General features: G+C 37.1%; 9 protein-coding genes across 13 annotated transcripts; 6 read left to right on the top strand and 3 right to left on the bottom strand.

Annotated features, from left to right (window-relative positions):
• The first annotated feature begins 3,650 nt into the window (after positions 1-3,650).
• On the top strand, positions 3,651-9,209 carry LOC140879208 (homeobox-leucine zipper protein ANTHOCYANINLESS 2-like). Of its 4 annotated transcripts, none has more exons than XM_073282879.1 (9): positions 3,651-4,609; positions 4,692-4,918; positions 5,005-5,122; positions 5,237-5,929; positions 6,113-6,214; positions 6,313-6,528; positions 7,482-7,656; positions 7,769-8,136; positions 8,508-9,209. In XM_073282879.1, the coding sequence occupies exons 1-9, from the start codon at positions 4,403-4,405 to the stop codon at positions 8,868-8,870; spliced, it is 2,469 nt and encodes an 822-aa protein (XP_073138980.1). In that variant the 5' UTR covers positions 3,651-4,402; the 3' UTR covers positions 8,871-9,209. The 4 variants fall into 4 exon arrangements, with proteins under 4 accessions (XP_073138980.1, XP_073138981.1, XP_073138983.1 ...); XM_073282880.1 differs by having other exon boundaries at positions 3,654-4,609; positions 4,695-4,918; XM_073282882.1 differs by having other exon boundaries at positions 3,655-4,393; positions 4,695-4,918.
• Positions 9,210-12,071: 2,862 nt separating this feature from the next.
• LOC140880860 (E3 ubiquitin-protein ligase At1g12760-like) lies at positions 12,072-15,647 on the top strand. The gene is made up of 5 exons (XM_073285702.1): positions 12,072-12,751; positions 13,637-13,756; positions 13,862-13,994; positions 14,925-15,089; positions 15,195-15,647. The coding sequence occupies exons 1-5, from the start codon at positions 12,195-12,197 to the stop codon at positions 15,369-15,371; spliced, it is 1,152 nt and encodes a 383-aa protein (XP_073141803.1). The 5' UTR covers positions 12,072-12,194; the 3' UTR covers positions 15,372-15,647.
• A 2,453-nt stretch (positions 15,648-18,100) lies between these two features.
• LOC140884368 (BON1-associated protein 2-like) lies at positions 18,101-18,834 on the bottom strand. The gene has a single exon (XM_073291109.1). The coding sequence runs from the start codon at positions 18,762-18,764 to the stop codon at positions 18,264-18,266; it is 501 nt and encodes a 166-aa protein (XP_073147210.1). The 5' UTR covers positions 18,765-18,834; the 3' UTR covers positions 18,101-18,263.
• A 60,336-nt stretch (positions 18,835-79,170) lies between these two features.
• Positions 79,171-80,800, top strand: LOC140883079 ((+)-neomenthol dehydrogenase-like). The gene is made up of 5 exons (XM_073289384.1): positions 79,171-79,303; positions 79,383-79,632; positions 79,703-79,780; positions 79,992-80,171; positions 80,244-80,800. Exons 1-5 carry the CDS (start codon positions 79,278-79,280, stop codon positions 80,625-80,627), a joined length of 918 nt encoding a protein of 305 aa, XP_073145485.1. The 5' UTR covers positions 79,171-79,277; the 3' UTR covers positions 80,628-80,800.
• A 3,436-nt stretch (positions 80,801-84,236) lies between these two features.
• Positions 84,237-86,660, bottom strand: LOC140882612 (bifunctional protein FolD 4, chloroplastic-like). Its single transcript, XM_073288711.1, has 5 exons — positions 86,354-86,660; positions 85,626-85,951; positions 85,123-85,359; positions 84,872-85,039; positions 84,237-84,728 (listed from the first exon to the last, which is right to left on the bottom strand). Exons 1-5 carry the CDS (start codon positions 86,550-86,552, stop codon positions 84,558-84,560), a joined length of 1,101 nt encoding a protein of 366 aa, XP_073144812.1. The 5' UTR covers positions 86,553-86,660; the 3' UTR covers positions 84,237-84,557.
• A 923-nt stretch (positions 86,661-87,583) lies between these two features.
• LOC140881686 (LIM domain-containing protein PLIM2c-like) lies at positions 87,584-89,266 on the bottom strand. Of its 2 annotated transcripts, none has more exons than XM_073287185.1 (5): positions 88,879-89,266; positions 88,560-88,659; positions 88,432-88,457; positions 88,238-88,327; positions 87,584-88,123 (listed from the first exon to the last, which is right to left on the bottom strand). In XM_073287185.1, exons 1-5 carry the CDS (start codon positions 89,014-89,016, stop codon positions 87,848-87,850), a joined length of 630 nt encoding a protein of 209 aa, XP_073143286.1. In that variant the 5' UTR covers positions 89,017-89,266; the 3' UTR covers positions 87,584-87,847. The 2 variants fall into 2 exon arrangements, with proteins under 2 accessions (XP_073143286.1, XP_073143285.1); XM_073287184.1 differs by having other exon boundaries at positions 88,432-88,460; positions 88,879-89,265.
• Positions 89,267-90,127: 861 nt separating this feature from the next.
• Positions 90,128-94,247, top strand: LOC140881788 (acetyl-coenzyme A carboxylase carboxyl transferase subunit alpha, chloroplastic-like). Its single transcript, XM_073287370.1, has 11 exons — positions 90,128-90,268; positions 90,390-90,780; positions 90,928-91,002; positions 91,318-91,425; positions 91,497-91,657; positions 91,952-92,066; positions 92,222-92,376; positions 92,518-92,569; positions 92,648-92,716; positions 92,860-92,937; positions 93,045-94,247. Exons 2-11 carry the CDS (start codon positions 90,424-90,426, stop codon positions 94,065-94,067), a joined length of 2,193 nt encoding a protein of 730 aa, XP_073143471.1. The 5' UTR covers positions 90,128-90,268; positions 90,390-90,423; the 3' UTR covers positions 94,068-94,247.
• A 9,990-nt stretch (positions 94,248-104,237) lies between these two features.
• On the top strand, positions 104,238-109,797 carry LOC140880529 (DEAD-box ATP-dependent RNA helicase 6-like). The gene is made up of 10 exons (XM_073285057.1): positions 104,238-104,774; positions 105,442-105,502; positions 106,287-106,521; positions 107,020-107,258; positions 107,369-107,620; positions 108,113-108,293; positions 108,878-108,966; positions 109,048-109,121; positions 109,205-109,329; positions 109,506-109,797. Exons 1-9 carry the CDS (start codon positions 104,503-104,505, stop codon positions 109,281-109,283), a joined length of 1,482 nt encoding a protein of 493 aa, XP_073141158.1. The 5' UTR covers positions 104,238-104,502; the 3' UTR covers positions 109,284-109,329; positions 109,506-109,797.
• A 10,451-nt stretch (positions 109,798-120,248) lies between these two features.
• Positions 120,249-137,195, top strand: LOC140878400 (uncharacterized). The gene is made up of 9 exons (XM_073282003.1): positions 120,249-120,376; positions 120,479-120,743; positions 120,832-120,929; positions 121,726-121,825; positions 121,907-122,084; positions 122,188-122,190; positions 122,376-122,697; positions 136,766-137,134; positions 137,192-137,195. Exons 1-9 carry the CDS (start codon positions 120,249-120,251, stop codon positions 137,193-137,195), a joined length of 1,467 nt encoding a protein of 488 aa, XP_073138104.1.
• The last annotated feature ends 6,984 nt before the right edge of the window (positions 137,196-144,179 follow it).

Raw genomic sequence — 144,179 nt, 5'->3', positions numbered from 1 at the left:
AAAATTAAACAAGTAGTTCTGAATTGTGTATGATATTTAAGTTTTATAGGAAATTTAAAAATTAATCAAAAAATCGAATATTATCCCCTAGTCTATGCCTAACGGCTATCGCAGAGTGTTACATCAATACAGCTCTACTTTAGGTTGGGTAATTTTAGGCCCAATAAACCTATTGCCCAGCCCAATTAGTCCCTATTTATAGATACTGCTTTCTTTGGTTCCTAGTCGGGGTGGTTCATCCCTATAATGTTAATTAGGATCAGTCTCCATTTTATAAGTTTCATTACCATTCAGTTTCGGTCAGAAATTTTGTTTTTTTGCACTCTCTAATTCTGCAAAAAATTTGTCTTTACTCCCTGGGTCCACAAAGCATTTTCGAACTGAAAAATAGGTATAAAAATTTGAAAATCATGTACAAATATATAAAATTTTAGTACCAACTATTTCAAATCTGGTATAAAAACAAGTGTTATTGGTATACAGTTTTTTGTGTTATATTTCATCTATCTAAAACCGAAAATATAAATCATGATTTTGTACTCAATTTGAGACAGTTGATGCCATAAATATATAAATCAATACTCAAATTAAATATTTTTGTGCTCAAGATTTCTTAAATTAGTACACATAAAATTGTTAATTTTTGTGATTCTCGAAATACTAACGTATGTACTGGTTAATAATAAACATGTGCTTTAATATAAGTATTTTGTACATAAACATATATGTATAACATGCTTTTGATGTTAAGAAATTTGCTTCAATATTTTATTCAAAATCTTAATTTTTGTAACAGATTTAAAATTGATAGTACTCGAATATCATATATTAGTACCATATATTTAACATTTTATATCAATTTTTATACATAAAAAGAAATGTGGGACTAGGGAGTCAAAACAAAAATTTCTGACACAAGGACTGAATCTTAAGTGGATATTGAATTTAGGGACTGAATCCCAAATACCCCACTATTATTGTTATCGTTGTGGGTTATTATTATTATTATGTGATATAGAAACTCGCAGTGCACCTTTGTTCTTTGATATATATGATAAATTTTCGAACTAACACTAAACAAGATTCACATAAACACAACATTTACATAATTTATTTTATTCAATAGGACAATCCGATTGGCTTTGCACACTACATTAAGGGTGCGTTTGGTTTGAATGATGAGATTATTCAATGATTAGTTAATAAATGATAAAAATAATGATTGATGAAAAAATATAATATATAATAACGACAAAAGCACACACATATGCTATAATACACGAATATTTTACGAGTTTTTTTTATGAAATAATGTATTATTATTAGTAGTTGAAAATTAATTATTGAGAAGATAATAAAAATTTAATATGCTAATAAAATCAAATTGATATTTGAGATATATACATTTGAAATTATATAATCATGGAAGCAAAAATGATATAAATTAGTTGAAAAAAAAAAGATGAAAGATGTTAGTGGGAAAAAGAAGATGAGAAAAAAGTGGACAAAAAAGGTAGTTACTATAAGGACTCAGCCTTTATAAAATAGTATAGACGAGTAATAAAATAATATTATATTGATATAAATTTTGTGGGTGGGATAAATTAAGAATCTTTCACATTTTGACTAAATTACTCTTCTACCATATTTTAATTACAATATTAACCATATTGTTTGGGATTTTTGTTTCTAAGCTAAATGTCAATTTTGGATACAATAGAAATGTTTAAAATATGGATTGTTAATACTAGAAGGAAGGGTTTATTTTACCACACTTTATTCCACATAATCACAAAAAAGAATGATTAAGTGAGTTTACTAAAAAAATGCACCGAACAAGTGATAACTCGAAAAACAAGTCATAATCCCACATTATCATGCACACCAAACATAGTTTTAAATGTATTAGTAATAATAATAAAAAGTTACACAAATTACTAAAATCAGTTATATCAAACAACTATTTGTAGAAGTTTTAAAGTTAAATATTATGCATCATATCTAATTTGGATCTAGTGTTGTACACTTCACCATCGTTGGATCAATTGGATCCCAAATTGGAGTTCACATAAACCAATGGTTCTATTGTGCATACCACGTGTGGTCATGACAATGGATGATCTAAATCCTGTTGTTTAATTTTCTTATTGAAAGGAATGTGTTACTAATCTAGGACGAAATTCATCGACATCAGACAAGAAAACTGGTTTGTGCATCGCGGTTGCATCTGCGAACTACATTAAATGCATCAATGAAAAAAAGGAATACAAATTACACAAAATGACTAAAATAAAAAGTTACATTAAACAAATACTTATAAAAGTTTGAAATTAAAGGAATGTGTCATCTCTTCTCTCTTTATGAAAGGAATGTGTTGGTGGTCTAAGACGTAATTGATCAAGACTAAATATGAAACACACAACACACAATAGCCCATTTTTCTACTAAGAGTAGTTCTACATGCTACATCGAATGTATTGGTAACAAAACAAAAAAAAAAAATTACATCAAATGACTAAATTCAGTTACATCAGACAAATATTTATATAAGTGTTGAATTAAATCTTCATTAGATAAAATGGATCTCATGCATAGTAGAATATGAGTGTCAATTCGAGTGGGTCGGGTTGAGAAAATATTAGTTTTAAATTTCTTAATACGAACACGACTCAACCAAAAAATTGTCAACTCGAACCCAAACTCGAACCCAAACCTGACTAACTCAAACCAGCCTGATTTTATTATTTTTTATTTTTTAAAAAAATTATTTGACAAATAATTAAATAAAAATTCAAAACACACAATAATAATATATAATTTAAACACACAATAATAAAATCTGACTTTATATATAATTTAAATTTGAAATTATAGTTGTAAAGTATACGTACAATGATCTGAAATCTTTTATTATTATTGTTTTTTTATTATATAAAATCAAGGAATGTTTGCTAAAGTTTTATATGTTGTATATTTGGAAAAATATTTATTGTATATTGATATAAAAGAGTTCCACCATTTTTTATTTGTAAAATTTTGATTTTTGGAAAATGATTTTTTTATTTTTTTGCAATAAGAATGTTTTAAATTTTTTTATAACTAAACATTCAAATTTAAATAATATATAAGTTTTGATTTTGTTATTATGTGATTAAATTAAAGATTACTATTATTATTGAATTTTTTAATTTTTAATTTAATTAATTTATTAAAAAAATAAAAAATAAAATCGGATTGATCGAGCTAGCCGGGTTCAAATTAAATTTTTTTTTACATAATATTTTCGTCAACTTGACCCAAACCGACTTCCGAATTCACACACGTATATTCAATTGTATTCCTATCTGTAGGTAATAAATCCGTGGGCCAAACAAATTCACAAATTGCTTGTGTGTGGGGAACGGGGACGAAGCAAGAGAATTACTACACAATTTAAAATTTATTTGAAGCATAAAATACAAACAAACTGTAAAAAACAGAGGACGCTGTACTTTTACATCATAAACTAAAAAAAGAGGTACGCAAAAGTGGACAAAAAAAAATTTCACTGCCAGGAAAATTTCAAAGGAGAGGAATCAGAAAAGTCCATCGCCACTGTGTCCGTATTCGAGAGAGTCAACTCAACCTTTTTGGTCGCATGTATATGTGGGCTTCCAATACTCCACACACAGTGTAGCGCAATTATCTTCATTTTCTTCTCCATTGTTTTTTGCTTTTTATTTTTTTTCTTTCCCTCTCTTTCTTCTCTTGGCGAGGAAATAATGCGAAACCTTTTTAGCCATTCACGTTTATTTCTCTCTCTCTTTTTTTGTTTTTCTGCTTTTTTGGGTACATGACAACTAGCTTTTTGCAAGTCAAGCATGCAGATATATATATGAAGGAATAGAAAAGAAAGAAGGGTTCTCCAGATTAGGGTTTTCTCGAGTGTTTTTCGCTAAAAAGATTGGGTTTTTACAGAGATTTTGGTTGGAGGAGAAGGGAGAGGGGGTGGAGAAGAAAGAGCTAAGCAGCCAAACAAAAGGGTTTTTTTTTTTTTTTCTTACCGTCTATTATCTCTACCTCTCCTTTAATTTTTCATCCTCTTTCTCTGCTAGCGATTATTGTCCAAGCAAATATCTCGTGTTTTTGGTGTTTGATTTTGAAAATTAAAAAAAACGTTGTATTAATTACGTTTGGAGAAACTGATGAAGTCCTGCCGCCTGATATACTAAGTTCCTCGGTGGTTTTAATGCTGGTTCTGAAATCTTGTGGTGAGAGAAGTCGAGAGCCAGTGCTCCAGAAGGAATATAGGGAAGTGAAAAAGGCAAGAGCCGAATCTACAAACAAGGAGCTAGCGACTGAAAGGGGAATAATAAATAAATTAAAAAAAGAAAAAGAGACTTAATTATAGCAGGTAATATTCATGAATTTTGGAGATTTTCTTGATACCGATTCTTGTGGTGGCGGCGGTGCAAGAATTGTTGCGGACATACCCTATAGCGACAGCGCCAACATTAAATCCATTACTTTCAACAGCATGCCCATCGGTGCCATTGCTCAGCCCCGCCTTCTGTCGCCGTCTCTCGCCGCCAAGCCCGTGTTCAATTCTTCTGGCCTCTCTTTAGCCCTCGTACATCCCTCTTTTTTTCCCTTCATATATCATCTTATATACGAGTGGGGTATCTTTCTTAATGGTTTTGTTTACTAGGGAGCAGGACACAGGTGTCGGAGGTGGTCAAGGAGAGGTGGCGAGAATGGGGGAAACTTTTGAATTCGGTAATGTCGGCGGAAGGAAAATGAGAGATGAAGAGCACGAGAGTAGATCTGGGAGTGATAATATGGAAGGAGCCTCCGGAGATGAGCAAGATGCTGCGGACAAACCTCCGAGGAAGAAAAGATACCACCGACACACTCCTCAGCAAATCCAAGAACTTGAGGGGTGTGGATTATTATTTTATCGCTTTAATTATAATGTTGCTTTTGTTGGTATTTTTTTTGTTGATCTTTTGTTTCTTTTGTTTTCAGTCTCTTCAAGGAGTGTCCTCACCCTGATGAAAAGCAAAGAATGGAGCTTAGCAGAAGGCTTTGCTTGGATTCTAGACAAGTCAAGTTTTGGTTTCAGAATAGAAGAACTCAAATGAAGGTACGTACGTACTAGGAAAGCCTTTTCGCCTCTTTAATTTTCTTGTGTATATTTCGTGGTCTCTTTTGTTTCTAATCGGGTTGATTGAGAAATTTGAGTTCTTGATTCGATCAGACACAACTCGAACGTCATGAGAATTCGCTGCTCAGGCAAGAGAATGACAAGCTGCGTGCCGAAAACATGTCGATAAGGGACGCAATGAGAAACCCCATGTGCACCAACTGTGGCGGTCCGGCTATAATTGGTGACATATCCCTGGAGGAGCAACACCTCAGAATCGAAAATGCTAGGCTGAAGGATGAACTGGATCGGGTATGCGTGCTCGCTGGAAAGTTTTTAGGTCGCCCCATTTCGTCGATGACCGTGTCCATGGTGCCGCCAATGCCTAATTCTAGCTTGGAACTTGGAGTTGGGAACAATGGTTTTGGTGTCTTAAATGCCATACCTTCATCACTACCATTAGGTCCCCCTGATTTTTGTGTTGGGATTTCGAATCCTTTGCCTTTAGTGTCTTCGGCTAAAGCTGCTATGAATGTTGCCCCAATGGAAAGATCTTTGGAGAGAACAATGTACTTGGAGCTCGCTTTGGCTGCAATGGATGAATTGGTGAAAATGGCTCAATCCGATGAGCCCCTTTGGGTTAGAACATTGGAAGGTGGGAGGGAAGTGCTCAATCATGAGGAATATTTAAGAACTTTTAGTCCTTGCATTGGCATGAAACCGGCGGGATTTGTTTCTGAGGCCTCAAGGGACACTGGTTTGGTGATCGTAAACAGTTTGGCTCTAGTTGAGACGTTAATGGACTCGGTGAGCATTCATGGTAAAACGTTCTTAATGCATCACATAGTTTGAAAGTAACTGATGTAGTGTTTTTGCAGTTAAAAACTGTTTTTTATGATGGCTTTATGATATATGGTTAATGTGATTTTGAGTACATTCATTGCTTTAATGTTGTGAGTAATTGAGGTTGCCTTTACATGTATTTGATAGAACAAATGGGCAGGGATGTTTCCTTGTATAGTCGCCAGAACCGCGACTTTGGATGTGATATCAAACGGTATGGGTGGAACAAGGAACGGTGCTCTTCAACTGGTAACGGTCATTGCTGTTGGCGCGCCAATTTTTATGCTTTTTTTGTGCATCTGAAAGACTGATTCTTGAAATTTTGTTGTTTCATTGTTATGTATTAGATGCAAGCTGAAATCCAAGTTCTGTCACCATTAGTTCCTGTCCGAGAGGTCAACTTTCTTCGGTTCTGCAAGCAGCACGCCGACGGTGTGTGGGCGGTTGTTGACGTATCCATCGACTCCATGGGAGACAATTCCGGTGGCGTCCCCCCGATTCAGAACTGCCGGAGGCTTCCCTCTGGCTGTGTGGTGCAGGATATGCCCAATGGCTATTCTAAGGTAATTATTTAATTCTCCTAGTACATGCATGTATGCCTTTTTTTGTTGGCTTGTTACTTATTGCACACAGCTCAATACTTGTTTTCTTGACATTTATTGAGCCTCTCATAGGTTGGTGTCTCTCACCTTATTGTGTTAAATAAGTTTGTTGAAGCAACTGCACCTTTGGGACTTAGTTGACAACATTTAATTTCGAATACCTCTAATCGCATTAAAAAACCGTGAATTTCTTGATCCAAGAATCACGGCTTCGTTTGCAATGATCAAGATTCATCACGACTCTTGCTCACGAGCAGCTCGACTCATCAAATCTTACAGTCTACCTAATCTTAAAAATGGATAACAACCAATGCTTTATGGTGGCTCATATTAAAATTGACAAAAAAAAAAAAAACACACACACACACACACAGATCCATATGGGGTAATTGAGGTTAACCCCAATACTTAATATAAACAATAAAGGCTGTAATTTAAGAATTCGATGTTTCTATTCCAACCTCTGATTCTGTCTCGATCATCCCCACGCCTTTTATATAAATATTATATGTATATGTATTTATTATTCATAATATAATAATTAATTTATGGAACTGTGGATTACCTGGTTCCAGCTCCATGATGTACTTGTTTCTGTAATCAATCAACACCTTGTCCGTATCTCGCAGTCTCGTGCCTCTAAATCTTTCATAATTTTGTGTACCCTATTATATATATAGGTTTCTATTATATGTTTGGGTGGACCCAACTAGTTTACAAGGTGGGAGTGGGACAATTGCATCCATCAAAAAGAAAAAAAAAATCTAAAATTTTATTTATCATTTCTTGATTATTGTAAAATGTTGCAATTATTGGGTTTGTGTCTGTTTTGAGTGTGACAAACCCATAAGTGAGAGCAGTGCCTTTGTAACATTTAAAAAAAATTAGTAGATTAATGGCTTGTTGTTATGTAGGTTACATGGGTGGAGCATACAGAATATGATGAGAGCGTGGTTCACCAGCTCTATCGACCATTCATCAGCACCGGGATGGGCTTCGGTTCGCAACGATGGGTCGCCACCCTGCAGCGCCAATGCGAGTGCCTCGCCATCCTCATGTCTTCCGCCGCCCCCTCTAGGGATCAAGCTGGTAACAATCCTGGTCGATGACCGGCGCGATAAATCTTGCTTGTAATATATTTGATTAGATAAAAGGGAATTTTTTAAAAATAAACGATGATTTTATTAATTTCAACTTGCAGCAATAAGTAGCGGTGGCCGGAGGAGCATGCTGAAGCTGGCACAGCGCATGACCACCAACTTCTGCGCCGGTGTGTGCGCTTCCACTGTTCACAAATGGAACAAGCTTCGTACCGACAGTGTGGGCGAGGATGTCCGAGTCATGACTCGGAAAAGCATCGACGACCCTGGTGAGCCACCAGGCATCGTGCTCAGCGCCTCGACATCCGTGTGGCTGCCGGTGTCGCCCCAGAGATTGTTCGATTTTCTTCGAAATGTAGGGTTGAGGTGCGAGTGGGATATCCTCTCCAACGGCGGACCCATGCAAGAAATGGCGCACATTGCCAAAGGACAGGATCATGGCAACTGCGTTTCCCTTCTACGTGCAAGTGTAAGTCCCTCATCTTAATCTAAAAATTATTGCCAAATTTTTAAGTGGTTTATTTAAAATTTTTATTATTTTTGTCATATCTTATCATTAGCTATGTGACAAATATTTTGTAAATGCTGTAGTAGCTTAAGTTCGTATATTTTGTGTGTAAATTTAGACTTGTGAGTTGTGAAATTAGATATTTTATTAAATCCAGTTTCTTTACGATAATATAAAAGTCAAAATTTAGTCGAACACATGTCAACGTCTCCGCCGACGTCACTGGCAAAAAAAGTCAAAACAATTGAGTTGACCCTCCTATAAGACCCGTGACGACGCCAGAAAAAAAATCCTAGAAGATACTGAAGGGGTTATTTTGTAATTTAACTCAGGCCATAAACTCAGACCAAAGCAACATGCTGATACTCCAGGAGACATGCATAGACGCGTCGGGGTCGCTTGTGGTATACGCGCCAGTGGACAACCCGGCAATGCACGTTGTACTCAACGGTGGGGATCCCGCTTACGTGGCGCTGCTCCCCTCCGGGTTCGCCATCGTAGCCGACGGGCCTCGATGCAGCAGCAAGGACAGCCCGGCCCGCAGAATGAATGGGTCACTTTTGACAGTGGCATTTCAAATCTTGGTGAATAGCCTCCCCTCCTCCAAGCTCACCCTGGAGTCTGTGGAGACCGTCAATAATCTCATATCCTGCACCGTGCAGAAAATCAAGTCTTCCCTTCAATGTGACGCTTGATTCGATCCCTTGATGTGATTTTTGTATGGAGCTGCGTTTGTTCGTTTAAAATGTGTATGTATGTATTATGTCTACTCGAGATTTAGGGGGGGTGATCGAGTCAAGAACGAACCAAGTGTCGGAACACCTGCAAGCTCATACCCGGCTAGGCGGTGGTGGGTGCCGGTTTACTTCGAGGGCGGTGGTTCGGGTATTGACTCAAGACTACAACCCCTTGAGTTGGCTTTGAGTAGCATTTGCGTGTGTGGTGCTGTGTTTTTGTTGTTAACTAGTTTCTTATTCAACAGTTGATGTTGCTTTGTGGAGTTTGGTTTCAAAAATCTCTACTGTTTTTTTCAATGCGGTTACGTGATTATTATTTGTTCGTATTTTTCATCTTATGTTCAATTGTCCACATAATATGTAGTAACAATAATGTATCGATTACTCTTGGCGTAAACATGAATATATAGAGTTGTCAAAACCGGTTGAGTTGTGTAAGATCAGCTGTCTTACCACATAAAATAAGCCCGGAAGCCCGATGAAATAAGTTTATATTCTAACCCTTTTGAGAATTTTATTAAATTGGGATGATTAGTCCAATAATTAATAACTTTTGCTATATATATAGCATTAAGGATCAACCATGGCTATGTTTATTGTATACTTTTTTTGCAGCCTCATCTACCATGCAAGGAACTAGGAAGCAAATGGGGTCATTTTCAAATGATATCAAATCGTTATATTATTTAATTTCTAGTGAAGTGTAAATGGTCAAAAGGGATACGACTCCTTCAATCACTAGAAAATGTATTATTTTTTTCATGCATGAATGTTGCACGTAAATGTGAATGTGAAGACTTTTTGTGAATGAGTTGAATTCGAGTTCTTGAACAGGTGAAGTGTCGCGAGAACTGATCAATAAAGGCTTTACAGCCTCTTTAAATGTCAATTCGGTTCGCAAATTGACAGATTCAAAAAGGTGAATTTGGACTTTGAATTATTGCTTTTTTTTGTGCATCTCATCAGCCAAGAAAGACGTACGAGACCGGCGGCTGGTTTGTTGACAAATTGGGTAGTCACTTTTATATATTATATTATATTATATTAATCGCGTCGTGCATTGCGTATGTGATTAAAATATGAATGTTAAATTTTAAATAAATTTAAATTTAAAAATAAAATGAAAGCACAAAAATGAGAAAATCATAGACAAATGAAGTTTAAAATAGAGATAGAGATTTTGTATTTAGATATTTCGTTTTTTACTTCACCAAATTAATTTTAATTCGATTACTATATAGTAAGATAAGATGTATATATATATATATTTTTCGACATTCTGATATCCCAATTCTTAAATGACAGAATTTAATCTGATAAAATTTCCTTTGATGTTTTCAAGATTTCTGATAAAAATAAAGAGAAAAAGAAAAAGAAAAAGAAAAAGAAAAAGAAAAAGAAAGATGGGCATATAATGAATAAAATGAAATAATAATATTTTAAACAAGCACCGCAATCAAAGGACTGGAGGAAGGGATTTGGGCTTTCTGAATGAGTCCAATTTGAAGCCATCACATGAAAGTGGGCCAATGTAATTTTTTGGTCCAACACGTCCTTCTAGTGGGGGACCCATGCCTGCCTCCGGGGCCCTGCCACTGCCAACAAACATGTAGAAAATTGACGTGATCACAAATACATCGACTCTTGGAAGTCTAAACTCATTCTAAACTGTTACCTCAATTTCGTATTGTAACACCACACATAAATTGCTACCAATCAAAAGTTTAAATGTTCCATGTTCCAGGAATTATAAAGAGTTAAGAAAGAGTGCATATTCATTGAATCTTTTTATATTATTCAATCTTGACTTATTTATGATGATTTGATGGACATTTATATATGCTTTCGTTAATGAACTCAAAGAATTAAGTCGGCATTGGTTTCTTCCCGTTGCTCCAAATGTAATTTTTTTTTTTCCCTTTTTAAACATTTTGTACCAAATTTAGTAACAGAGTTGTACTTTTTTTGGAATATAGTAATATAAAATGTCTAATAAACTATCTTTCAAAGCAAAGCTAGTTGCATACACAATCTATATCAAAATCTGAAAATTGCTAAAAATTTACTATGAAAAAATGATTTGTTAACTCACAATATTTTCGGATCTTGAGCACGCACATGCTTTTAAATTGAACTCTTTGTCCGTATATGTTTCAAAAATATATATACTCTAAATTTAAAGAACACGAAGAGTTAGGTTCCGTTTGGATATGTACTTTAAAAAGGTTTTTAGTGTTTTATAAGTGAAAAAACTCAAAATGTGTGTTTGGATAAGATGTTTGTAAACTGTTTTGGAAAATTTTTATTTTAAATGTGTTCTCTAAGTATAGTTTAAAATAATATTTGAGATGTGTTTTTAGATATTTTTAAAATGAAACTATGGACGGTAAAGATGAACACATTACTTTTGAAATACTAAAATGTTTTTATAAAATAATTATTCAAACACATATTTATTCTTAAAATAATTTTTAAAATATTCTATAAAAAAATTTAAAAAACATTTTTATATAAATATTTTATAAATACATGTACAAACGAAACCTCAATATACGTAGATTTTAGCCAATGAGGTCTTGGCCTAGAGACAAGCACGTCTCGAGTCCATACTCAAGTCCCGTCGGTTGTATAGGCAAATGTCACTATTTAATGTTGCAATATGATATTCGATGCAATTTATACTAAAAATATATATATATATATACGTAGATTTTCAGCAATATCCATATTTGCGGTAGAATTAACCCACTAATTGTTTGTCCCATTGATTGAATCCTTCACGGGGTCTACACTCTACAGTACATCTTTTCGGGCTTCTTCAACTTGATTTGTTAGCTGTTTGGAGTTAAGTTTGTAATTAAAGCTTTTCAATCCAACTCCCAGCCCAAATAGAAGCCCATTTTCTAAATTCAGCCCAACCACTAAATGGATGCCATAATGGCATTCATGCATTCAAATAAGAGGTTCTCATTAGGCCCAAGTCTGGTATTCTAATCATTTAATTTAATTTAATTTAATTTAATTTAATTTAAGCAACTAAATGAGCAAGCATGACAAATATTATTATTATATTTATTATAATTATAAAATAATAAATATATTACATGTGTATGCAAAATAAACGTACAAAACATAGTTAAATAATATCCTTGATTTTGTGTCACACACACAAACACACAGTTGATCTTCAACTCCCACCGTCCGATCAAGCTTTTCCCCCAATAAGCGCGAAGCACGACACACATAGAAACTCACAGAAACGCAAAATCGAACCGCAGAACGATGTCGTCTGATAGCAACACTTCAACGCCTCCGGCGGCGGTGGATTCCACGCCTTTGCTCGATGACCAGACCTTCCGCCCTCGCCCGCGCTTCCTCCGCCGTCCTCCCAGCCTCCGTGGCGCGGCTCGATTCCTCCGGAGGGCCAGCAGCCGCAGCCGCGTGATGCGTGAGCCTTCCGTTCGTGTGCGTGAAGCTGCTGCCGAGCAAATCGAAGAACGGCAGAGCGATTGGGCTTACTCTAAGCCGATAGTGATATTGGACCTTGTTTGGAACCTCGCTTTCGTGATTGTCTCGATTTCGGTGCTGATTATGACACGCTATGAAATGCCGTCGATGCCACTGAGGCTATGGATTGTCGGCTACGCTCTGCAATGCATTCTGCATATGGTGTGCGTGTGGACGGAGTATAAGAAGAGGTATTCGCAGCGGAATCCGGAGGGGAGTGAGAGGGGACAATCTAGGTATGTTCGTAATTTCTCGAATTCAAGCTCCGGGAGTGATGATGTGGAGTCTGGTGATTACGATACTGACCGCCGGCAAAGTGATGATGAGACTAGGTACTTGGGGGCTTTTATGGTCTGTTTATCTGTTCATTTTTTTGGTTGAAATTTTATTAGGTCTTTCAATTCAAATCGAGAATCAAATCGATTTAGTTTATGCAGTTACTAATATTTCCCAAGTCATGTCTCTATAAACATCTAGGATTGGCTCAAAAGTGTGTTTCTAAGCTTGTGGAATTGTAGATGCCACCCATAGGAAATTCCCTATAAACTTGAGATGGTTTGGTAGGAGATAAATCGTGGGTATGCTGCAGATAATTGTAGGTGGATTTTTCGAGGATTTTTACTTGACTGAAAGTCGAATATGGAAGCTTTTTGCATAAATTACATGGAATAGGAAATTAGGTGGTTTGCAGTCCTCTCATTTGATGATGTGAATGGAGAACTTTTGTGGCAGTCTGATATGTTTTTGACCCTTTTAAGGCAGCAGTTATGATTTTTCAATGATTCGGTTTGTTCCAATAGTCTGCTGCTGTAGTGATCTAGTTCTCATTAAATTTCAAGAATACCTTTTTTATCTTCCACTCATCTAAAGCCAAATTTCCTAAAAATGTCTTCTTTGCATTGTTCTGATGGTGGGTTGCGAATGTAGAGCGACTGCTCTAGATAATGCATATTTCCTTCTCAAATGCCCTCTTCTTTCCATTCTTTTGAATTTAAGTCATTGTTTTATTTAAACAGTATCACAGTACCAGACCTCAACCGTCTTACATGTTTCAGCACATTATATTGATTTTCACTTTAAATTTGTTTGTTTTTTTCCTTTTAGTCTAACTTTCCAATTAAAAATAAAAATTAAACACCAGCAAGCATTCGAGTCATATTTAATGTCTGATCTTGAGAAATTTGGTTGATATGATCTCTTGATGTTTCTTTTGACAGTGTGGCGAAACATCTGGAGTCTGCAAATACCATGTTTTCATTCATTTGGTGGATAATTGGGTTTTATTGGGTTTCTGCCGGTGGCCAAAGCTTGACTGCTGAATCGCCTCAGCTTTACTGGTTTGTGCTAATAAGCCTATATGGATTGATACTGTTGCAACCTTCCAGTTACATTTTTATTTCTATGTAACTACATGACTACTGCTATTATTGATTCTGTTGCAGGCTTTGCATCACATTTTTGGCCTTTGATGTGTTCTTCGTTGTTATCTGTGTTGCTGTGGCATGTGTAATTGGAATTGCTGTTTGCTGTTGTCTACCCTGTATTATAGCAATCTTGTATGCAGTAGCAGATCAGGTAACTGATGTTGAACAATTTTGTGCAGCTAATATCTTGCTTCTGTTGGTACTTTGAGTTGTATCCTTCATGTTTGAACTATAAGATTGTGTTTGATTCTGGTTGGTTGCTTTAACGGATAATCAAGTGATTTATCATCACTCTTTTCGAGTAACTTGGAATGTATACTTTCTACTTATCATTTCCCAGGGCGAGCAGATAAGCATGACTTTCTTTAACAATTCTGTTATTACTGGCATATATTTTGTATGGAAAGAGTGATAGTAACTTTTTTATGATAATCTCACAGTATTTTTGCTATCCTAGTATCCTACAAGTTTCTTGTAGTTTCTAGTGGTTTTACTCCAGGTTGATCATGTATGATTCCAAATAATGATTAGAGAAATGAAAAAAGGGGTATGATGTCAAGGATCAAGAGGTTAGGCATGCCTTTGAGTTGTTAACAATTGAATTATCCTGCACACTGTGCTCAGTATATAGTTAAAACAAATGTTCAACCATCTGCCTCCCCCACATAATATAATTTTGAAATATCCCGCGCGTTGTATCTTCTTTGAGGAACTGATCTTTTATCAAATTAGACATTGCTGGATCAAACTCATCTGTACATGTTTCTTCATAGTGGATGTGAATCTCTTATTTATTTACAAAAGTAGTGAAATTCTTTTGCTGTAAATGACGTTGGAAGCATGATGAAACTTAGGTTCTAGATAAAGCACTGGTGTTGTTAGATGTATTGCACTCGATTTTCGAAGTTTCTAAGTTTGCAATTTGATATGTGTCAACTCTGATTCCATGGTTGTAATGAGATGCATACGGGTAAACCTAGGAAAACAAGAAATTTCCAAATCTTATTCTGTCGATTCTCTGCAGTAAAGTGATTTTTCTACTTCTTGTTTTTACCTTTTGTTTCTTGTTTTATGGCTACAGGAAGGAGCTACTAAAGAAGACATCGAGAGACTACCTAAATACAAATTCAGGAAAATTGGTGATTTTGAGAAGCAAAATGGAGAAATACAAGAATCATTTGGAGGGATAATGTCTGAATGTGACACTGATTCCCCCACAGAGCACGTTCTTCCCTTAGAGGATGCGGTGTGTCTAGTTATACTGTCTGTACATCTGTCTTAAAATTTTTGAATTCAATCAAAATCTTCTTCTTGTCCTTGATCCTCGAGATTTCTCTTTATTGGGTTGCAGGAATGCTGCATATGCCTGAGTTCCTATGACGATGGTACTGAATTGCGTGAACTCCCTTGTCGCCACCATTTTCACTCGGCCTGCATCGACAAGTGGTTGTATATGAATGCCACCTGTCCTCTATGCAAGTTCAATATACTGAAAAACGGTAACCAAAGCGGCAGTGAAGAAGTATGACCGATAAAAGGATTAGCCATCATCCAGGATGCTCAAGTGTTTCAGAAGTTGTTTGGTCGTGTGGGATCGAAACATATCCAGCTTCGAGGAGGCAGTGGCAGTTTGTTTGTGTATATGGTTTTCTTAAATAATATTACTGAGGAACTTCTTGTTTCCATGTCATTGTAGAAATGGAGTTGAAGCTTGAAATTACTCTCGAATTCTGAAATGTATGATTTTATGTAATATCACTCAGTATCTTGTGTTGTTAAAGGGAAATTACATGTTACTGTTGCATTTTATAAACTTTATAATGTCGACCACGATCACATTTTACGTTGGGGCACCTCTAGATTTTGTGACTTCTGATTGTTAATTGAATCCTTTAATTGCTCAAAAAAAGAAGAAAAAATATGAAGGATATATACACGGGGTAGTGACATTGTGATTCAAAGTTGAAATCTAAGTCATGATAATAATGGGCTGCTAATTCATTAGCAGCACTGGTCGATTGTGTTGCGTGGATATGTTAATTAGCAGCACTGGTGGATTGTGTTGCGTGGATATGTTATAGCCTTATAGGTATCAATAAGTATCATATCGGATACGATATGAATACGGGAATTTGACAAATTTTGAAAATACAAGATACAATATGGTTAGGATACGATAATTATTAAATTATTTATAAACATTATATACATATTTATATAAATTTAGTATTAAAAATAAAATTGTAGAGATAGAAAATCATATTTTAATATCTTGAGATAAACCGGCTGGTGGCGAGCTTCAAAAAGTGATGTTGTGATGATCAATGATGAGAGAAGCGATGCTGTGATGATCAATGATGAGAGAAGCGAGCAGGAAAGAACAAACGGACCATTAATTATTTAATTTTGGACTTTTAAGCTCAATTCATTTTAATTATTTATCAATTGGTCTCAAAAAATTTACCCCTAAAACTTTTAATTATTTTGCAATTTTGCCAAAAATGTATCCGAAAAATGTGTTCTTGTCGTGTCCATGTCGTATCCGATACTTTAGAATTTATTTATTTTTTTATTGCGGAAAGCATTGATGGTCGATATAAGAAATTTCAAGTTATTTTGTAAGGAAAAAATGGTCTCAAAAAAGTTTTTTTTTTTTTTTTTTTAAAAAAAAATTAAAAAAAAAAAGGTAAACTCAGCTGCGCACGTTTTCATCTGTAGGCAGAGATAAGCGATGGACCGTCACCCATTATTTTTCAAAATTTTAACGACACTTCCGCCGTCTAACCATATCATATTTGTCTTTGAATACGATTTCCTTAAAAAAAACAGGAATCATGTTTCGCTTTTTTAAAGCGAGCACAACTCTAAGTGGTAAAGTCGGCCACGAGAATAAGTGATGGAGGCGAGGTTGGAGTTGTGTCAACTATAGCGAGCGTAGAGGAGGTGGGAAGGTGAGGAGATGCTAAAGAGATGTAGAGCCTATCCGATGTGGACAAGTTCTTAGCCTCAGCTCGAGGTCCCTTAGTTTCAGTTTTGCTCAAGGGGCGATGTCATACATTGAACCTCCATACGAGGGCAAGCCCTTAATAGTGCACGAGTTACACGCACGTGGTTTTTCTACGGGATATGTGTGGTTTCCTGTATTCTTTTTTATAAATATTGGATTTGCTCATTTTATTTGCAACTTATCTCTTTCATTACAAGGGACACTCAAACTCTATCATATTTCTGACTTGAGCATTGGATAGACTACACCAAGACATCCTCTTGGTATCTCATAATACTTTTTGCTTGGTTTCAAATTTACCTCGAGCTTGAAACTTTGGACTTGGATTGAATTTAAACATCGGATATGATCCTCCAATTTTAGGGACTACCATGAGCATTACTTATAACTACGTTTGGAATGATGGCCTTGAAATGAAAGATTTCTCTATTTTTTTTTACTTATTTGTATAAAAAATAGAATCAAATGAATTTAAAATTTACTACATATTATGTTGGAAATATTGAATGAAAAAGGTTGAAGATGGAGTTGGAAACGTTGGAGGGAAAAAAAAAATTGTGCTCGAGGGCGCCTGACAAACGGCCAGGCAGTATCAAGAAAAACTTTGAGCGCTCGAGCGCAAGTTCCACGCTCGAGCACGCTTGGCAAGTGGCCAGGCAGTGGCCAAGCGAAAATCTACGTGCTCAAGCGCAAGATTTCAAGCTCGAGTGCGTCGTCTGACGTTTTCGAAATTGTATGACCTTTTTTGGGCCCTTTTTTGCTTTGGGATGCATCTTTCGACAAAAGAACACGTTCCTTGGACCCCAACCTGTGGTTGCATATATATAACAATCATCTGTCTAATGAATAACGCACAACATACGTATCAGAAATCATCAGAAATATTCAGCATACATTTTTCTTCTTCTTCTTCTTTTTTTTAAAAAAGAGAGTTCATAAATATTTTTGGGTAAGAAACTTGTGATTTACAATATTGTGATCATAAGTAGGAGTTGTTGTATTTTGAAAGAAGATTGCCAAACATCGTAAGCACCAAGAGCGGGACAAAATCTTCTTGAGAAAATCGTGTTCAACACGAGCCTCAACTGTTGAATTGATTTCTGTTTTCGTTTGCCACATTCAAGTTTTTAAAACCCATTATTACATATTAAACTATGCAATTTTTTTATAATAATTACACAGATTTTCAAACACACGTTTCATTTGAAATTCATCCCCAAATTTAAATAACTCGTCTCAAATCAAATTCATCATTCCAAGCCCAAATTTATTTACTATTAACAACTTGTCATACATAGCGACAATCCATCTTTATATAACCAATTAAGTATGTGCAATTGATTTTTATTTTTATTATTATTATTTTTTTTTTTCTGGTGAGAGAGCAACAAATAACAATCCACTTCTACTACTCTACCTATACAAAACCGGTATCCCCGTGACGATCCCGTTAGACACCTTGTTCTCCGCCGGGAAACCCATCCACGGCCGAGCGCAGCTGGCGGAACATTGAGCTTTCCCGCTTCCGCCTCTCACTTTCACCGACAAATTCACGATCCCATTCTTCTCCCCGCCACCGTCCCTCAACCTGTAACTCAAGAAACTCAATGAATTCTCCGGCAAAAAACCGCCGCAGAAATCCGTCACCGGGATGTTCGCCGATCCAATCGCCTTGTTGCCGGAATGCGCTTCTACGGTGATGAAACGAGCATGCACCGGCAGCTCCATCACCAGCTTCTGGTTCCAAGAGGGGCAGCTCCCTCCCTGCGGATCCATACCCGTCGAACGGGAGTTAAACGGGTCGGATCTCACCACTACGAAAGCGTTCTTCTTAACGGGTTGCCTCCGGTTCATCAGCAAACCTTCTGCAGATATCACTGTAACTTCGATCACCATTGATGGGGCCTTATCCATTATACAATTGGAAAATAAATTGGGAATGGGTTTTATTTTGTAAGTTGAAGAGATTATTATTGTTGTAGAATTGGAACACTTTGCAAGCAAAGCATAAATAGGGAGTGGTTCAAAGGAAGGGAAATGGAAAGAAGAAAGAAAGAGGAGAGGTGTTTCTGTGCTGCCGCTATTTTCCAGAGGGAAAAGGGTTGGAAATACCAATTTTATTAATATATTCTTTTTTTAGGAATAATAATAATAATAATAATAATAATAATAATAATAATAATAATAATAATAATAATTCCATGTTGGCGTGTGTTACATGAGACTTTATCCATTTTTTTGAAAAATAATTCAATGTTGGCGTGTGTTTCTCACTTTCATGACACTTTTATCCATTAACAGGTGAGACTACTGACTAGTATCGTTTTTGGTTTTGTTGGGTATAAAATTGATAAAAATTGAAACAGATAAAAACTAAAAGATGTTGTGAAAAGTAAAATTTATAAAACTCAAAAATTTAAAATATTCTCAAACTCCACACTTTAAATTTATTCTCTCAAATTGTATTTTTTTTTACACAAATGGAGAGAGCTATTTATAGATCTCAATGGGAGATTAGTCCAAAAATTAAATCATCATCATCTACATCATCACACACTAATTTTCAAAATAATACAACTCAATTTTTAATAATTCTAATATAATATAATATATTTTCAACACTCCCCCTTGTGATGATGATCGTCATATGATGATTGTCTTTATTACGTGTTTTATGCTGCCTCGTTAAAAACCTTGCTAGGAAAAACCCAGAGGGATAAAAACCATAGCAAGAAAAAAAGAGTGCAGCCACGTAAACTCCCCCTCATGTTAATATGAGTGATTCTTCACATATTCCGTAGATTGCGCATCCCAATGTTGTATATATGCTTTCTGAATATCGTCGTGGAAAGTGCCTTTGTGAAGAGATCTGATGAGTTCTCACTTGATTGAATGTAACAGATATCAATATCTTTATTCTTCTCAAGCTCTTGAGTGTAGGCAAAGAACTTTGGGGGGATATGTTTGGTTCTGTCACTTTTGATGTATCCTTCTTTCATTTGAGAAATACATGCAGCATTGTCTTCATACAACGTCACAGGCTTCTTGTCTACTGATAATCCACAAGAAGTTTGGATATGTTGTGTCATTGATTTTAACCACACACATTCACGACTTGCTTCATGTAATGCAATAATCTCGGCGTGATTTGATGAAGTTGTTACAAGTGTTTGTTTCTGTGAATGCCAATAAATTGCGGTGCCTCCACGAGTAAATACATATCCGGTTTGGGAACGTGCCTTATGTGGATCAGATAAATATCCAGCATCAGCATAACCAATGATACTTTGATTGATATCTTTTGAGTACAAAAGTCCCAAATCTGTCGTTCCTCGTAGATGACGGAATATATGTTTAATTCCGTTCCAGTGCCTCTTTGTTGGATATGAACTGAATCTTGCCAATAAATTTACAGCAAAAGATATATCAGGTCTAGTGCAATTTGCAAGATACATAAGGGCACCAATGACACTTAGATATGGTACTTCTGGACCAAGAATAACTTCATCATTCTCACATGGACGGAACAGATCATTTTCTATGTTTAATGATCTTACAACCATTGGAGTACTTAATGGATTTGATTTATCCATATTAAAACGTTTAAGGATTTTTTCTGTATAATTTGCCTGGTGGACAAAAATTCCACATTCTTTTTGTTCGATTTGCAAACCCAGACAGTACTTGGTTTTTCCAAGATCCTTCATTTCAAATTCTTCTTTCAAGTACATCATAACTTCTTGAATTTCTTTATTCGTTCCAATGATGTTTAAATCATCAACATATACAGCAATGATTACACATCCGGATGTTGTTTTCTTGATGAAAACACAAGGGCATATTGGATCATTTACATATCCCTTTTTCATCAAGTGATCACTTAGCCGATTATACCACATTCGGCCTGATTGCTTCAACCCATATAATGATCTTTGCAATTTTACAGAATAAAATTCTCTGGATTTTGAACTTTGTGCTTCAGGCATCTTAAATCCTTCAGGGATTTTCATGTATATATCACTATCAAGTGATCCGTATAAGTAAGCTGTAACAACATCCATAAGACACATTTCCAAATTTTCAGACACTGCCAAACTAATCAAATATCAAAACGTAATTGCATCCATAACAGGAGAATACGTTTCTTCATAATCAATTCCAGACCTTTGAGAAAAACCTTGTGCAACAAGTCTAGCTTTATATCTGACTATTTCATTTTTCTCATTTCGCTTTCGAATAAAAACTCATTTGTATCCAACAGGTTTTACACCTTCAGGTGTGAGGACTATAGGTCCAAAAACATTACGTTTATTCAGCGAATCCAATTCAACCTGGATGACATCTTTCCATTTGGCCCAATCATGACGAGTTTTACATTCACCAAAAGATTTTGGTTCATGATCCTCATTTCATTTATGATGTCACAAGCCACATTATAAGAAAATATCTCATCAATATCTTCTATGTCTTTTCGGTTCCATATTTTTCCAGTATTAATATAATTGATAGAGATTTCATGATTCTCGTCAGTTTGTGGTTCTGACAGAACATTTTCATCATCAGGTATTTCTTCTGGAACACCATTTTCTATTTTATGATCATCGTGCTTCTCTATGCATTTTTTTTTCCGAGGATTTTTATCCTTGGAACCGACTGGCCTTCCACGCTTCAGGCGTTTAATGACATCATGAGTGTCTTCAATCTGTTTCTTTGGAATTTTAATTCGAGTTGGGGCATTTACAACATGTATATATGATTTTGTCACCCCTTTTGTGTCTGCAAATGCATCTGGCATTTGATTTGCTATTCTTTGCAAATGTACAATTTGTTGTACATCTTTTTCACATTGTTTGGTCCTTGGATCCAAATGTAACAATGATGGTACATACCATGTGATTTCTTTTTCGATGTGTTTCTTTTCTCCCCCTAACACTGGGAAGATTTCTTCATTAAAATGACAATCAGCAAAGCGTGCTGTAAACACATCGCCTGTCTGAGGCTCAAGATATCGAATTATTGATGGACTATCATAACCGATATAAATACCGATTTTTCTTTGAGGACCCATTTTTTATCGTTGAGGTGGTGCAATAGGCACATACACCATACATCCAAAAATTCTTAGATGAGAGATATTTGGTTCTTTACCAAATGCAAGTTGCAATGGGGAGAATTTATGATATGCACTTGGTCTGATGCGAATTAATGCCGCAGCATGTAAAATTGCATGTCCCCATATAGAAATAGGGAGTTTTGTTTTCATAATCATTGGTCTAGCAATCAGTTGTAGACGTTTAATCAATGATTCAGCTAATTCATTTTGCGTATGAACATGAGCTACAAGATGTTCAACAGTGATTCCCATTGACATACAATAATCATTGAAAGTCTGGGATATATATTCTCCAGCATTATCAAGTCTTATTTTCTTGATTGTATAATCGGGAAATTGATTTCGCAATTTTATTATTTGAGCCATCAATCTTGCAAATGCCACATTCCGAGTTGACAATAAGCATACATGTGACCATCTGCTAGAGACATCGATCAATACTATAAAGTATCGAAATGGTCCACATGGTGGATGAATTGGCCCACAAATATCACCCTGAATACGTTCAAAAAATATGGGTGATTCAGTTTGGATTTTAGCTGGTGATGGTCTTATAATAAGTTTTCCAAGTGAACATGCTTTACATTGAAACTTATTATTCTGAAAGATCTTCTGGTCTTTCAGTGGATGACCATGTGTATTTTCAATAATTCTTCGCATCATTGTTGAACCTGGATGTCCCAATCGATCATGCCAATTTGTTAATATTGATGAATTATCCATCACCATATTTGATTCAATTGGACTTATATGTGTATAATGCAATCCAGTAGGGAGCATTGGTAGTTTTTCAACTACAAATTTCTTTCCTGACTTATATGCGGTAAGACACATATATTTCTGATTTCCATCAGTCATTGTCTCAGTATCATACCCATGAGAATATATGTCATTAAAACTCAACAAATTTCTTTTCGATCGTGGTGAATATAAAACATCATTTATCAAAAATTTTGTACCATTAGGTAACAAAAATTTCGCTTTACCAAAACCTTCAATCAAGTCTACAGGACCTAATATTGTATTCACCATTGTTTTTGTTGGTTTTAGTTCCAAGAAATATCTTTTATCTCGCAGAATAGTGTGCGTTGTACCACTATCCGGTATGCAAATTTCCATGATATTATTTCCATGTTTGCTCATAGCATTTTCCATATCAAACTTCACAATAATGTAATAAAGAAAAATTAAGTACAATACAAATGTAAAATATAACATGCTTTATAATACAAAAATGCATGAAAAATACAAATTTGTTACAATCTAGTCCCACCAATCTTTTAATCAATGTCTTCGAAATCATTCAAAAAATCTGCAGCACTGAAACTAGTTGAACCAATTAAATGGTCACTATTTTCAACAAAATTGGTCTCTTTTCCTTTCCCCTTTATCGATTCTTTATAGAGCTTACAGAGGTGCTCGGGGGCTCGACAAGTTCGTGACCAATGTCCCGGAGTGCCACATCTATAACAAACACTCTCGGTTCTTTTTGAGTGATTTTCATTTTCACTCATGTTTTCATGCTGCCTTTTTAGTGGGTGGTGCGTGACGCTCTTTTGAGATGAGTTACTGAAATAACTATCTCGATTATTTTCATATTCACTACCGCGTCCACGACCATGGTCATTTCTACGTCCACGTCCACGCCCACGCCCACGTCCTCGACCTCATCCACGACCAAAATCTGGTCTATTTCTTTGATTTTGGTTTTCATTTTTCATTACGACATTTGCTTCAGGAAATGCCGTTGATCCAGTGGGTCGGGATTGATGATTTCTTACTAACAATTCGTTGTTCTTTTCCGCCACAACAAGACATGCGATTAGTTCGGAATATCTAAAAAATCCACGCACTCTATACTGTTGTTGTAGAGTTATATTCGATGCGTGAAAAGTGAAAAATGTTTTCTCAAGCATTTCCATCTCTGTGACTTCAAGTCCACAGAATTTTAATTGCGAGACTATTCGATACATCACAGAATTATAATCACTGACTTTTTTAAAGTCTTGGAATCTCAACGTATTCCATTCATCACGGGCGGTCGGGAGTATCACTTCCCTTATATGCTCAAATCTTTCTTTCAGCCCTTTCCATAAAGTCATTGGGTCTTTTTCTGTGAGATACTCACATTTCAACCCTTCATCAAGATATCGGCGCAAGAAAATCATAGTTTTTGCTTTATCTTGTGAGGTTGATATATTATTTTCTTTAATGCTTTCACTTAGACCCAATGACTCAAGATGCATCTCAACATCAAGAGTCCATGGCATATAATTTTTTCCAGTGATATCGAGTGCAACGAATTCAAGCTTTGCCAAGTTTGACATGGTGGTACTAGAAAAATAACAATGCATTTTATTAGTTAATTTCCATTAATATGACAATACAAAATAATGGATAAACGATGAGTACAAGTAAGTGTACAAATAGAGAAAAAGCATGTGGTGAAAAATCGCTGGTGAGTACAAAACTCGTGAGCATGATGATCATAATCGTTATGAAAAATATCCTTAGAAAAGCCAAAAACTCCATCTTCTTCTTTTTCGAAAAAAAAAAAAACCGAGGAGAAAATTTTTTGAGATGAAGAATGAATTTTGGTGTGATTGAAAATGAGTTTGAGTGAAAATATTTATAGGCCAAAAACTAGCCGTTTGTTACCGTTGGGGGTAAAGAAAAATCGAGTATGTGTTGAATAAAAATTTGTGATAATGATACAATGCATATAATGATAATCATAATTAAATAATTATGTATATCATATCACATTATTATAAGATCGGTGTCGTAGACAGCCTTTTATATAATATTGTGAAATTATACCAATATAGTTAGTATAAAGCCAGGTATAGTATATCATATCACATTATTATAAGATCGGTGTCATAGACAACCTTTTATATAATAACATGACATTATACAAATATGATTATAATGTTTAAAAACCTTAGAGGCTTTTATACTTGTCGTATCCCTTACCGGAAGTGTGGGATGTCGTCTTAACATCCTACCAGGATTTATAACAAGTTTTTTAAAAAATTCATAACATGATATTATATATTAATATATACACAATAAAAATATATAAACAGTAAAATAAAAATTCTTACTTGTTGAATATTTTTGACTTCTTCTTGTATTTTGGAGCGTTGGAAATTATAAAGAACCTTCGAGCGATCGTGCTGATAACGTGTTGTGAAAAGTAAAATTTATAAAACTCAAAAACTCAAAATATTCTCAAACTCCACACTTTAAATTTATTCTCTCAAATTGTATTTTTCTACACAAATGGAGAGAGCTATTTATAGATCTCAATGGGAGATTAGTCCAAAAATTAAATCATCATCATCTACATCATCACACACTAATTTTTAAAATAATACAACTCAATTTTTAACAATTCTAATATAATATAATATATTTTCAACAAAAGACTCAATTTTTATAACATAAATAAATAACCAAACTGCAAAGATATTAGTATGAGTGACGAAATTGCAAATTTTTCTTATTTTTAAATTCTAAGTGTACGTATTATTTTTTATTCGATTCGATCTATAAAAAAATATTAATTATTTTAAAAAAAAGTTAACACCAAAGGGGACCCCATCCCACATGAGTCAAAGGCTCATTGGCTCATGCGAGAGTTAAATCGAGGGATGTGCACGAGCGGCAGAGACCTAAGGGAGGGAGCAACATGACCAACTCTCATACCCCCACAATATTTCAGCTAAGAATCTGCTCCACACGAGAATCGAACCCGCAACGTTGAAAAATTTCCAACTCGCCTTAGATATGAGATTATTGACATTAATTCTCGTGGTGAGACTGTGTCACATGATTGATACCTATTATCTAATTAACGGGAAGTTCTATGATGTCTTTTGGGTTGTTGCCTCAAGGGCATATCAATGGTCCATATTGATCTACAAATCAATTGATCATCTGAGAACCATTGATTTAGGCAGATGAACATATCTGCCAACATAGAACTTTCCCTAATTAACTTGGTTTTAAACTGCACGACCTGTCGTTGGTTGTTGATTTAAAAATAAAAATTAAGTAAAAAACGTGATTGTAGAAAAGATTGCCTTTTTAATAATATTTTAGCATTGATGACTTGGCTTCTCCGTGATACACGACTCGTTAGAGCATGTACAAGGATGTGAGAAAGTTGGTGTGGTCAAGTTGATAACTTGATCGCATGATGATGTCAGCGTTGATAACTTCATTGTGTGTTCCTACTTCCTACAATGGTGTGATGATGTTGTAGTGGTAATGTTGAAATAATATTTTTTTAATCAATTTAATAATTCTTTTAAAACATAATAAAAATACAAATAAATATAACAAATTAAAAATAAACATAATTAAAATTAAAAAACTACATTAAAAAAATGCACATAAATATAAAAAATAAATTTTTTTAAAACATAATTTTTTTTAAAAGCATACATAATATTCCAAAATAAAAAACAAACATGAAAAAAAGACACATAAATTAAACTTGACACAAGTAAATAAAAAAATAATTTAATTGATTTTGAAAAATATAGTCGCTGACCTTTTTAAATATTTTTATTAATTATTCTTAAATTTTTGATTTTTTTTACAAGTTATTTAATTTATTTTTAATTAAAATCATTTTTATAAATTAAAATAATATATCAACTAAGATCAACTCATGTTCATGTTTAAAAAAAATTTAAAAAAAAAACAAAAGATTGGTGGGGCCCATGCATAAAAAAAATTCAAAAAAAAAAGAAAAACAAGATTTGTGGGCTTCACCGCGCGGAGAGTCTCCGCGCGGGCCCACAATCTTGACTGCACGCGGAAACTCATTGCCCCTTGGAGGAAAAATGATTAAATGGGGCGATAAAGTTGGGCTTAATCGTCCCTTGGGCTTGCTCTTAGTCGTTAGAAGTTTCACGCAAGAAGCTGAGAAATAAGGTATTGTTCTATTATTTTGGCCCATTCGATGACATTTTATTATAATGATTTTATTATATTTTTTTATGATAAATTTTATATGAATATCATTTAAATTTTATAGGGGTAGTGATATTCATATTACATATATTTGTTCTATCGATGCTCAATCAGTGATATCGTATTTTGAATAATAATATAATATAATATAATAATACTTGAACATATGTTTAGTACAAAACATGTTTTAAATTTATTTTTGAAATAAAAATAAAGCATAATTTTTTTTTTCCTGAATTTCAAAATATTACGGAACGAAAGTTTGGAAAGAGTGACGATCTCGATATGATTGTTGGTTATGATTTCGCAGTTTTGAAATTTTATTTTCCAAAACTGTGTTTTTTTTTTTTTTAGTTGAAGCTGAGTTTTCAAAATATGGAGAGTGTTTAATTCATTTTTATTTTAAAAAATAAGATATTTTGTTTCTGTAGCTGTCAGATCTTATGAGAATTAGTATTTCATCTGTGCGATATACAAAGTGTTATTTTTATGTAATTTTTTTGCAAAATTAGTAAATATGAGTGTTTGAATAAATAATTAAAATACAAATAAATTAAGGTTGAATTTGTTAAATGATTTGAAATCTACCAATATAAATATATCTTCATTGTTTAGAGTGTTATTTTTATGTAATTTTTGGCAAAATTTGTAAATATGAGTGTTTGAATAAATAATTAAAATACAAATAAATTAAGGTTGAATTTGATTAAATGATTTGAAATTTACCAATATAAATGTATCTTCATTGTTTAGATAACTTTAAAAAATAAATAAAATAAAATTCATCTTGATATTTATTACACTACAATTGGGGTCATCACAACTGGAGTATTGAAATCAATTTAAATTCATTGTACTTGGAGGGGCGTTTGACAGAGTTTATAAATTTTGTAAATTTGTTTGGAAAACTAATATAAAACAGTTTTAAACGGTTGAAATAAGCTATTTGACATCTTTTAAGATGTTTTTTTATAAAAAAAGTTGTTACACCCCTATTTTTTTTTAAAATATTTTATTTTCATATTTTACTTCATCATGTTATCTTTGTATATTTAACATTTTATTATTTCTAAGGAATTTATTTATCCAATAATTATAAATTTGATGAATGAAATATTTGTATTCTATACAAAAACAAAATAGAAATTTTTTAAATTTTTAAAGCTGAAATAGCAAAATATAAAAAATAAATAAAATATAAAAATAAATAAAATAAAATAAAATATAGATACATAATATTTTGATAAGATAAATTACATTAAACTCCGTACAATTAGTATAAAATGTTCTTTCTATTAACCAAAATTAATATATAAAGTATATAAAGTTAAATAAACAAAAACAATTATAAGTATGATAATGAAAAACAATTTAAAAATTAAAACGTATATTTATCAATATTTTAATAATTTTTAGATCAAAAATTATATCACCAAATCATAATATTATATTTTATGAAATATCCTATATTATATTTATCTATAATTTTGAATTCAATCATATCTTATTTGAATTTTTAAATTTGATGATAACGTCTTCACTATTTTCGCAAATAATTTTTCGGTTGAAATATATATATATATATATATATATAATTTTTTAGATAAAATAATATTAACTTTTGTTGAATATTCAATATTATATCTATTTATAATTTAAATTAAATCACATATTATATTATTTTTAAATTTAATGATAATTGTTTACTATTTTTTAAAAATATTTTTGAACGAAAAAGTTTCATGTCTCTATTATTAGCACACTTTTCTGCATATATATATATATATATTTTAAAATTTTTAGATCAAATATATTATCTTTATAATATCATCTTATTTTTTTGAATATTCAATATTATCTCTATCTATAAATTTGAAATAAATAATATATTAATTGTATTTTTTTAAAATTTTATGATATATATTTACAATTTTTGGAAATGTCTTTTGGGCGGAAAAAGTTGTTTTATTTCTATTTGGGGGACTTTGTTGTTTATATATATATATATATATATATATATATATATATATATATTATCATTTATAATATCATCTTATTTTTTTGAATATTCAATATTATCTCTATCTATAAATTTGAAATAAATAATATATTAATTGTATTTTTTTAATTTTATGATATATATTTACTATTTTTGGAAATGTCTTTTGGGCGGGAAAAACTGTTTTATTTCTATTTGGGGGACTTTGTTGTTTTTATTTCGTATATAATTTTATTAAACATTAAATAATTCTATAATTTTGGCAATTCAATTAAAATGTATACACAAGCTAACTTAACAGTGACTACTACATCTGACGTGGGAAAAAAACAATTACAAATTATGAAAAACTTCTTTGAATACGACATTTGTCGTTGAATTTTTCTGGTTACCATCTGCATCACATATTAAAAGTTTGAGGCCCTTAGAACTTGTAACTCAGGATAAAGCAACGTACAGTTGGCCATGACTGAAAACGGGTTTTTTCAAAAAAAAAAAAGTCCTACATGAGATTAATGATTGTCCTTGACTTTTGTTAATTGTCATTGCATACGAAACAATCAACAAAAATTGTCTTCATTGGAACTTGAAAGGAAGTCTTAGATAAGAAGGAGTTAATGACATTCTTGGAATAAGAACTATATGACCAGTATTACTTCTAGTAAGAATCTGTCCTTCCAAAACATGGTTCCCAAGCCTCGTTAGAATCAATCTAGTTCCATTGCATAATCTAAGAGAATGGTATTTTGTAACAACATAACCGGAGTTCCAACCTTCAAGTTTAGCTCGTGATTCGGAACTCCAGAACATCTAATTCCATTTAAGAATTCGGGCATATGGACATTATGCAATAGATCAATCTAGTTCCATTGCATAATCTCTGAATTGTTTAGCGATGTCATGTATTCATTTATGGATTGAACAACATCGAGAGTCGGTGCTAATATAGCTCTTGGAAGTATGCTGTATCACTTATCGTAGTACCAAAAAACGGATATGTACTCTCCACTATTGTTGCAATAAGATCATTGCAGACTTTCAGCAACATTTCATCCGGAATATCAAAGTTCACATAACCATCATTTGGTTCTTTAATTTTTCCATCTCCTATATTTGCAATCCAATATGAAAATCTCTTAATTTCATCACCTTCATCACAATCCAAATTCAGTCGCATATTCTTAGTCAATCTCAAAACTTTGCAATGTCTCCATATATATGACGAATTAATAGTAGTATGAACAATATCCGGTCTACTTCCCTTCGGAATAACAGACAAAATCTGTCAAAAATCACCACCGAATACAATTGTCTTGCCTCCAAATGGGAGTTGAAAGCATTGTCAAAGTATTGTCGCTCATATCAAAGCATTGTTGCTCATATCATCATTTGACACGTCTTTGGTTGTTTTTTACGTTGGGACCACATCGTCATCCGAACAAATCTACATTTAATTAAATTTATTTTTTTTGTAAAAAAATCATTAATTAAATTATAAATTAATTAATATATGAAAAAAATTCTTTAAATACCACCTGGAAGTTTTCTTGTTTAGTATTCTTTGATCTGGAAATAACACTTGATTCCTATATAATAATAAAATTAAAGACGTGAGTAAGATCGTTGATGTATTGCGAATGATAATAATGTATAGAAAAATTCATCAGTTTTTAGTTTACTTGATTGTCTAGAATGCTTTCACTACATTTTTCAATAATGTTAAGGTCTGTTGTAAGCTTGATGACAGTATATGACCCTCTAAATCCATTATTTTGTCCTGTCTTAACTTGAATTTTGAACATTACTCTTCGATCTACCAAATTTTGTATCTCCTTAGGCATTTTTTCATCATTTGAATCTTGTACATTTTGTCAGTTGTCTCAATTTATATTATAAAACTATAATTAAAAAAGAGTTTAAAAAATTGCATATGGCTTTCAAACCTCATTTAGTACCGAAGATCTCATATCTATTGTTGTTTTTCCAATAAGCTCAATGCACTCTTTGTCCCATAGCAAGAATGAAGCATTGTTCGTGTGGTCCATCGCACGAAGTTGTATCTTAAACCTATGAAATAAATTCAGTTTATTATACATCATATTTATCAGTATTGAAAAATTAAACTTATGGCAATAGAGTTTTGTAACGAACCTCATTTTTCCATTTGAATCAAAACGATTACATTTTTCACAATAGAGTCTCTCACCAACAGGGGTAACTTTTTTTTTGGACAATTTGCACAAATAATACCATTTACCATGTGTTTCAACACTTGTTATTTTAACATTAACCCAAAAGCTACCGACCTCCAAATCAGAAAATGATGAAAAATAATCATAATTAAAAAATAGCATATAGAAAGATTAACATGATATTTAATCTCATAACTATACCTTATTGTTCTCATAAATTTGTTCAATAGTCTTGAAAATTCATTTCGAAATTGTAATTTCTTCTAATAAACTCAGTGCAATTGTTAGAGAGGTTGTGCTTATAGTGTTGGGTTGTTGCACTCGGTGCTCAGTCTGTACATGCAATAAATTTTATTATCAAATGGTTACAATTGCTTATCAAACAAAAAATAATTTAATGTCACTACCAATAAATCAATCAATAAAATATATAAAAAATACCTTCTTCGAAAATCTTTGATTTCATCCAAATCTTTGTTCACCAACATCTTGGTGATTTGGTAGGCAGTAGATACACTTATTTCACCTTGAAATATTTTTGTTAGGATCGGTTGAAAGTCTAAAGGGGGAGTGAATATACTTTCAAGCAGTTTAGTAGAAAAATTTGAACTCGATCGGTTTAATAAATAAGTTCAAGGTTTATCTTAGTGTCAGATGCAGTTTGACAAACAAAGTATGTGCGGAAATATGTCAAGCTGCAGATTTAAAACACTGAGTGAATATCAGTTTATGGTGTGTGGTAATGGTGAGTAAACTGAAATGACACAAGTAATTGTTTATGAATGTTCGGAGATTTCAAACACTCCTACGTCACCTCTTCTTCCACCTCGGAAGTATATCACTAGAAGACTTTGATTTATACAAGTAATTTGCACAAACCCAATCCAGTTTAGGATTTAGACACTGCCTAAACAAGAACTCCTAGTACAACACTTTCAGTTTCAGTCCTAGACTGATAAGTGAATAAAATGAATACAACTCGAAATTCTTAGCACAAAGATGATCCTACAATGATCAGAATAACACTTCAGAGTTTGTACTTCGAGTTCCTTGATCAAATATTGAACGTAAAAAGCTTTTAGTATTCTCGCAAGAATGGCAGAGTTTTCAGAACATCAATGATTTCTGAGATTGATCAAGATCTCTTTTTATACCCTTTGGATTGCCAACGGTCATAAATTCAAATTGTCCTTCAGATATGATTTAAATTATTTCCGTTGGATTTGTCACCATCATCAACGATTTTTGGAGCCGGCATTCCCTTAGTATCGCGGCACTACCTTCTGCAGAGATGTTAGAGTGCGGATGATCTTATCCAGAAATGACACGGTAGTAAACTGTTGTGGATAAACTGATGCAGTCAGTTTGGCAAGGGTAAACTGATGGATTCAGTTTAGCGAGGTAAACTGATTTGCATTCCTTTAGCCAATTGTGCGCGGTATTTGATAGTGACGTTATCAGTTTAGTGATTCTGTTTAGCGATTCAGTTTAGCAAAGTAAACTGCATCCCTTAGCCATGTGGTCGTTGATAGTGATGTCATCATTTTCGAATATCAGTTTAGCCCTTTGTGGTTGCTCAATTAGTTTGGCTTTCTTTGTAAATACCAAAACTAAATTTCCCAACAATTCTTCACTTACACATTTGAAGAATAATCACAACAGACTTTTCACCATGTTTGTCAAAGTGAACCATTAAATCATCAACCAAAATTCCCCAAGGTGTACATGTTAATCGATTATTTCTGGAGAGTAAATAAAAATGAATTAGCATGAATAACATGTAAGAAGTTGAAAATATTAATATTTACTCTTTGTCTTCAAGGATGATATTGATGAGTTTTGTAACACGTCCATCTATCTCTTTATTTCGCGGATATTTCCTCGTCGCTATCTTACCTATCACATCTCGAAAACAAAAGAAAAAAAATTGATAATATTACGTTAAAAATTAATTAAACAATAAATAAATTTGACTAACCAAAAAGTATCTTCTTATCCACCACTTTTTGATTTTTTATCTCTCCAAATGATTTGAATTCATACATGTAGGACGGAAATGTTTTTTCAAAAATCTCACAGACGCGAGAATTCTTAACAACCAAAAATTTGTATTTATTTTGTGTTGTTTTGTAAAACATGTGATTTTGAACAATTATAATATTTTTAAGAGAAAACAAATGTCCCTCTTTAACAATTTGTCTAAACTTGTACATAACCGTATTTGTGATCGTCCCATGAATGCGTGAACCATGTAAAATACGACACATATACAGTTTATATTTATATTTCTAATGTTTCAGCAAGAAAACAAACAATTATATGCTAAATTTTACCTCACGATCGTGGAAGACACATTATATATTGAAAATTTTGTTTTTTTTTTACTTGCGTTCATATAGATGAACTAAACGCAACTTCATAGCACATAAACTCATGGTTGGAGAAACCTCACTGATTGCGCTGATGATGTGTGTCATTTATCAAAATCTCGGTTGAGCTGAAATATAAAGTGAGATGAAAAAAGCAAGTCGGTTTGCTTTGATTATTTTCAAAGCAAATGTTTAACTTTATATTATTCTATATGGATTGATTAGCATATTTAAAATTTTTAAATTAAATATGATCTTGTATGGATTTTTGTTTGTTAAAAATTTAAATTTTAAATATCTTGTTAAAATGAGTTTTAAGATTTTTTTAAAAATGTATTATCTTGGAAGTATTCGAATTACAACGTGAAATGACACTGAAAATCATGTTGATTGTGTTTTTTTTTCAAACAAATATTTAGGTTTATATTAATCTATGGATTAATTACTGAATTTAAGAAATTTAAATTCAACATGATCTTGGAATGAATTTTTGTTTGTTAAAAATTTAAATTTTAAATATCACGTTAAAATGAGTTTTCAGAATTTTTTAAAATGTATTATCTTGGAAATTATTGAATTATAACGTGAAATGGATCTGAAAATCATGCTGGTTGTTTTTTTTTCAATCAAATATTTAGTTTTATATTAATCTATGGATTGATTACTAAATTTAAAAAAATTAAATACAACATGATCTTGAAATGGATTGTTGATAGAAAGAAAAATTTAATATTTTTATTATCTTGTCAACGGCTGTGAGGTGACAAAAATTTAATTTATTATTTTCTCAAAATATAATATTTAAATAAATTTAAAGTAATAGATCAAATTTATTCTTATCCAGCAACAATTTTTTTACTTCAAAAGGCAAAAATATCGGTTATTTATTATCTCATAATAATTTATGTTAATATTTTTTCAATGCAAAATTGTTGCAATATTTCTATACTTAGTAACCTGCTTTGGGCGGGAAAAATTTTGTTTTCTTATTTTAGCATATTTTCTTGTTTTATATATAGATAGATATAGAAATAGATATAGATATAGATATAGATATAGATTCAATCATATTTTTTATTTATAATATTTTTTAGATAAAATATTTTATCATTTATAATATCTCAATATTATCTCTATCTATAATTTTGAATTAAAAAATATATTATTTGTATTTTTTTAATTTTATGATATATTTACTATTTTCGGAAATGCCTTTTGGGCGGGAAAAGTTGTTTTATTTCTATTTTGGGGACTTTTTTGTTTATATATATATATATAGATATAGATTCAATCATATTTTTTATTTATAATATTTTTTAGATAAAATATTTTATCCTTTATAATATCGCAATATTATCTCTATATATAATTTTGAATTAAAAAATATATTATTTGTATTTTTTTTAATTTTATGATATATTTACTATTTTCGAAAATGTCTTTTGAGCGGGAAAAGTTGTTTTATTTCTATTAGGGGACTTTTTTGTCTATATATATATATATATAGATTTATAATATAATCTTATTTTTTTTGAATATTCAATATTATCTCTATCTATAATTTTTAATTAAATAATATTATTTATATTTTTTAATTTTATTATATCTTTAATATTTTTGGAAATATTTTTTGGGCGGAAAAAGTTTTATTTTTATTTGGGGGACTTTTTTGTTTATATATATAGATATAGATATAGATATAGATATAGATATAGATTAGTATTTCGTCCGTGCGATGCACGAGATTTAATTTTTATATAAGTAGTACTAAAAATTAGTAATATGAATATTTGAATAAATAATTAAAATTAAATTAAATCTATGAATTTAAATATATTTTCATTGCTTAAATAACTTAATTACAAAAAAAATCAAATTCATCTTTATATTTATTAACAATATAATCGAGCTCTAACCGTAATGAATTTAAAATCCTTAGAAAATTTGAATCATTTGAAAATCATTGTGGTAAGTGAAAATAAGTTGGAGATTTATCTGAGTTTTCATTGTTGAAGTTAGGCAAAATGTCAATTTTAGTCCTGTATGTATTAGTATGTGACATTTTTAGTTCGATATGTTTCAATGAATCAATTATAGTCCTGTAACTATGTAATTTTTTTATTATCAATTTTAGTTCTTTCATCAAAATCAAGTAATTAAATGGATAATGTAATTATTAAAATTTATAACTACGTTGTTAAACATGCGTTCATATCTCGAGAAATTTTTCTGACAACATGCATATTTAAAATTTTTTCATTTAACTACATGGTTTTGGTTGAAAGCACTAAAATTGATCAAAAGAACATAATTATAGGAGTATTTTTTATTCATTAAAACATACGAGACTAAGAATGTTATGCACCAATACATAAAGGACTAAAAGTGACATTTTGCCTATTTTTTGGTCCTATTGCGTAGCATTGCTTCAGAAGTTGTTGAATATATAATCTAAAAATTGATTATACTATCAAAAAATTTAAATTTAACTTTATCTCGTAAATTTTTTTTGCTGTTTTTCAAATATGTTGTCATATATTTTTTGATCTTATTATATAGATATCATAATATAATCTCGTAAAAGAGGTTATACAGTTTAAAAATTTTGAACTTAATATTATCTCGTAAAAGAATTATGCTGTTTTTTAAATATGTTATTATATATTTTTGGTCTGATTGCATAGCATTGTTTTATAAGTTTTTTAATATATAATCTAAAAATATATTATACCATTAAAAATTTTAAATTTAACATTATCTCGTAATAGGATTTTGCTGTTTTTTAAATATGTTTTTATATATTTTTTTGTCATTGCGTAACATTTTTGTTTGAATATATCATCTAAAAAGAGATTGGATTCCGTTGTTTTTTAAATATGTAGTTATACATTTTTATGTCTTATTTGCGTAACATTTTTTAAAATCTTTTGTTGAATATATCTTCTAAAAGGAAGTATAACGTTTATAAAATTTTAATTTAACATTATCTTTGCGTAATATTTTTTTAAATCTTTTGTTGAATATATCATATAAAATGAATTGTAAAATTTAAATTTAATATTATCTTGTAAAAGGGATTCCGCTATTTTGAAAATATAATGTTATATATTCTTGGCCTTTGTGCGTAACATTTTTTAAATCTGCTGTAAATATTTTTTTTGTGTCATTGCTGATTATCATAACACTTTAAATTTAATAAATTAATCTATTAGTTTTCATATTTTTAGAGCAAACATTTAAATATATTGTTATCTCGGACTGCTTTTCAACTTTTTAAAATCCAAAATTTGAATTTATTTTTATCTCGTAATATTTTTTGTATAATGACTAATTATATTTTCACACCTAAATTATTAGTTTTTTTTATATTTTTATAATTTTAATTTTCTATTTTTAGGAATGAGTTTTAGACAGAAAAAAATTGAGCTTTCTTTTTTTCCAAACTTTTCTGCTTTTATATGGATATTTTCTTTTTTTGCAAACTTTTCTGCTTTTATATGGATATATATATAGATATAGATATACATTTAAAATTTATATATTTAATATTTTACTACTCATAATATTACTTTTTTTTCCGACGCTCTGTTGATATGTGTGTTTGTGTTTGTGTCTATATATATATATATATATATATATATATATATATATATATATATATATATGTAGAGTTTTGCTATGCTACCCACCTCCCGTGCCCACCTCCATGCCCACCTATGAGGTGGCAATCATCCCATGGATGAGATGAATCATATACAAATGGTTCATCCAATGGATGAGTGTCACCTCATAGATGAGCATGAAGGTGGGCACGGGAGGTGGGCAACATAGCAAAACTCTCTCTCTCTATATATATATAAGAAAATCAATCACTTTATTAAGAGCAAAAAATAAAATTTTGTTTGATCATGAAAAATATTATTTTTAATTTTTTTTAAATTCAATTGTATTTTATAAATATTTTAAAATTTTTATATTAAATACTCTATCACTCAAAAAAATCATATTAATATTTCTTTAAAATATTTTACTACATATATCTATATATGCATATGAGAAAAATAACAGCAGTATTAAAATAAAAAAATAATTTTGTTTGATCACGAAAAATACTATTTTAAATTTTATTTTAATTCAATCGTATTTTTTATCTATATTAAAATTTTAGATTAAATAGTTTACCACTGATAATAATATTTTTTTAATCTTCAGTATTATCTTTATGTATACTTTTAAATTCAATCATATATTTATTTATATTTTTAAATTTAATGTTGATATCTCAACTATATTTAGAAATGAATTTTGAGCGAGAAAATGTTAGTTTATATTTCTAGCAGATTTTTTTTTGTTACAATCACCTTGTTAAAAGTAAAACTTAAATTTTGTTTGATCCCAATAAAATGTATTTTAAATTTAATTTAAATTAAATCGTATTTTTATTTATATTCTAAAATTTTTAGATAAAAAACTTTATCACTGATAATATCATATTATTTTTTGAATATTCAACATTATCTCTATCTATAATTTTAAATTCAATAATATCTTATTTGTTTTTTAAATTTAGTACTGATATGTTTACTATTTTTAAAAATGAATTTTGGGCGGAAAATTTTTTTATTTCTATTTTTAGGTGACTTTTCTGTTTTTATATATAGATAGATAGATATAGATATAGATTCCACATGTGCGATGCACATAGTGTTCTTTTTATGTAATTTTTGACAAAATTAGTAAATATAGTGTTTGAATAAATAATTAAAATAAAAATAAATTAAGGTTGAATTGGATTAAATGATTTGAAATCTACCAATATAAATGTATTTTCATTGTTTAGATATCTTTAAAAAATAAAATAAAATTCATCTTGATATTTATTACACTATAATTTAGCTAATCACAACGGATTTCAAATCCTTAAAGTATTTAAATCAATTTAAATTTATTATGGTTGGAGGGATATTTGAAAAAGTTTATAACGTTTGTAAATTTGTTTGGAAAACTATTAGAAAACCGTTTTAAACGCTTTAAATAAGCTATTTGATATCTTTAAGATGTTTTTATTTAAAAGAAATTGTTACACCCTATTTTTTAAAAAATATATTATTTTAATATTTTACTTCTTCATATTATCTTTGTATATTTAAAATTTTATTATTTTCTAAGGAATTTATTTATCCAATATTTATTATTTGCTCCGTTCATCACCTCTTATTCTAGTGTTATTTGTCGTTGATCATCGTTCCACATTGCCCTTTTGTGATCACGATTTTCCTAGACTCGAGTCCTTAGATTGAGTTGTTTGGGATATTTTTTCTCTGTCTCTGGTTATGCTAAAATTTGATTTATGAGGCGTTCAATTAAATTTTAATTTCATGTTAGATGTTAATTAATATTTGTTGTTAATTTCATGTAGGGATTGAAAATTCATGAATTGGAAGCACGATTTTTTAAAATTATTTTGTTTTAGTTTAATTTTGAATAAGTAAATTAACTATTTATAAATTAAATTTGCACCTAATTGTAAGTGCGAATGATTTTTTGTGATTTTTTTATGAGCTAATTCATGATTACGAAAATAAAGGATAATTTTGTATAATTCAATTATATTTGACTTTTCAAATCCCTGATTTCAAATGACTCAATCCAAATACAACCTAAAAATTTATTATAAACCATACATATAGTAAAAATACAATTATTTTTTTTAAAATTTAATATTATTTTATCTTTATTTTAAAATTTCAGATCAAATAGTTTATCACTAATAATATCATTTTTTTAAATCTCTACTATATGTGAATACTGCTTGGTAAAACAACCAGCTCTTAAAAACTAAAAATAAATTTGTTTAATTAGGAAAAAGGTTATTTTATTTTTTTTTAAAAAAAATCAATCGTATTTTTGGCTATATTTAAATTTTGTGGATAAAATAGTTTATCACTTATTAAATCATATTTATTTATTTTTAATATCTGTAGCATACATATATATGTATACAGGCAAAACAACTGCATTATTAAAAGTAAAAAAAATAATTTTTGTTTGCTCATGAAAAAAACTATTTAAAATATTTTTTTGTAAATTCAATTGTATTTTTATCTTTAATTTAAAATTTTTAGATAAAATAATCTAAAACTCTCATATCTTTTTTCTTAAATCTTCAATATTTCATTTATCTATAATTTGAAATTTAGCCATATATTTATTTGTATTTTTAAATATAATGCTAATGTCTATACAGAACCAAATTTTTAGCTGGATAATATTGGTTTATATTTTTAGCATAATTTTTTGCTCTTATGCATAGATATATAGATAGATATACAAAACAACCACATTATTAAAAAAATTAAATTTTATTTGATCAATATAAATAGTACTTTAATTTTTTAAAATTAAATCGGATTTTTATATATATTTTAAAATTTTTAGATCAAATATTTTATCACTCATAATATTATTTTTTTAATCTTCAATATTATCTCTATCTATAATTTTAAATTTAACCATATCTTATTTTTAAATTTAATGATTAATGATAATGTATTTACTATTTTTATAAATTACTTTTGGGCGAAAAACTATTTTTAACAGATTTTTCTGCTTTTATATATATATATATATATAGATATAGATTCACTTTAAAATTTAATAATATAAAGTGTTGTTTTATTATTATTATTAGTATTATTATTATTATTATTATTATTATTATTATTATTATTTTGTGCATTCAAGTGTTGTGTTATTTTTAAAACAATAAAATAAATATAAAGAATAATTATATTTATGTATAGTTTCTTTCAAGTGCCCACCTATCATGCCCACTACCATGCCCACCAATGATGTGACACTATTCTATTGGACCACATCTTTATCACATCCAATAGAATAGTGTCACATCATTGGTGGGCATGGTAGTGGGCATGATAGGTGGGCACTTGAAAGAAACTCTATATATATATATATATATATATATGATAAATATAAAAACATGGTAAACTATTTTTTTTTTTTTAAAATATGAACCAGTTTCATCAAACAACCAGCAAGTCTTCGTTTACAAATGACTCAGAAACAAAGGAATCACATTCACAAAAACTAAAGTTTCCCCGGGATTGTAAGTTAAGAAGAGATTTAATGCCTAGAGTCGGTCGTCGCTCTATATCCCAACCAATAAGATTTAGCCATTTTTTTACGTGAAGCGGTGGATAAGGTAGATCATGGTAAGTGAGACCCTATCAATACAGACACTGCCTTTACATGCATCTAACGGTTGATATTTATCAATAAATATGGGGTCCATGGTTTTTTTAGTGGACCCCGCATGTATTGATAAATTATGACCCTTAGATCTATCATGGAGTAATGCCTGTATAAATAGGTTGAAATGATCCGTAGATCACATACCCGTATATTTTTTAGCAGGAGAGAGGTCAACACATGTATAAAGGGATAACAAACAACTGGGAGTAAACTAACCCTTTTTAAAATTAGCAGTCTTTCAAGGATATAAAAGTGTTATCTCGGAGACTCAAATTTCATTTGATCAAGGTTATTTTCCTAGCTATCTGTAAACAACTCAGCCACACGAGGAGATAATCATTCTTGCAATAATTTTCCTTCAATAAACATAAGAGGTCCAATCTATTACTGTCTCGCCTCACCCCTAATGATAATTAAGTATATATTTTTATAATAATACTAAATAATAGTGACAATTAAATTAGCAACCCACATGGTTTATTAAATGCAAGAGCCATTGATAAGATATGAGATTTAATTGTAAAGATTTGGTGTATTAATCAAATGCTTAACAGAGCTCGTAATGTTAAGGATAAGATGCTATATAAAACGAGTATATAATTTATTAAAGGGTAAATGATTTAAAAATCCCTACCAACCCTTCAAACTTTATCTTTACTACCTAACCACAATTTTTTTTATTTCAACTCCCTAGTGGTCCCCATTTTTGAATTAAATATTATTTAGTAACTAATCCTTTGTACGTGGCATTGTTAACCTATCGAACCAGTCCTGACCATGCAAGACTATCAGTTACGCAAGGTTTTCAGCCGATATACTCCGAATTAGGGTCCAACATGCTTCCGTAAGATGAATTAAATTCAAATACCTCTTTGACCAAAATGTCGTCGGGTCATACCTGCCGAGTTTTACGAAGTGCTCCTCACACTCCAACCATGCAGTCGCAACAGATGGTTTATGCACAAGCTCCTTCAACAACACCCTGTACAGCCTTAATTCGTTTTCTACCTTAAGGCATATGATATATAAATTTAATTATATAATATGAGCATGAAAGAACAAGAGGCTTTAAAGAAATTATTCAGACATAATATTATTACATAAATCAACTCCTTTGAAGAGGAGAAGACAACTTGTTTAGCTACTTATAGTAGCTTTGTTCTTGAAATACATGAAAGAAAACTTAATACAATTGAAAGAGAAATATTACAACAATTTATTTGTAAGAAAACTGAAGGGAATAATCGATATCTTCAGCTTCCTTGAACGCTTGTATTTATAGCTGAGGTTCCACTCGTTTAACCGAGAAACTTCAGGGAATCTTATAGCTGTCTTGTATTTCTTTATGTCATTATTGATGACATCTTTTACTAGTGGAGGAGGCAGCTGTCTTGTATTCTTTATGCCATTATTGATGGCATCTTTTACTAGTGGAGGAATCACATGCCTGTCACTTTCTTTTGACTTTATTCTACTCACATGTTTGCTTTATTGTTGTCGGGGCATCTTTTGCTTTTGAAGTAGGCCCCTGTGAAAACGCATCTTCAGTGGTCTTTGTCCACCTTTGCTTGTCTCGGAAAAATCCTTTCGATCCGTTCGGGGTCTAAAGGTTTTTCCAAATTCTGGCTCCTTCTGATTTGGGCATTCTGAGCAGATATTCTCTAACCATCGTCCAATATGAGCCATGTTACAAAATTTTCGGCAAGTTTCTTTACTCCCCGGCAGCTTGTTGTTCCACAAAAGATTTCTCTTCTTTTCAAAGAGTTCTTTCGCAAAGGCTGTAGTTTTCCCTGTCATTGTGTTTAACAAGAACGATCCATTCACAGAATTCTGATAAAATTTAAATGAAAACTTGACTTTGTTCATCTCAGTAAGACAGACCCAAATACCCCATGCCCTTCTGGTTGAGATCTCATTTTCTCCGAAAGTGGACACTAAGGGTATTTCTTCAGTTTTAGGATCCTTGATAAATTTGTGACTATTTATATCAGGTCTCCTTAGCTTGATGAAATGAAAGGGTTCGTGTGATCCTTTCACTGTTGGTTCCGGAGCTGCACTGAAAAAGTATAACTCAAGCACATCTCCTCTGGACAAATGGTCGTTATTTGCCCATGTTTCTTGTACTGCTTTCTGAATCCATTTCGGTAACTGTGATATCTCCGGAAAGCTTGGTGACGTTGTATAAACTGAGGCCAAGGCTTCAAATTCATACCAGAGCTTTACATCCTTAGGATTGACATTGTTTTTTAGCCAAACCCTTGGATATATCCCTGCAACATCAACCCTACAAGTGTTAGGGTTAATTTCACTTTTTGTACTTAATTTCTCCCACCTTTGTTGATAAACCTGAAATGGAGAAATAATAGTTAGGTTAGTATCGATCTTAGATTTGCCCTTGTCAGTGTTGGGCCTAAGATTGATCTCTTCTTCTTTTACCCCAGAGGCGGAGGGTTGACTTGATAAGGAATCCTCATCAATTGTTGCTTCATCTAGATCATCAAAAGCTGATGATAGATTAGCACTTGTTTCTTGAGTTTTAGCTTCCTCAACATCTTGTTTCCCAACCGGTGGTTGTATTTCTTATTTTTGTAAAACCAATGGTTTTATCATATCTTGTTTATGAGAAACTAATGGTTTCTCTATAGCCTTCACAATTGACCCTTGAATAGCAGCCCATAGTTGTGTTTGAGCTTGCATACATCCTGTAATCCGATTAGATACTTTGATCCGATCAGCTTGTTGTAACCTGCCGGCCATTTTAGCATTAATGGCTAACTGGTTGAACTCGGTTTGAAGCAACCCAAGGTTTTCCCTGAGATGCCTCTGCATTTTCATGATGGAATCCACGTCACTGTCTTCCATCTCTTGTTAAGAAATCTGCAAGAATATTTTCATGAGATTTAATAATAACAATATCAAAAATATAATTTTGACATAATGCTTGTGTAGTAGCCCGTACCCTAATTGAGTAATTAAAGGATTAATGCTAATTAGATAAATTGGGTATCGGACGGATCGGAAGCTCCGAAGGCACGATCGGAAGCACCGATGAGCGATCGGAGGTACCGATGATATTACGTCATCCAAGACGTGTGGTTGGATCGGAAGCTCCGATCAGGATCGGAAGCTCCGATCACCCTTATCCGAAGTCAACAAGTGATATTTTGACACGTGGCAGATCAGGATCTTCGGAAGCTCCGATGGCAGGATCGGACGTTCTAATCGAGGTTCGGACGTTCCGATCGAGGTTCGGAGGCTCCGATCATTGTCTATAAATAGAAGGCTGAGAATTCACTTTCAATTGCCAATTCCGGATTTCCTCTCTACTCTAGTCGTATTCGAGTTGTTCTAGCCTTCCTAGGCTTGACTCGGTAGTCGTCGAGGCGTTCGATAGTCGTAGCGGAGTTGTGCCCAAGTTCTGGAGGCATCGACATCAAAGGGCTAACGACGGACGAAGGTATAGCTTTTGCTTCCTATAAATATCTAGGAGTATGCAATAGCTTAATTAAGGCTTTTAGAGCACTATAATGATAGTAGTATCATTTGGCAGTGTAGAGCAGACTATAGGCGTGGACCTAGAGTTGGTAGAGCTTGCACTGATTTGAGGTACGGAAGTACTATTCGAGATATCCTGACTGAGTATGCATATATTATGTGACTGCATGGTTTATATGTCATTGATTTATGCTGCATTCATTTGCATACTGAGCTATCTCCTTCGAGATGTCTGTTAGGGTTTTTCCCTATCCTGTTAGTAGTTGGACTTCCATCGATTTGGGTCCGGCATATCCACTGGTATTATGCTATGGGAGCCACCTCCTGAAGCGACGACACAGCGTGCTACATACCAAGGTCCGGTCTGTCTCTGTTATCTGATCCTTGACCTCGAGTTTATAGGGAGTTCAATTTGCATGCATGTATACTCATACTCACGTACTGAGCGTTTTATGCTCACGTCTCGTACTCTGTGTTTCTGGACACCCTATTCCATGGGGCAGGTTTGCGATTGGACGAGGCGGGTGGATCCAAGAGGGGCTAGTCAGTGGTTGACCAGCTGGAGCTTCGTTTAGGTTTTTATTCTGTTGTATTGGGATTATACACTGTTCGATCTGGTTGTATAAATATTTGGGTAGTTACAAATTCCTTTACTTGGGATTGTATAATGCTTTTGGTTTCCGCAGTTTTATTCTGATATCTGTTTAATTAAGTTAATTGCATGCCTAAGTTCTTTTTAGTAGGTGATCCAGGTAAGGGTCACTACATTTATGGTATCAGAGCATGCAAAGTATTCTTGGGATTTAGATTCTACATAAAGATAACCGTTAGGTTAATTTTGTAGATGGCAGATTGTGACGACCAGAGTTCTCATGGCAGTATTGGTGGGCGTTGGGGTGATGCCGACCGGGAGCCTCGTCGGGAACGCCGCCATCGTCATCGAGATGAGGACCGTTTCAATGTACGCCGATTCTTGCAGACGGGGCCTAAGCCCTTGGTTGGAGGTGAGTCTCCGGAGAATGCGGAGAACTGGTTAGACCGCATGGAGACGACTTTTCAGACTTTCCAATGCACCGAGGAGCAGAAGATGGAGACCCTGGGTTATCTTCTGGATGGACGTGCGCGCAGATGGTGGAGGTTTACTTCTGCACCTTTTGTTGCGGTGAGGGGAGTGGTCACCTGGGCCGAGTTTTGCACAGCTTTTCAGAAGCTGTATTTTCCTCCTGCACTCCGTCAGTTGAAGGCAGACGAGCTACTGAGTCTACGACAGGGAGCCATGTCTACTGATGAGTATCAGCAGAAGTTCTTTGATCTGCTATCCTATTGCCCCGAGATTGCTGACAGCTCTGGGATGAAGTATAATCTATTTCTTCAAGGCCTTAACCCTGAGATCCATGACCGTGTGGCGGTTGGCTACGACATGTCCTACGAGGGTTTGGTGAGCCGTTGTCACCAGGCGGTGGAAAGCATTTGGCGGAACAGGTCTTTCTCTCAGTCGAGACCTGCTAGTTCTTTGGGTCCCCGTGCCCAATCTTTCAAGAAGTCTGGATCTACTTCTTCTTCCTCTGGCTCTGCTGGTGTTGTTCGTTTTGGTAAGAAGGACAAGTGTGATCATTGTGGGAAGAACCATCCATCCGACAAGTGCCGTAGAGCTTCTGGAGCTTGTTTTCGTTGTGGAGAGACTGGTCATATCCGGAGGGAATGTCCACTATCTGGGGGAGGCGGTTCTGGTTCAGGATCTGGTTCTCAGGCCACCGTTCAGCAGAGGTCGCAGGGACAACCTGCTGGGAGTTCTCATTTGAGGCCATGAGCTTCTGGCCAGGTGTTTGCCCTGAGACATGATTAGGCAGTGGAGGAGAATGAGAAAGTGATCGCAGGTACATTTATGCTTTATGATATACCTGCTCTTGTACTTATTAACACTGGTGCATCTCATTCCTTCATTTTTGCACGTTGTTAAGAGGCATAAGTTACCATGCATTGCATTAGATGAAGTGATGTCTGTTTCTACTCCGACGGGCCAATCTGCTTTGGCTAAGCGTCTAGTGATGGGTTGCTCTTTAGAGTTCGAAGGGAACATTCTGTTAGCGAATCTCATGGTCCTGGCGATGGACGACTTTGATTGCATTCTGGGAATAGATATGTTGACTACCTATCGAGCTTCAGTGGACTGCTATCAGAGATTAGTGCGCTTTCATCCGGAAGGGAGTGAGAGCTGGTTTTTCTATGGTAAGGGAGCGCGACCCCCGATGCATTTGGTATCAGCTTTGAGAGCCTGTCAAGCTCTAGAGTCTGGCGGGGAAGGCTACCTTATCTATGCAGTTGATTTGTCCGCTGAGAGCATTGAGATAGAGAGTATTCCGATCGTGGATAAAATATCCAGATGTATTTCCTGATGAGATTGCGGTTTTTCCTCCTGTTAGGGAAGTCGAGTTTGGCATAGAGTTGATGCCGGGTACTTTACCTATTTCTCGAGCACCGTATCGTCTGGCTCCGTCAGAGATGCGTGAGTTGAAGAATCAACTATAGGATCTTTTGGACAAGGGGTACATTCGTCCTAGTGTATCTCCTTGGGGAGCTCCTGTTCTTTTTGTAAAAAAGAAGGATGGGTCGATGCGGCTGTGCATTGACTATCGGCAGCTGAATCGAGTCACTGTGAAGAACAAGTATCCGTTGCCTCGTATTGATGATTTGTTTGATCAGCTGCAGGGAATTTCGGTTTACTCCAAGATTGACTTGAGATCTGGGTATCATCAGTTGAGAGTCCGTGATCATGACGTAGCCAAGACTGCATTCCGTACTCGCTATGGGCATTACGAGTTTTTAGTGATGCCATTTGGTTTGACTAATGCGCCGGCTATATTCATGGACCTGATGAACCGTGTCTTCAGGGAGTATTTGGACAAGTTTGTCGTGGTCTTCATTGACGACATCTTGGTGTATTCGCGTAATACGGAAGAGCATGTTTCTCACTTGCGGTTGGTACTACAGACTCTTCAAGATGAGCAGTTGTACGCCAAGCTGAGCAAGTGTGAGTTCTGGATGGATCGAGTGGTCTTTCTTGGCCATATCATATCCAGGGAGGGGATTTCTGTTGATCCAAGTAAGATTGAGGCGGTGCTTAATTGGTCGCGTCCGACGACGGTTGCTGAGATCCGTAATTTTCTGGGTCTAGCAGGATATTATCGTCGCTTCATTCTGAACTTCTCTCAGCTAGCTCGACCTTTAACGCAGCTTACCCGCAAGGGTGTGGATTTCGAGTGGTCCTCCGAGTGTGAGGAGAATTTCTGTGAGCTTCGACGGCGGTTGACTTCTGCGCCGGTGTTGGCATTACCGTCAGGATCTGGAGGGTATGTGGTGTACACTGATGCTTCTCTTCAAGGGTTAGGTTGTGTCCTGACTCAGAATGGGCATGTGATCGCATACGCTTCTAGACAGCTGAAGCTTCACGAGGACAAATACCCAGTCCATGATTTGGAGTTAGCAGCCATTGTGTTCGCTTTGAAGATCTGGCGTCATTATCTGTATGGCGAGAAATTTGAGATCTTCACCGACCATAAGAGTCTCAAGTATTTGTTCACTCAGGAGGAGTTGAACATGAGGTAGAGACGTTGGATGGACTTGCTTAAGGACTATGATTGCGAGATTAAGTACCATCTGGGAGCTGCTAATCTCACCGCTGATGCTTTGAGTCGCAAGGTGCGACTATCCGCACTTCAGACTTGTTCGATGTCTAGTGCGATCAGTGACTGTTGTACTTCAGGATATACTTTCAAGCATAAGAAAGGTATGCAGAGTATCCAGATGTTTGCGATATTATCTGATCCAGCTTTGTATTCGCGGATTCGAGATGCTCAGATGTCTGATTCAAAGACCCAGCGCTTAGCTCGTCTAGCTAACGAGGGTAGCTCATCTGGATTTCATTATCAGTCAGATGGCTTTCTGTGTTTGTCTGGTAGGCTTGTGATTCCGCAAGATGAAGAGTTGCGAGAGGAGATTTTGTCTCAGGCGCATCGCACTAAGTTGATTATTCATCCTGGGAGCAACAAGATGTACAATGATCTACGTACTTGTTTCTGGTGGAAGGGAATGAAACGCAGTGTTTATCAGTTTGTTTCGAGATATTTGGTGTGTCAACAGGTCAAGGCAGAGCACCGACGACCTGGAGGATTGCTTCACAGTCTGCCTATTCCTGAATGGAAATGGGAGTTTATCACAATGGACTTTGTGACCCATTTGCCGGTATCCCCAAGGAACTGTGATGCTATCTGGGTTGTGGTGGACCGACTCACCAAGTCAGCGCATTTCATTGCCTATAGCCGGGAGTACAATGTGGATCGTATGGCTCAGTTGTACATTCAGGAGATCGTTCGACTTCATGGAGTGCCTGTGAGCATTGTCAGAGATCGAGACCCCAGGTTTACTTCTAGATTCTGGGGGAGTATTCAGCGTGCGATGGGTACTACTCTCAGTTTGAGTACTGCCTATCATCCGGAGACTGATGGTCAGTGATAAGTGCATTTTGTATGCATTAGTTCATGATAGATTTATGTCTATTTTGTGTGAATTCATATTATTTTTATGTGTTTTTATGTGTTTTAGTGCATGTGTGTGTATTTCACTCCTTGGGTTAATTTTGTAGGAAAATATATTTTTGAAGAGTGAATTACGGACCAGCTTTGTTCAAAAAATCAAATTTAATTTAAGAGAGATCCAAATCAAATCTTCACCGTTCAGATTAAATTTCAAGATGTTTGAAAGCTTATGTCCAAATTTCAGCTCAATCCGACGGCTAGATCTTGAGATATGAATTTTTGAAAATCGTCGCTCGGTGCAGAATTTTTGCACTGCGCGCGCGCGAGAATCAATATCGCGCGCGCGCGAGTTTCGTGTCCAGGCCTCTGTTTTTATGTGTTGCGCGCACGCGAGGCCTATGCCGCGCGCGCGCACGTGTTCGGGGGTCATATGTATTCCGAAAAATCTTTGTTTTGAGAGAAAATTAACTGGTAGGTGTTTCGGACCATATATATACAAGATATAACATATTTTTGAGGGTTTCGAAGTTCCAGAACGCGCACAACACAGAGGAGGCAGCTACAAGGCTTGGGAGAGAAGATTTCTTCTTTCTTTTCTTCTTTTTATTTTTATTTTTGAATTATTGTTTTTAATTATTGAGTAGTTTATTTTCAACCAAGACGGCGTGATTGGGCCGAACAAATTCATGTAGAAAACTTGGATGTTTGTTTGGGATTTTTCAGAGTTGATTTTATTTTATTGATTGTTAGATTTATATTTATCTTGTGAATAGTCTGATCAAATGTTTGCTTGCATGTTAATCGATTCCAAGTCGACAAAGGAGGTATTGATTTTGATCACTCTGATAATTAACATATTGTAAAATCGACTAGAAATAGAATTCGATTTCAGTGTGCGGTTTGGGTGTAAACTAAATTTTCACAAATATTTAATGCATTCAAATTTGATTAGAATTACGAAAGATTAGTTCATCAATATTTGAATAGGTTTGATTGTTCTTGAAATATTCCTTTGAACAAATTAGGAGAATTCCCGTGAATTAAGATTAAATCTGAGTCCTGAATTGACTACATGTTACAAGATTTGTTCGGTACCTACGTGTGTCTTGGTTGTCTTTATTTTAATTATTTTTATCTTTAGTTATTTTTATTCGTATTTCTTAAGCAGTTTTTATTTTATATTCTTATTTTATTTAATTCAAAATATTTTCTATTATTTTGTTTAGATTAAGTAAAATAATTAAATCTTGAGAATTGACAACAGTTCTTGTGGGATCGATACTTGGACTCTCAGTCCACTTTACTATTACTTGACCTGGTGCGCTTGCCAGTAGATTTTTATCAAACCGATTTAGCCGGTCAAGTTTTTGGCGCCGTTGCCGGGGACTGTTTAGTTAATATTAGGATAGATTATTTGTTTGAAACTAGACATTTTTTCTTGCATTATTTTTTTATTTTTATTTATTAATTATTTTTTTTTTACTTGTGAGGTACTTGGAGATGGATCATCGACAGGTGTTCACAAGGTTTGGCCAACAATACTCGAAGCCTTTCCATGCTGCTTGGGGGAGATTCAATGATTTGGCTAACAGGTTTAGATGTCATGATTTTTCGAACTACACTCTAGTTCAAATTTTTTATGGTGGTTTGGATGAGATTACAAGAAGTTGGGTAGATTCTGGAGTTTTGGCCACTGGCAGTCACTTGTTCAGCAGAGATGAAAACAGTGCGATGCACTTGTTAAATGATATGGCAGATTTCGACTACCATTGGCATTGTGATCCTTCACTGCAGGGTTGGAGTCACCAATATCCTCCAGATATCGACTCTGAAAATTTTTCGAACCAACCACCGGAGCGTCAAGAAGAGTGTGTAGGGTATTTTGAGGATCATGTGGCTCAGTTGGAGAATATTTTGCGGCAACAAGCAGAGACAAATCAATTCTTAGAAAGCCGTATCAAGTCTTGGAGTCTTTTGGATGAATAGATTGCGCTTCTTAGAGAACCAATTTTTGAGATCTACCAAGAGAGTGAACTAACTGAGCCAGCGCATGAAGAAATAATTTTTGAGGAATTTTCTTGTGAAGAAGAGCCAATAGTGGGCTTGGAGGAGGAAGAAACATACAAGGCTACAGATTTTACCTCGTCAATGGTCATTCCATGTACACCGTTAGAAGATTATTTCTTGCCATTGACGCCACCTCCAAAATTGTAGTGACCCTTACTCGGATCACCTACTAAACAGAACTTAGGCATGCAATTAACTTAATCAAAATAGATATCAGAATAAACTGCGAAAACCATAAATATTATACAATCCCAAGTAAAGAAATCTGTAAATACCCAAATATAATACAACCCAATCGAATAATTGTATCAATCCAAATAACAACAGAATAAAACCTAGGCGAAGATCCAGCTGGTCGACAACTGCCTAGCCCCTCTTGGATCCACCCGCCTCGTCCAATCGCAAACCTGCCCCATGGAATAGGGTGTCCAGAAACACAGAGTACGAGACGTGAGCATAAAACGCTCAGTACGAGAGTATGAGTATACATGCATGCAAAGTGAACTCCCTATAAACTCGAGGTCAAGGATCAGATAACAGAGACAGACCGGGCCCTGGTATGTAGCACGCTGTGCCGTCGCTTCAGGAGGTGGCTCCCATACCATAATACCAGTGGATATGCCGGACCCAAATCGATGGAAGTCCAACCACTAACAGGATAGGGAAAAACCCTACTAACAGATATCTCGAAGGAGATAGCTCAGTATGCAAATGAATGCAGCATAAATCAATGACATATAAACCATGCAGTCACATAATACATGCATACTCAGTCAGGATATCTCGAACAGTACTTTCGTACATCAAATCAGTGCAAGCTCTACCAACTCTAGGTCCATGCCTATAGTCTGCTCTACACTGCCAAATGATACTACTATCATTAGCGCTCTAAAAGCCTTAACTAAGCTAAAGCATACTCCTAAATATTTTTAGAAAGCAAAAGCTATACCTTCGTCCGTCGTTAGCCTTTTGTTGTAGATAGCCTCAAAACTTGGCCACAACTCCGCTACGACGTCTGGATTGCTATGCCACTTCCGGATTCCCCACAGAACGCATAGAATGCCCTAAATCTAAACTCGAAGGCTAAGGAATCGAGAGAGAAGAGGTGAATGGTGCACTTAAAAATGAGCTCGGAACCCCCTATTTATAGACGGCGATCGGAGCTTCCGAACTGCGATCGGAACGTTCGAACACGATCGGAACGTCCGATCCTGCCATCGGAGCTTCCGATCTTGCATTATCCGCCACATGTCAAAATATCACTGGTTGACTTCGGATAGGGCGATCGGAGCTTCCGATCCCGATCGGAGCTTCCGATCCTGCCACACGTCATGCATGATGTAATATCGATCGGAGCTTCCGATCCTGATCGGAGCTTCCGATCTCACCTTCGGAGCTTCCAATTCGTCCGATACCAAATTGGTTTAATTAACATAATTAATCTCTTAATTACCAATTTCGGGTACGGGGTACTACATTCTCCCCCACTTAAGATATTTCGTCCTCGAAAATAGATCTTAAGTACTGAATGCAATACAAGGTACATAAACATTCTTTATTCAAATTAAACGTTTACAGAGTTTGCAACTGAATACAACTTTAAGAATGAAATCAAAACAACTCAGGATGGTCTTCACGCATACTGTCCTCAAGCTCCCAAGTAGCTTCCTCAGTGCCTCGGCGCTGCCACTGAACTAAAACCAAAGGAATGACTTTGTTCCACAAAACCTTATCCTTATAATCCAGGATACGAATAGGTTTCTCAACATAGGTCAAATCCTTGCTCACCTGAACCTCAGACCGCTGCAGAATATGAGACTCATCCGCCACATACCATCGCAACAGAGATACGTGAAACACGTCGTGAATACTGGAAAGATGCGGTGGCAAAGCTAGTCGATAAGCCAAATCGCCAATGCTCTCCAAGATCTCAAACGGACCGATAAATCTGGGAGACAACTTGCCCTTAAGGCCAAATCTGAGAATCTTGCGGAAAGGACACTCTCAGAAACACTTTCTCCCCGACACCTACGCTTGGTATTAGCATAGCTGGCCTGACGATCCTGTGCAGTCTTAATCCGTTTCTTGATCTGATCAACAATGTCTATCGCCTGCTGGATAAACTCCGGTCCCTCCGCCTATCTCTCCCCCACTTCTTCCCAGAAGAGTGGAGTACGACAACGTCGCCCATACAACGCCTCAAAAGGTGTCATCCCAATACTAGTATGATAGCTGTTGTTGTACGCGAACTCGATCAATGGCAAATGATCCTGCCAGGCTGAACCAAAATCCATGACGCACGCTCTAAGCATATCCTCCAAAGTACGGATAGTGCGTTTTGACTGTCCATCGGTCTCCAGATGATAGGAGGTACTCAAACTGAGAGTGGTGCCCATCGCACGCTGAACACTCCCCCAGAACCTAGAAGTAAACCTGGGGTCTCGATCGCTGACAATGCTCACAGTCACTCCATGAAGTCGAACGATCTCATGAATGTACATCCGTGCCATGCGATCCACAGAGTACTCTCGGCTATAGGCAATGAAATGTGCTGACTTGGTGAGTCGGTCCACCACAACTCAGATAGCATCACAGTGGCTCGGGGATACCGGCAAATGGGTCATAAAGTCCATTGTGATAAACTCCCATTTCCATTCGGGAATAGGCAGACTGTGAAGCAATCCTCCAGGTCGTCGGTGCTCTGCCTTGACTTGTTGACACACCAAACATCTCGAAACAAACTGATAAACACTGCGTTTCATTCCCTTCCACCAGAAATGAGTACGTAGATCCTTGTACATCTTGTTGCTCCCAGGATGAATACTCAACTTAGTGCGATGTGCCTGAGACAAAATCTCCTCTCGCAACTCTTCATCCTGCGGAATCACAAGTCTACCAGACAAACACAGAAATCTATCTGATTGACAGTGAAATCCAGATGAGCTGCCCTCGTTAGCTAGACGAGCTAAACGCTGGGTCTTCAAATCAGACATCTGAGCATCTCGAATCTGCGAATACAAAGCTGGCTCAGATAATATCGCAAACATCTGGATACTCTGCATACCTTTCTTATGCTTGAAGGTATATCCTGAAGTACAATAGTCACTGATCGCACTAGACATTGAACAAGTCTGAAGTGCGGATAGTCGCACCTTGCGACTCAAAGCATCAGCGGTGAGATTAGTAGCTCCCGGATGGTACTTAATCTCGAAATCATAGTCCTTAAGCAAGTCCATCCAACGTCTCTGCCTCATGTTCAACTCCGTCTGAGTGAACAAATACTTGAGACTCTTATGGTCGGTGAAGATCTCAAATTTCTCGCCATACAGATAATGACGCCAGATCTTCAAAGCAAACACTATGGCTGCCAATTCCAAATCATGGACTGGGTAGTTGTCCTCGTGAAGCTTCAGCTGTCTAGAAGTGTATGCGATCACATGCTCATTCTGAGTCAGGACACAACCTAACCCCTGAAGAGAAGCATCAGTGTATACCACATACCCTCCAGATCCTGACGGTAATGCCAACACCGGCGCAGAAGTCAACCGCCGTCGAAGCTCACAGAAATTCTCCTCGCACTCGGAGGACCACTCGAAATCCACACCCTTGCGGGTAAGCTGCGTCAAAGGTCGAGCTAGTTGAGAGAAGTTCAGAATGAAGCGACGATAATACCCTGCTAGACCCAGAAAATTACGGATCTCAGCAACCGTCGTCGGACGCAACCAATTAAGTACCGCTTCAATCTTGCTTGGATCAACAGAAATCCCATCCCTGGATATGATATGGCCAAGAAAGACCACTCGATCCATCCAGAACTCACACTTGCTCAGCTTGGCGTACAACTGCTCATCTCGAAGAGTCTGCAGTACCAACCGCAAGTGAGAAACGTGCTCTTCCGTATTACGCGAATACACCAAGATGTCGTCAATGAAGACCATGACAAACTTGTCCAAATACTCCTTGAAGACACGGTTCATCAGATCCATGAACATAGCCGGCGCATTAGTCAAACCAAATGGCATCACTAGGAACTCGTAATGCCCATAGCGAGTATGGAATGCAGTTTTGGCTACGTCCTGATCACGGACTCTCAACTGATGATACCCAGATCTCAAGTCAATCTTGGAGTAAACTGACGTGCCCTGCAGCTGATCAAACAAGTCATCAATGCGAGGCAATAGATACTTGTTCTTCACTGTAACACGATTCAGCTGCCTATAGTCAATGCACAGCCGCATCGACCCATCCTTCTTCTTCACGAAGAGAACAGGAGCTCCCCAAGAAGATACACTAGGACGAATGTATCCCTTGTCCAAAAGATCCTGTAGCTGATTTTTAAACCCACGCATCTCTGACGGAGCCAGACGATACGGTGCTCGAGAAATAGGTGAAGTACCCGGCATCAAATCTATGCCAAACTCGACTTCCCTAGCAGGAGGAAAACCCGGAATCTCATCAGGAAATACATCTGGGAATTCATCCACAACAGGAATGCTCTCTATCCCAATACTCTCAGTGGACAAATCAACTGCATAGATAAGGTAGCCTTCCCCGCCAGACTCTAGAGCTCGACAAGCTCTCAAAGATGATACCAAAGGCATCGGGGGTCGCGCTCCCTCTCCATAGAAAAACCAGCTCTCACTCCCCTCCGGATGAAAGCATACTAATCTCTGATAGTAGTCCACTGAAGCTCGATAGGTAGTCAACATATCTATCCCCAGAATGCAATCAAAGTCGTCCATCGCAAGAACCATGAGATTCGCTAACAGAATGTTCCCTTCGAACTCTAAAGGACAACCCATCACTAGAAGTTTAGCCAAAGCAGATTGGCCCGTCGGAGTAGAAACAGACATCACTACGTTTAGTGCAATGCATGGTAACTTATGCCTCTTAACAAAACGTGCAGAAATGAAGGAATGAGATGCACCAGTGTCAATAAGTACAAGAGCAGGTATACCATAAAGCAGAAATGTACATGCGATGACTTTCTCATTCTCCTCCACTGCCTGATCATGTCTCAGGGCAAACACCTGGCCAGAAGCTCGTGGCCTCAAATGAGAACTCCCAACAGGCTGTACCTGCGACCTCTGCTGAACAATGACCTGAGAACCAGATCCTGAACCGCCTCCCCCAGATAGTGGACAATCCCTTCGGATATGACCCACCTCGCCGCAACGAAAACAAGCTCCAGAAGCTCTACGGCACTTGTCGGATGGATGGATTTTCCCACAGTGATCACACTTGTCCTTCCTACCGAAACGGACAACACCAGCAGAGCCAGAGGAAGAAGAAGTAGATCCAGACTTTTTGAAAGATTGGGCACGGGGACCCAACGAACTAGCAGGTCTCGACTGAGAGAAAGACCTGTTCCGCCGAATACTGTCCTCCGCCTGGTGACAACGGCTCACCAAACCCTCGTAGGACATGTTGTCGCCAACCGCCATACGGTCATGGATCTCAAGGGTGTCTCCATCTTCTGTTCCTCGATGTAGTGGAAAGTCTGAAAAGTCGTCTCCATGCGGTCTAACCAGTTTTCCGCATCCTCCAGAGACTCACCTCCCACTAAGGGCTTAGGACCCATAGCTAAGAATCGACGCACAGTGAAACGCTCGTCGTCATGATGACGATGACGCCGTTCTCGACGAAGCTCTCGGTCGGCATCGCCCCAACGACCGCCTCCACTTCCATGGCTACTCTCATCATCGTAGTTTGCCATCTACAAAAATACCTTATGATGAGACTAAATCCCAAGAATACTTTTTGCATGCTCTGATACCATAAATGTAGTGACCCTTACTCGGATCACCTACTAAACAGAACTTAGGCATGCAATTAACTTAATCAAAACAGATATCAGAATAAACTGCGGAAACCATAAATATTATACAATCCCAAGTAAAGGAATCTGTATAAATATAATACAACCCAATCGAATAATTGTATCAATCCAAATAACAACAGAATAAAACCTAGGCGAAGCTCCAGCTGGTCGACAACTGCCTAGCCCCTCTTGGATCCACCCGCCTCGTCCAATCGCAAACCTGCCCCATGGAATAGGGTGTCCAGAAACACAGAGTACGAGACGTGCGCATAAAATGCTCAGTACAAAATTATGAGTATACATTTATGCAAAGTGAACTCCCTATAAACTCGAGGTCAAGGATCAGATAACAGAGACAGACCGGGCCCTGGTATGTAGCACGCTGTGCCGTCGCTTCAGGAGGTGGCTCCCATACCATAATACCAGTGGATATGCCGAACCCAAATCGATGGAAGTCCAACCACTAACAGGATAGGGAAAAACCCTACTAACAGACATCTCGAAGGATATAGCTCAGTATGCAAATGAATGCAGCATAAATCAATGACATATAAACCATGTAGTCACATAATACATGCATACTCAGTCAGGATATCTTGAACAGTACTTTCGTACCTATAGTCTGCTCTACACTGCCAAATGATACTACTATCATTAAAGCGCTCTAAAAGCCTTAACTAAGCTAAAGAATACTCCTAAATATTTTTAGAAAGCAAAAACTATACCTTCGTCCGTCGTTAGCCCTTTGTTGTAGATAGCCTCAAAACTTGGCCACAACTCCGCTACGACGCCTGGATTGCTATGCCACTTCCGAATTCCCCACGGAACGCCTAGAATGCCCTAAATCTAAACTCGAAGGCTAAGGAATCGAGAGAGAAGAGGTGAATGGTGCACTTAAAAATGAGCTCGGCACCCCTATTTATAGACGGCGATCGGAGCTTCCGAACTGCGATCGGAACGTCCGAACACGATCGGAACGTCCGATCCTGCCATCGGAGCTTCCGATCTTGCATTATCCGCCACGTGTCAAAATATCACTGGTTGACTTTGGATAGGGCGATCGGAGCTTCCGATCCCGATCAGAGCTTCCGATCCTGCCATACGTCATGCATGACGTAATATCGATCGGAGCTTCCGATCCTGCATCGGAGCTTCCGATCCTGATCGGAGCTTTTGATCTCACCTTCGGAGCTTCCGATCCGTCCGATACCAAATTGGTTTAATTAACATAATTAATCTCTTAATTACCAATTTCGGGTACGGGGTACTACAAAAATATTCCATCCTCCATGAGCTTCAGCCTGCAATTCGAGTCTCCTTCCGAACTGATCAGTTCCAACTGAGTGTTATTGGACCGACGAGCTTCCCATGCATATATCACGCCAAGCTTGAGGGCGAAGGAAATCAAGACCCATACGTAGAGTCGTATGATTCTTACCATGGGCGGCAACCACTCTTTGATGGTTGCTTCTGCATAGTCGGGCTGTAGACTATAAACTTAGCACTTACTGGGAGGCAACCCAGAGTTCTTTCCCTTGTTTTTTATTTTATTCTTGGTTTTTTTTATATTTAATTTTTACTTCTTTCCCATTCCAGTTTGCGGAGCCTGCCGATATACACAGTTTGTTGCTTCTGTCCCAGCTGATACTGTCAAGAAGGAAGAGGATGAATCGAAAACCAGGGGAGTGTTATTTTGTTCTCATTGTGTTTTTTGTTCGTCTTTGCATTTGTGTGTTTGTTATGCATTCTGTTCATTGTTTTGAAGCATTGAGGGCAATGCTTTGGATAAGTATGGGGGGGGGGGGGGGTAGAATAGTTTATTTGCATTGTTTGTGTTGCATCTGTCATGTTTCGTGTTTGTTTTCATATTGTTTGTTTAAGTTCGTTTGTGTTGTCTTGCATGAGTAGGATGAGTCATGGTAGCCAATGATGATGAAGTTTATTTGAAAAAAAAAAATTTTGAAAAATTTTGCTCTTGACTGGACATGAGAAACTGTAGGTTGAACCATGAATATTTTTAAGCACTAATGTTAGACCAGTGAATTGTAGCGAAAGATTTGATGAAGTTTTGTCTGTTTGACCATTGCACGGCAATAGGTGATTTGTGGATCTTGATTGTGTTTTATGAATTTTGATGAGGCTCTAGTAAGACACTTATGATTTTGGGCGCACCTAGAGAAAAAATATTATTCAATTCCATCCGGGCTTTGAAAGGATTAAAATCCTAAAAAAAAAAAGGATTAAATTTAAGGCTAAGTATGCGGATTAAATGGTATTGATACTCCATCCGGGCTATAGACGAGGGGATTAGAAAGAAAAAATAGAATGATTTTTCGTATCCTAGCCTGTTATAGCTAAGTCAGCGGGTAATTATTGGGGCTAAAGCAATACCGGATGCAAAATCCGGAGGTGTGTAATTTATTATCTCAAGGGAGGTGGGTTTGTCTAGAGGTCATTGGAAGGAATGTGCACTTGAAAAGTGAAACTTGCACTAATTTGTCACAGGTCGCTAAGCAGATTTGAGACGAATTCGGTCTAAGTTGCATGAAACTGGAATGACATTTCACACACACACGTTCACGTTAAACCGAAAGTGTATTATGAAAAGTTGAGAGCATGTTTGTGTTTTTGGTTTTGTGATTGAACTTCTCGGAGGCTTTGCACATTTATGAATCATCCTCACTTATGTTTTTGTTTGCATGTTGTTTTTTCATGTCTTGCTCGAGGCGAGCAAGGTTTAAGTATAGGGGTGTTGATAAGTGCATTTTGTATGCATTAGTTCATGATAGATTTATGTCTATTTTGTGTGAATTCATATTATTTTTATGTGTTTTTATGTGTTTTAGTGAATGTGTGTGTATTTCACTCCTTGGGTTAATTTTGTAGAAAAATATATTTTTGAAGAGTGAATTACGGACTAGCTTTGTTCAAAAAATCAAATTTAATTTTAGAGAGCTTTAAATTCGATCTTCACCGTTCAGATTAAAGTACAAGATGTTTGAAAGCTTCTGTCCAAATTTCAGCTCAATCCGATGGCTAGATCTTGAGATATGAATTTTTGAAAATTGTCGCTCGGTGCAGAATTTTTGTACTTCGCGCGCGCGAGAATCAATTTCGCGCGCGCGTGAGTTTCATGTCCAGGCCTCTATTTTTATGTGTTGCACGCGCGCGCGCGTGTTCGGGGTCATATGTGTTCCGAAAAATCCTTGTTTTGAAAGGAAATTAACTGGTAGGCGTTCCGGACCATATATATACAAGATATAACATATTTTTGAGGGTTTCGAAATTCCAGAACGCGCACAACACAGAGAAGGCGGCTACAAGGCTTGGGAGAGAAGATTTCTTCTTTCTTTTCTTCTTTTTATTTTTATTTTTGAATTATTGTTTTTAATTATTGAGTAGTTTATTTTCAACCAAGACGGCGTGATTGAGCCGAACAAATTCATGTAGAAAATTTGGATGTTTGTTTGGGATTTTTCAGAGTTGATTTTATTTTATTGATTGTTAGATTTATATTTATCTTGTGAATAGTCTGATCAACTGTTTGCTTGCATGTTAATCGATTCCAAGTCGACAGAGGAGGTATTGATTTTGATCACTCTGATAATTAACATATTGTAAAATCGACTAGAAATAGAATTCGGTTTCAGTGTGCGGTTTGGGTGTAAACTGAATTTTCACAAATATTTAATGCATTCAAATTTGATTAGAATTACGAAAGATTAGTTCATCAATATTTGAATAGGTTTGATTGTTCTAGAAATATTCCTTTGAACAAATTAGGAGAATTCCCGTGAATTAAGATTAAATCTGAGTCCTGAATCGACTACATGTTACAAGATTTGTTCGGTACCTACGTGTGTCTTGGTTGTCTTTATTTTTATTATTTTTATCTTTAGTTATTTTTATTCGTATTTCTTAAGCAGATTTTATTTTATATTCTTATTTTATTTAATTCAAAATATTTTCTATTATTTTGTCTAGATTAAGTAAAATAATTAAATCTTGAGAATTGACAACAGTCCCTGTGGGATCGATACTTGGACTCTCAGTCCACTTTACTATTACTTGACCTGGTGCGCTTGCCAGTAGATTTTTATCAAACCGATTTAGTCGGTCAGTCAGTCAGAGCGCACTATCCGTACTTTGGAGGATTTGCTTAGAGCGTGCGTCATGGATTTTGGTTCATCCTGGCAGGATCATTTGTCATTGATCGAGTTCGGGTACAACAACAGCTATCATACTAGTATTGGGATGACACCTTTTGAGGCATTGTACGGGCGACGTTGTCGTACTCCACTCTTCTGGGAAGAAGTGGGGGAGAGACAGGCTGAGGGACTGGAGTTTATCCAACAGGCGATAGACATTGTTGATCAGATCAAGAAACGGATTAAGACTGCACAGGATCGTCAGGCCAGCTATGCTAACACCAAGCGTAGGCCTTTGCAGTTCGATGTCGGGGAGAAAGTATTTTTGAGAGTGTCAACTTTTCGCAAAATTCTCAGATTTGGCCTTAAGGGCAAGTTGTCTCCTAGATTTATCGGTCCATTTGAGATCTTGGAGAGCATTGGCGATTTGGCTTATCGACTAGCTTTGCCACCGCATCTTTCCAGTATTCACGACGTGTTCCACGTATCTCTATTGCGACGGTATTTGGCGGATGAGTCTCATATTCTGTAGTGGTCTGAGGTTCAGGTGAGCAAGGATTTGACCTATGTTGAGAAACCTATTCGTATCCTGGATTATAAGGATAGGGTTTTGCGGAACAAAGTCATTCCTCTGGTTTTAGTTCAGTGGCAGCGCCGAGGCACTGAAGAAGCTACTTGAGAGCTTGATGACAGAATGCGTGAAGACCATCCTGAGTTGTTTTGATTTCATTCTTAAGTTGTATTCAGTTACAAACTCTGTAAACGTTTGATTGAAATAAAGAATGTTTCTGATTTCTGTATTACATTCAGTACTTAAGATCTGATTTCGAGGACGAAATATCTTAAGTGGGGGAGAATGTAGTAGCCCGTACCCTAATTGAGTAATTAAAGGATTAATGCTAATTAGATAAATTGGGTATCGGACGGATCGGAAGCTCCGAAGGCACGATCGAAAGCTCCGATCAGGATCAGAAGCTCCGATGAGCGATCGGAGGTACCGATGATATTACGTCATCCAAGACGTGTGGTTGGATCGGAAGCTCCGATCACCCCTATCCGAAGTCAACAAGTGATATTTTGACACGTGGCAGATCAGGATCTTCGAAAGCTCCGATGGCAGGATCGGACGTTTCGATCGAGGTTCGGAGGCTCCGATCGTTGTCAATAAATAGAAGGCCGAGAATTCACTTTCAATTGCCAATTCCGGATTTCCTCTCTACTCTAGTCGTATTCGAGTTGTTCTAGCCTTCCTAGGCTTGACCCGGGAGTCGTCGAGGCGTTTGATAGTCGTAGCGGAGTTGTGCCCAAGTTTTGGAGGCATCGACATCAAAGGGCTAACGACGGACGAAGGTATAGCTTTTGCTTCTTATAAATATCTAGGAGTATGCAATAGCTTAGTTAAGGCTTTTAGAGCACTATAATGATAGTAGTATCATTTGACAGTGTAGAGCAAACTATAGGCGTGGACCTAGAGTTGGTAGAGCTTGCACTGATTTGAGGTACGGAAGTACTGTTCGAGATATCCTGATTGAGTATGCATGTATTATGTGACTACATGGTTTATATGTCATTGATTTATGCTGCATTCATTTGCATACTGAGCTATCTCCTTCGAGATGTCTGTTAGTAGGGTTTTTCCCTATCCTGTTAGTGGTTGGACTTCCATCGATTTGGGTCTGGCATATCCACTGGTATTATGGTATGGGAGCCACCTCCTGAAGCAATGGCACAATGTGCTACATACCAGGGCCCGGTCTGTCTCTGTTATCTGATCCTTGACCTCGAGTTTATAGGGAGTTCACTTTGCATGCATGTATACTCATACTCTCGTACTGAGCGTTTTATGCTCACGTCTCGTACTATGTGTTTTTGGACACCCTATTCCATGGGGCAGGTTTGCGATTGGACGAGGCGAGTGGATCCAAGAGGGGCTAGTCAGTAGTTGACCAGCTGGAGATTCGTTTAGGTTTTTATTCTGTTGTATTGGGATTATACACTGTTCGATCTGGTTGTATAAATATTTGGATATTTACAGATTCCTTTACTTGGGATTGTATAATGCTTTTGGTTTTCGCAGTTTTATTCTGATATCTATTTAATTAAGTTAATTACATGCCTAAGTTCTGTTTAGTAGGTGATCCAGGTAAGGGTCACTACAGCTTGCCATATTAATAACCTAGCTTTCTCAGGTTTATATTCAATTTTATTTCTTAGGAAAGCTTTTACCTGGGTGTTATCAACCTTCAGAGTGAATTTTTTAGCAAGTAAAAATAATGGACATTTTTCAAAAGCCCTTTTAACTGCATAAAATTTCTTTTCCTTGATATGTCATCTGATGGCTTCTGATTCTGAAAAAAGACCGCTACAGTATCTGCATGGTATTTTCCCATTTGGAGTGATCTTGGTAAGGACTGCTGCCCACCAATCGTCACTGGCATCCGTAAATAATACCAGATCATCTTCATCTAAGGGTATAGTCATTTTTGGCAGACTCTTACATATCTCTTTTAATTGGTTTACCCCTTTAGTATGGTCATCGGTCCATATAAACCTAACATCCTTTTTTAACAAAGGACTGAACACCTTTCTGTACATTTCTAGGTTGTTAATGAACATCCCTGCAAAATTAACTATTCCAAGAAAACTCTGGAGTTGTTTTACGTCTTTGAGTTTATCTGGAAAATTCTTTACCTTTTCCACAATATGGGGTTGCAGAATTATTCCAGTTTCATCAATCTCAATACCAAGGAATTCAATTTTCCTTTTTGCTATGACTGCTTTCTTTTCAGATAAGACCAGTCCTTCTTGTTTACAAATTTTAGAAAAAATCTTTAAGTTTTTAACGTGTTCGTCTATGTTTTTTGATGCTATCAGAATATCATCAATATAAACAAACATAAAGTTGAAATAATCTTTAAAAAGGTTATCCATCTTTCTTTGAAATATCTTGGGTGCATTAGCCAATCCCATAGGCATAACTTCCCAAATATAGTGTCCTTGTGGAGTGGAGAAGGCTGTGAATTTTTTACTGCCTTCTTCCATTCGAATCTGGTAAAATCCAGACTTACAATCAAATTTTGAGAACACTCTAGCATTTTGTACACAGCTAATTAGGTGTTCTCTACTCGGTATGAAGTACCCATCAAACTCCAGGATTTTATTAATACCTTGGTAGTTAATAACTAGCCTGAGTTTTCCTCTTTTTATTTCACCATGATTTCTAACCAGAAAACCTGGACTGCTATATGGTGAAACTACTTCTTTGATTAAACCAAGGTCCAAATGTTCCTTGATAATCATTCTCATATCCTTTTGATCTGTTATGTTCATCGGGATAGGCTTATATCTGACGAATTCATACTCTTTGCCTTCCTTTAGAGTAAGACTGTCTTTGAGTTGATTTTTATCCCACCATGCCAAAGGATGCTCATCTTAACTTTCTTTGAGTCTTTTTTTGACATCGTCAAGGAATACCTTATTTTCTAACTCTATATCTCTGTGATTTAGAGTTACCTTGAGAAGCTTCATATCCTCTATTTGGAGTTCTTGTTCTGTTGTTATTTTCAACATGGTTTCTCCAAACCTTCTTGGATCTTTCATTTTCGGATGAAAAAATTGTCCTTTATCACCACGATGGCTGCGAAATATTATCGGCAATTGTCGATAAAAAGCAACCTTGAGTCTTTGAACTATAATTTTATGATCACAAATTGTAGTGAACATAAGTTTTCTTGACTCATTGTCTTGTGTGTACTTCTTAAACATTTGTAAGAAGTTATTTCCTAACAGGATATAAGCTCCTGTATCATGAAATAGATTGGTGGTGTTTTTACCTTGTACCAAGATGTTTGACCTGCACCTCTCATAAGGATCTCTGCTTGTTTTATTCCTTTGCAAAGAATTAAAATTCTGAGAGAGAAATCTCGTCCAGAAATTTTTGGCAATTCTTCTTCACATTCTTCAGGAAAGACTCCTCTTTTTGCTGTACAAATCCCTGCTCCCGAGTCAATATAAGCTGCAAAGTACTCAGCCTTATATTGTTCATACAACATTTCTATCGGAATGTATATGGAGAAAGGACTTGTTATTTTTTAAAGGGATTACTAAATGACCCCGCCATTTTTAACAGACTGTGTTGTAATTTAGTAATCCGATTAAGACTATTTACCTTTAGTTTTTCTAAGGCCTCAGAAGGTAGAGTATGGTTACACCTTTCTACTTCTTCAATGCGTTCTAGTAAATCATGTTCATGACTTACTAATTTCAGCAGTTGCTTCTTCCTCTGTTTGTGAACAGAGTTTTCGAATCTGATTAAGGGATTGTCCCTTATCCAATTATCTTGGTTTTCCATTTCGTATAATTCTTATTGAATCCTCCAAGTCTTTTCTTTTGCCATGAACTCTATTCTCTTTTCAAGGCGTTTCCATGGTTTATGGTCCTCCAGAAATTCTAGACCAAGAATGAGCTGATCCATTTCTTTTCCTGGAATTCCCCAGATTTGAACTTCCAATTCTCCAATATTTATCACTCCTTGGTAAGTTCATTTTTCCTGTTGTTCCAAATAGTAAATCGAGTTACAAGGGAACTGGTTCCAATGACTTGTAATTTCGAATAATATTTTTACTTTTTTCCATCCTTCTGGAGATCTAAATTTTCTTATTATAGAAAACTCTTTTTCTTCTGGAGGAATTTTTTGAATAGGAGATTTGTCCCATCTCTTGCTTGTCATTCTGTCTCCTTGGAAAGATAACCTTCGGGGTTCTATTTTAAGGTCTCTATATAGAACCGGTCTGTGGGGACCCGGGTTGCTAATATTATATTAGGGCAATTTATTGTAATTAACAATTAAACAAGTACTTAAAAGAATTAAAGAAACAAGAGCTAAAAAAAAAAAAAAATTTAAAGAAGGGTCTCGCTCGATCGGTAAAACTTGGCCGATCGAGCGAGCTTAAATACTCAAAAGCTCTGTTTCCGAATTCGAGGCCTCGCTCGATCGGTAACATTCTACCGATCGAGCGAGAACAAAACTCGCTCCCTCTGCCAAGCCAATTAAAGGCCTCGCTCGATCGGTAAACTTTAACCGATCGAGCGAGCTCGAAATGCAGAGAATTCTGCTGTCAAACTTCTGCTGTCAAAGTATGGAAAAATCAAACATAAACCTTTATACATGCTACCAAAGAAGATACATGCTATCTCATAATATCTTACAAGCTTCTAAACATAAGATACATAAACTACCATGTATTCCAAACCACAATATACAAAGTTCTTGTATTATTTCTCGCATGGTTTAACAACTCAAAATACATGTCTTGCTACTAAAACCCGTGTCCTCACTTGCTATGCTTCTATCTTGAGCTATCCTTGTCTTTTCTGACTAGCTCCTTCCCCACCTATTGCCATGCACACATACAAAATAAAGCAATAGCCGGATAACTCCGGTGAGAATAAAATCTCAGTATAAACAACATAACATTCAATAAAGATAGCATCTCATCTAATGCTATAACATACATGCAATGCATGTTTGAAGAATAGGCTATCAAGACTGCTATCAAAGGCTTGGTTCTTTGGGATCCCGAGGAATAAAATAACTATCAAACCACCGACACTCCCAATCGAGGCGGCATCAAGTATTTTAATCCTCTGACTTTGGTGCAATTATAGAGAGTCTTCTGGCTCTGGAAGCGAAGGCTACAATCCATACCACTCAACTACAATCCGCCAAACGTCATATGCACTCTAGGCTTTAAACCCTCTGTGCTTATTAGGCTGGAGTTCAAGATGAATGCAACATATACTGTATGTATTAAAGGCTATAAAACATCTTGAACAACTAATCACATAAGCAAGAAAAGCAAGTAAAACATCTAATCACATAAAACATATAAACAATTAAGTATGTGATTAACAAGGGAATACTCGAAACGATAGCTATTTCGAGTATTCTATCCCATCTGGATTAGCTGTCATTTATACCTTTCAATAGCACGTCCGAAAGTACTTCAAGTCTGCAAAGACATCAATGATAAAGCATATCAAACGGTTGCTCAAGTTCTCAACTAAATCTCAAATACAATGTTAGCAAACCTTGCTTCAACTTCTTCTCGTTGCGACTCGGCACTCTCGATTCGTAAATCTTCGATTGAAAGCTGAGAAATAGCATGTCAAAGAGCTAACAAGATCATATGCAACTCAAACCATGCTTCTTTGAATCAAGAATATCAAAGTCTTGACATTTTGCGAATCGACGACGTAACGACTACAAACCGGCAATCCAAACAATATCCAAAACAAGATATCAATCCCAACAACTCATTATATCAACTCAATACCATCAAAAACATCATATTCAGATAAGTTATGGTTCGAATTTAGCTTGCTAAAATCATATAAAATCCGAACGATAGTCTTTTTCCGAACCGTCTGCGAATACACGATCGGTACAGCTGATATACACATATATCGTAAAATCATAATTTTCCATCTTTCACATAAAAATAAAATCTGAGAAAATTGAATGAAAATTGTACCAAATCGAAGGTCTCGGGTCTGTGATCGCAGATATATATTTCTTTCGAATTTCCGACAACCGGAACGCAAGTTATCGAAGCTTTTACGGAACGAAAATGGAGTTCTTGAGGGTTGGAATGTTTCCTATGTTCTTTCCTTTGTATTCTGATGGTTTTCACGTGCAAATGCTAGGAATAAGTGAAGAAATAGATAAATATAAGCCTATTTGCAGTTTAGTCCCTGAACTTTCTGCTATTTGCAATTCAGTCCCCGGAAAAGCGATTTAATTCAATTTCAATCCTTTTCAATTTAAGAATATTAGAATTTAATTCTAAACTCTAAATATTCCCAAATTAAATATTCTCGGATTAAAATTAAATAATCCCGGGCCTTACATTTCTCCCCCACTAAGACATGAGTTCGTCCTCGAAATCATAAGCAAGCTGTATAGACAATCTGTATACACATAAGAGAATAAATAGCATAAAGCAGAATAAGAACTCACATCAATGAAACAACTCTGGAAATCTCTGTCTCATATCTGACTCAGTCTCCCAAGTCGCTTCTTCAATGCCATGTCGACTCCACTGAACTTTGACTAGCTGAATCATCTTGTTTCTAAGCTGTTTATCTTTGCGATCAAGAATCTGAATAGGTTGCTCAAAATAACTAAGAGTTTCGTCAAGTTCAGCTTCATCAGGTTGGAGAATATGGGAAAGATCAGGCTGATACTTCCGAAGCATAGAGACATGGAATACATCTTGAATACCCAGACAAAGATGGAGGAAGAGCGAGTCGATAAGCAAGATCACCTATCTTCTCGATAATCTCGTATGGACCAATAAAACGTGGAGATAACTTTCCTCTCTTGCCAAATCTGACTGTACCTCTAAACGGAGAAATCTTCAAGAAAACTCTGTCTCCCTGATCAAAAGATAGAGGTCGTCATCTGATATTTGCATACTTTGATTGTCTGTCCTGAGCTGTTTTCATTCTTTTCTGAATAAGCTTTACTTTCTCTGTCATTTCTCGGATCATATCAGGCCCAACATCAGGAACATCTGAGATATCATCCCAGTATAACGGTGATCTGCATTTCTTTCCGTACAGTGCTTCAAAAGGAGCCATTTCAATGATCGTCTGATAGCTGTTATTATAAGAGAATTCTGCAAGTGGTAAAGAATCTTGCCAACTAGTACCAAAATCTAGTACTACAGCTCTTAACATATCCTCAAGTGTCTGGATAGTCCGTTCTGACTGTCCGTCTGTTTGAGGATGATACGCTGTACTCAGGTGCAATTGAGTACCAAGAGCTTGTTGCAAACTGTGCCAAAAATGTGATGTAAATCTAGGGTCTCGATCTGAAACGATAGATTTAGGCACACCATGTAATCTTACCACTTCTCTGACGTAGATTTCTGCCATCTGATCATGTCTGTACGTCATTCTGTACGGAATAAAACATGCTTATTTCGTCAAGCGATCAATAATCACCCAAATGGCATCGCAACCTCTGGATGAACGTGGTAGCTGTGTAACGAAATCCATGGAAATATGATCCCATTTCCATTCTGGAACTGATAGACTCTGTAATAGACCACCTGGCCTCTTTCTTTCAGCTTTTACTTGTTGGCAATTCAAACATCTGACTACAAATTCAGTCACATCTGACTTCATCTGTTTCCACCAATACTGCATTTTCAAATCATTATACATTTTTCTGCCACCAGGGTGAATACTGAATCGACTATTATGAGCCTCTTTCAAAATCTGCTGTTTCAAATCTGAAACATCTGGAACCACAAGTCTGTTATTCACATATAATACATCATCAGCACTGACCTGATATTCAGATTGATGTCCAGATCTGACCATAGCAATAGAATTTTGAATATTCCGATCTTCTTTCTGTGCTTCTTTGATTTTCAATAACAGTTCTGGCTCAGCTTTTATAGCACAAACACAAATAGGTCGCATATCTGTTTCAAATACTAATCCAGAAATACAACAATCTTTCATCATTTGAGATACACCTATCGTAGACAAGGATAAAAAACATACCTTTCTACTTAAGGCGTCTGCAACTGCATTAGACTTTCCTGGATAATATTTGATCTCGCAATCGAAATCTTTCAATAAATCAAGCCATCTACGTTGTCTCATGTTCAATTCTGATTGCGAAAACAGATATTTCAAACTTTTGTGATCAGAAAAGATGTCAAACTTCTCACCATAAAGATAATGTCGCCATATCTTTAATGCAAAGACAATAGCGGCAAGCTCCAAATCATGGATAGGATATCGAGTCTCATGTGGCTTCAACTGTCTCGAAGCATAAGCAATAACATGCCCTCTCTGCATAAGCACACAACCCAGACCCTGGTGAGAAGCATCACAATATACAACAAAATCACCTGTACCTGATGGAATCGTCAAGACAGGTGCACTAGTAAGCCTTTTCTTCAACTCCAAGAAACTAGTTTCACACGCTTCAGTCCAGACATACGGCTTATTTTTCTGAGTCAATTGCGTAATAGGCTTTGCAATGCTGGAAAAAGCTATGATAAAGCGTCGATAATAACCTGCCAAGCCCATAAAATTCCGTATTTATGGCACTGATGTAGGTCTAGGCCAATTCAATACAGCCTCGACCTTACTTGGATCCACTGAAATCCCATCACCTGAAATATGCCCAAGAAACACAACTTTCTGCAACCAAAATTCACATTTCGATAACTTGGCATATAATTTCTCATTTCTCAAAGTCTGTAAAATAATTCTGAGATGTTCAGCGCGATCATCCACAGTCTTGGAATAAATCAAGATATCATCGATAAAAATAATGACAAAGTCATCCAAATATTTCTGAAATATCTGATTCATCAGTCCCATAAATACTGCCGGAGCATTGGTTAAACCAAAAGGCATGACGATGAATTCATAATGTCCATACCTTGTTCTGAAAGCAGTTTTAGGAATATCTTCATCTCGTACTCTCAATTGATGATATCCGGATCATAGATCAATCTTAGAATAGATAGCTGAACCCTGTAGCTGGTCAAACAAATCATCTATTCTAGGCAATGGATATTTATTCTTGATGGTTACCTTGTTCAATTGACGATAATCGATACATAATCGCATTGAACCATCTTTCTTTCGTACAAATAGTATCGGAGCGCCCCAAGGTGAAACGCTTGGCCTAATGTACCCCTTAGCCAATAAATCTTCCAGTTGATCCTTCAACTCCTTCAGTTCAATAGGTGTCATTCTGTAAGGAGCTTTGGATATTGGTTTTGTACCTGACATTAAATCAATGCTGAAATCTATCTCTCGGATTGGAGGTAAACCAGGAATTTCATCAGGAAATACATCAACAAATTCTTTCACAACTGGAATATCTGTTACTGCTGGACTGGATTTCAATACATCAATAGCATAAATCAGAAATCCTTCTGCACCTCTCTGCAATAAACGGGTCATAGATAGCACAGATATCAAAGGGATCTTGGCTCGAGAACCCTTACCGTAGAATTTCCATTCTGATGTCATTTCTGGTCTAAAACGGACTACTTTCTGGAAACAATCCACAGTTACCCTGTACTTGGTTAACATGTCTATACCGACAATACAATCAAAATCTGATAATCCAAGTACTATACAATCTAGATCAATCACATTCCCGTCATATTGCAATGAACAATCTCGAATCATTCGAACATATATAATACTTTCACCCAAAGGTGAAGAAATAGAAACAACAGTAGGCAATGGCTCAGAAGATAAAGAATGCATCATAACAAATTGTTCAGAGATGAATGTATGTGATGCACCTGTATCTATCAAAACAGAGGCAGGATAACCAGAAAGAAAGCAGTTACCTGCTATGACATCATCCGGTGCCGCCTGAGCCTGTTCCTCAGTATGTGCAAAAACTCGAGCCTGTTGTCTAGGAGGTTGAGTCACAGCCTGGCTTCCTCCTCCTCTGGTCTGTTGTTGAGGTTGCTGAGGCTGGAATGAATGCACTGACTGCCTTTCTGCCTGAGGTGCTGGTCGAGAAGAACTTTCACCAATAGCTCGTTGGGGACATACTTTGGCATAGTGACCTGGTTGGCGACAAATATTGCAATTACCGGACACACCTGTGCACTGTTCACTCGAATGTCTTCCACCACACTTACTGCAAAATACTCCTGATTCACCAGTTCTCTGACCTGCCCTAAACTGTCTCTGTCCACTAGAACTGGAAGAACTACTGCCTGCCCTCTTGAATTGCTTTCCCTTTGGCCTGAATCGAGAATCCTTTCTGCCACTGCTTCCTCCCTCAAATCTGGGAGATGGTTGCTGAAACTGTGGCGGATTCTGTGGAATGAAAGCTGATACAGGCTGGGGAGATGGCTGTGGAATAAATGGTACTCCTCTTTGTCGCAAAATACCGGCTTCTGCTCCCTTAGCTTTGTTCAATGCATCAGAAAAAGTATTGGGTCGTCCACTGTTCACTAAGGTAAATACATCTCGATTAAGGCCATTGATAAACTGATCTGCCATTGCTTCGTCAGTTGCAGCTATATGTGGAGCAAACTTCAAAAGACTTGAAAATTTGGCCACATATTCCTCAATATTCAAATTGCCTTGCCTTAGATTGGCAAACTCAGCACCTTTATCCTTCCTATAGGAGACTGGAAAGAAACGTTGATAGAACTCAGTTTTAAAGACAGTCCAAGTGATAATCGTACCTCGCTGTTCCAATGCCCGTTTTGTTGTAATCCACCAACTTTTAGCAACATCGTGAAGTTGATGTATCACCAATCGAATACGACGATCATCAGTATAGTCGAGTGATTCAAACAGTTGTTCTATATCTTCAAGCCAGTTTTCACAATCAACTGAATTTTCTGTTCCTTTCAATTTTGGCGGTTTGAAAGACTGAAATCGCTTCAACAAAGTTTCCATTGGAGTAGCAGTAGGATCCATAGGGTCAGCAGATGTACTACCCTGTGCATTCTGAGGTTCAACCGTTGGCGGTGGTACTGGTGATGGTTCAGCTGGAGGAACCACTAATGGCTGTCTAATGACCGGTGCTTTACGAGGAGGCATATCTGATTTTCAAACAGATTAGTGCATAAACAATATCATATGCAGCAATTTATTCCATCCTTCTCTGATAAGCATTCTCATGCATTCTCATGAAAATTCAGGTTCTGACTGAGGATAATCTGGAATACAATTGCATATATAGCATGCAGTAGCAATAAAAGCACATAATCATGTAATCACATAGTTATTGCAATATAAAGCATGCTAGCATGTAGTGCACATAATCAGATACAACATGTCATCTCATGTCATAAGATCAAACAATCAGACAGACTCAATCTACCTCGCTCATTAACTTCTAACTAAATCCAGAAATTTAAGCTCTGATACCACCTGTTGTGGGGACCCGGGTTGCTAATCTTATCTTAGAGCAATTTATTGTAATTAACAATTAAACAAGTACTTAAAAAAATTAAAGAAACAAGAGCTTAAAAAAAAAAATTAAAGAAGGGTCTCGCTCGATCGGTAAAACTTGGCCGATCGAGCGAGCTCAAATACTCAAAAGCTCTGTTTCCAAATTCGAGGCCTCGCTCGATCGGTAACATTCTACCGATCGAGCGAGAACAAAACTCGCTCCCTCTGCCAAGCCAATTAAAGGCCTCGCTCGATCGGTAAACTTTAACCGATCGAGCGAGCTCGAAATGCAGAGAATTCTGCTGTCAAACTTCTGCTGTCAAAGTATGGAAAAATCAAACATAAACCTTTATACATGCTACCAAAGAAGATACATGCTATCTCATAATATCTTACAAGCTTCTAAACATAAGATACATAAACTACCATGTATTCCAAACCACAATATACAAAGTTCTTGTATAATTTCTCGCATGTTTTAACAACTCAAAATACATGTCTTGCTACTAAAACCCGTGTCCTCACTTGCTATGCTTCTATCTTGAGCTATCCTTGTCTTTTCTGACTAGCTCCTTCCCCACCTATTGCCATGCACACATACAAAACAAAGCAATAGCCGGATAACTCTGGTGAGAATAAAATCTCAGTATAAACAACATAACATTCAATAAAGATAGCATCTCATCTAATGCTATAACATACATGCAATGCATGTTTGAAGAATAGGCTATCAAGACTGCTATCAAAGGCTTGGTTCTTTGGGATCCCGAGGAATAAAATAACTATCAAACCACCGACACTCCCAATCGAGGCGGCATCAAGTATTTAATCCTCTGACTTTGGTGCAATTATAGAGAGTCTTCTGGCTCTGGAAGCGAAGGCTACAATCCATGCCACTCAACTACAATCCGCCAAACGTCATATGCACTCTAGGCTTTAAACCCTCTGTGCTTATTAGGCTGGAGTTCAAGATGAATGCAACATATACTGTATGTATTAAAGGCTATAAAATATCTTGAACAACTAATCACATAAGCAAGCAAAGCAAGTAAAACATCTAATCACATAAAACATATAAACAATTAAGTATGTGATTAACAAGGGAATACTCGAAACGATAGCTATTTCGAGTGTTCTATCCCATCTGGATTAGCTGTCATTTATACCTTTCAATAGCACGTCCGAAAGTAATTCAAGTCTGCAAAGACATCAATGATAAAGCATATCAAACGGTTGCTCAAGTTCTCAACTCAAACTCAAATACAATGCTAGCAAACCTTGCTTCAACTTCTTCTCGTTGCGACTCGGCACTCTCGATTCGTAAATCTTCGATTGAAAGCTGAGAAATAACATGTCAAAGAGCTAACAAGATCAGATGCAACTCAAACCATGCTTCTTTGAATCAAGAATATCAAAGTCTTGACATTTTGCGAATCGACGGCATAACGGCTACAAACCGGCAATCCAAACAATATCCAAAACAAGATATCAATCCCAACAACTCATTATATCAACTCAATCCCATCAAAAACATCATATTCAGATAATGTAGGGTTCGAATTTAGCTTGCTAAAATCATACGATGGTCTTTTTCCAAACCGTCTGCGAATACACGATCGGTACAGCTGATATACGCATATATCGTAAAATCATAATTTTCCATCTTTCACATAAAAATAAAATCTGAGAAAAGTGAATGAAACTTGTACCAAATCGAAGGTCTCGGAGCTGTGATCGCAGATATATATTTCTTTCGAATTTCCGACAACCGGAACGCAAGTTATCGAAGCTTTTACGGAACGAAAATGGAGTTCTTGAGGGTTAGAACGTTTCCTCTGTTCTTTAATTTGTATTCTGATGGTTTTCACGTTTAAATTCTAGGAATAAGTGAAGAAATAGATAAATATAAGCCTATTTGCAGTTTAGTCCCTGAACTTTCTGCTATTTGCAATTCAGTCCCCGGAAAAGCGATTTAATTCAATTTCAATCCTTTTCAATTTAAGAATATTAGAATTTAATTCTAAACTCTAAATATTCCCAAATTAAATATTCTCGGATTAAAATTAAATAATCCCGGGCCTTACACGGTCTGTCTTGAATTTGAATGTCTGTTTCCTGAATTAAAGGAAACTCGATTCTTTTCGGGTATATTGTTTGAGCAACTTTCCCAAAGATCTCTGGAATTTCAATGAACTCATTTCTAATAAATAATTTAGAATGGTGAGTATTAGAAAGAACATATGAAATTTGATACGTAATAGAATATGGTCTATTACCTTCCTTCATTAGTTTTTTTTCCTTGAAGTTTTGATGCAACGTCAAGACTCGACTAAAATCTCTATCAGCTAAATTGTAGGCTATTCTTGGATAAATAACTCCCACAATTTTTCCTGCACACAAATTTCCCGAGATAGTTCCTAGAACCGCATCTTGTATATTCCTCATTCTTTTATCGCATACTACGATATCTATGGGTGAATCTATTCCCTCTTTAAAAGTAGCTTTGATCATAATCTGGATTGCTCCAATATGAATCCAAGACATTGTCTTTGCTACTTCTGCTTTTAATTTCTGTAATTCCTCTCGTATTTCTTCAAAGGGATTTACTGCATCTCAATTTGATTATTGGTTAATTCCATAGGGATCACCATTTCCCTTCTGGATACCTTATAAATCAAATTATGTCTTCTTTGTCTTAGCCCTGGGTTTCCTAAGACTCTTTCAACTTGTCCTGCCAAAAATCCTTGGTACTTTTGTAATGTTGGATTTTCTCTCATAATCCTTTGGACCATATTATGAGATATCGTGGTTTGACTAAAGAACCCAGCCAAACTTTCATGTGTTTCATGCCGAAACACTTCCTCTTTACTCTGATTCTGATTCTGATTCATCCTCAGAAATTTCTCGACTAGACAATATCTCTTCTTCGTATATGCTTTCATCTGAGGGGATATCCTCAAATTAATATACTTGGACTAGATCTTGAAAGAAGACCGCATCATCCATATCTGGTGTTGCTTCAAAGAGTTTAACTCATTTTTTCTCGTTTTCTGGACAATTTGTAGATATATGTACTTTTGCTCCACATGTCCAGCAGTTGCAATCCTTGAAACTTTCACTTGCTCTTGTATGAGTTCTTCTGAAAGTTCTTCTTGATGGTGTTCTTCCCCTGCTTTGTGATAAGCCTGTTGTTGGGGATGTTCTTGTAGGTTCACTTCTTCTACCCGATCTATAGGATCTAGCCTTTTGTTTGGACCAAAATGTTCTTGGTTTCCAATAACTTTTCATTTTTTTATTATAGGGATTATTTCTGAATTTCTTTCTTTTAAATCCCTGTGATCTGTTTCCAATTATCGTTGGAAGATCATTTTCTTTACAACACAAAGGTGTACGCTTATCTATACCCCTTATTTTCTTGTAGTTCTTTTGTAATGCTGTCATATGGCACCATTCTGCTAATTTTCCTTTAAAAAAGGAGGCACGTCTTGCCAATGTATCAAGATTACCTGGAACATATTCTTTGATCAATATTTCTCTCCAGGGACTTGGCATTTTTGCGAAAAATAGCTGAATAGCTATATTTTCCTCGACTCCCGAATTCCATATGTATTTAGTGAATAACATAATGTATTCATCAACTAAACAGATATCATGTAACTCGAGTCTAGCTATAAAGAGCTTGAGTATATCTTCTCTTTTTCTCTGTATCTTGATTATTGAAATAATCTACCCCTATGAATTGTGTTTTAAATAGGGTGACCATTCTTTCTCCAATCTCGCTGAGGGATTCTCCTGCTAAGATTGATTCCTTAGTTTCTGGAATAGTCATCTCCCATGCGATCTTAACAGATCCCATTAAACTCATTTCTAGAAGTTTAATGAATCCTTCTTTATTGAGATCTAATGTCTCTGCTGCTATTATCATAGCTGACGTCCAATCATCTATAAGATCTTCTCTGTTTTTGAAGTCCAAAACATCAAGATTTAACATAACCCCGTAAAGATGTATTTGATCTAAAACAGTTTTTCCGTTAGGAGTTTGATGGAGTGAGATTTTACTCCTTCTTGATCTGGTTCCTGCTGGATGTGAATTTTCTCCAACCTGGAACTCACTATGCGGTTCTTTTGTTTTAACCACATATCTTGGGGGATTCCCTATGGGTTGTTCACCCTCAGGGGAATTCATTTTTAGATCTACTACTTTGAGATTCGCAAATGAATCCGCAAGATCTTGTAGATCCTCGAGATTTAATCTTTCTAAAGTAGTCATCAGATAGTGTTTTTCTCTGATACTGCTTTTATAAGATTAATCATCATTTCATCATTGGTTAAAGGTTTTTGAACCATTTTGGTTTTACCTTTCTGATGTAACAAAGGTTCGGTACCAAATGAGAGTGGTAACCTTCCTCCTGTATTTCCTTTTCTAAAACCCGAAATGTGTTCTAGATTTATGATTTTATTTTGAAGATCTTTTAGAGTTCCAAGAATTTCTTCTTGTTTCTTAAGGATTTCATCAATTTGCCGAGGTATTTCATACAGCTGATTGCTGTAATATTGTATCGTCTTTTGAATTTCTCTAAGATCTCCGGAGAGTTTAGAGGAATCTGGGGTGATCTCTAAAAATTGAGAGTTAGAAATCATTTTTCTTTATCTCTTCAAAATTAAGAGCATTAATCACAACTTGTTGTAAGTAATCTATTGTGAATAGATTAACTTGTTTATAGGATTTCATATGAATAAAATCCTCTTGATTCAAACCTTCGTTTGAAGTCATCTTTTGTAGAAACCTTCTTCTCAACAAAGAAAATCATGAATTAACGAATAATATTACGTCTGAATAATTAACCTAAAGCTTTGATATCATTTTGCGGATAATTCTTTATACTTCAAATGAGCACAAAATCTCCAGATTCAATAATAAAACCTTTAAATTTTAAGCATAAAACCTATAGATTTCAATAATAGATTAGAATAAATCCAGTACAAGAATTAAACATTAAAATATTCAAGTTTGGTGGTCTTAGAAAGTTATAATAAAGAATCTTTTGGCTAGGGAGTTATAATAAAGTTAGGAAGAGTATTAGGGATTTTAGAACAATTCACTCTTTATTAAAACTAGCAATCATGTGTCATAACTCATATATATGTGTGTATGTATAAATTAGCATTTAAGAGTTTAATGGTAACTTTAATTATTTGAAAACTTATTAATACAATTATTTAAGCAGAATTATTGTTAAAAAAAATTTTACGATGCTCTTTATTATAAAATATTATACGTATGATTTCATAATATATACCTAACTGGTTGGTTGTAATTGCTTTTCAAGACTTTGAGAAGTTAATCTAAATATATATATTTTTATTTTTTAAAAAAAATAGTATATTTATTATTTTAACCCTCGGCCACTCATCTATTAGCGTACTTCACGTTACTGTTTAATATGTTAATTGTATGCACCCACGTGGACACTTATTTCTAAGTTCCGTTCCGTTCCGGGGCTTCCAGCTTATTCCAATTTCCACATCCACATACATATCTTATGATTGTAATTCGTACAGGCCTCTCATATGTGGCACTTTTAACTTTTAATTTTTTTTTTTTGAAAAATGGTTTATATCTATAATTTAGGGAAATACTGGAATCCCTAACTCCTCTCGACTATAAAAATTAAACATTGTATATTATATCAAGGTTCTTACTTTTTTTAAAATCATAAATATGAATTTATTGACTTATTTTATGTTAGATTGTCTCATAAGAGAGGCCAACTCATATCATTAATACCAAATTTCGGTTATTGGATAAAAATGATTATCGAGTAATTTTCAAATACTAGCAGCTTGTACACATAATATATGTGTTTAATTTGTTAATATAGGTATTATTAAATCACAATTAGAAGATAATTTATATGTAATACTTGTCATTATTTATATTATGTATATATATATATATATATATATATATATATTAAAAAAATCAGCCTCTAACAAGTATAACATGATAGAAGAGTTGTCGATGATGTCTTAGCCAATAACTAAAGCTTAGGCCCTGAGTTTAGTTAGTCTCAATTTCGATTTCGTTGGTTGCAATTTAGGTAGATTTATAAGTTTTTTTCTAATATGCTCTAGATCTCGAGTTTATGCTCAAGTCTCCTATTGAGATCAGTTACTTTATATAAATATTTATAATCTAAAAATCAAGATTATACATGTACTTAAAAAACACATGATAGATGTATTAGATGAGTTACTTCTCAAAACGTAAAAATCAATTGAAATTACAAACTCACACATTTATATTTTTAAAAAATCTCAATATCGAACGTAAGATAATTCTGAAAATTCACTTAATAAAAAAGAGTTATGAAGCGGTGGCAGTGCCACGATAGGTATATGCCAAAATACACACACACCAACCAAGAGTTTGATATCTAGCCATTTCCATCTTCAAGCTTCATCCATGGCGGAGAACACAAACAACAAGAAGTAAGTGACCCATTGAATTAACGCTCTCTCTCTCTCTTTGACTTCCTTAATTCGATGTATCCATATATGCTACTTCCAGGTATGCTGTGGTTACTGGCGCCAACAAAGGGATTGGATTCGAGATTTGCCGGCAGTTGGCGTTAAAGGGCGTCACTGTAGTTTTGACGGCTAGAGACGAGAAAAGGGGGCTCGAAGCCGTAGAAAAGCTGAACAAAGAATCCGGCCTTTCTGATTTCCTGTTTTTTCATCGCCTCGACGTGATTGATTCCCAAAGCGTTGATTCGCTTGCTGAATTTGTCAAGTCTCGGTTCGGAAAGCTCGATATTCTGGTACATCGGAACTCGATGAAATTATAAATAAAAAAAGGGTTCTTTAATTAAATAGGGTACGTGGATGCAGGTGAACAATGCAGGGATTCTTGGAGCCACAGTCGACAGCAATTCTTTCCGGGCTGCGATCGATGCCATCCGCGCCGGGGTTCGTTTATTTCCTCCTCCCTAAACAACAAGGGACTCGATATATAGTACAAATGAATTTCGTTTTCTAACCAATTAATCACCTTCAAGATAAGAGTTTATGTGGTGTTTGTTAGATATGATCAAATTAATAATACGACATTTCAATTTGTTTTTTCGAGTTCCTTGAAAATTGGTTAATTTTATGTTGATTTGGGGAGTGAATTTTGCAGACAAACAGAAAGAATATCAATTGGAATGGGGTGTCTGCCATGACTCATGACTTGGCCATGGAAGCTCTTCAAACAAATTACTATGGTGCAAAAAGAACCACCGAAGCTCTGCTTCCCCTGCTCCAGTCTTCATCTTCGCCGAGAATCGTTAATGTTTCGTCTTCAATGGGCAAGCTGAAGGTACGTACGTACGTTCTAAAATCTTGAATAGGTTGCTGATATATTCAAACACGACATATATCGTTGTTTCAGAACATACCGAATGAATGGGCGAAAGGGGTACTCAACGACGCTGAAAATCTGACAGAAGAGAGTATCGATCAAGTATTGAATGAATTCTTGGAAAGTTTGAAGGAGGGGTCGTTAGAAGCTAAAGGCTGGCCTCAATATCTTGGCGCTTACGCTGTGTCGAAAGCAGCAATGAGTGCATACACGAGGATCTTAGCTAGAAAGTACCCCAGTTTTCGGATAAATTGCGTGTGTCCCGGCTTCGTCTCAACGGAAATGAACTTCAATACTGGCATTTTCACGACTGAAGAGGGCGCGGAAGGCCCGGTGATGCTGGCGCTGTTGCCCGATGACGGCCCGTCGGGCTTGTTCTTTGTTCGCAAAGAAGTGTCATCTTTTGAAGAATGAATGATAAGGAAGTGTCTCTGTATTTTATGTTTTTAAAATTAAGCAGTCCTAATAGAAAAACTACACTTCTTTATATGTACCTAGCTAGCCATGGATCAAGTATGATGGTTTGGTTTGGTGTATTATTAATTTACGTATAACTTATCTTATTTAATCTTGCGTTATTGTTGTTATATTATTTATCCATTTATTAATTATTAATTTTATATCAATTAATTAAAATAAACTATAATTTATTCATCAAATCAAATAATATATTAACTATTATTTTTTATTTATTTTTAATTACATTATATTACTTATCCATGTATTACTTATTAAATCACTCAAATCAAACGGTGAAAAATATTAGATATTCGCGTGAGCATCTCACTGGAAAAAAAAAACTCCATCAGTGATTTTTGTAGGTTTTTTTAGCGTGATGTTTGCGCAAACATTTGAAAAAAAAATGGAGTGTATGTCTCGTAGCATTAATTGACCCGACTCTTGACACAAATACATCTAGTAGCAATGCGTTAGTAACGTAATATATAAATATAATGTGGTGTGGTATATAATATAACATTTATTTTAAGTGTTAGATTTTAATAGGATATGTATTTTTTTGTAATTTGACAATTTTATTTGGGGTTTTTTTTTTTTTTTTTTAATTTGAGGTTGAGCATATTAAGGTCCAAAAAAATTATTAAGGTGTTCTTATTTAATATATATAGTATAGAGTATGATAATATCTTATAAAAAAGAAATTGTAACTTAATTTTACATGATCATGATTTTTATTTATCGACATATGCTTTTTCTTTAAAAAAATTAATGTAATAATTATTCAAAGATATTTGAAAATGACGGTACATTTCAAAGTACTGGTAGCACCAATAGTCATTCCCATTGAATCGATTGAAATTTGAAACGCAGTATTTGTGATCCTAGATTCGAAAATTCAAGTTATGTTTATACCACTTTCTTATAACATTTGACAAATCGACATATAATCAATCATACGATTAATGTAATATCATGGATGATGTACCTCAATTAAGTGATCTCTTTGGATGAGGTGAAGAAACTCCTCCAAATAAAATATGAACTGCTTCTGCTGACCTGAAACCACTAACAAAAGTGTTAAAGGGAGGCCGGAAGGTGTTCCGGCATATCCCCTCCGACGCTCAAGTCAGATGCTAGGATAGCGAAAATATAGAGAGTGGTGTGTGAATACGAGTGAAGAATTAGGATCCAAATAATGAAAATGAACCTGATATTTATAGGAGAAAGATCCGTAATTTTCGCTTACCTCCCTTATTAAGAACCCGAGAATCACGGGATCATGATCCCGAATATCTAGGCTGAGATCTCGCCCAAATCTTATCTCAAAAACTGATCCTAACATCCTAGCTGGTTCATCGAGGTTGCCGAACAAATTCACCCAACTAACTCCTCATTGTCATCAGGGCTGAGCTGAGCTCCCAGATACCTGAGCTGAGCTCCCGAGGCCGAGCTCCCGACCCGAGCTGGCAATTATAGTGGTGGAGCTTGGCCGAGCTCCCGACTCGAGCTGGAAGTTAATGTGGTGGAGCTTATCCGAGCTCCCGAGTTCCCGAGCTGAGATCTTGAACTCTCTCTGATAAATTAGGGATGTTCCTTTTAACTTAGGGTCATCTATAAGTTGAGGTGATTTCCTCATAGGATATCAATGGATATATATGTTCAATTAGCATATATCACCTGCCAATTGATGCCGCCATTATATATAATGAGATTTATAGATATCAATAAATTCGAATATCATCAAAATTTGGTGTTTGTGAAGAGATATTTTATTATTATAGTTTCATAAACTTTTTTTATTTTGAAAAATGACTGATCTCCTAACTCCTAAGTAATAAAATACATTTTGGAAGATCACCTTTAGCAATAAAAAAATTGACCAGACTAAAAATTATAGGGTCACTCTTAATTTTTCTCTTCTTTTCTTTTTTCGAGTACTATGGGGTCACTTTTAGTAACCTCATAATTAGATATTTTAAGTAAAAATTTGGCATTTATGCGGGCACATTGTTCAAACGCATTTTATTTTAGGGGAACAAAAGACAAAAGAACTTTGACTTGATGAAATATTTAGTATAAAAATTTGGTGACATGGGTTTTTGTGATAATTTTCTCAGAGAAATAAAGAAATAAAAATGCGTGTTGCATGAGATAATGCTGAAAAAAAAAAGTGTAAATTGCTAAAAAATCTCCAATGCAAACATGTTTTGCTTTTCACTTTCTAGTCACTTTTTTGTACCACAATTTTTGTTAATTTATACCACATTTTGTATGGTTTTGTATCACATTTTGTATGATTTTGTACCACATTTTATGACTAGGGATCCCAAAACAAAACATGTTTGCAATTGGAGATTTTTGAGCAAATTGCCCAAAAAAAAAACTAGTTTTCTTAAGAAAACTAAAAATATGCCTTCAATAAAATATTTTTAAAAAATAATGAAAGATCTAAAAAATAAAATAAATAAAAGGAGTTGGAAATATTTACCTTAAAAAAAACAATCTAAATGTTGGTCAAACTTTCTAATTTGTAACGACTGATTGAAGAATTGTATCTTTACTTCTTTCCGAAAAGATCAAGGTTGGCAAGATCTCATACGGTCGTGGAAGTAATTTGAATATAATCTTAGAATGGTATCTCCTCGAAGGGTTTTTCACCATATCCTGCAAAAATGAGACAACAATAGATTAATTGTATGCTCAGTTTGGTACGGGTGATGGGATAAGTAATATATAGATAAGTAATGTAATGTAATAAAAAATAAATAAGAAAGGATAGTGGTTTTCTGATTTGATTTGATTGATGTATTATAGTTTATTTGATTTGATTGATTAAATTTTATATAAAAATGGTAAATTACCATATTATCTTTTTAATAATATTAAAAATATATAAATAATATTATTTATGAGAGGTAATATAGTAATTTCAATTCAATGATTTGATTGATGTAAGATAAATAATTAATGATTTGATTGATGTGTATAACTTATCCCAATTAATTTCGCCTTATTTTCGTCATGTTATTTATATATTTATTAATTAATAATTTTACATCAATTAAATCAAATAAATTATAATCTATCCATCAAATCAAATAATGTATTAACTATTTTTTCTTATTTATTTTTAATTTACATTATATTACTTATCTATGGATTACTTATCCTATCACTCAAACCAAACGGTGCCTAAAAGTATAATTAATAAATGGATAAATAATATGATGAGAAAAACGTGTGATTAGATAGGATAATTTTATACATAGATTATTAATAATGGTATGTTAGGATTATCTACCATTAGAGCTCATCTTCTGATTAGTCTTAACTCCAGCTGTGAGGAAAATGTACGTTAGCAGGTTTTTACTAAAGGCTGTGACGAGATATTGCTTGAGATACTTGGATGAATTATCTGAATAACTTTGGTGCAATGGTGAAACTTTTTTTATAATTCTTAAAATAACTCTCCAACGGCTGAAACCGGGTGATGCAGTAGAGTACAGTCCCCCTTTCGAGTTATGATCTACTCATTGCATTTATAATCACAATCGACTCTTGACATATTTCATTAGCGTCATCGTTTATAATTCAATGGAGATTCAAGTCTTTGAATCAAGCGTACATTGCAACCTTTTCATGTCTCCACAAAAACTTCACGCCCAACTATTTTTATAAATTTATCACGTAGTTTGAAACTTCGGCGGCCCCAACGGAACTTTGATGGTGGAAAAACGAAAGGCAATGGAGGCTTGTATACCAAGCCCAGTTCTGCGGGAACAGCAGAATCACAGTCAGATGGGTGAGAAGGAACATGCCCTCGTCTGAGAGCCGGATCTGAGTCAGATTCATGAGCAGGAAAATGCCCTCGTCTGATCATAGATGTCATTTGAAGTTATTAGCTCTCTTTGCTGCGACAAGGGTGTTTAAGAGAAGCATAGCTATAGTCATAGGCCCAACTCCCCCAGGAACAGGGGTTATAGCAGAAGCCAACTGGCTTGCCTCCTCGTAACAAACATCTCCAACAAGTCGATAGCCTCGAGGGCTCTTAGAATCCTGTCACATGAGAAGGCACTAATCTTGTAATAATCCACCATGTATAAGGAAACAAACGATTACTGTCAGGCATCACACATAATGCACTATGGGGCTGAGTTTAAACCAAAAGAAAGAAAAAAATTGGAAAAAATTGTGCACACCTCAACTGGATTTATTCCGACATCAATGATAACAGAACCAGGCTTGATCCAGCTACCCCTCAACATGTTTGGTTGCCCCACAGCCGAGATAACAATGTCTGCTTCTCTTGTGATCTCCTCCGGATTTTTTGTTCTTGAATGGACAACAGTGACCGTGGCATCTTCCCTCTGCCAGAAAAACAAGGAAAAAATTTTGAAATAGGACAACAAAAAGCGTTAAACTTGCTCAACATGCTCGACAATCATCATACTTGCAATAAGAGCGCAGCAGGCATCCCAACAATATTACTCCTGCCAATTACAGCCGCCCTTTTCCCCTTGATTGTTACACCATATCTATGCAATAATTCTATACATCCTTTGGGAGTACATGGAACAAATAATGGTTCTCGATCTCTCATGGCTAGACGACCAATATTAAGAGGGTTGAAGCCATCAACATCTTTCTCGATACAAACAGCATTCAAGACATTCTGCTCGTTCATATGCTGCACAAATAATATAACCACAAAAACAAAAATCAATCCCATGATTGGAAAGTGTTGAAATGAAAGTTGCGGTCATCAGATGAAAACAGAGGGTGGGTATTCTATTACACTAGTATTGGTTAACAAGAAATTACTAATTATCTTTACAAAATTGCATTCACATGTTTCTGCATGTATCCTCCTACTATATTTTATGAATACATAAGCACAATTTTCAGCCACATTAGTGCAATGGAAAGTCAAATACTCAGATATAGGAGGCTTACAGAAGGTAGAGGCAACTGAACAAGGATACCATGGACCGAAGGATCATCATTGAAGCCTGAGATGTACTTGAGCACTTCTTGTTCTGAGGAGTCTTCGGCCAAATGCACTTCATATGACTTGATCCCTACAGATTCACAGGCTTTCTTCTTGTTGCGTACATAAGTAGCAGAATCTTTCCTGTCTCCGACAAGAATGACTGCCAGTCCAGGAGCAACCCCTATAGATTCTTTCATCCTACATATCTCAATAGCAATTTCATCTCTGATTTCTTTGGCAACTGATTTTCCATCAATGACCTTGGCAGAAGCCTCAGTGATGGTTTCAGCTGCAGAATCCGTCAGAAACGAGAAAAATAATAGTCATACGTGATACGACCGCATTGAAAAACTATCACAATGAAATATAAACAGTAGCAAACATAGAAACCCAGTTTAACACATGCAAACCCATTTTATACACCATTACTTTTAAAAATTCTACAGTTACCAAACTACACATTTACACATAGAAATCAAAGCCGTTACAGTTTGGGATTCTCTGGGACGAACTCATTTGATGGGCAAGCCAACTGAATTTATTCAGATGACGGAAAGTTGATTTTTTGAAAACGAAATCCATTTCTAGGAGTCATCCATTGACTGCCCGTTGTGCATCCACATTTAAAAAATAACTGATCAAGAAAAAAGTAGATAAAGAACAATCATTCAGCACAGCATTGTGGGCTTACTTTTCACAAAACCAGAGGAGGAACACCGTGAGGCGGTGGTACAGGCACTCGTATTGATGGTTCTCACACCCCTCAAAAAGGCAGAGGGCCCTCGATTCGAAGCCACCTGAAGAGCAGTGATTCGGAACACTCTTTTGGCCCCTCGATTGCAGCAATCTGTGGAGAAGCTGAAAGCGGTGGACGCCGCGGCAGCCGCCATTTCGGGATGGTAAATTTGGAGCCTGATTTTAAGCCCTATGCTTCCTTGCTTGCTGAAAATGTCGATGCTACGTGCGTACTGAGACTGATGATCATAGCTAGGGTTTTAGGTTTGGAGATGTAGCAATTTTCACCTTTTTATAAAAAAAAAAGTCAATTGAAAAGAAAGGCCCAATTTTCAAAAAAAAAAAAAAGAAAGGCCCCGTATGCATATTCTCATTGATTCTATCGGATCAAAATAACGAGTTTTTGACATATTATATCGAAATTTTTTTGATATACAGACATCTTTTCGATATAAAGAAATTTTTTTCAGTATCTATACGGTATCAATATGGATTTTCTCCATATCAAAATTTCAAAATTTCTGTATCAATATCGGTATTAATTTTTTTCATACCAATATTTTTTATACAGTATATCGAAAAACCACTCCTATTCCTATGCAAACCACAAATGATAATTATGTGAAGTATAAAGAAATATTACATAGGTTTTTTCCCCCTATTACTTTCTTTCTCTGTTTTTATTTTTCTAACTTTTTTTATTAGAATTGGGATGAGTAGTTTTGTTTTGACTTAACAACGCTCTATGGAAAGTTTTATATCATTACGCCACGAGCTGTGTTAACTTACGGAACAAAATCGAAAATTCAAACGTAATTGAGAAGCTTGAAAAAAGTTTGATCATGTATGTAACAAAGTTGCTAGCTAAGAGCAGTTTCAGCTAATTAGCATGTCCAGGAATTTGCTTCTCTATTTCATTTTATTTTGTAAGAAAAATGACCCTAAATTAAAAATCAGAACAAGTAGGAGGAAGAGAAACCAAAGGTTCCAGCAGCTAAAAAATGATTCCACCGGGCTCTTGAAGAACCAAAAGGGATTGGAAAGTTGTGCTCGTCAGCTTGGATGAGTTATTTTTCAAAATTTTCCTTTACAACAGTATCTTTAAATTTGATTTTAATTTTTAAACAAATATAGGTTTTGAGAAGATATTCATATCATATCCCTATTATATGTTCTTATGCAAATGTATCACAAAGTAAATTATTTTGTTTCCAATATATATCTAAACAACAAATTGTACAGAAATCTCCCAATAGAAATAACACATACAAATTCTTGAGCACTACGACAGATTCTAAATAATACATGATTAATCTAATCACGATAAAATACAACACAATCTAATCTGTCAAGATTCAAGAATAAAAAGAAAGAAGAAGGTGAAAAGAAAACCGTAACTTTTTTTTTTATATATGATTTGCACCAAAAACACATTACATTAAAAGTTCTTCTAAGATTGTTCCTGCGCCTTCTCGGATTCTGTTTCACCCTCTTCCTCCTTTGGCTCGGCCTCATCCTCGGACTGCACCGGCTCTACACCACTCTTTTTGTTCGTGGCAGCGTCGAGGACATGTTGGTAGTTTCCTTTCTCCATGAATAGTTGTTGAAAATGGACCTTGCAGTATAGGATCCCATCCAATGCAGCATAGGACGAGTGCGTGAGAGGGCAGCCTCCATGAGCACATTTGAAGCATAACTTGTGAAAAGATTCTCCCTCCATTGTCATCTGCTTGATTAGCAGAAAATGGATTCATATCATCAGTAAATATCCTCTACATATTTTTCTTTTTAAATTTTGTACATTTTTGGGAAAAAAATATACACATATCAAGTTACTTGCCTTCTCCAGGGGGTAAACAGTTTTATTACAAGCTGAGCATTTGTCTACAGTCCCAGAGAACATGGCAGAGACCTTGCTAGGCATCCTTGTCTGCATAAATTCAAACAAGAATGAGTAAATATTGAGTTTCCCTTTTCGTCATTTGAGAGCATTTCAATGACAACAGAAAGATCAACGGAGGAAGATAGGCGTACCAGCGAATTTTCCCTCTCGGGTTTTGCTGCTAACAAATTGATCAAAGGTCAAAAGAATAAGTAGGTGTCTGACAAGTAATAATTTGATAACTGAAGGGGCAAATGAACTTCTAAGTAAGGTGTATTACAAGTTTGAAAATTCTTGCTAAAGTTTCCAGACTCCTTGAAAAGTTGTTCAAAATGTGGCTTGCAGTAGAGAACTCCATCCATTGAAGAGTAGTTGCTCATCTGCCACGAAAAACCGCAAGATTAGATGATCCAAGGTAATATATCAAAACCTTAAAGAAAAAAAAAAAGAGATGGATTATGGAAATAAGAGAAACACAGGGGTGGATGCACATTCACAAAAGGGACTGAACCAAACCAATAAAAGCAATCGCCTTTTTCTTGCCCTTCTTCGCACAAACATTACACGAAAACAGAAAATTCGGAAAGAAGATCACATACCACAAGAGTTCCTTTGCAGTGGCTGCATTTGAAACATGATTTATGGTAAATTGCTCCATCCGTAGTCAACAAATCAATGAAATAAACAGTCTTTTCACAAGCCGTGCACTTATCCAAAGTCCCTGTAAATGCTGCCATTTTTTTGCCTTTCCCCCTTTTCTTCTCTATATATTCAGACTTTAAACAGGTCAAAGATTGAGGGAAAAGCAAATTTTCGATTCTTGTCTCCACAAACACCCTTCTCTTTAAGTTCTTTAGCGATTTTATATCAGCCCAACACAGAAATTTTCAGTTCTTTTCCCTCAATAAATGGAAAAGTTTGAAAATCTACTGTGGAACAGATGATTCTTGGATGAGCGATTGGAGATCCCATTGTTGTGAAGCAGCGGAGGATTATTAATGGGGTGAAAAAATTGGTGGAATCCGATTAAAGTGGAGGGAAAATAGCTGATTTCTTCACTTCTTTGGTGGAAAAATATGTGGGAGGAAAATCATTTACCTTTTGTGGACTGCGGAAGTTATGTTCGTTACAAATGGTTTGTTGGTCATTTTTTTCGACCTTTTCTTTTTCAGGCATTCAAAGAGGTTTTCCTTTCCTTTGAAAAAACTACGGCAGAAAATTTTCAAGGCTTGGAAATTCAAGATTTTTTCTTTTCCTTTAAATATTTGCAAAAACACAACCACTCACCGTCTCATTACTCGATTTCATAGGATTGATATCTGATTTGATCCGACATATAAAAAAAATATTATTTTTTTAATGTCTAATTTTACGACAAAAATGAATCGCGTCTACCCATCATATCGGATATATCTACTCCAACAAAAACTATATAATTCTATTTTATTATATTGTAATCCAAAATAGATCGCATTTTAAAATACATTGAGATTTTTTGTCAAAATAATTATTTTATATTATATAGAATATAATCGATACAAGAAACTAGAAAGTTTTTATACTACATGATATTAAAATACAATACAGGAGAGTATTCAGTATCCCAAAAGACATTTCCCAAAACAACAACCAAAAATTAATACTATAAAATATCGCCAAAATAAAATTTATAATAATTCATACAAATGAAAATAAACAAATTTTCATGTAAAAAAAAAATGTCATTTGTAAGTTTCGGTGGACAAAAAAACAAAGACAACTCTATCCAAAATATATCCAATGTGCAATCAGCGCAACATATTTATTCGCCCTTTTTGCAGTTCAATCAAATATATCTGAACCGTTGGTCTCAGCTTCTCAAACTACCCTGTCCCCTTCAGTTTACTCAATAGGAATCTCCCGGTCGCAGAAAACTTCGACAAATCTCAACAAAAAAAGGAAACAAAACAAAACCCATCAAAAATAGTCTCCAAACTACGATTTTATAAGGTAATTGTGCTTCATTCTCTGTTCAAGATTTTGTTTTGTCAGCCAATATTAATCCTATATTTGCTGCTTGCTAGTTTATTATCATTTTATGATGAGTTCACTGTTAACTAATAATCTGCAGTTTCCAAATTTGCCGCTTGACGGTATGTTTTGATATGAATACTTTATCTGTTACATCTGGGAATGGATGGAGTTCCAGAAGATCGGACAAGAATTCAGGAAATGGGATGACTTTGCACTTTGAAAATTGGGAATTTTTACCAAGAACTTGCAGTGGCTCCCTTTTTAAAGATTTGAGAGGTTCAAAGTTAAGAAATGGAAGAATTTTTCGTGTTTTCGCGGGTGTTAAAAAGTGGAAGAAACATGATTATCCATGGCCAGACAACATTGATCCTAATAGCCAGAATCCCTTAGCTTATCTTTCAAACTTCAAGCCTCTAGAGGAGAAACCAAAGCCGGTGACACTTGCTTTTGAGAAGCCGTTGATTGATTTGGAGCAGAAAATTATTGAGGTTGATTGATTTTTTTTTATTTGCTGATATTGATTATGTCTTGTGGTTTTAAGTAATTTAGTTTAATTTAGCATTTTTTTAAGATTACAGTATGTTTTCTTATTCATTTAATTTACTCGATGTTTCTTGGATTTCAATTCTGTGCAGGTGCAAAGAATGGCTGATGATACTGGCTTAGATTTTACAGACCAGATCAATGCTTTGGAGTTGAAGTATGAACAGGTGTTTTTTGATGAATGTGTTTGATATATCCATTTTCGAAGTAAAAATGTGACGAAGTTGTTCGTTTACCGTTAATTTCAGAAGCATAGACTTTTAGAAATTTGGGAAATCATAGTTTTATAAGCCAACAATAGTTAATTGTCGAAGAACATCACACGTGAAATGTTCATGTTTTCTTGGTTTCCTCGAGTTTGTTGAACTGATTGTTGCTGAGAATGATCTGCTGGTTTTCGATTTGGTTCAAGATTTTCTTCATCATAGCACTGCTGATGCTCATAATATTCCAAGTTTTAGTTTCTTAGCATTTGTTTTCAGGCTCTCAAGGATTTATACACACATTTGACTCCCATTCAACGTCTAAACATCGCTCGACATCCAAACAGACCTACCGTACTCGATCATATCTTAAACATCACAGAGAAGGTAAATCTAGAGCCTTTACTTACCATATAAGTGCGTGCTTTTGAAATGTGGACTTACTAAGTCTCCGATAGTGGGTGGAACTCCACGGAGATCGTGCAGGCTATGATGATCCAGCGATCGTGACTGGTATTGGAAGTATAGAGGGTCGAAGCTACATGTTCATAGGCCATCAGAAAGGACGGAATACCAAGGAAAATATCATGAGGAACTTTGCGATGCCTACTCCTCACGGGTACGTTCTGTTTAGAGCTGAATTGGTGCTAGTTTGTCTGAATGTCGTCAGTGTTAGTGATGAGCTGTTTTTAAAGACATGTGAGGATAAAAGGTTTCAAAATCTTAGTGCAAAGTTGCATCAAATCTCAGTCTTGAAGCTTTTTCAATTGGATGTTCAACAGCATGCGAGACCATGCTTGTTGATTAATTCGGGAGGATATATACCATTTTCTTGATATCATTGTTGGTTGTTCGGCTTATCAAGTAATAAGTAATGGAAATGTCAGTTATAGTATCTTTTCGATATTTGCAGTTATAGGAAGGCCTTGCGCATGATGAAATATGCTGATCATCATCGACTTCCCATCATTACATTTGTAGACACTCCTGGTGCCTATGCTGACCTGAAATCTGAGGAACTTGGACAGGCAAGTGAGCAGTTTTGGGCTGAGTTTCAAGCTGCACATATTTTTCTAGGTGACAGACCAACAGTACCTCAGTAGTTGATACGGGTAACTAACAAGAAAATAGTATGATGATAAACATTGGCTTAATTTATGTGGTTCTTTTAAAAAAATTCCAGGGTGAAGCAATAGCCCAAAATTTGAGGACAATGTTTGGCCTTAAAGTACCAATCATCACTGTAGTAACGGGTGAAGGTGGTTCGGGTGGTGCCCTGGGAATCGCTTGTGCCAACAAGTTGTTGATGCTCGAAAACTCGGCCTTCTATGTTGCAAGGTTAGTTTGGATCATCCTTGTAGTTCTAGAGAATATTATTTGATTTCTAACAGTTGTGTTTTCTCCCAGCTGACGTTTCACATGTTCTTCGCTATCGTCAAAATTTTTCTAACTAGCTATGAACTTTTCTTTTCTTTCCAGTCCAGAAGCTTGTGCTGCTATATTGTGGAAGTCCTCACAGGCAGCTCCCAAGGTATATAAATAGGATTCACGACCCAAATTTATTTTGGAGTAAAATCTTAAGCAACACTTTCTACATACTATTGATCAGGCAGCTGAAAAATTGAGGATCACTGCTCAAGAACATTACAAGCTTAAGATAGCCGACGGTGTTATACCTGTAAGAACACTCGCTTACACGTACATAATGGCGTTCCAGTTCTTGGTCCTAGCAATCGTAGTGTCGATATTTTTTCCCTGCATTGAGTAGCTTCTGATCTTTCTTCTAATTTTTTGCGAATCTGTCGTATAATTTTCATACAGGAACCTCTAGGCGGTGCACATGCTGATCCTGTGTGGTCATCTCTAAGGATTAAGGATGCTATTCTTCAAGAAATGGAGGTGAATCACTTGTTAGTTTTAAGGCTAAATTAATGGACCAAGAATTCTGATGCATTTGCCATATGGTTTTAACCTTTAAAGGAGGTATCTTTTGTGTTTTGATCCAGGAATTAACTAGGATGGACACTGAAGAGCTACTGCGACACAGAATGCTCAAGTTCCGCGCGATTGGATTAGGAGGATTTAGAGAAGGAGTTGAGGCGGAACCTGAAAGGAAGCGCAACATGAAGCAGTCTGAAGTAAATTCGCCCATGTTTTCTGACATAGAATCTGAGCTCGAGGATCTCAAGAAAACGATACTCGAAGCAAAGGGACAGTCTAAGTCTGATCCAGTCACTGATCAAAAACTCGAGAAGCTCGAAAAAGATCTAGACCAAGAAATGACCAAGGCATTCATCTCAATGGGGTTGGTCGATCAGATTGAATCCCTTAACTTAGAGCTGGCTAGATCCGCAAACAACGATCATTCCACGAACCAAGATTTAAAGGAGAAAGCAGATAAAATCATGCAAGAATTCAAGAAAAAACTTTCCCTCCCCGGCGCATATCTTGGTCTAAAACGAAAGCTCCAAACTCTGGACATGGTCAGCAGGCTTCTCGAGATGAAAGAAAACAGTGAGAAGATAAAAAATGAGCTTAATCACAAAGTTTCACCAGAAGTAAAAGCCAAGATGGACACCTTAAAGATCGGAAGACATAAGCTATCCCAAGGGGATTCATTGGATGAAAATCTCGAAAAGGAAATAGAACAAGCTAAGGACGGGATCGAGGAGGTCCTTAGATCAGCTAACTTGGAGGTCGTCGGAACGACGAAACGACAAAGCATGACTCCACGTAGCGAATTGAGTGAAGCAATCTTGAAGGTGAATAGAGAGATTAAGGAGGAGATTGAGAAGGCTATACATGAAAAAGGGCTCTTCTGGAAAATGGACGAATGGAAAGTTGAAGCTACCAAGGATCCCAAGTCAGAAAGAGTGATGAAACTGGGAGAAGAAATAAGGGAAGCTGTGTCTTCTGCTCTGAGTGAGAGTCCCGTCAAAGAGAAGCTTGAGAAGTTGAAAATGGAGTTGGAGAATTTGGACATGGAAGTCTTGGAAGGGACCATTGGCGCAGGCAATGGGAGATTGTAGGAACTATATATGCAGCGAGGGGGAATCTGTATACTTGTAATTTTGAGTGTTTGATGTTGAGGTTGAATATCTTTGCATGGCTGTAATAATCGGTATCTATTACTATTGTAAAGCAAGAACTACTTATAGAAACTATTTTGGTATTTTTACTTTTAAGTGAATTTCTATTTTTATTCTTGAAAGTTAACTTCAATTTATGTTTTAAAACCATCAAAAACTGCGAATATGTTTAAAAAAAACCTTATTTAAAAATTAATGTTGGTTAATTATCATTATTTCTCTAATAATATATTATATTGTGTATACGCATTGTGTGTATGTATTCACTAGTACTAATTATGTAGTGACCCTGCATGGTATCACCTACTAACTGGCAACTAATAGCATGCATTAAACTTAATACAACAACATAACTTAACAGAGTAAAACGTGCGGAAACATAACCATAAATTACATATCAGCTTAGTATAAAAGTGTCAAGCTTATTCATCAGTAGTGATACAACCAAATCGAAATATTTAAAAGTAAACATTATACAGCTATATCGAGTCATGTTGTATAATTAACTCCTCAAGGCCTGCTCCCTAATCCTGCCTTGAACCACCAGCTCCGTCCATCCTGCGACCTGCCCCATGGAATAGGGTGTCCAAGATAACAACTAGGACGTGAGCGCTAACGCCCAGTACATAGACATGAGTAAACATATGTATATAATGCATGCAACATGATGACTGGTAAAGGGTTATCTGAAAAATCATGCTCAGTACCGGCGCCACATGAGTGCTGCCACCGCACGGATCAACCTCTGGGTGCAACCACACTCGTCTAGTACACCAGAGTAGACAGACATAAATGCCCCCGCCGTCGCGGTACTCTCAGTGACAGACTATCGAGTATAGAGCTGAGCGGCTCTATAGTCAGGTATAACAAGGTATAGGCTCAACGTGTATATGCACATGACATATGAATATAGAAAGCGGTAAATCATATATCATGCCATATAATAATGTCAAATAAATGCAACATATAAACATGTATACTCGCTGGCAATCTCAGTCAATGTGTACGTACCTGTAATGAACTGGGCTGGCCCAATTCATTCTTGAACTCATGATCTTCTCCCCCCTGGTGGGGAGTTTTTGCCCTTCCCAGGATTCGAACCTTGCACTCCAGGTCATAAATGCAATGTTCCCTCAATCCTGGTACCATTGAGCTAGCTCAATGGTACCAGGATTGAGGGAACATTGCATTTATGACCTGGAGTGCAAGGTTCGAATCCTGAGGAGGGCAAAAACTCCCCACCAGGGGAGTGCAAGGTTCGAATCCTGGGAGGGCCAAAACTCCCCACCAGAGGGGAGAAGATCATGAATTCAAGAATGAACTGGGCCAGCCCAGTTCATTACAAAAAAGGGAGCCCTTTTATGTAATGAACTGGGCTGGCCCAGTTCATTCTTGAACTCATGATCTTCTCCCCCCTGGTGGGGAGTTTTTGCCCTCCCCAGGATTCGAACCTTGCACTCCAGGTCATAAATGCAATGTTCTCTTAATCCTGGTACCATTGAGCTAGATGAACTGGGCTGGCCCAGTTCATTCTTGAACTCATGATCTTCTCCCCCCTGGTGGGGAGTTTTTGCCCTCCCCAGGATTCGAACCTTGCACTTCAGGTCATAAATGCAATGTTCCCTCAATCCTGGTACCATTGAGCTACTTGGGGTTTTTAGGGGGGATGGTCGTATTTCTTATAATGACCATCTTAATATTTACTGTTTATTTATGGGCCTCCTACTTTAGTGCAACTTGGGTTGAAGCAATCTGCTGAGATGTCTTCTCAAGGCAGCTAACTCAATGATACCAGGATTGAGGGAACATTGCATTTATGACCTGGAGTGCAAGGTTCGAATCCTGGGGAGGGCAAAAACTCCCCACCAAGGGGGAGAAGATCATGAGTTCAAGAATGAACTGGGTCAACCCAGTTCATTACAAAAAAGGGCACTCCAGGTCATAAATGCAATGTTCCCTCAATCCTGGTACCATTGCCTTTTATGTAATGAACTGGGCCAGCCCATTTCATTACAGTACCTCTAGGCTAGTTCAAGTATAGTAGATCCTAGTTTCCAAGCCTATATTCAAAAGCTCACCGTATCACTACATAAATTCTATAAGCCTTAACTAAGCTAATAAGTACTCCCAAAACTTAAATAGATTCCCGGACCATACCTTCGTCCGTAGATAGCCCTTTGGAGTCGCTAGTCCCGGATGACTATAACCACTCCTTGGTTATTCCAGAACCTCTATTATAACCGATAGAGCCCTCAAGTGTATATCTCACACTATATAACTGAAGAAGGAACCTCGGGAATTCGTATTTAGAAATGAATCTGGGAAGCCCTATTTATAGGCAAAATTTCCGGCCAGGATCGAAACCACCGATCTCGCCTCCGATCAATACTTGTCGAAACTCGTGGCTGAGTCATCGGGTAAAGCTGGCAGCCGGAGATCGGAACGTCCGTTCCAGGATCGAAGCTTCCGATCTCGGTGCTTCCGCTGAGCTTCCGAAGTGACTGGGATCGGAGCTTCCGATCCGACCCAAAGTCAAAAGCCCAAATTCTCTTTCGAAGTCCAATAACACTCCGAAATTGATTAATTACCAATCCTTAATCATGTTAATCATATTATTATCTTAAAATGAGTTCTGGGTTACTACATTCTCCCCACCTTTAGATATTTCGTCCGCGAAATAACATCTAAAGACAAATCAAGATAACAATATAAAATATCAAACCACGTTTTATTACAACAACTGTACTTACAACTACATGGTAATCAAAAATACAAAGAAAACAGCTCAGGATATTCTGCTTGCATACGACTCTCAGTTTCCCAAGTTGCTTCTTCAACGCCTCGGCTCTGCCACTGTACCATCACAAGTGGTATAGTCTTGTTTCGAAGAACTTTCTCCTTTCTGTCTAAGATACGGATTGGTCGTTCAACAAAAGACAGATCTGGCTCTAGCTGAATATCAGTAGACTGAATCACATGAGATTCATCATCTATATACTGTCGAAGTAACGACACATGAAAAACATTATGTATGCTGGAAAGATTTGGCGGTAAAGCCAAACGATATGCAACATCTCCGATCTTCTCCAGTATCTGGAAAGGTCCAATAAAACGAGGAGACAACTTGCCTTTCACGTCGAATCTCATCACCTTCCTGAAAGGTGATACTCGTAAAAACACATATTCACTAGGCTCAAACTGAAGTGGCCTGCGATGAATATTAGCATAACTGACTTGTCTATCTTGAGCAACTTTGATCCTATGCTTGATCAAATCTACCTTGTCTACAATCTGCTGCACCAATTCAGGACCCTCGACTTGTCGTTCCCCGACTTCATCCCAGAATAACGGAGTATGACACCGTCGACCGTACAATGCCTCGAAAGGTGCCATATCAATACTACGATGATAACTGTTATTGTAGGCAAATTCGATCAAAGGTAACTGATCTTGCCAAGATAAGCCAAAATCCATGACAGATGAACGTAGCATATCCTCTAATGTACGAATCGTCCGCTCTGACTGTCCGTCAGTCTCCGGATGATATGCAGTGCTCAAACTCAGAGTGGTACCCAACGCCTCCTGAAAACTACCCCAAAAACGTGAGGTAAATCGCGGGTCTCTATCACTAACTTTGCTCATTGGAATCCCATGCAATCGCACTATCTCCTGGATGTATAAGCGTGCCATGCGATCATAAGAATACTCCCGGTTATAAGGAATGAAATGTGCTGATTTCGTCAAACGGTCAACAACGACCCAGATAGCATCACACTGACGTGAAGTCATAGGTAAGTGGGTGACAAAATCCATAGTTATGTGCTCCCACTTCCATTCAAGAATCTCAAGATTCTGCAATAATCAACCTGGTCGTCGGTGTTCAGCCTTGACCTGTTGACAAACCAAACATCTCGAAACAAATTGATACACACTCCTCTTCATCCCTTTCCACCAGAATCTAGTTCGCAAGTCCTTATACATTTTCATGCTTCCAGGATGAACTGATAATCGACTCCTGTGAGTTTGAGATAGAATATCGTTCCTGAGCTCCGCAACATTAGGTACAACCACTCGATTAGATAAGCACAATAAACCATCTGCCTGAAAATGAAATCCAGATGTATTAACTCCATTGGCTAAACGTGCCAAACGCTGAGTCTTAACATCAGATATCTGAGCATCTCTGATCCGAGAATACAATGTCGGCTCAGACAAAATAGTATACAACCGAATCCCATTTCTCCCTTTCTTGTGCTTGAGCGTAAAACTCAATGAACAGCACTCTTGAATCATATGAGATACTTCACTAGTCTGAAGTGCAGAAAGTCTCACCTGCCGACTCAAGGCATCAGCAGTAAGATTAACAGAACCTGGATGATATTTGATTTCAAAATCATAATCCTTCAGAAGATCCATCCAGCGTCTCTGTCGCATATTCAACTTCGCCTGAGTGAATAAATACTTCAAACTCTTGTGATCCGTGAATATCTCAAATTTCTCGCCATAAAGATAATGCCTCCAGATCTTGAGTGCAAATACAATGGCGGCTAACTCGAGATCATGTACTGGATAATTACTCTCATGCGTCTTCAACTGTCGAGAAGCATAGGCAATAACATGTCCATGCTGTGTCAGAACACATCCTAACCCCTGACCAGAGGCATCAGTATAGACAACATAACCTCCTGATCCAGAAGGTAGAGCTAGCACAGGTGCAGTAGTAAGACGTCCATGCAGCTCGTGAAATGACTCCTCACAATCCGAGGACCATATGAAGGCAACATCTTTCCGTGTAAGCTGTGTCAAAGGTCTGGCCAACTGTGAAAAATTCTCGATGAACCGACGGTAATATCCAGCTAGACCCAAAAAACTACGAATCTCAGCAACCGTCATCGGACGAGACCAGTTCAGCACCGCCTCTATCTTACTAGGATCAACATATATCCCTTTATTAGAAATCATATGACCGAGAAACACTACCCGATCAAGCCAGAATTCACACTTGCTCAATTTCGCATACAGCTGCTTATCTCGTAACGTCTGTAAAACAATCCTCAAATGTTGTGCATGCTCATTCTTGTCATGAGAATAGACAAGAATATCATCAATGACGACGATGACAAATCTATCCAGATATTCTCGAAATATCTGATTCATCAGATTCATAAAAACTGCTGGTGCATTCGTCAAACCGAATGACATTACCAGAAATTCATAATGCTCGTATCTGGTCCTGAAAGCAGTCGTAGAAATATCTGAGTCTCGTACCTGCATCTGGTGGTATCCAGATCTCAGATCTATCTTCGAGTAAACAGAAGTACCCTGTAATTGATCGAACAGATCATCAATCCGCGGCAAAGGATACTTATTCTTGATGGTGACACGATTCAACTGTCTGTAATCAATACACAATCGCATCGATCCATCTTTCTTCTTGACAAACAAAACAGGTGCTCCCCACGGAGAAACACTCGGACGAATATATCCCTTATCAAGCAGATCCTGTAACTGCTGTTTCAATTCCCTCATCTCTGATGGTGCTAGACGATAAGGTGCTCGGGATATAGGCGTAGTTCCTGGTACTAAATCAATACCAAATTCAACCTCTCGCACCGGAGGAAAACCAGGAATCTCATCAGGGAATACATCAGAAAACTCACTGACTACCGGTAACTGATCAATACACATACTACTCATGGACATATCAACTGCATAGATAAGGTAGCTCTCCCCACCTGACTCCAAGACATGACATGCCTTCAGAGCCGAAACAAGTGGCATCGGAGGTCGCGCACCCTTACCATAAAAATACCAGCTATCACCCTCAGCAGGATGAAACTGTACCAGACGCTGATAACAATCCACAGTAGCATGATACAAAGTCAGCATATCTATTCCCAAAATACAGTCAAAATCTGTCATCGCTAATATCATCAAATTAGCCGATAACGTATTACCCTCAAACTCTAGAAGGCAACCCATCACTAGACGCTTAGTTACTATCTCCTGCTCCAGCGGAGTAGATACAACTAAATCAATATCTAATGATACATAAGATAATCTATGTCTCTTAACAAAACGACTAGAAATAAAGGAATGCGATTCTCCGGTACCAATTAAAACAAGTGCAGGAATACCACATAACAAAAAGGTACCTGCCAACATGCGATCGCTTCCCTCAGTAGCCTGTTCTTGAGACAGAGCAAATACCTGCCCTTGAGTCTGGGGACGGTAACCAGAATAACTCTGTGGTGCTGGCTGCTGTCGTGGAAAAGTAGAAGCTTGAGATCCAACCTGTGATCCCGATCCACTAGCAGAACCCATGCGCTGAGGACAATCTCTCCGCAGATGTCCCTGCTGACCGCATATATAACAAGCACCAGTAGCTCTCCGACATAAAGCTGCAGGATGCTTCCCTCCACAGTGACTACAAAACTCCTCCTTCTTCTTCCCAAAACGGAACATACCTCGTGAACCACGAGATCCAGATGAAGTAGTAGGAGTAGAAGAATACGTAGGTTCAGATTGCACAACAGATTGAGCTCTAGGCTCAAAAGATCCACTAGGTTGTGCTGGCATCATCAACTGTGCCCGCCTGTTGCTGGTCTCCACAAGACGGCAACGGTTCACCAAAGTCTCATAAGATACCGGGTCATCACAGACGACAACATGTGAGTAGATATCTTGGTTCAGGCCTTGTAGAAAGAGATCATACTTTGATGCATCACTCTCATTAATATGAGGACTGAAAGGTAGCAGATCAAGAAATCGTTGCTGATATTGATCAATAGTCATTGATCCTTGCCTCAGAGTAAGCAATTCCATCGATCGTGCTTGGCGAACAGCTGGAGGAAAATATAGTTTCTGGAACTGTTGACAGAAATATCCCCAAGTCACCTGTCCTCTCTCAGTACGTGCCTGAGCAGCTTTGGCATCCCACAAAAAACGTGCTCGATCCTCTAGAACAAATTCTAGAACTTCCAATTTCTGATCCTCAATACAATCGAAAGCACGAAAAGTACTCTCGAGTTTAGACATCCAACTTCTTGCTTGTTCAGGATTCTCGCCTCCCACCAAAGGTTTCGGTCCTACTTGCATGAATTTATTGATAGAGTAGCGACGTCTACCCTCATGATGACGATGTTGATCATCATGATGGCGGTGATGACGATGATGATGACCACCTCCCTGGCCAACACTACCGTGACTCTCGTCAGCCATATCCTGAAAAGAATTGCACATTAAAATCTCAAATGCGCAAGAATTACTCAAAACTAATTCTAAATCCCAAGTACTAATCCCAAAATCTAAGCATGCTCTGATATCAAAAATGTAGTGACCCTGCATGGTATCACCTACTAACTGACAACTAATAGCATGCATTAAACTTAATACAGCAAAATAACTTAACAGAGTAAAACGTGCGGAAACATAACCATAAATTACATATCAGCTTAGTATAAAAGTGTCAAGCTTATTCATCAGTAGTGATACAACCAAATCGAAATACTTAAAAGTAAACATTATACAGCTATATCGAATCCTGCTGTATAATTAACTCCTCAAGGCCTGCTCCCTAATCCTGCCTTGAACCACCAGCTCCGTCCATCCTGCGACCTACCCCATGGAATAGGGTGTCCAAGATAACAACTAGGACGTGAGCGCTGACGCCCAGTACATAGACATGAGTAAACATATGTATATAATGCATGCAACATGATGACTGGTAAAGGGTTATCAGAAAAGTCATGATCAGTACCGGCGCTACATGAGTGCTGCCACCGCACGGATCAACCTCTGGGTGCAACCACACTCGTCTAGTATACCAGAGTAGACAGACATAAATGCCCCCGCCGTCACGGTACTCTCAGTGACAGACTATCGAGTATAGAGCTGAGCGGCTCTATAGTCAGGTATAACAATGTATAGGCTCAACATGTATATGCACATGACATATGAATATAGAAAGCGGTAAATCATATATCATGCCATATAATAATGCCAAATAAATGCAACATATAAACATGTATACTCGCTGGCAATCTCAGTCAATGTGTACGTACCTCTAGGCTAGTTCAAGTATAGTAGGATCCTAGGTTTCAAGCCTATATTCAAAAGTTCACCGTATCACTACATAAATTCTATAAGCCTTAACTAAGCTAATAAGTACTCCCAAAACTTAAATAGATTCCGGACCATACCTTCGTCCGTAGATAGCCCTTTGGAGTCGCTAGTTCCGGATGACTATAACCACTCCTTGGTTATTCCAGAACCTCTATTATAACCGATAGGGCCCTCAAGTGTATATCTCACACTATATAACTGAAGAAGGAACCTCGGGAATTCGTATTTAGAAATGAATCTGGGAAGCCCTATTTATAGGCAAAATTTCCGGCCAGGATCGGAACCATCGATCTTGGGATCGGAGCTTCCGATCTCGCCTCCGATCAACACTTGTCAAAACTCGTGGCTGGGTCATCGGGTAAAGCTGGCAGCCGGAGATCGGAACGTCCGTTCCAGGATCGGAGCTTCCAATCTCGGTGCTTCCGCTGAGCTTCCGAAGTGACTGGGATCGGAGCTTCCGATCCGGCCCAAAGTCAAAAGCCCAAATTCTCTTCCGAAGTCTAATAACACTCCGAAATTGATTAATTAACAACCCTTAATCATGTTAATCATATTATTATCTTAAAATGAGTTCTGGGTTACTACAAATTATCTTAGTATGATTCGTCAAACGGTCGTGATGTTTGTCACGGACTCACGGTAATCACCACGAAATGGATATATCAAAAAATTTAAAAATTTCAGAAAATTAGTCAAAATGTCAAAAATATTAGTAGCATTAATAATAAATTAATAATCTATCGTAAATAGAAATGAATAAATTAATTAAATATTTACTATTTTAACTAGATGTTATTATAATTTAATTTACATGTTCTGAACTAACTAAATGTTTTTTCAACAAGACAAATAAAAGTTAAATTAGGAAATTTAAAAACAACACAAAAACATAAAATTTAAATATTAAATTAAAGCACGTGTTTACTTTCTCAATTGTTTTCTTCCTCCGTAAGACTCTCTTCTCGTTTTTCCTCGATCTGATTCAAAATCAATATCCCACATAAAATTTCAAAAAATCGGATATAACTCATTATGTTCCACTGCAGAATCGTCGATATAACATAGAAGAACGACTATATAACACAACTAACGTTTTAGTATGAAACTTTAACACCTAAATTATTGTTTACCAAAACGGCTGTTCCGACTTCCGATGAATCGTGCAAAATATTATGCAGTCATAGGAAATATCTATAATAGTGATGAAATTATAAATCTACAAAACTGAAATTTATTTATTTTCTAATCCACTCTAGTTGCTTCAATTAATGAGTTCACCCTAATTTCAAGTTTTGTTTGTCATAAATGAAAGACTTTTTTTTAAAACTAAAATAAATCCATTACTATCAAATGTTTACAAAGATATGACAGAAGACTGGGAGAACACCCACTTTCATAATCAGACAAAGAATCACTCGACCTAGCAAGAGTGTAGTTCAGACGTGAGTAAACTATAATCTTCTACTATTAGGCCCAGACTTGAAACATCCATAACCATAGACTTCAAAGCATCAACCACCAAGAGCGCATGAGATTTCACAATAACATCAGTAAGATTAAGCTCTTTAATTACGTAAACTGTTTCTATAAAACATCGAGTTGAAAACTCTCTTAAAAAAATATCTTAACTTTTATTTTTCAAATTTTGAACACACAATTTTATCTTTATATGTTTTCAGAGTAAGCATATTCGAAATTCAAAAACACGAGGAACTAACAATCACATATGGTTTTTATCAGTTTTGAATTTCACGTAAATAGTGATTTCAATTTCTAGATTTCAATGAATGTGTCAACACTATATATTTTCTTCTCTTTTTTTTTTTTTGATCCGAAGCAAATAATTTTATTAATCAACGAGAACGATCATCGTTCAAAATACACTATAATCACTATTTTCTTCTCATAAAAATGACTTTTATTACAAACTGTCTTGACAAACCTCAAATTGTCTCATGATGGTCGCCATTACAAAGGCCACAAAATCCAGACATCGTTTTAATAATCTCAAAAGAGACCCACAAATTATGGTAAATTACGTAGTGGTGCACTATTTTTCCCTAAATGCAGCAAATCACTCTCCCCTTTTAGCATAGCTAAGCTAACACAAGAAATTTCAAGTATTCCGCAGCAGCATCCAGGTTGTAGCTTTAGGATTCTATATTGTTTTGTACAGATATAACGTAGGAGATTAGAACAATTTTTTGTTTGGTGTAAACTTCGATCGAGTGTTCGTATTTAGGGCTTTGTGATGAATTCGAGAACAAGATATCCGCCGCCAGGGATGGGTGGCGGCCGAGGGGGCGGAATGCATTCAAATGCGGGGCTGCACCATGGTTTTCAGCCGAGAAACCCTGCTCAGCAGTACGTACAGCGTGGTCCAGCTCCGAATAATAATCAGAGCAATCAGTTGTTTCAAAACCCTCAGCCACAGCAATGGCTACCGAGAACTCACCTAACGCTAGCTGATGCAACTGTCGACGAGGTTGAGAAAACTGTGCAATCTGAAGCCGTAGATTCGAGGTTAATATAATATCTTCGTAGTCACTTGTTTGTTTGTTTTTTTTTTGTTTTTTTGAACTTATTTTTAACTTCAAACTATATTAATTTATTTTCTCACGATTTGATTCACGAATAAATTGGTTGTTGGTCTCAGATCCTCTTAAGGCCTTCTACACGCCCTTTTTGTTCTTTATAACGAATAATTAGTGTGAACTGTATCTTAAAGCTAAAGATCTTTGTCTTTCACCGGGTGATAATATTGAATTGACCATGCTATGAGATGGAATTTAGGCATTTGAAGTACGAGAAAAAGTGCTAATCTTTAGAATTGTAATGACTCTGGTAGCCGTTGTTCTAGTGTGTGAGAAGGTCTAATGAGATCAGATTGCAGTTATGAATTGATTGCCGCTTGTGAAACTGCATTCAAGTTTTTGTCTTTATTTCGTTTTTGTCGGCCTCATTGGGGCATGAGGCTCGTGGTTTTGTCTCAGATTGTTTTCTTTTGTCCCTGCATGGTGCCAACGTGTTTTTCGGGAAGACGTTTTCCTGAATAACTCCGCCCCCACACCCCACCCATACACACACATTTCTTTCAATGGCATATATCGTTCACTTATCCATCATCCTAGTAATCTATGGTTTATCATAATTAACACAAATATCTATTTTCTATTGCTTTCTTGACTAGTGGTCAAGATTGGAAAGCAAGCTTAAAGTTACCGCCTCAGGATACCCGTTTCAAAACCGAGGTAATATTTTTTGACGATGCTTGTTACTGTGGAGTGTCCATACAAAGTCAATTTCATTGTCTCATCTTGTGTGCTTTATTGATGAAATGGTTTGAATATTTTCCATGAAATTAAAAGTTCAAGATGGTTGGGTAGTTATCACGTTCTTAAGTTGACCACTATGTTATTTTATGCTAGGAAAGTTTAACTCATCACTGAATAAAATCAGTCAACAAGCACTTGAAACATTGTCTAGTTATTATGTTGGTGGATATTCATGGAGGCTTCTGCTTAATCACTAACTTCTCATTGTCCTTTTTTAAACTAGCCTTCTTGTGATGCTTTTACTCACTAAGTATTATGTGTTGATGTAAGCCAACCCTTTATAAAAGAACCTCAGGTTAAGCTAGCATAGGGAAATACTTTTGTTGTGTGTGTTGGCTGAATTGATTGTTAAGCTGCTCGGCGAAACCCTTAGGGCCTAGTTGTCATCAAGAGTTACTATATTAATGAAAATAACTGAAGGCGATCTCTTTCTTAACCAAGTATGTACCTGAGTAACTTTAGTCTGCAGTTTGGTAGCCCTGAACTTTTTGATGAGTAGTCTCTGATTATAGAATACATTTTGTCCGTGGACACCCTTCCAGGTTGTATTTTTGGCATTTTTGTTTGGGACTGTTGTGTTGTTAGAATGAAGTTCAGGAAGTTTATCGTTCTTAAGCATTCATTGGCAGTTTGTCTGTTTTTCTGTATGTATGCATATTGGTACGCATGAATTCCTGATTGCTATTTGTTTATCTTTTAGGATGTTACGGCTACAAAAGGAAATGAATTTGAAGACTACTTTTTGAAGCGTGAACTTCTTATGGGAATATATGAGAAGGGTTTTGAGAGGCCATCCCCAATCCAAGAGGAGAGCATACCGATTGCTCTCACTGGAAGTGATATCTTAGCTAGGGCAAAAAATGGAACTGGAAAAACTGCTGCCTTTTGCATTCCTGCCTTGGAAAAAATTGATCAAGATAAAAATGCTATTCAAGGTCCATTATATCTCTTTGATTTTCCTCATCTTTATCATCTTGGGTCTCTTTGGATGTACTTTGTAAGGGAACTAGGACCTTGTATTAGGCTTATAGCAGCCGGACCTTTGTATTGTGAGAGCTGAAACTGAGGTTAAGTCAAATATGCTGTAGTACACTTTAAATTTCCTATTGAGAAAGAGTCACCTGATTTTTCCCATTACACGATATATGGAAGGACTTTCTAAGATTGTAGGTAGTATGATACTTACATGATCTGATAATCACTTTAGCTTTAATTCATGACAATTAGATCAATCATAGGGGTTATTTGTCTTGCAAACTATTTTATTTTAGATCTATATACATTTGTGTTGATTCTTCCCCCATATCCATTTTGACTGGTCCATATCATACTATCGGCATTGTCTATGTGGACATACATTTGGGTGTCTGTTACGCAGATATTGCAGTATCCAGTCATTTTTTGTGGTGTTTTACATATGAGCATCTTTGCAGTTGTTATTCTAGTGCCGACCAGAGAATTGGCTCTTCAAACATCCCAAGTTTGCAAAGAACTTGGGAAGCATTTAAAAATTCAAGTCATGGTAACTACTGGTGGAACAAGCTTGAAAGATGACATAATGCGGCTTTATCAACCGGTTCATCTACTAGTTGGAACTCCTGGAAGAATCCTTGATCTTGCAAGAAAGGGTATTTGCATTTTGAAAAATTGTGCAATGCTAGCAATGGATGAGGTATGGACTGCCAACATGTTTTGGTTGCGGTTGGTTGAACAATTGATGTACTAGATGTGTTAGAAAGTGGGTTGGTTAGATCTTATCCTCTTTGTTCTGATATATTTCAGGCTGATAAGCTTTTGTCACCCGAGTTTCAACCTTCTATTGAGCAGTTGATTGCCTTTTTACCTGCAAATCGTCAGATTCTCATGTTTTCTGCTACATTTCCTGTTACGGTGAAAGATTTCAAGGACAGGTACCTGAAAAGGCCTTACATAATCAACCTTATGGATGAGCTTACCCTCAAGGGTATAACTCAGTATTATGCTTTTGTGGAAGAAAGACAGAAAGTTCACTGCCTCAACACTCTATTTTCGAAGGTTTACAAGATTAAGCATATGTTTAATCACTGTGCATTTGCTTTGCCAGTTGCCTTTTCCGGTCATTTAGTTTTTAAAAGTTTGGGTCAGGAGCACTTAATTTAAAATTAAAAACTTTATTAATCATGATTTTTAAGTCTTTTTATAGAGTACACATATTTTTATGTTAAGATTAAGATATGATAATTATTTTTAAATGTTTTTAGTGATCAAGTATAAGTGGAAGTTTTGAAACCACGTTTTCTGGATTTTATGTTTTGGCATTTTAAAGTGCTTTTATATATAATGCCAACAAATATTACTTTTAGGTTTTCCCTTCAGCTTCTTTTTCAAGAATTAGGAAAAAAAATCATTTTTCACTAATCGATCCAAGGACAAATTGATATCTGCTTTTTTCTCCTGAAAAAAATGAACCTGGTGCTTTTGTGTCCAAACTAGCAGACTTCTCCATCTAGACACACTCTTAACAGATTTGTTGTCTTTCCCTTGCAGCTTCAAATAAACCAATCTATTATTTTTTGCAATTCTGTGAATCGAGTGGAACTTCTTGCCAAGAAAATTACAGAGCTTGGCTATTCTTGCTTCTATATTCATGCCAAGATGCTTCAAGATCATCGGAACAGAGTATTTCATGACTTCCGCAATGGTGCCTGCAGAAATCTTGTTTGCACTGGTATGTTCTTTAGGACTTATTACCAGGACCATGTTTCGGTTTTTTATGTTTTTAGTTGCTTTTGTCTTTGGGTAGATAACCATACACATAGCTAAAGCATTATGGTGGTGGTTTTCTGAGCAGTAATTTTCATACCAATTTGCTGTAAACATCGCTCTTTCATGCTTGTCAGAACTTTGTTGAATGTTGTTTTTTTAATAAAGATCTGATGCATTAAATCTTTTGATCTTCTCATTTGGGAAAGGTGTGACACAATTGGATTGGGGTGAGGAATTGAAATCTATTTCACAGGGTGGCAAAGTTTGTGAATTTTAATTATTTTCATATTGTTTGATTTGAACTTTGCTTTTTTAATTGGTAGTAAACCCATCATGCCTTTGCTTCACCCTTTGACCATGGATTGTTTTCTAAGAACTATCCTTCCTCTGCACTGCAATATAGCTTTTCTAGAAATTTATTGATTCGATTGTTTAATTGTGTGGACTGCTATATCAAGTGTGTTCATACTTCTAATTCCATTCCAATGCTTTTTTGTCTCCCATCCATGATTACATTGTTTTCCCATTCTTGTGATCAAATTGCAGACTTATTTACAAGAGGGATAGACATTCAAGCCGTCAACGTCGTTATTAACTTTGATTTTCCCAAGAACTCAGAAACATATTTACACAGGGTACACACTTCTGTTATTTTGGCTGGTGTCTTTTTCATTCTCAAGGCACTATGTCCTCATAAATGTTCATGTTACATGTAGGTTGGTCGATCAGGCCGGTTTGGACACCTTGGGTTAGCCGTGAATCTGATTACCTACGAGGATCGCTTCAATTTGTAAGATTTCAGTCCTGCATATCAACAGAGTGTATCCATTTTAGATATCTTTTTGATCTCGACATGTTGTCTTCATCCTTCAGGTATAGGATTGAACAAGAACTAGGAACCGAGATTAAGCAGATCCCTCCACATATAGATCAAGCTATCTACTGTCAATGATCTGTGGTATGGGCTTGTTGCTTCATTTTCTGGAGTTGCTACACTGGTGAGTTGTGCTACCTACGCTATTGATTCGCGTAAATGTTTGGTTCACCGAAAGAACTGTGTATACGTTCCCTTCTTTGTTTTGAAGTCTTTGTTCTTTAGATGCCTCGGCATTGGAATAGTAATTCGGCAACATTTGGTTCATCCATATTTTAACCGCCGTCTTTTCTGTTACAGAATTATGGTCGCCGGACGAATAGTTTACTGTTGTTTATGGTCAAGGGTTGTATGAAATTATGCATTTGTATTTGCCTCGCGAGGCAGATGATGCCAGAATTTCAAATATGATGTGTATCTCATGACCCTTTCATTGTAAAGACTAAAAGATGCCCGAGTTGTGAACATTTCATGGCATCCGGTTATTGTGGAAGAACCGAGGCTTTTTCTTTGTTTATGTTGGATTGAGTTGAATCAATCTGCATGATCTGAAATTATGGAGAGTTATAAAAAATTTATTTTTATTTTCTAATTTGGCAGTATTTTTTACATTCTTTGGTATCTTTCGTAAAAGATTATACATCAAATTTTTTAATGATTTTCATTTGGGAACTTTCCTTCCCTCATTGAATCCATATGAGATTTTATCACTTCAATTTCTAAAATAGATTAGAGTATAAATATATATATATACACTCATATATTATACAACATTCATCATTTTATCCTCGAACAAAATAATGCCTCAACATATTGAAAATTGGGAATTTAGAGGAAGTAGACCCGGAAGCTTTTCATCATGATTTATATTTACTGGTTTGGAATTGCTTCTGAGAAAAATTTAAAAATTTTGTGAAAGAAAAATTAAAAATGTTTTCCAAAAGTAGTCTCAAATATTATGTTCTTGTAAAAATTAAATTTTGTGAAAGAAAAGATTAAAAAAAGTTTAAAAAATTTAGATTAAGAAAAGATTAATCTCAAATATTACGTTCTTGTAAAAATTAAATTTTGTGAAAGAAAAGATTAAAAAACAGTTTAAATAATCTCAAGTACTACGTTCTTGTAAAAATTGAAGACCGAAGAAGTTTCTCCACAAGCTATAACGCACGCACCAGTATATGACATCAAAATCCCTCGGGGTATACAAACAAGCCCAATTTCCCAAATCTAATAAGATGGAAATTCTTTCTTTAAATTAATGAAAGTCTAACAAATCATGCAAAGAATTTGATTATTAACATTTATGTCACCAACGGAAAAATGTATCAACAAATGTCACATAAACTATTTAAGTAGATGTACAAGAGGCATTGAAACGAAATATGAAAATCGGAAATGTACCTCTTTGCTCTTTGCTATTTGCCAAGTATAGAATCAATTGAGTGGAAGGATTTTTCTTCATCACTCCCATGAATAATCGCATCGTACTTTGACCAACACCGGCATTTTCCATGGCATTCATCCTATTGGTTAATTCATTACTATCTATCTAATAATGTATCGACTTCTTATCTAATATAATAATAATAATAATAATAATAATAATAATAATGTTTTCTTTCATGGGTAATTTCTAGGGATGTAAACGAATCTAATGGTTTGCGAGTTATTCGGAGCTCGACTCGGTAAAAAGCTCGATCGAGCTCGTTTGTTAAGTTTATCAAGCCGAACTTGATCTTGATTTCGAGCTCGATAATTTTCATGAGCCAAGCTTGAGCTTAAGAATGTTCGGCTCGTGAGCTCGCGAACATGTTTGTTAATAGGCTCAAGAACTCGAGCTCGGGCTTGGCTCATTTAGGAGGCTCGCGAGCTCGGGCTCGGGCTCGTCTCGTTTAAGAAGCTCCGAACATCCAGAAACAATCTACTATGTTATTTACTGCTTTATACAGTCACAAACCAGTAGAACCAATTGATGCATTCCAATCTCTTAGTTGACCTTTTTCCGCACAAGTATAATTGTTGGTCAACCTTCGAGATCCAGGAGAAATGAGAGTTTAGTGGCTAACACTATTGAACTCACTGGCAGCAAGGAGCTACTGCCCCTACAATCAGAATCAGAACAGTAGTAACTCACTACTTGTCAACCCAGCAGTAGTAGCAATTTTATCCATACACTAATGTATATGCATGTGATATGAAACATTTATAACTTTCTAACACCAACTGAAATTTACAAAAACATGAAAAATATCATTAAATTTTAATTTATCAAATTTATAATTTACTCATAATAATGCAATTATTTCAAAACAACCATCATATTAAATCATAAATTATAAATTTGTTTAATCACGATTATTTTAAATAATATCATTTTGTAAAAATGTTGTTGCGTATATGTATAATTGTATATTGGCGAAACAACTAGCTTATTAAAAACAAAAAGTAAATTTTGTTTAATCACAAAAAAAACTATTTTAATTTTTAAAAAAATTCAATCGTATTTTTATTTATATTATTAAATTTTATGGGTAAAATAGTTAATTTTTTTTGAATCTTCAATATTATTTTTATCTATAATTTTAAATTCAATAATATATTTATTTGTATTTATGAAATATCTAATATTTTTGAAAAGAAACTTTAGACGGGAAAATGATAGTTTTTTTTAGTATAAATTTATATATATATATATATATATATATGTAGATTTAATAGATATAGTAAAAATAAATAAATTATGTATCTTTGAGTTATTTCTAATATTTTTTTATAACATTATCCAAAAGACATCCCATAATTTATAAGTTTTTAGTAAGATAGATGCACAAAAATCGAAGAGGCAAGTATGAGATATAATAATGCATATTTTTTAAATTTTTATTGATAATACTATTTATAGTAATTTGTTTTAGGCGGGAAACTGTAATTTTTTTCTTTTTTTAGTATATTTTTATGTTTATAATATATATATATATATATATATATATATATATATATAGTTTTTTTATGGTGCCCAACACTATATGCCCACTTCATGCCCACCATGTACAAGTTAACTCATCTATTGTACCGGTCAACTCATCTATTGTACATGGTGGGCATGAAGTGAGTATATAGTGTTGGGCACCATAAAAGAACTCTATATATATATAATGTTTTGCTATCCTGCCCACCCATCGTGCCCACCTAATGTGCCCACCATGAGGTGACACTCAACTATTGGACGCACAATTCATCACATCCAATAGTTGAGTGCCACCTCATGGTGGGCACATTAGGTGGGCACAGTGAGTGGGCATGATAGCAAAATTGTATATATATATATATATGTGTGTGTGTGTGTGTGTGTTAGTGGATGACACCAAAATCGATGAGTTATAATGATGATGCTATTATACATCTATTTTTTGAAATATTTAAATTATATGTTTTTATTTTTTAATTAATTTTTTATTTACATAAATGCATAATCTATTTGAAATAAATATTTTGAGCGGAAAAACTTGAAGTTTTCTTTTTTGGAAGGCTTGATTTGTTATATATATATATATATATATATATATATATATATATATATATATATATATATATAGCTGACATAAGATATAACAAGCCAATAATTTTCGATGTCACATCAATATTTTATAACTCCATATTAGCACTCCGAAAAAATAAGATTGAAATCTAGAAAAAAAAAATTAAATATAATGTACCAAAAGTAATATCTAAAACTTAGTCGATCAAAACCCAATATACTGAAAGTTAGTGGACTAAAAATATTCCATGATCACATCAGATGGTACAGACAGCCATGAAAGTAGAGCAACAGCTCAGGCGGAGAGGAGTTGCTCGAGATACATCCGGTGGAGGGTTGTCGACTTCTTGGCGTCCAAACGTTGCAAAACGAGAGTATAGCAAGCCGGTGTCCAAACCAAAATCTGACACCAAACTGGAGGCGCCAAAGCAAGGTAAATCTGAAACTTCTTCTAGTCGTACTAGAGATATCAAGTGTTTTAGATGTCAAGGTATTGGCCACATTGCTAGCCAATACCCAAATAAAAAGTTAATGATTATTAATGCTTGTGGTGATATTGAGTCTGAAAGTGAGGAGGTTGAGAATTATGATGATATTCCTTAGTTGGAGGATCCTGATGATGAGGGATATGGTTTGGTGATTGGTGAGATGTTGTTGACTAGGAGAGTTTTAAATACACAACCTAAGGAGGATGAAGATAGTCAACGAGAAAATCTCTTTCATACTCGTTGTTTTGTGAATGGGAAGGTGTGCAGTATCATTATTGATGGTGGGAGTTGTACGAATGTAGCTAGTTGTGAGTTAGTGGAGAAATTGGGGTTGCCTACTTTAAAGTATCCTCAGCCATATCAGTTGCAGTGGTTTAATGACTGTGCGGAGGTGAAGGTTACCAAACAAGTAGCAGTTTCATTTTATATTGGTAATTTTGTTGATGAGGTAGCATGTGATGTGGTACCTATGCATGCTTGTCATATCTTGTTAGGTAGACCGTGACAGTTTGATAGGAGGGTAGTGCATGATGGGTTTGGAAATAAGTATTCTTTTACTATGAAAAAAGAGTCAATTGTACTATTACACATGTCTCCAAAGCAAGTGTTTGAGGATCAAATGAAAAGAAAAAAAAATAGAAGAGGCCAAAAAAAAGAGTGATAAAAAAAGTGAGATGACCTTAGAAAAGAAAAGTAAGAAAAAAAGTTGAAAAGAAAAGTTAAAGAAAAGAGGCTGAAAAAAAGATGTATATGGTCCAAAAAAGTGAGTTGAGAGATGTTTTGCATTCTCATGTTCCACTTGTGTTGATCTTTTATAAGAAGTTTCTCCTAAACACAAGTGATATAGCCGAAGATCTTAAGAGCGTTGTTAATTACATCTCTTTTGCAAGAGTTCGAGGATTTGTTTTCGGAGGAGCTACCTCAGGAGTTACCACATTTGAGAGGGATTGAGAATCAGATCGACTTTGTGCCAGGGAGTGTGTTGCCGAACCGTCCAGCTTATAGGAGCAATCCAGACGAGACAAAGGAACTGCAAAAACAGGTAAGTGAGCTTTTAGATAAAGGATTTGTGTGAGAGTCGATGTCACCAAGTGCAGTGCCTGTATTGTTAGTCCCTAAGAAATATGGATCTTGGCGTATGTGTGTGGATTGTAGAGCTATAAATAACATTACCATCAAATATAGACATCCTATTCCTAGACTAGATGATATGTTAGATGAATTTCATGGCTCTAGCATTTTTAACAAGATTGATTTTAAGAGTGGTTATCATCAGATTAGGATGAAAGAAGGAGATGAGTGGAAAACTGCGTTAAAAAAAGTATGGTTTGTATTAATGGATGGTTATGCATTTTGGTTTGACTAATGCACTAGTACTTTTATGCGTTTAATGAATCATGTTTTGCGTGCATATATTGGAAAATTTGTGGTTGTCTACGTTGATGATATATCGGTATATAGCACGAACTTGGATGATCATGTGGAACATTTGAGAGTTGATCTTTCAATATTATCAAGCAAAAATTAATTAATGCTTCTTTATTAGTTTTGCATGACTTTTCTAATACGTTTGAAATTGAATGTGATTCTTGAGGTGTAGGGATCAGAGGAGTGTTGATGCAAGGAGGGAAGCCAGTGGCATATTTCAGTGAAAAGTTGAATGGAGCAGTGTTGAATTATCCAACATATGATAAGGAGTTTTATGCTCTAGCTAGTGCGAGTGCTCGAGACGTGGCAGCATTACTTGAGGCCAAAGGAGTTCATGATTCATATGGATCATGAATCTTTGAAGCATCTCAAAGGACAACAAAAGTTGAATAAGAGACATACAAAGTGGGTGGCATCTGTGGAAACTTTTCCTTACGTCATTAAGTATAAGCAAGGCAAGGAAAATGTGGTAGCGGATGCATTGTCCCGAAGGTACGTTCTCTTAACTACTTTAGATGCTAAGTTTTTGGATTTTGAGCATGTGAAAGAATTGTATGCTAGTGATAGTGAATTTGGTGTAATGTATAAGTCATGTATGCATAGTCCTCAAGGAAGATTTTATTTGCATGATGGCTACTTGTTTAAGGAAAATGGATTGTGCATTCCTAGAAATTCAATTAGGGATTTACTTGTTAGAGAATCGCATGGTGATGGTTTAATGGCTCATCTTTTTATTGAGAAATTGATGTATTTGCAGAGATAAAAACGTTGGAAGAATTAGAAGGAAGTGGTCATGCATGTGGGTCTAGAATTTCTTTATTTATTTGGGATATTCTTGGATTTACAGTGTTAATAATTTATTGATTGATTTTGTGCGTGAGTTTTACGTACATGAAGTTTCTGAATCTTGCTTTCTTTAATTATCTAAACTTGATATAGAGATTTATTCAAATATCTTATAAAACTAGTAAACAACACGTACGTTGCACATGAAAACGGTTCAGTGATTGAGTAGATATATGTAATTTATAATATAATTTAAATTAAATATGTGAAAAAGGAGCAAAAATTAAACTTATTCGAAATGTACAATAATTAAATAAAATTCAAAATGTATTCACCATTTCTGTTCTTCAAAAGAGACATAAGCAATTAATAATGTGTACCATGTGTTACTACTCTTGTTGGAAGCAAAATTATTTTCCAATTTCATTTTCTCTTGTTTCTCCGCTAACAATACTATCAATAATGCCCTGATCAAAACTCAAATGTCATTTCTGTCTGATTTCTATGTACGATAATAATCCAACTTAGTTTTTTCAAGTTTTATATACAAATCTATTGGAGGTGATTACGGTACGGTTTGAGCGATATTTTCATAAAATTCAAACCAAATTGCTATGCACGGTTCGGTTTCACAGATAGTTATAATTGTGGTTTTTCTTGTAAATGTAGATATGCAGTTTGGGATACTTTCGGGAGGTTTTGCGATTTTTTAATAATGAAGAATGATCATCAATAGACAAAAATACATTATGAATACAATAACACCAAAAAACATAAGTTAATATAAAAATATTTAATGAACTTAGAATATTTTTTGTTCAGTGCGACAAGAAAACATAAAGATTTTTTTCAAATAAAAAATGCAATCGAAAATTCCAAATCATTAAAAAATAAATGACATAATACAATAGTCAAGTTTTTAATCATGGAATCTCATAATTGAAATTGAATGTTCCGTCAAAAATTACTTTCGAGTTTCAAGGTATAATACTTGCAAAAAAAGGAAAGAAATTCTCAGAGAAATATATAAAAGTTTTCTCATATTTTTTCAACATGCAAGATTTTAAAAAAAAATAGTATAAGAAAGGAAAAACAAAATTGTTTTAAAAAATAAAATTGTAGAGAAACAAAAAATTTATGAAATCGTATTTAGAATATTAATCGATACATTGAATTACCTCTTTTCCAATAGACTTGAAGTCTTGACAAAATTTCTAGGAGAATACAGACTGAAGGTTGAGAATTAATAAAAAATTTGAGACAAGAGAATAAAATTAACTAATGGATTTAAGAGACTGCCGGTGAGGAAATACATTGAAATTAGGTTTTATGATTTAATGTAGTAGTTAATTTAGGTTAAATATTTATTTATAACCTATAGAAAGATTTTACAAAGTAAAGATGATTTTTTTGTTTCCAAATTCCCTAAATTTGCATGATTTAATTTGAGGATAACATATCTGATGAAATAAAGTCAATTTTTAATTCCTATGAAATATTATACAGTCTCTTTTTTTGTATATAAATTTAGAATTTCTATCATAATTATGGTATTATAATTAGATACAAACATGGTAATTTTTAATTTGAATCACTCTATTGAATTTAAAATAAATTATATAAACGACGTGCTTGTCTCGAGCAAAGAAATTAACTAAATCTACTTAAATAAATTAGAAAACCTACCCGCAATCAGCGGAAATCGAACCTGAGACATCTTGATCTCATGGCCTCAGTCTTAGCCACTAGGCTAAAACCTCATCGGCTGCATCATATATTGTTGTTATAGTCTCTATGCATATAAAATTGTCGATGTCATATAATCTGTCAGTACATTATCCAATATGACATCATCTTATATATCATTATCCCTATGCACTAAGACCTGAGTTAAAAAGCATAATAATAATAATAAGGAAAAATTGCTTTTTTGGTCCGTATGTTTGTTACTTTGCGATTTCAGTCCTTTATATTTTCAGATTTCAGTTTTAGTTCGCTAACTTTATTTTTTTGGCAATTTTAGTCTTTTTTTCTGACGTGGCGCTGATGTGGCACCAATTCAATGATGATGTGGAGCTGACGTGTACATTGCCACGTAAACATTTTTGAATAAAAAGGACCGAAATTGCCAAAAATCAGAACATGCAGGACTAAAACTGAAATGTGAAAACATAGAGGACCAAAATCGCAAAGTGACAAACATATAGGACTAAATTTGTAATTTTCCCTAATAATAATAATAATAATAATAATAATAATAATAAAAAGCAATGTATCATCGTAAATCTAAATGTTTATCTTATCATAATCCTAAATGCACAAGATAAGAAAAAAAAATATGGTAAAACTGATTTTTTTTGTTCGCTAACTCCAAAACTAAAACAAATGAAATGAAACAAGGAACAATTTTATTTATTATTAATTTTTTGTCTCAAAAACATTCGTCAGAATAAATAAAAAAATGATAGATAAGAATAATTATAAAAATAATAACAAAGAGTTTTGAACTATATTACGTACAAGAACAAGTATTCACCTAAATTATAACATCTAATATAAAATATTTTTGCCAGCTCGCATGTGAATTGAGTGGCAAAGGGAGTTTGAGATCCATTGGAGTTGCCACGAAGGCCAAAAATGAGGAGCCGAACTACCAAATTTAAGAAGGCACTTCAAAAGTTGATGCTAAACTATCGAGAGGGTGTTGGAAACATTGAAGATCAATTTGGGAGTTGTCTATGCGTCCTTGAAGTATTAGAAGTTGAAAAAAGTGAAGAAAACACAATTGGGGCAGAAGACATCTCGCTCGATCGCAACATTCGTTCGCTCGAGCGAGCGCCTTAAGATTTCTCGGGCAGAGTGTTTCTCGCTTGAGCGATCATACACGTCTGCTCGAGCGAGCGCAGAAGAAAGTGCGAGGCAGCATTTTCCTCGCTCGAGCGAGAATCCCGTCGGCTCGAACGAGCGAGATTTTTTGGAATTTTACACACACTTCAGTGTGTTGTGTGTGTGTGCGGGATTTTGATATTTTGATGTTTTTTTCCTATTTTTTAGAGTTCTAATTATACTAGGAAACTTTCTAGATGATATCTTGATGTCTTTAGGTATAATTTGCGTTATCTTTTATTTTTGATTGTAAACTATAAATACTTTTGTTATTTTCATTAATAAAAAATTCAGATTCAGTTTATACACAAATTATTGAAATTCTCTCAAGAATTTTATTCAAAGCGTTTCTTTGGCTTTTTAAATCAAACTTTCTCAGTTTAATTACTTGGAAGCGTTTGTCGATTGATTTCTCACTGAATATTGTTAGATACAAGTTATCTGAAGGTTTTCTTTGGTTTCAATTGTTGTGATTTCTGTTGTTAATCATACCGTTGATTAAAGGTGGAAATCCAAAATCCTATCAATTTTACTTGTTTAAAAGATTGGGCAAAACTTTGGATCTTTTGTTTATTGATTAGAGGATGCGATTCAAATTTGTAATCGTTTTTGCTAATCTTACATATCTAGATTCATATCATTTGGTATCAAAGTCAAGGTTTTGAATCAAGTAAGTATCCTATCTACATCTAGATCCGTTCTTCGTATTCTTCGTTTGTCGTCTATCTCATATCAAATTTCTGTGTCGTTTCTTTCAAACTTGTTATCCAACTCTCGTGTCTTGTGCTACAAGTTATAAATTCAAAAAAAAACGGTAAAAAAAAGTGGGACCGAAAATCTGAGAAAAAAAAGTGAAAAAGTAGCTTGTGGCCAATTTCGTTGCCTTTGTTCATCCTTGGGTGCGAGTCAAAGTTAATTTTTCCATAAAATTCCTTGCTCGATTTGTCAATATTTGTTAGTCAAATTTTCAAGCGTCTAAAAGTTTTTAAACTTGAAGGTTTGATCATTTACTCTACGAAGCAAAGCCATACCACAAATTTGAGTGAAAAAAAGGAATGATTGAGTGATTCGTTTGGAGTGAACTGTGAGAATTTGTGTGAGGAAATTTATTACTAACGATTTTCTTGCAGGTACCATGAATCCTAATAAAGATGTTAGTGAAATTGTGAACCAAGGAATTTCCAAGGTTCAAATGGAGGCGTTGATGGGACAGTTGACTAGGGTAATGAGATCGGAGATAGAACCTCTTCATGAGCGGATAAGTAAATTAGAGGAGAGTAGTGGTAGTGGAAAAAAAATAAAAATAGGAAGGGGAATGATTTTGAAGATGATGAGGAGAGTTTTGATGAGAATTGGGATGGGGAGAGAAGAGTACATGGGGGTACACATAGGCGAGAAGCGGTACGTGGAAAATATACGGAGGGTATTAAGGAGGATGGGAATATTAGTAGCATTAAGATGAAAATTCCAGCGTTTCATGGGAAATCTGATCCGGAGGCGTATCTGGAATGGGAGCAGCGTGTGGAGTTTGTGTTTGATTGCCATCACTATTCTGATCTTAAGAAAGTGAGGTTGACAGTGGTTGAGTTTGTAGATTATGCATTAATCTGGTGGGATCAATTAGTGACCACTAGAAGGAGGTGTGGAGAACCGCCTATCGAGACGTGGGAAGAAATGAAGCATTTCATGAAGAAGCGTTTTGTTCCTAACCATTATTATCGTGAAATGTACAGGCATCTACAGACTTTGGGGTAGGGTCCAAGGAGCGTGGAGGATTACTAGAAGGAGTTGGAGACCACGATGATCCGGACCAACATCGAGGAGGATAATAAAGCCACAATGGCTTGAATTTTGTGCGGTTTGAATAGAGAAATCCAAGACCAAGTAGAGCTTCGTCACTGTTTAGATTTGGATGAAATGGTGCAGACGGCCATGAAGGTGGAGCAGCAGCTCAAGAGAAGAGGAGCTGGACGATCTACTTTAGGTGGAGGATCGTCGACTTCTTGGCGTTCGAACGTTGCAAAACGGGAGGACAACAAGCCGGTGTCCAAACCAAAATATGACACCAAATCATAGGCACCAAAGAAAGTGGTTAAAAGTACATCTGAAACTTCTAATACTCGATCTAGAGATATTAAATGTTTTAGGTGTCAAGGTATTGTCCATATTTCTAGTCAATGCCCAAATAAGAAATTGATGATTATTAATGCTTGTGGTGATGTGGAGTCTAAAAATGATGAGGAAAATTGTGATGGTATGCATGCGTTGGTAGATCCTGATGATGAGGATGGGTTTGGGGCTGTTGTTGGTGAGTTATTGGTGAGTAGGAGAGCGTTACATGCACAACCTAGAGAGGAAGAAGAGAGTCAGAGGGAAAATCTTTTTCATACTCGTTATTTTGTAAATGAAAAGGTGTGCAGTCTTATTATTGATGGGGGGTAGTTGCACCAATGTATCGAGTTGCGAATTTGTGAAAAAATTGGGGTTGCCTCTCTTGAAGCATCCTCAACCATATAGGTTGCAATGGTTCAATGACTGTGCGGAGGTGAAAGTTAATAGGCGAGTAGTGGTGCCATTTTCTATTGGCATTTTGATGAGGTGTTGTGTGACGTAGTCCCTATGCAAACATGTCATAATTTATTGGGTAGACCATGGCAGTTTGATATGAGGGTGGTTCATGATGGCTTTAAAAATAAATATTCTTTTGTAATGAACAAATAATCTATTGTATTGTTGCCTATGACTCCAAAGTAAGTGTTGGAGGATCAAATGAAAAAGAAAAAGAGAGATGAGACAAAAAAAAAGAGTGATAAAAAAGTGAGATGACCTTAGAAAAAAAAAAAGAATGATACAAAAAAAGATGAAAAAAAATTGAGCGGAAAGAGGCTGAAAAATATATATATATAGCCCAAAAGAGTGATTTGAGAGATGTTATGAATTCTCAAATTCCACTTGTGTTTATTATTTATAAGGAGGTATTCCTTAACACAAGTGATATAGCCGAAGATCTTCCGAGCGTTGTTGTTTTTCTATTGCAGGAATTTGATTATTTATTTTCGGAGGAGCTACCTCAAGGATTACCACCTTTGAGGGGAATTGAACACCAAATCGACTTGGTACACTGAAGTGCATTGCCGAATCGTCCAGCTTATAGGAGCAATTCGGAGGAAACTAAGGATTTGCAACGACATGTAAGTGAGCTTTTAGATAAAGGTTTTGTGCATGAGTCGATGTCACCATGTGTTGTACCTGTGTTGTTAGTACCTAAAAAGGATGGATCTTGGCGTATGTGTGTTGATTGTAGAGCTATAAATAACATTATCATCAAGTATAGGCATCATATTCCTAGACTAGATGATATATTAGATGAATTGCATGGTTCTTGTGTATTTAGCAAAATTTATCTTAAAAGTGGTTATCATCAAAGTAGGATAAGAGAGGGAGACGAGTGGAAAGCTGCATTTAAAACAAAGTATGGGTTGTATGAATGGATGGTTATGCCTTTTGGTTTGACTAATGCACCTAGTACTTTTATGCGTCTCATGAATCATGTTTTGCGTGCATTTATTGGAAAGTTTGTGGTGGTGTATTTTGATGTTATACTAGTATATAGTAAAAACTTGGATGATCATGTCGAACATTTAAGAGTTGTTTTAATCACATTGCGTGCTGAACATTTATATGCTAACCTGAAGAAATGTTTGTTTTGTACAAACGAACTCGTATTTCTTGGTTTTATTGTGAGTGCACAAGGTGTGAGGGTTGATGAAGAGAAGGTAAGTGTCATTCGAGATTGGTCGACGCCTACGTCGATTGGTCAAGTTTGGAGTTTTCATTGGCTTGCGAGTTTTTACAGGAGGTTCGTGAAGGATTTTAGAACATTGGCAGCGCCTATGACTGCGATCATCAAGAAAAATGTTCCATTCCATTGGGGCGAGGAGCAAGAGAAGTCTTTTAATATTTTTAAGAAAAAGTTGATTAATGCTCCTTTACTTGTTTTACCTGATTTTACTAATATGTTTGAAATTGAATGTGATGCATCAGGTGTAGGGATTGGAAGTGTCTTGACGCAAGGAGGAAAGCCAGTGGCGTACTTCAGCGAGAAGTTGAGTGGAGCGTCCTTGAATTATCCTACCTATGACAAAGAGTTTTATGCGTTGGTGAGGATACTCGAGACATGGCAGCACTATTTGAGGCCAAAAGAGTTCGTGATTCATACGAATCATGAGTCTTTAAAGCATCTCAAAGGGCAGCAAAAGTTGAATAAAAGACATGGCAAATGGGTAGCATTCTTGGAGACATTTCCTTATGTCATCAAGTACAAGCAAGGTAAGGAGAATGTGGTAGCAGATGCGTTGTCAAGGAGGTACATGCTCTTAACTACTTTAGATTCTAATTTTTTGGGATTTGAGCATGTGAAAGAGTTGTATGCGAGTGATGTTGATTTTGGTGAGATTTATGCGTCATGTATGCGTGGTCCAAAAGATAAGTTTTACATGCATGATGGTTACTTGTTTAAAGAAGATAAGTTGTGTATTCCTAATTCATCAATTCGAGAATTACTTGTTAGGAAATTGCATAGTGGTGGTTTAATGGGGCATTTTGATATGGCTAAAACATATCAAACTTTGCATGAGCATTTTTATTGGCCACATATGAAACATGATATTGAGAAGATGTGTGAGCAGTGTGTGACTTGTAGGAGGGCAAAGTCTAGATCACAACCACATGAGTTATATACTCCCCTTCCAGTGCCTAATGAACCGTGTAGTGACCCTTACCCAGATCACCTACTAAACAGAACTTAGGCATGCAATTAACTTAATTAAACAGATATCAGAATAAAACTGCGGAAACCAAAAACATTATACAATCCCAAGTAAAGGAATCTGTAATTTATCCAATAATATACAACCAAATCGAATAGCTGTATAAACCCAAACAACAGTAATAAAACCTAGACGAAGCTCCAGCTGGCCAACCACTGACTAGCCCCTCCTGGATCCACCCTCCTCGTCCAATCGCAAACCTGCCCCATGGAATAGGGTGTCCAGAAAATACAGAGTACAAGACGTGAGCATAAAACGCTCAGTGCGAGAGTATGAGTATACATGCATGCAAAGTGAACTCCCTATAGACTCGAGGTCAAGGATCAGATAACAGAGACAGACCGGGCCCTGGTATGTAGCACGCTGTGCCGTCGCTTCAGGAGGTGGCTCCCATACCGAGATAACCGTGGATACGCCGGACCCAAATCGATGGAAGTCCATCCACTAACAGGATAGGGTACAACCCTACTACAGACATCTCGAAGGAGATACAGCAAGATGCAAATGAATGCAGCATAATATCATGGCATATAAATCATGCAGTCATATAATACATGCATACTCAGTCAGGATATCTCGAACAGTACTTTCGTACCTCAAAAACCAGGTAGGCACTACCAGCTCTAAGTCCAAGCCTAAAGTCCTCCTACACAGCGAAATGATACTACTATCATTATAGCGCCCTAAAAGCCTTAACTAAGCTATTGCATACTCCTAAATATTTATAGGAAGCAAAAGCTATACCTTCGTCCGTCATTAGCCCTTTGATGTCGATGCCTCCAGAACTTGGGCACAACTCCGCTACGACTACCGAACGCCTCTCCGACCTCCGGACCAAGCCAAAGAAGACTAGAACAGCTCCAAAAGAACTAGAAATAGAGAGGAAATCCGGAATTGGCAAGGAGAAATGAAGTCTCGGCCTTCTATTTATAGACAACGATCGGAGCTTCCGATCCCTGATCGGAACGTCCGAACCTCGATCGGAACGTTCGATCCTGCCATCGGAGCTTCCGAAGATCCTGATCTGCCACGTGTCTAAATATCACTTGATGACTCCGGATAGGGGTGATCGGAACGTCCGATCCTGATCGGAGCTTCCGATCCAGCCACACGTCATGGATGACGTAATATCATCGGTGCCTCCGATCCTCATCGGAGCTTCCGATCCCGATCGGATCTTCCGATCGTCCCTTCGGAGCTTCCGATCCGTCCAATCCTCAATTTATTTAATTAGCATTAATCCTTTAATTACTCAATTAGGGTTCGGGCTACTACATTCTCCCCCACTTAAGATATTTCGTCCTCGAAATCAGATCTTAAGTACCGAATGCAAATACAGAAAGCAGAAACATTCTTTATTCAAACAAACGTTTACAGAGTTTGCAACTGAATACAACTTAAAGAATGAAATCAAAACAACTCAGGATGGTCTTTACACATCCTGTCCTCAAGCTCCCAAGTAGCTTCCTCAGTGCCTCTGCGCTGCCACTGAACTAAAACCAAAGGAATGACTTTGTTCCGTAGAACCTTATCCTTATAATCAAGGATGCGAAGAGGTTTCTCAACATAAGTCAAATCCTTGTCTACCTGAACCTCAGATCGCTGCAGAATATGAGATTCATCCGCCACATACCGTCTCAACAGAGATACGTGGAACACGTCGTGAATACTAGATAGATGCGGTGGCAAAGCTAGTCGATAAGCCAAATCGCCAATGCTCTCTAAGATCTCAAACGGACCGATAAATCTGGGAGACAACTTGCCCTTAAGGCCAAATCTGAGAATCTTGCGGAAAGGTGACACTCTTAGAAACACTTTCTCCCCGACCTCGAACTGCAAAGGCCTACGCTTGATATTAGCATAGCTGGCCTGACGATCCTGCGCAGTTTTAATCCGTTTCTTGATCTGATCAACAATGTCTATCGCCTGCTGGATAAACTCCGGTCCTTCAGCCTGTCTCTCCCCCACTTCTTCCCAGAAGAGGGGAGTACGACAACGTCGCCCATACAACGCTTCAAAAGGTGCCATCCCAATACTAGTGTGATAGCTGTTGTTGTAAGCGAACTCGATCAACGGCAAATGATCCTGCCAGGCTGAACCAAAATCCAAGATGCATGCTCTAAGCATATCCTCTAACGTACGGATAGTGCGCTCTGACTGACCATCAGTCTCTGGATGATAGGCTGTACTCAAACTGAGAGTAGTACTCATCGCACGCTGAACACTCCCCCAGAATCTAGAAGTAAACCTGGGGTCCCGATCGCTGACAATGCTCACAGGCACTCCATGAAGTCGAACGATCTCCTAAATGTACAACCGAGCCATACGATCCACATTGTACTCCCGGCTATAGGCAATGAAATGCGCTGACTTGGTGAGTCGGTCCACCACAACCCAGATAGCATCACAGTTCCTCGGGGATACCGGCAAATGGGTCACAAAGTCCATAGTGATAAACTCTCATTTCCATTCAGGAATAGGCAGACTGTGAAGCAATCCTCCAGGTCGTCGGTGCTCTGCCTTGACCTGTTGACACACCAAACATCTCGAAACAAATTGATAAACACTGCGTTTCATTCCCTTCCACCAGAAACGAGTACGTAGATCCTTGTACATCTTGTTGCTCCCAAGATGAATACTCAACTTAGTGCGATGTGCCTGAGACAAAATCTCCTCTCGCAACTCTTCATCCTGTGGAATCACAAGCCTACCAGACAAACACAGAAAGCCATCTGACTGATAATGAAATCCAGACAAGCTACCCTCGTTAGCTAGACGAGCTAAACGCTGGGTCTTCGAATCAGACATCTGAGCATCTCGGATCCGCGAATACAAGGCTGGCTCAGATAATATCGCAAACATCTGGATACTCTGCATACCTTTCTTATGCTTGAAGGTAAAACCTGAAGTACAACAGTCACTGATCGCACTAGACATCGAACAAGTCTGAAGTGCGGATAGTCGCACCTTGCGACTCAAAGCATCAGCGGTGAGATTAGCAGCTCCCGGATGGTACTTAATCTCGCAATCATAGTCCTTAAGCAAGTCCATCCAACGTCTCTGTCTCATGTTCAATTCTGCCTGAGTGAACAAATACTTGAGACTCTTATGGTCGGTGAAGATCTCAAATTTCTCGCCATAAAGATAATGACGCCAGATCTTCAAAGCGAACACAATGGCTGCCAATTCCAAATCATGGACTGGGTAGTTGTCCTCGTGAAGCTTCAGCTGTCTAGAAGCGTATGCGATCACATGCCCATTCTGAGTCAGGACACAACCTAACCCCTGAAGAGAAGCATCCGTGTAAACTACATACCCTCCAGATCCTGACGGTAATGCTAACACCGGCGCAGAAGTCAACCGCCGTCGAAGCTCACGGAAATTCTCCTCACACTCGGAGGACCACTCAAAATCCACACCCTTGCGGGTAAGCTGCGTCAACGGTCGAGCTAACTGAGAGAAGTTTAGAATGAAGCGACGATAATACCCTGCTAGACCCAGAAAACTACGGATCTCAGCAACTGTCGTCGGACGCGACCAATTAAGTACCGCTTCAATCTTGCTTGGATCAACAGAAATCCCCTCCCTGGATATGATATGGCCAAGAAAAACCACTCTATCCATCCAGAACTCACACTTGCTCAGCTTGGCGTACAATTGCTCATCTCGAAGAGTCTGTAGTACCAACCGCAAGTGAGAAACATGCTCTTCCGTATTACGCGAATAAACCAGGATGTCGTCAATGAAGACCACGACAAACTTGTCCAAATACTCCCTGAAGACACGGTTCATCAGATCCATGAATATAGCCGGCGCATTAGTCAAACCAAATGGCATCACTAGGAACTCGTAATGCCCATAGCGAGTACGAAATGCAGTCTTGGATACGTCCTGATCACGGACTCTCAACTGATGATACCCAGATCTCAAGTCAATCTTGGAGTAAATTGATGTGCCCTGCAGCTGGTCAAACAAGTCATCAACACGAGGCAACGGATACTTGTTCTTCACAGTCACTCGATTCAGCTGCCGATAGTCAATGCACAGCCGCATCGACCCATCCTTCTTCTTCACGAAGAGAACAGGAGCTCCCCAAGGAGATACACTAGGACGAATGTACCCCTTGTCCAAAAGATCCTGTAGCTGATTCTTTAACTCACGCATCTCTGACGGAGCCAGACGATACGGTGCTCTAGAAATAGGCGAAGTACCCGGCATCAACTCTATGCCAAACTCGACTTCCCTAGCAGGAGGAAAACCCGGAATCTCATCAGGAAACACATCTGGAAATTCATCCACAACAGGAATGCTCTCTATCCCAATACTCTCAGCGGACAAATCAACTGCATAGATATGGTAGCCTTCCCCGCCAGACTCCAGAGCTCGACAGGCTCTCAAAGCTGATACCAAAGGCATCGGGGGTCGCGCTCCCTCACCATAGAAAAACCAACTCTCACTCCCTTCCGGATGAAAGCGTACTAATCTCTGATAGCAGTCCACTGAAGCTCGATAGGTAGTCAGCACATCTATTCCCAGAATGCAATCAAAGTCGTCCATCGCCAGGACCATGAGATTCGCCAACAGAACGTTCCCTTCGAACTCTAAAGGGCAACCCATCACTAGACGCTTAGCCAAAGCAGATTGGCCCGTCGGAGTAGAAACAGATATCACTACGTCTAGTGCAATGCATGGTAATCTATGTCTCTTAACAAAACGTGCAGAAATGAAGGAATGAGATGCACCAGTATCAATAAGTACAAGAGCAGGTATACCATAAAGCATAAATGTACCTGCGATGACTTTCTCATTCTCCTCCACAGCCTGATCATGTCTCAGGGCAAACACCTGGCCAGAAGCTCGTGGCCTCAAATGAGAACTCCCAGCAGACTGTCCCTGTGACCTCTGCTGTACGGTAGCCTGAGAACCAGATCCTGAACCAGATCTAGAACCGCCTCCCCTAGACAGTGGACAATCCCTCCGGATATGACCAGTCTCTCCACAATGGAAACAAGCTCCAGAAGCTCTGCGGCACTTGTCGGATGGATGGTTCTTCCCACAGTGATCACACTTGTCCTTCTTACCGAAACGGACAACACCTCCAGAACCAGAGGAAGAAGTAGATCCAGACTTCTTGAAAGACTGGGCACGGGGACCCAAAGAACTAGCAGGTCTCGACTGAGAGAAAGACCTGTTCCGCCGAATGCTGTCCTCTGCCTGATGACAACGGCTCACCAAACCCTCGTAGGACATGTCGTCACCAACCGCCACACGATCATGGATCTCAGGGTTAAGGCCCTGAAGGAACAGATTATACTTCATCTCTGAGCTATCAGCAATCTCGGGGCAATAGGATAGCAGATCAAAGAACCTCTGCTGATACTCATCGATAGACATGGTTCCCTGTCGCAGACTCAGTAGCTCGCCTGCCTTCGACTGTCGGAGTGCAGGAGGAAAATACCGCTTTTGGAAAGCTGTGCGGAATTCGGCCCAGGTGGCCACTCCTCTCGCCGTAACAAAAGGTGCAGAAGTAAACCTCCACCACCTGCGCGCACGCCCATCCAGAAGATAGCCAAGGGTCTCCACCTTCTGCTCATCGGTGCATTGGAAAGTCTGAAAAGTCGTTTCCATGCGGTCTAACCAGTTCTCCGCATCCTCCGGAGACTCACCTCCAACTAAGGGCTTAGGACCCATAGCTAAGAATCGACGCACAGTAAAACGCTCGTCGTCATGGTGACGATGACGCCGTTCTCGACGAGGCTCCCGGTCGGCATCTCCCCAACGCCCACCAACACTGCCATGAGAACTCTGGTCGTCACGATTTGACATCTACAAAAATACCTCAAGATGAGACTAAATCCCAAGAATTCTTTTGCATGCTCTGATACCATAAATGTAGTGACCCTTACCCGGATCACCTACTAAACAGAACTTAGGCATGCAATTAACTTAATTAAACAGATATCAGAATAAAACTGCAGAAACCAAAAACATTATACAATCCCAAGTAAAGGAATCTGTAATTTATCCAATAATATACAACCAAATCGAATAGCTGTATAAACCCAAACAACAGTAATAAAACCTAGACGAAGCTCCAGCTGGCCAACCACTGACTAGCCCCTCCTGGATCCACCCTCCTCGTCCAATCGCAAACCTGCCCCATGGAATAGGGTGTCCAGAAAATACAGAGTACGAGACGTGAGCATAAAACGCTCAGTGCGAGAGTATGAGTATACATGCATGCAAAGTGAACTCCCTATAGACTCGAGGTCAAGGATCAGATAACAGAGACAGACCGGGCCCTGGTATGTAGCACGCTGTGCCGTCGCTTCAAGAGGTGGCTCCCATACCGAGATAACCATGGATACGCCGGACCCAAATCGATGGAAGTCCATCCACTAACAGGATAGGGTACAACCCTACTACAGACATCTCGAAGGAGATACAGCAAGATGCAAATGAATGCAGCATAATATCATGGCATATAAATCATGCAGTCATATAATACATGCATACTCAGTCAGGATATCTCGAACAGTACTTGCGTACCTCAAAAACCAGGTAGGCACTACCAGCTCTAAGTCCAAGCCTAAAGTCCGCCTACACAGCGAAATGATACTACTATCATTATAGCGCCCTAAAAGCCTTAACTAAGCTATTGCATACTCCTAAATATTTATAGGAAGCAAAAGCTATACCTTCGTCCGTCGTTAGCCCTTTGATGTCGATGCCTCCAGAACTTGGGCACAACTCCGCTACGACTACCGAACGCCTCTCCGACCTCCGGACCAAGCCAAAGAAGACTAGAACAGCTCCAAAAGAACTAGAAATAGAGAGGAAATCCGGAATTGGCAAGGAGAAATGAAGTCTCGGCCTTCTATTTATAGACAACGATCGGAGCTTCCGATCCCTGATCGGAACGTCCGAACCTCGATCGGAACGTTCGATCCTGCCATCGGAGCTTCCGAAGATCCTGATCTGCCACGTGTCTAAATATCACTTGATGACTCCGGATAGGGGTGATCGGAACGTCCGATCCTGATCGGAGCTTCCGATCCAGCCACACGTCATGGATGACGTAATATCATCGGTGCCTCCGATCCTCATCGGAGCTTCCGATCCCGATCGGAGCTTCCGATCGTCCCTTCGGAGCTTCCGATCCGTCCAATCCCCAATTTATTTAATTAGCATTAATCCTTTAATTACTCAATTAGGGTTCGGGCTACTACATTCTCCCCCACTTAAGATATTTCGTCCTCGAAATCAGATCTTAAGTACCGAATGCAAATACAGAAAGCAGAAACATTCTTTATTCAAACAAACGTTTACAGAGTTTGCAACTGAATACAACTTAAAGAATGAAATCAAAACAACTCAGGATGGTCTTTACACATCCTGTCCTCAAGCTCCCAAGTAGCTTCCTCAGTGCCTCTGCGCTGCCACTGAACTAAAACCAAAGGAATGACTTTGTTCCGTAGAACCTTATCCTTATAATCAAGGATGCGAAGAGGTTTCTCAACATAAGTCAAATCCTTGTCTACCTGAACCTCAGATCGCTGCAGAATATGAGATTCATCCGCCACATACCGTCTCAACAGAGATACGTGGAACACGTCGTGAATACTAGATAGATGCGGTGGCAAAGCTAGTCGATAAGCCAAATCGCCAATGCTCTCTAAGATCTCAAACGGACCGATAAATCTGGGAGACAACTTGCCCTTAAGGCCAAATCTGAGAATCTTGCGGAAAGGTGACACTCTCAGAAACACTTTCTCCCCGACCTCGAACTGCAAAGGCCTACGCTTGATATTAGCATAGCTGGCCTGACGATCCTGTGCAGTTTTAATCCGTTTCTTGATCTGATCAACAATGTCTATCGCCTGCTGGATAAACTCCGGTCCTTCAGCCTGTCTCTCCCCCACTTCTTCCCAGAAGAGTGGAGTACGACAACGTCGCCCATACAACGCTTCAAAAGGTGCCATCCCAATACTAGTGTGATAGCTGTTGTTGTAAGCGAACTCGATCAACGGCAAATGATCCTGCCAGGCTGAACCAAAATCCAAGACGCATGCTCTAAGCATATCCTCTAACGTACGGATAGTGCGCTCTGACTGACCATCAGTCTCTGGATGATAGGCTGTACTCAAACTGAGAGTAGTACTCATCGCACGCTGAACACTCCCCCAGAATCTAGAAGTAAACCTGGGGTCCCGATCGCTGACAATGCTCACAGGCACTCCATGAAGTCGAACGATCTCCTAAATGTACAACCGAGCCATACGATCCACATTGTACTCCCGGCTATAGGCAATGAAATGCGCTGACTTGGTGAGTCGGTCCACCACAACCCAGATAGCATCACAGTTCCTCGGGGATACCGGCAAATGGGTCACAAAGTCCATAGTGATAAACTCTCATTTCCATTCAGGAATAGGCAGACTGTGAAGCAATCCTCCAGGTCGTCGGTGCTCTGCCTTGACCTGTTGACACACCAAACATCTCGAAACAAATTGATAAACACTGCGTTTCATTCCCTTCCACCAGAAACGAGTACGTAGATCCTTGTACATCTTGTTGCTCCCAAGATGAATACTCAACTTAGTGCGATGTGCCTGAGACAAAATCTCCTCTCGCAACTCTTCATCCTGTGGAATCACAAGCCTACCAGACAAACACAGAAAGCCATCTGACTGATAATGAAATCCAGACAAGCTACCCTCGTTAGCTAGACGAGCTAAACGCTGGGTCTTCGAATCAGACATCTGAGCATCTCGGATCCGCGAATACAAGGCTGGCTCAGATAATATCGCAAACATCTGGATACTCTGCATACCTTTCTTATGCTTGAAGGTAAAACCTGAAGTACAACAGTCACTGATCGCACTAGACATCGAACAAGTCTGAAGTGCGGATAGTCGCACCTTGCGACTCAAAGCATCAGCGGTGAGATTAGCAGCTCCCGGATGGTACTTAATCTCGCAATCATAGTCCTTAAGCAAGTCCATCCAACGTCTCTGTCTCATGTTCAATTCTGCCTGAGTGAACAAATACTTGAGACTCTTATGGTCGGTGAAGATCTCAAATTTCTCGCCATAAAGATAATGACGCCAGATCTTCAAAGCGAACACAATGGCTGCCAATTCCAAATCATGGACTGGGTAGTTGTCCTCGTGAAGCTTCAGCTGTCTAGAAGCGTATGCGATCACATGCCCATTCTGAGTCAGGACACAACCTAACCCCTGAAGAGAAGCATCCGTGTAAACTACATACCCTCCAGATCCTGACGGTAATGCTAACACCGGCGCAGAAGTCAACCGCCATCGAAGCTCACGGAAATTCTCCTCACACTCGGAGGACCACTCAAAATCCACACCCTTGCGGGTAAGCTGCGTCAACGGTCGAGCTAACTGAGAGAAGTTTAGAATGAAGCGACGATAATACCCTGCTAGACCCAGAAAACTACGGATCTCAGCAACTGTCGTCGGACGCGACCAATTAAGTACCGCTTCAATCTTGCTTGGATCAACAGAAATCCCCTCCCTGGATATGATATGGCCAAGAAAAACCACTCTATCCATCCAGAACTCACACTTGCTCAGCTTGGCGTACAATTGCTCATCTCGAAGAGTCTGTAGTACCAACCGCAAGTGAGAAACATGCTCTTCCGTATTACGCGAATAAACCAGGATGTCGTCAATGAAGACCACGACAAACTTGTCCAAATACTCCCTGAAGACACGGTTCATCAGATCCATGAATATAGCCGGCGCATTAGTCAAACCAAATGGCATCACTAGGAACTCGTAATGCCCATAGCGAGTACGAAATGCAGTCTTGGATACGTCCTGATCACGGACTCTCAACTGATGATACCCAGATCTCAAGTCAATCTTGGAGTAAATTGATGTGCCCTGCAGCTGGTCAAACAAGTCATCAACACGAGGCAACGGATACTTGTTCTTCACAGTCACTCGATTCAGCTGCCGATAGTCAATGCACAGCCGCATCGACCCATCCTTCTTCTTCACGAAGAGAACAGGAGCTCCCCAAGGAGATACACTAGGACGAATGTACCCCTTGTCCAAAAGATCCTGTAGCTGATTCTTTAACTCACGCATCTCTGACGGAGCCAGACGATACGGTGCTCTAGAAATAGGCGAAGTACCCGGCATCAACTCTATGCCAAACTCGACTTCCCTAGCAGGAGGAAAACCCGGAATCTCATCAGGAAACACATCTGGAAATTCATCCACAACAGGAATGCTCTCTATCCCAATACTCTCAGCGGACAAATCAACTGCATAGATATGGTAGCCTTCCCCGCCAGACTCCAGAGCTCGACAGGCTCTCAAAGCTGATACCAAAGGCATCGGGGGTCGCGCTCCCTCACCATAGAAAAACCAACTCTCACTCCCTTCCGGATGAAAGCGTACTAATCTCTGATAGCAGTCCACTGAAGCTCGATAGGTAGTCAGCACATCTATTCCCAGAATGCAATCAAAGTCGTCCATCGCCAGGACCATGAGATTCGCCAACAGAACGTTCCCTTCGAACTCTAAAGGGCAACCCATCACTAGACGCTTAGCCAAAGCAGATTGGCCCGTCGGAGTAGAAACAGATATCACTACGTCTAGTGCAATGCATGGTAATCTATGTCTCTTAACAAAACGTGCAGAAATGAAGGAATGAGATGCACCAGTATCAATAAGTACAAGAGCAGGTATACCATAAAGCATAAATGTACCTGCGATGACTTTCTCATTCTCCTCCACAGCCTGATCATGTCTCAGGGCAAACACCTGGCCAGAAGCTCGTGGCCTCAAATGAGAACTCCCAGCAGACTGTCCCTGTGACCTCTGCTGTACGGTAGCCTGAGAACCAGATCCTGAACCAGATCTAGAACCGCCTCCCCTAGACAGTGGACAATCCCTCCGGATATGACCAGTCTCTCCACAATGGAAACAAGCTCCAGAAGCTCTGCGGCACTTGTCGGATGGATGGTTCTTCCCACAGTGATCACACTTGTCCTTCTTACCGAAACGGACAACACCTCCAGAACCAGAGGAAGAAGTAGATCCAGACTTCTTGAAAGACTGGGCACGGGGACCCAAAGAACTAGCAGGTCTCGACTGAGAGAAAGACCTGTTCCGCCGAATGCTGTCCTCTGCCTGATGACAACGGCTCACCAAACCCTCGTAGGACATGTCGTCACCAACCGCCACACGATCATGGATCTCAGGGTTAAGGCCCTGAAGGAACAGATTATACTTCATCTCTGAGCTATCAGCAATCTCGGGGCAATAGGATAGCAGATCAAAGAACCTCTGCTGATACTCATCGATAGACATGGTTCCCTGTCGCAGACTCAGTAGCTCGCCTGCCTTCGACTGTCGGAGTGCAGGAGGAAAATACCGCTTTTGGAAAGCTGTGCGGAATTCGGCCCAGGTGGCCACTCCTCTCGCCGTAACAAAAGGTGCAGAAGTAAACCTCCACCACCTGCGCGCACGCCCATCCAGAAGATAGCCAAGGGTCTCCACCTTCTGCTCATCGGTGCATTGGAAAGTCTGAAAAGTCGTTTCCATGCGGTCTAACCAGTTCTCCGCATCCTCCGGAGACTCACCTCCAACTAAGGGCTTAGGACCCATAGCTAAGAATCGACGCACAGTAAAACGCTCGTCGTCATGGTGACGATGACGCCGTTCTCGACGAGGCTCCCGGTCGGCATCTCCCCAACGCCCACCAACACTGCCATGAGAACTCTGGTCGTCACGATTTGACATCTACAAAAATACCTCAAGATGAGACTAAATCCCAAGAATTCTTTTGCATGCTCTGATACCATAAATGTAGTGACCCTTACCCGGATCACCTACTAAACAGAACTTAGGCATGCAATTAACTTAATTAAACAGATATCAGAATAAAACTGCAGAAACCAAAAACATTATACAATCCCAAGTAAAGGAATCTGTAATTTATCCAATAATATACAACCAAATCGAATAGCTGTATAAACCCAAACAACAGTAATAAAACCTAGACGAAGCTCCAGCTGGCCAACCACTGACTAGCCCCTCCTGGATCCACCCTCCTCGTCCAATCGCAAACCTGCCCCATGGAATAGGGTGTCCAGAAAATACAAAGTACGAGACGTGAGCATAAAACGCTCAGTGCGAGAGTATGAGTATACATGCATGCAAAGTGAACTCCCTATAGACTCGAGGTCAAGGATCAGATAACAGAGACAGACCGGGCCCTGGTATGTAGCACGCTGTGCCGTCGCTTCAAGAGGTGGCTCCCATACCGAGATAACCATGGATACGCCGGACCCAAATCGATGGAAGTCCATCCACTAACAGGATAGGGTACAACCCTACTACAGATATCTCGAAGGAGATACAGCAAGATGCAAATGAATGCAGCATAATATCATGGCATATAAATCATGCAGTCATATAATACATGCATACTCAGTCAGGATATCTCGAACAGTACTTGCGTACCTCAAAAACCAGGTAGGCACTACCAGCTCTAAGTCCAAGCCTAAAGTCCGCCTACACAGCGAAATGATACTACTATCATTATAGCGCCCTAAAAGCCTTAACTAAGCTATTGCATACTCCTAAATATTTATAGGAAGCAAAAGCTATACCTTCGTCCGTCGTTAGCCCTTTGATGTCGATGCCTCCAGAACTTGGGCACAACTCCGCTACGACTACCGAACGCCTCTCCGACCTCCGGACCAAGCCAAAGAAGACTAGAACAGCTCCAAAAGAACTAGAAATAGAGAGGAAATCCGGAATTGGCAAGGAGAAATGAAGTCTCGGCCTTCTATTTATAGACAACGATCGGAGCTTCCGATCCCTGATCGGAACGTCCGAACCTCGATCGGAACGTCCGATCCTGCCATCGGAGCTTCCGAAGATCCTGATCTGCCACGTGTCAAAATATCACTTGATGACTCCGGATAGGGGTGATCGGAACGTTCGATCCTGATCGGAGCTTCCGATCCAGCCACACGTCATGGATGACGTAATATCATCGGTGCCTCCGATCCTCATCGGAGCTTCCGATCCCGATCGGAGCTTCCGATCGTCCCTTCGGAGCTTCCGATCCGTCCAATCCCCAATTTATTTAATTAGCATTAATCCTTTAATTACTCAATTAGGGTTCGGGCTACTACAAACCGTGGGTTGATATTTCCATGGATTTTGTTCTTGGGTTACCTAGGTCTAAGAAGGGGAGGGATTCTATTTATGCTGTGGTTGATAGGTTTTAAAAAATGATACATTTTATTGCATGTCACAAATCAAATGATTCTTCGCATGTTGCAGATTTGTTCTTTAATGAGATTGTGAGATTGAATAGCATGCCTAGAAGTATTGTTTCTGATAGGGATACTCGATTTTTAAGTTACTTTTGGAAAACATTGTGGTGTAAACTTGGAACTAAGTTGTTGTTTTCTAGTAGTTGTCATCCACAAACTGATGGACAGACTGAGGTAGTTAATAGAACTTTAGGGACATTGTTGCGCTCTATCATTAAAAAGAACTTGAAAAATTGGGAAGATTGTTTGTCATTTATTGAATTTTCTTATAATCGTAGTGTGCATTCTACTACGAATTATTCACCTTTTGAAGTTGTTTATGGTTTTAACCCATTGACTCCGTTGGATTTGATGTCGTTACCTATGAGTGAAAGGGTTAATATGGATGGAATGAAGAAAGCTGAATTTGTGAAGAGCTTGCATGAGAAAGTACGTGAGAATATCGAGAAAAAGAATGTGCAGTATACCAAGCAAGCGAACAAGGGAAGGAAGAAGGTTGTATTTAAACCCGGTGATTGGGTTTGGTTGCATATGAGAAAAGAGTGTTTTTTTGGAGAAGAGGCGTTCAAATTTGTTACCTCGAGGGGATGGTCCTTTTCAAGTCGTGGAGCGAATCAACGACAATGCCTACAAACTAGATTTGCCAGGTGAGTATAATGTGAGTACTACATTTAATGTTTCTGACTTATCTTTGTTTGATGTAGGTGACGAACGATATTTGAGGACAAATCCTTTTCAAGAAGGGGAGGATGATGCGATCATGGATAGCTCGCATGTGGATCGAGTGGCAAGGGGAGTTCGAGATCCATTGGAGTTGCCACGAGGGCCAAAAATCTGTTGGAAAACTGGCGGTCAGATCAATCACGATTGATACCCGGTGCAGCGGAAGTTTAAAAAATTTTATCATGGAACAATTCCATGGTGTGGGTATCAACCGTTCAACGATTAAATTATTGTGTGTGTAAAATTTAAATAACAATTAAATAAATTTTACCTCAAATCTCGCAACGAGATTAATGGACACCAACAGAACAATTCTGCTCTTGTTGTCTCTCCCTGGAACCGATGAACGCCTTCAATCAGGTCCACGAACAGAGGTTTAATCCCTCTGATAGATTGCACTAGAAAATCTATCAGAAGTTTTCTGCGAAGAGAATACACGAATTTGATTCGTTATTCCTTACTGCGATTCAAAATCACAGACCGGAATTTTCTCGGGCAGAGGGGAGGGGTCGGCCAAAAACGTTTTTGAGAGGGGCTAGGGTTTCGAAAATCCTGTCTCAAAAATTATGACCTGTTGTGTGTAATTTCTGTACTGAAATAACTTATTTATAATGCAGGCCACTAACACCTTAGGGCCCATTAGTCATAAGCTGGGGCCCGACAAGCAAAGCCCGCTCGTTCAGAAATTAATATAAAATTCATCGTGACTTCGATTGATGAAACGATTTCACCAATGTGCACAGAAACCATTTCTGCACGTTTTAAAGTCAAAATAAATTTTCCTGAATCCGAATTCAGTGGTTTCCAAAAATGTCCATCCCTATGTCATTTTAGGAAATCCTACTCCCTTACTCTTATTTAAGAAGTCCAACTCCTTAGTTCATTAAATTTAACTCTTTAAATTTAACTATCTCAACGGGGATTAAAACTCCATTACACTGTGTGACCCTCAATGGTTCAGGGATACAGCTAGCCGTGGGCTCACAACTCCTTGTGACTCGGAACAACACTTTCCGACTTGCCCAACGAATCATGGTAAAGCGCCTAGCAACATCGCCCCATGATTCCCTAGGTATCACTGATAGTGCCTACAAGAACCAGTAGATTTTGGTTAACGTACAGTACGGTCCCTTCATCCATATATCCCGATCGAATCAACAACCATTGGTATATCGAGAGTCGCTCAAGATTCGATAACTATGCAATACATCTTGAAGATCAAATTAGTGACATCGCATGTGCTACTAAGAAACCATTTCTTAAATCACATCAAGTACTCTGGCCAGAGATTTGTCACACTAATATCTCCTCAGATCGCATAGGATATCCACACTCGCAAGTATGTGGTGAATCCTTGACAACAATGCATTGACTCCTATATGTGTCGTAACTGTACCCAATCTCGACACCTGATGACCCCCTCAGAGTCGGTAAACGAGTCAAAGCACAGTACTAGCATATAGAGTCTCCATGATGTTTCAAGTCGTAAGGACTAATGGTGTACAACCAAAACCGCGGACTTTATCCACTCGATAAGTGATAACCACTTGGAAAGTCCGGATAGGGTAGTTCGACTATTCATCCTATGAATATCCATTTGCATGCTTCGAACATCTCCATGTTTCCTACCAATGAAACGTGGTACTCCGCATCGCAAATGCTAGTCTCAAACTCGAGCGATCCTTATCCTTATTATCGGACGGCTCAATCGACTAGGAACGGTTTTAGAATATACAGTGACTATAAGATGTATTTCATGATAGACATCTCCATGTTCTACCACATCTTACATACACTATAGTATATTCAAGGTCTTTATCAAAACAACAATAGTATATCACAATATAACAATATGAAGTAATATAAAGTCATTGCCATAAAAGTGTAAATAATATTAAACAAAAGATTGTTTATACAAAGAGTCAACAAAGCCCATAGCCACACAGTTGGCTCACTGGGCACCCACTCTTACAATCTCCCACTTGCCCTATAGCCAACTAGTCATACTACGTAGACCCATTGCTTCGCGATGTTTGTCAAACAATGGTCCTGGCAAAGGCTTAGTAAGTGGATCAGCGATATTGTCTGCAGAGGCCACTCGTTCGACACTGATGTCTCCTCTTTCCACAATCTCCCGGATTATGTGGTATTTCCTCAGTACGTGTTTGGATCTTTGATGAGACCTTGGTTCCTTTGCTTGAGCAACGGCACCCGTGTTGTCGCAGTACACCGGGACTGGACCAACAAATTCAGGAATGACGCCCAACTCTTGGACGAAATTCCTCATCCAAACGGCCTCTTTAGCAGCAGCTGATGCTGCAATGTATTCAGCCTCAGTGGTGGAATCCGCTGTGGTGTCCTGCTTGGAACTCTTCCAAGAGACAGCACCGCCATTGAGCATGAACACAAATCCAGAGGTTGACTTCGAGTCATCCACATCACTTTGGAAGCTAGAGTCGGTATAGCCTTCCAGTTTGAGTTCTCGTCCTCCATAAACCATGAACATATTCTTAGTCCTTCGCAAGTACTTAAGAATGTCCTTCACGGCTTTCCAATGCATCTGACCAGGATTAGACTGATATCTGCTCGTGACACTCAGAGCAAATGCTACATCCGGTCTGGTAGATATCATCCCATACATGATACTACCTATAGCTGACGCATATGGTACATGTGTCATATTCTCTATCTCTGCATCAGTCTTGGGACACATAGACTTGGATAGAGAAACTCCATGACACATGGGTAGATGTCCTCTCTTGGACCCATCCATTGAAAACCGTTTCAATATGGTATCGATGTAGGTTGATTGAGTGAGTCCTATCATTCTCTTAGATCTATCCCTATAGATCTGTATCCCAAGAATGTAGGATGCCTCACCCAAATCCTTCATCGAAAATCTACCTGATAACCATATCTTTGTTGACTGCAACATCCCTACATCATTCCCAATGAGTAGGATGTCATCAACATAAAGTACTAAGAATGTCACCGCATCCTTAACTACTTTCTTGTACACGCAAGGTTCCTCCGGGTTCTTGATGAAACCAAAATCTTTAATTGTTTCATCAAATTTCTGGTTCCAACTTCTTGATGCTTGTTTTAGACCATAAATTGATCTCTGAAGCTTGCATACCTTATGCTCGCTTCCCATGGATGTGTACCCCTCAGGCTGCTTCATATAGATTTCTTCCTTAATGTCTCCATTAAGAAAAGCAGTCTTCACATCCATCTGCCATATCTCATAGTCATACCATGCAGCTATGGCAATTAGGATTCTTATGGACTTGAACATTGCGACTGGTGAAAAGGTTTCATCATAGTCAACTCCTTGCCTTTGAGTATAACCTTTCGCCACCAATCGCGCCTTGTAAGTCAATATCTTACCATCAGGCCCAAGCTTTCTTTTGTAGATCCATTTACACCCTATTGGAACAATTCCATCGGGAGGATCCACTAAAGACCAGACTTGGTTAGTATGCATCGAATCCAATTCTGACTGCATAGCTTCAAGCCATAAATTCGAATCCGCATCAGAAATTGCTTCCTTGAAGTTTCTTGGATCACATCCAATGTCGGGTTCATCTTGATCCCCTTCAAGAAGAAGACCATATTGTAAGAGTGGGTGCCCAGTGAGCCAACTGTGTGGCTATGGGCTTTGTTGACTCTTTGTATAAACAATCTTTTGTTTAATATTATTTACACTTTTATGGCAATGACTTTATATTACTTCATATTGTTATATTGTGATATACTATTGTTGTTTTGATAAAGACCTTGAATATACTATAGTGTATGTAAGATGTGGTAGAACATGGAGATGTCTATCATGAAATACATCTTATAGTCACTGTATATTCTAAAACCGTTCCTAGTCGATTGAGCCGTCCGATAATAAGGATAAGGATCGCTCGAGTTTGAGACTAGCATTTGCGATGCGGAGTACCACGTTTCATTGGTAGGGAACATGGAGATGTTCGAAGCATGCAAATGGATATTCATAGGATGAATAGTCGAACTACCCTATCCGGACTTTCCAAGTGGTTATCACTTATCGAGTGGATAAAGTCCGCGGTTTTGGTTGTACACCATTAGTCCTTACGACTTGAAACATCATGGAGACTCTATATGCTAGTACTGTGCTTTGACTCGTTTACCGACTCTGAGGGGGTCATCAGGTGTCGAGATTGGGTACAGTTACGACACATATAGGAGTCAATGCATTGTTGTCAAGGATTCACCACATACTTGCGAGTGTGGATATCCTATGCGATCTGAGGAGATATTAGTGTGACAAATCTCTGGCCAGAGTACTTGATGTGATTTAAGAAATGGTTTCTTAGTAGCACATGCGATGTCACTAATTTGATCTTCAAGATGTATTGCATAGTTATCGAATCTTGAGCGACTCTCGATATACCAATGGTTGTTGATTCGATCGGGATATATGGATGAAGGGACCGTACTGTACGTTAACCAAAATCTACTGGTTCTTGTAGGCACTATCAGTGATACCTAGGGAATCATGGGGCGATGTTGCTAGGCGCTTTACCATGATTCGTTGGGCAAGTCGGAAAGTGTTGTTCCGAGTCACAAGGAGTTGTGAGCCCACGGCTAGCTGTATCCCTGAACCATTGAGGGTCACACAGTGTAATGGAGTTTTAATCCCCGTTGAGATAGTTAAATTTAAAGAGTTAAATTTAATGAACTAAGGAGTTGGACTTCTTAAATAAGAGTAAGGGAGTAGGATTTCCTAAAATGACATAGGGATGGACATTTTTGGAAACCACTGAATTCGGATTCAGGAAAATTTATTTTGACTTTAAAACGTGCAGAAATGGTTTCTGTGCACATTGGTGAAATCGTTTCATCAATCGGAGTCACGATGAATTTTATATTAATTTCTGAACGAGTGGGCTTTGATTGTCGGGCCCCAGCTTATGACTAATGGGCCCTAAGGTGTTAGTGGCCTGCATTATAAATAAGTTATTTCAGTACAGAAATTACACACAACAGGTCATAATTTTTGAGACAGAGCAAAAATCGAACCCTAGCCTCTCTCTCAACAAATCGGCCGAACCCTCCCCCTCTGCCCGAGAAATTCCGGTCTGTGATTTTGAATCGCAGTAAGGAATAGCGAATCAGATTCGTGTATTCTCTTCGCAGAAAACTTCTGATAGATTTTCTAGTGCAATCTATCAGAGGGATTAAACCTCTGTTCGTGGACCTGATTGAAGGCGTTCATCGGTTCCAGGGAGAGACAACAAGAGCAGAATTGTTCTGTTGGTGTCCATTAATCTCGTTGCGAGATTTGAGGTAAAATTTATTTAATTGTTATTTAAATTTTACACACACAATAATTCAATCGTTGTATGGTTGATACCCACACCATGGAATCGTTCCATGAGAAAATTTTTAAACTTCCGCTGCACCGGGTATCAATCGTAATTGGTCTGGGAACTCGCCAGTTTTCCAACAGTGGTATCAGAGCCAGGTTGCTCAGATCAATCGATTGAATTAATCAATTGTACAAAATTTTTGAGTCTCGGTTTTTTGAAACAAAATAAATATTTTTAATAAAAAAAATTTTTTCGGGGCAAAACCCGGGCAGCGATTGGATCGCTGCCCGGTGGGGCAGCAATTGTTGCTGCCCCGGGCGGCGCACGGCGCCGCCCAAAGGGGGCGCACGGCGCTGCCCAGCGCAGCGCTGGGCGCTGCGCAGGGCAGCGCTCGGCGCTGCCCAGGGCGCCGCCCAGGGCGACGCACGGCGCCGCCCAGCGGCGGCGCCAGGCGCCGCCAGGGCAGCAAACGTTGCTGCCCTAAGGGGGCAGCCGGGCTGCCCCGGCCCGCGCCCGGGTGCGGGCCGGCCCGGGAGTGTCCCGGGCGGCCCGCGGGAAAAATTATATTTTTATTAATTTTAATATTTAAAATTTTATTTTTGGTCCGGTCAAAAATTGTTTTTGATTGGTTCACGAGATTTCGGATCGAATTGTTCGAGTCCGTAAATTTTAAAATTGATTTTGGATAAATTTGAATTTTTGGAAAATTTTAATATTTTATCCGTAAATTGAATTTTGAAATCAATTATTTTGGTACAATTGATGATAAGATATGATCTTATGATATATTGAGTAAAATATGATTTTATTTGTAAAATTGGATTTTATAGATAAAATATGATTTTATTTGATATGGAGATAAAATATGATTTTATATGTGAAATGTGATTTTATATATAAAATATGATTTTATCTTGTTTAAGTTTGAAATGCCACAGCATGTTATCCAATAAATTAATTTTGAATTAAATGTTATTGGATAAGGATGATCGATTGCCATGACCAATTTTGTAGGTGTATGTTAGGAATTTACATTTTGTCTTTATTGTTGTTGGTTTTATTAATGGGCCTGGTTTATGGCCCGATATGAATGTCATATGTAATAAAAGTGGGCTTGGTTTATAGCCCGTTCCCACCCCCTAAAAATGTATCCCCTACTTGTCATTGTTATTTATTGTAAATACATTAGATTTAGTGGGAGATCAAGATTTGAAGATGGTGGGCCCAGCAGACAATGAAGACTGAAGAAATGTAAATTGGAAGCATATGTAATAGGATTGCATTTGCATACTGCATATTACCTAGGATTGGACTAAGACCCGTGATTGGCAACCACGGGTCAATTAGAAATGGAATCGATCATCCTATATAATATGTGATATTATGATTGTATGCATGTTTAGACATAAATTGCGTGAATCCGGCAATGCATGCAATAAATTAAATATGATGAGACAAATATTTTTATAATTAAAAATCCCTCATTTTAAATATGATTTAAAATTTATATCAAGATAAATAAAGGAAATTTAAATATTGTTTAAATGTTCCTACCTTCCATCAACGGTCAATGTATGTGATGCTACCCGCGGATACGGTCCGGCTCATATTATTGGGGGGGCCTGTCCGT

This window comes from Henckelia pumila, chromosome 2 (assembly GCF_033568475.1).
Source record: "Henckelia pumila isolate YLH828 chromosome 2, ASM3356847v2, whole genome shotgun sequence".
NCBI classification, from domain to species: domain Eukaryota; kingdom Viridiplantae; phylum Streptophyta; class Magnoliopsida; order Lamiales; family Gesneriaceae; genus Henckelia; species Henckelia pumila.
This window is presented reverse-complemented; position numbering and strand designations above follow the sequence as displayed.

Coding starts and splice junctions, on each gene's coding strand:
- LOC140880529 (XM_073285057.1), top strand. CDS start 104,503: ATGAATTCGAGAACAAGATATCCGCCGCCAGGGATGGGTGGCGGCCGA. Junction 107,259..107,368: donor CAATGCTAGCAATGGATGAG/GTATGGACTGCC, acceptor GATATATTTCAG/GCTGATAAGCTTTTGTCACC. Junction 108,294..108,877: donor CAGAAATCTTGTTTGCACTG/GTATGTTCTTTA, acceptor ATCAAATTGCAG/ACTTATTTACAAGAGGGATA.
- LOC140880860 (XM_073285702.1), top strand. CDS start 12,195: ATGTCGTCTGATAGCAACACTTCAACGCCTCCGGCGGCGGTGGATTCC. Junction 13,757..13,861: donor GAATCGCCTCAGCTTTACTG/GTTTGTGCTAAT, acceptor ATTCTGTTGCAG/GCTTTGCATCACATTTTTGG. Junction 13,995..14,924: donor TGTATGCAGTAGCAGATCAG/GTAACTGATGTT, acceptor TTATGGCTACAG/GAAGGAGCTACTAAAGAAGA.
- LOC140878400 (XM_073282003.1), top strand. CDS start 120,249: ATGGTGCAGACGGCCATGAAGGTGGAGCAGCAGCTCAAGAGAAGAGGA. Junction 120,744..120,831: donor GTTATTTTGTAAATGAAAAG/GTGTGCAGTCTT, acceptor CCTCTCTTGAAG/CATCCTCAACCATATAGGTT. Junction 120,930..121,725: donor TCTATTGGCATTTTGATGAG/GTGTTGTGTGAC, acceptor TTGTGTATTTAG/CAAAATTTATCTTAAAAGTG.
- LOC140883079 (XM_073289384.1), top strand. CDS start 79,278: ATGGCGGAGAACACAAACAACAAGAA. Junction 79,781..79,991: donor TCGATGCCATCCGCGCCGGG/GTTCGTTTATTT, acceptor TGAATTTTGCAG/ACAAACAGAAAGAATATCAA. Junction 80,172..80,243: donor CTTCAATGGGCAAGCTGAAG/GTACGTACGTAC, acceptor TCGTTGTTTCAG/AACATACCGAATGAATGGGC.
- LOC140881788 (XM_073287370.1), top strand. CDS start 90,424: ATGAATACTTTATCTGTTACATCTGGGAATGGATGGAGTTCCAGAAGA. Junction 91,003..91,317: donor TGGAGTTGAAGTATGAACAG/GTGTTTTTTGAT, acceptor ATTTGTTTTCAG/GCTCTCAAGGATTTATACAC. Junction 92,377..92,517: donor TCGGCCTTCTATGTTGCAAG/GTTAGTTTGGAT, acceptor TTTTCTTTCCAG/TCCAGAAGCTTGTGCTGCTA.
- LOC140881686 (XM_073287184.1), bottom strand. CDS start 89,016: ATGGCAGCATTTACAGGGACTTTGGATAAGTGCACGGCTTGTGAAAAG. Junction 88,660..88,878: donor ACTGCAAAGGAACTCTTGTG/GTATGTGATCTT, acceptor TTTTCGTGGCAG/ATGAGCAACTACTCTTCAAT. Junction 88,461..88,559: donor TAGCAAGAATTTTCAAACTT/GTAATACACCTT, acceptor TCAATTTGTTAG/CAGCAAAACCCGAGAGGGAA.
- LOC140884368 (XM_073291109.1), bottom strand. CDS start 18,764: ATGGATAAGGCCCCATCAATGGTGATCGAAGTTACAGTGATATCTGCA.
- LOC140879208 (XM_073282879.1), top strand. CDS start 4,403: ATGAATTTTGGAGATTTTCTTGATACCGATTCTTGTGGTGGCGGCGGT. Junction 5,930..6,112: donor TTGAGACGTTAATGGACTCG/GTGAGCATTCAT, acceptor TGTATTTGATAG/AACAAATGGGCAGGGATGTT. Junction 8,137..8,507: donor TTTCCCTTCTACGTGCAAGT/GTAAGTCCCTCA, acceptor AATTTAACTCAG/GCCATAAACTCAGACCAAAG.
- LOC140882612 (XM_073288711.1), bottom strand. CDS start 86,552: ATGGCGGCTGCCGCGGCGTCCACCGCTTTCAGCTTCTCCACAGATTGC. Junction 85,360..85,625: donor TTCAGTTGCCTCTACCTTCT/GTAAGCCTCCTA, acceptor TTATTTGTGCAG/CATATGAACGAGCAGAATGT. Junction 85,040..85,122: donor CTGCTGCGCTCTTATTGCAA/GTATGATGATTG, acceptor TTTTTCTGGCAG/AGGGAAGATGCCACGGTCAC.